Source organism: Oryctolagus cuniculus, chromosome 10 (assembly GCF_964237555.1).
Source record: "Oryctolagus cuniculus chromosome 10, mOryCun1.1, whole genome shotgun sequence".
Taxonomy (NCBI): Eukaryota; Metazoa; Chordata; class Mammalia; order Lagomorpha; family Leporidae; genus Oryctolagus; species Oryctolagus cuniculus.
Window position 1 is genome coordinate 13,419,102 of NC_091441.1, and position 144,179 is coordinate 13,563,280.

Consider the following 144,179-nt stretch of genomic DNA (forward strand, 5'->3'; position numbering starts at 1 on the left):
GATGATACCTCAGATAAGATGGCATCATTTCTCTAACATTCCCTCCTTTTTTTTAAGCAGACGTGTGGGATTACATTGGCCCCAAAAGACCGGGAGGGATGAAGGAATGATGATCTATCTTCTAGAGCTACTTCCTGCTGACATGGGGTGGTGAGTCACTATCCACTGATGGAGTGATATCTCAAATTGTTGTCTCCTTGGAAGGGGAGCCAAGTATATCCCAAGTAGTAGCATTTGATTGACCACCTGGTTGGTGAAGGCATTGGTTCATTCCATAATCAGCTCCTGTAAACACTGAAACAGAAAAGGTAGTATAAAAGCCAGAGTAAGAATAGTAACCAATGATCCTAGGATCAGCATTAACCAAGTGATGAGAGGGCTCCATAGGGAGGGAGAGAGGAGAAGTTTTTGCACCCTAGAGCAGATTGTTTAATAGATGTGGCAATTTGTTGGAGCATTTTAACATTTTGCTTTACCTGGCTCAATTGATTTACATAATAGAAATATTCTCCAAGAAAAACACGTTTCCCCATTTTGTTTTAGCTGTTTTAAAGGTTAAAACTTGTATTCTGTTCTGTAGTACCACGCCTGTTCGTGAGGTGACTTGGCTTTGGAGACCTCAAATGGCATCAGCTGAGGTCTCAATTGGCCTAGTGACCTCCTCTTGTAACTACTGGAGTTGCTTTTGGAGTTGGTTGGCTGAGATAATGTTGTGGCCCAAAGCTGTTCATGAGATCACTACTGAGGAGAGGGATGCTGTGAAGCTGATCCCAACCAAAACTGAGAGAAAGGCCACTCATTTCTTGCAGGTAGAGGGGCTTGTCTTTGGAAAAAATTGTGAATAATCACAAAGCATTTAGTTGGGGAGAGGACCACCAATACACATGGGCCAGGAGTAGAGCCATTGATATAAGAGTAGAGGGTATGATTACAAAGGAATAAAGCCCAAAATGGGACAGACGGGGTCTAAAACAAAAGACAGAGTCAATATTAGAAGGCCTAAGAAAGGTGTTGCATAAAACATGAGCAAATTTTCCCATTGAGAAGAAAATAGAAACTGACAGAAGGCACTTAATAATAATCAGGTGGGCTTTAAGCCTTTCCAGTTATGAGACCTAGCTCTATACAAGATAGTATAATAAAGCAGTTTCAGTAATAGTTTTTTAATTACCAGTAAGATAACCATCATGTCTGGTAACACAAGATAATTAGACTTTTTAACTTTTGGACATTTGTATCAGTAGCATTTTATATTATCATAGCTCTAAAATTTAACACCACTTCACATCTTGACATTACATGTAGTATAATCCAAATAGCCTTATTGGTATATCTACAAGATGAGAGACATATATCTTTTGATATTCCCAGGGGCCCAACTGGAAATATCAAAGTCCAAAAATTTGTAACTTTGATTTTTGAATGCCTGTCAAGGATGCCAAGGAGGATTAAAGTATCACATAGAAATAGAATCCCTTAACATCATAACATAAAATAGACCAAATTTGATCATCATTGCAAGGTGATTATTCAGATGCTTTAGAATGAGTATATATTTAAACAAACCAGAAAAAATTCAGCTGCTTTTAAACAATCAGAACTTAATAGGAACATTAAAAGAACACAATAGATTACTTTAACAGAACACAAAATCTGTGTCTCTTCAGTCATCCCAAAATTTGGAAATAAAACCTTTAATGTAAGAGTTAGTACATAGAATTATCCCATAACTTGGACAATTTTAACAGAGTCAGAACTAGGAAAGAGTAAATAGCTTACTGGAGCTGGCTAGAAAACTAACAGAGCCACTAATTAAAGAAAATCTATTAAAATGAGATACTGCAGGTTTTAAACAGATTTTTTAAGATGATTTTAAAATATTTACTAACATACAGGTATTGAAAAATCCTCATTGCTTTAACAGAGGATCAGATTCTAATGCTGTGTCAAAGTAAAATAGATTAATAGCTTTCATACCCCAAAATTTCTTTCTTTCATAACCTTCTGTGACTTCCACACACCTTCTGCAACTAACTTAAAGCTTTCTATCTTTTTATTTCAGTCTGGAATAAAGTTGCAATCAGGATAAAGTAATTCTTACAAACCATGTCCTTTATTCAAAAAGAAAACTCTTTCCTTCTTAACCATCCTTACCAAAAACATATTTCTATACTTGGGATCTTTTTCCATCTGCTGATGCCCTTGATTTACATTTTGAAATAGCCTTTAAAAAATCTCCAAATTAAGGAAGCATCTGGCTCCTGGCTTTGGATTGGCATAACGCACCAGCTGTGGTGGCCATTTTAGGGGTGAACCAACGGAAGGAAGACCTTTCTCTCTGTCACTCTCTCACTGTATAACTCTGCCTTTCAAAAAAATATCTCCAAATTAAGACAGCATTTTCTGAATAACACATTGAATTTCAGCCTTAGTTACTTTCTTTTTTTTTATACTTTTATTTAATAAATATAAATTTCCAAAGTACAACTTTTGGATTATAGAGGCTTTTTCCACCCATATCTGCCCTCCCATCCATAACCATCCCATTTCCCACTCCCTCACCCATTCTTCATCAGGATTTATTTTCAATTATCTTTATATACAGAGGATCAATTTATTATATAGTAAGCAAAGATTTCAACAGTTTGCACCCACACAGAAACACAAAGTATAAAGTACACCACTTCACATCTTGACATTACATGTAGTATAATCCAAATAGCCTTATAGCGTTAATTAACATAGTACAACACATTAATGACAGACATACTACATGGGGAGTAAGTGCACAGTGACTCCTGTTGTTGATTTAACAGTTGACACTCTTATTTACGTTGTCAGTAATCGCCTGAGGCTCTTGTCATGAGCTGCCAAGGCTATGGAGGCCTTTAGAGTTCATCAGCTCTGATCTTATTTAAACAAGGTCATAGTCAAAGTGGAAGTTCTCTCCTCCCTTCAGAGAAAGGTACCTCTTAGGTTTGTGTTTGTTTGTTTGTTTTTGCCAGAGTGTCTTGGCTTTCCATGCCTGAAATACTCTCATGGGCTTTTCAGCTAGATCCGCATGCCTTAAGGGCTGATTCTGAAGCCAGGGTGCTGTTTAGGACATCCACCATTCTATGAGTCTTCTGTGTATCCCGCTTCCCATGTTGGATCATTCTCTCCCTTTTTTTATTCTATCAGCTAGTATTTGCAGACACTATTCTTGTTTATGTGATCCCTTTGGTTCTTAGTCCTATCATTATGATCAATTGTGAACAGAAATTGATCACTTGGACTAGTGAGATGGCATTGGTACATTCCACCTGATGGGATTGAATTGGAATCCCCTGGCACATTTCTAACTCTACCATTAGGGGTAAGTCTGATTAAGCATGTGCTGAATTGTGCATCTCTTCCCTCTCTTATTCCCACTCTTATATTTAACAGGGATCACTTTTCAGTTAAATTTCAACACCTAAGAATAATTGTGTATTAATTAAAGAGTTCAACCAATAGTATTAAGTAGAAAAAAAATACCAAAAGGAATAAAATAGTAAGTTGTTCCTTTACAGTCAGGACAAGGGCTGATCAAGTCATTGTTTCTCATAGTGTCCATTTCACTTCAACAGGTTTCCTTTTAGGTGCACAGTTAGTTGTCACTGATCAGGGAGAACATATGATATTTGTCCCTTTGGGACTGGCTTATTTCATTCAACATGATGTTTTTCAGATTCCTCCATTTTGTTGCAAATTACAGGAATTCATTATTTTACTGCTGTATAGTATTCTATAGAGTACATATCCCATAACTTCCTTATCCAGTTTCTGTTTATGAAAATATATTTGTTCACAAACCCAAATAGTTTTTCTATAGAATATAAGGTCTTGAGTACCAATGTTTATACTAAAACACATTTATCATTTGCCTTTACCCAATTTACATGTAACAATTACACTTAGTTGACTGAAGATGCTGATGTTATAGCAGGCCTCCATCTGAATTAAGATCAAAATTGCAATTATATGGTATTCTTAAACCAGAGATACACATTGTTATCAGAAGCCTGGTAAACCAAGTTGCAAAACAAGTTTGGGGAGTTATTGTTCACCATTATATTTGGTTTAATGGAGAGGGCATCCACCAGAGCAGATGGGCACCCCTTAAGAGATTCCTAAGGAAAATCAAATAGGTGATAGAATAAGGGACAATTATGGAAAAGGAGACATGTCTGTAAATAGTAATTAACCCGATCAGCATGCTAGTTTGAAGGGACAGTCATCTTGATCATTATTTCACATAGATTGGGACAGATATCTCTCAGGGTTATGTGGATATTGCTGGGTAGAGGGCTTTATGAGTGTAGAATTCATGAAATTTCTCTCAGGAAGAATGGCCCTCTTGGTGTGGGGCGGGAATAATGCCAAGGTGGCTACATTAGAAAGAGAGTGGCAGAACAGAGGAGAGGAAGAGAGAGGCAGTTTTGGTTATTTAGGAAGAGAGAGGCAGTTTTGGTTGTTAACCTGGAGCTGAAGAATGAAATACTAGAAAATAATCATTAATGAGACCAGGAAATTGAGTTTGTAAGAATTGAGGAGACTTGGCAAGGTACAGAAAGCATTTAGAGGTTCAGAGAGAGATGGAAATCCTTTCAGGATCTGGGGTAAAGGAAAAACTCATTGAGGCATGGAGTCTGAAGACTGTGCTCTCACTCCAGCTATGCTCAGTCTCACCAACAAATTAATCTCCAAGGAAGGAACAACAGAGCACAGTTTTTGGCCAACACCCTAATAGTCCAAAAACCCATCAAAAGACTTGATTTGCAATCCTTTGTCCTGTCTGACTTGTTCATGATAAAACAAACAACCATTAGGAGGGTGGGAAAGGTGACTTCTTTACAGGAAACTGTGAGCTCAGAAGGATGGAATCATCACTCTCTTGCTATTCTTATGATAAAAGTGGAACAAGAGGAGGAGGGGTGAAGATGAGTGGCAGGACAGGGATGATGGCCAGAGGATGCAGTCAGGTAGAGTAGATTGAAAGTCTGTAGATGTAAGTTTTCCTCTACCCTTACTATGGAGGTTGAGGTAGTAGAGGTAGGCCTCCAATAGTGGGTAAGGACTGAGAAAGTTGCCCTTGTATTAATGAGGAAAGAAATTGGTTTGCCACCATCAGAGTTACCCTGGGCTCCCATGGAGTGATGACCATAGTCGCATGGTGGGAGTCTGGGCTCCTTCAGTCCTTGGTTGCCAGTCCTCGAAGGTCAGCTGGGGGCATGGGTGAAGTGGATGACCTATTGACCCAACGGACAAGAGGACAGCCCACCACTCAATGACCCTTCTTGTGACATTTAGGACAAAGACCCAGTGTGTCTCTACGGTTGGGGCATGTTTTGGCCCCGTGGTCCTTCTGGCCACATTTAAAACATGGGTCCAGAGGACTCCTGCAGTCAACAGGGCTACTGGAGGCAGCAGGTTGTTGAAAGGCCTTGGCCAGCATTTGAAATTTTGCCTTTTGGGCTTTCTCATCCCTCTCATTGTATACTTTAAAGACCACCTCTAGAATTTTTAGCTGTGGAGTTAATGGGCCCTTCTTGAGATGGGCCCATTGTTTTAACTTTATCTTCTTGGTTGATTTCTTGAGGACAGCTAATAAGTAGGTTATCAAATGATGTCTGGAAATTAAGCCATTGGAAGACTTATAATCCCAACTAGGCAACTAGGGTCTTCTTCTTTTTTTTTTTTTTTTTCACTTTCAATTCTCTTTATATACAGAAGATCAGTTTAGCATATATTAAGTAAAGATTTCAACAGTTTGCACCCACATAGAAACACAAAGTGAAAAATACAGTTGGAGTACTAGTTATAGCATTAAATCACAATGTACAACACATTAAGGACAGAGATCCCACATGAGGAGTAAGTGCACAGTGACTCCTGTTGTTGACTTAACAAATTGACACTCTTATTTATAATGTCAGTAATCACCTGAGGCTCTTGTCATGAGCTGCCAAGGCTATGGAGGCCTTTTGAGTTCACCAACTCTGATCTTATTCCGACAGGGTCATAGTCAAAGTGGAAGTTCTCTCCTCCCTTCAGAGAAAGGTACCTCCTTCTTTGATGGCCCATTCTTTCCACTGGGATCTCACTCACAGAGATCTTTCATTTAGGGTGTTTTTTTTTTTTTTTTTTTTTTTTTTGCCAGAGTGTCTTGGCTTTCCATGCCTGAAATACTCTCATGGGCTTTTCAGCTGGATCCGCATGCCTTAAGGGCTGATTCTGAGGCCAGAGTGCTGTTTAGGACATCCGCCATTCTATGAGTCTTCTGTGTATCCCGCTTCCCATGTTGGATCATTCTCTCCCTTTTTTTATTCTATCAGCTAGTATTTGCAGACACTATTCTTGTTTATGTGATCCCTTTGGTTCTTAGTCCTATCATTATGATCAATTGTGAACAGAAATTGATCACTTGGACTAGTGAGATGGCATTGGTACATTCCACCTGATGGGATTGAATTGGAATCCCCTGGTATGTTTCTAACTCTACCATTAGGGGTAAGTCTGATTAAGCATGTGCTGAATTGTGCATCTCTTCCCTCTCTTATTCCCACTCTTATATTTAACAGCGATCACTTTTCAGTTAAGTTTCAACACTTAAGAATAACTGTGTATTAATTAAAGAGTTCACCCGATAGTATTAAGTAGAACAAACAAACAAAAATACTAAAAGGGATAAAGTATTAAGTTGTTCAATACCGTCAGGACAAGTGCTGATCAAGTCACTGTTTCTCATAGTGTTCATTTCACTTTAAGAGGTTTCCTTTTTGGTGCTTGGTTAGTTGTCACTAATCAGGGAGAACATATGATATTTATCCCTTTGGGACAGGCTTATTTCACCCAGCATGTTTTCCAGATTCCTCCATTTTGTTGCAAATGTCCGGATTTCATTGTTTTTACTGTTGTATAGTATTCTATAGAGTACATATCTCATAATTTCTTTATCCAGTCTACTGTTGATGGGCATTTAGGGTCTTCTTATAGGACAGCATCTTCCCCTTTGGGATGGGATGGGTCAATTTGATGATTCACATCAGCATGAAGAGGGTCTGTTCCCAAACTTGCCTTTGCTCCTCTGGGAGGAGGGTTTTAGAGAGGACCATGAGACAAGGCAGTAGGAGCAGAAATGGACAAGTGCTGGTTCTGAGATAAGGATGAGCAAGGCACAGGGGGAGTGGAAACAGATGCTGCTTCTTGGAATTCCCAGGTGGGAGGGGGAGGTAGTGAGAGCTGGAGCAACAAATGTAGAAGGAAGGTGTTTGGGCTCTTTAGTGGGAATTCTGGAAGCTAAGAAAACCTGAGTCGAAGAACATGAGGTGCAGAGAGACGGTTTAGAGTGCAGATAGGAAAAGGCTTAGACATAGGAAATCTTCTACTTTTTGGAATGCTCAAAGAAGTGGTAGAGATCATCAATAATATTGGGGTTAAACATGCCATTAAGTGGGCATTTTCACTGGTTCTCAAGGTTATACATAGGCCACACCTGATTACCAAGAAAGATGAGATGATGGTGTTTGAGATTCAGGGCCAGTTGCAGAGAAACAAGATTATTTAAGAGACAACCAAGGGGAGAGTCAGATGGAACATGGGGTGAGGAAGCTCCCATAGCGATCCATGGGATCAGACTGGCTAATAGCAGGCATCCCCTGTATAAACAGCAGTCTGATGAGGAGAAAAAGAGGCAGAGCAGGGAGTGGGGTCACCTCCCTTACCCACTGTTACCCAAGGCATAAAGCCCAGGAAGAGGCATAAAGCCCATTGGAGGTTGTGGTACCTGGTACCAGAACTTTGAGTTGAAGCAGAATGGAACCACAACCTGTGGTAGAGTTTGCAGTAGGGAATTCCCCATTCTCTGTCTTATCTCAGGATTTGGAGTACCAGTGTGTGGAAGGGAATCACAGAGGGTTTGTTGGTGAACAAGGAGTCCAGGGTGAGTTTTGTGGTTGGCGGACACCCAGGATCCTGAAGCAGCTCACATTCCCTAGTGGAGAGCAAGGTCAACAGAAGAGCCTGGATCTGAGCCATGGCACCAATGAAAGACCACCATAAAACACCACACACCAGAGTTAAAGGAAAAGTTTATTGTTGGGGTGGGTGGGAACCTGACAGGCTGGATTGAGGGGTCGAGAGAGAGATAAGATAGAGAGTGTGTGGGAAAGCAGGTCTTGTTACAGTCTTGCAGGGCTGGGGAATGGGAGCAGCAAATCCCATTAGGGTGCAGGGGTGGAGTTGACACTTGTGGTTCGACCTTTTGTCACCTGACTTCCAGTAAGCCAGGCTGGGCTTAGGACCTAAGCTTGCTGTGGTACAAGATGGCAAATGGGTCAGAGCCTAAATGGCACCTGGGGCTTAAGATAGGACCTTAGATAAGACGGCACCATTCACTAACACTGTCTTCATAGGTTATACAACCTATTGATGAGACAAAGTTGAGTCCCAGAGGTGGGGTAGGTGGGAGTTGAGGGTGTTCTGGTTATGGAATGGTGACTTCAATTCTTGTCTCACACTGAAGAAGAATTTCCATGCAGACAATGCAATGAACAAAGTAAAGTTTATTTAAATAAGAAATCTCCTTGTCACAGCAACCAGAAGGAGGGCTCTAAGAGAGGCAAACCCAAGAAACTGTGATGGTGGACTCTTGTAACTGCAATTATTTGGTAAAAACAAACAAACAAAAAAACTGCATCTAACAATCAATTAGAAGGTGGGAACAAAACCCATGGAAAGGCTAGAATTATAATCTTGTCTAGCTTGCTTATGATAAAACAAAAAAGCCTTCGGAAGGGTGTGACTGGTGACAGCCTTTCTATTTTCAAGATAAACTAAAAACTCAGAAGCACGGAATCACTATTTCCTTGTTGTTCTGGTAATAAATCTGGAAACTCAGAGGAATGGGATCAGCACTATTATCTTGCTAAAGCAAGTTTTTTTGGGGAAAAGTGTGCATTTTGCACCCTCATAAGGAGACTTTCCCTTTTCTCATTCTGACCCGGATCCAGCCTAACTGCCTATTAGTCCATCTACCTAAAGGGGTCAGCATGTATTGAGATTTGTTTACTTGACTCAGGTACCTCTTTCAATGCAGGAATTTGATGAGGATTGGATTAAACTTGTGATACAGCCACCTGGGAATGTGTGAAATGGTAAGGCTGGGATTTTGAAGTGACAAGATCCAAGAAATCTATGACACAAAGTGATGTTTTCCATGGATGTGACCTTGAGTCAAATGTTAGGAAGATGGGGTCAGTGCTGTGGTGCAGCGGGTTAATGCCCGGCATCCCATAAGGGCACCAGTTCGAGATCTGGCTGCTTCACTTCCCATTCAGCTCTGGCCTTTGCGGCCATTTGGGGAGTGAATCAGTGGGTGAAAGTCCTATCTTTCTCTCTCTGCCTCTCCTCTCTCTGTGTAACTCTGACTCTCAAATAAATAAGTAAATCTTTAAAACAATATTTTTGGAAAATCCAGCAGTAAATAATCAAACAAATTCCCTGGAGAACAAACAATGCTAACAAAGAACAAGGACCAGCAAAGTAATACTGGAGTAGGAGTAGATGAAGGAATGGTTTGGGTTGTGATTGAGGAAGCCAAGTGTATGGACTACACATCTCAGGAAATATTAAGACTTAAAAGGCTAATTTTTTTTTTGACTTTCTTTTTTTTTAACATTTATTTAATGAATTTAAATTTCCAAAGTACAGCTTATGGAGGACAATGGTTTCCCCCCATACCTTCCCTCCCACCCACAACCCTCCCCTTTCCCGCTCCCTCTCCCCTTCCATTAACATCAAGATTCATTTTCAATTCTCTTTATATACAGAAGATCAGTTTAGCATATATTAAGTAAAGATTTCAACAGTTTGCACCCACATAGAAACACACAGTGAAAAATACTGTTTGAGTACTAGTTATAGCATTAAATCACACTGTATAGCACATTAAGGACAGAGATCCTACATGAGGAGTAATTGCACAGTGACTCCTGTTGTTGACTTCACAAATTGACACTCTTGTTTATGGCATCAGTAATCACCCTAGGCTCTTGTCATGAGTTGCCAAGGCTATGGAAGCCTTTTGAGTTCACCGACTCTGATCATACTTTGGCAAGGTCATAGTCAGAGTGGAAGTTCTCTCCTCACTTCAGAGAAAGGTACCTCCTTCTTTGATGACCCGTTCTTTCCACTGGGATCTCACTTGCGGAGATCTTTCACTTAGGTCATTTTTTTTTTTTTTTTTTTTTTTTTTTTTTTTTTTTTTGCCAGAGTGTCTTGGCTTTCCATGCCTGAAATACTCTCATGGGCTTTTCAGCTGGATCCATATGCCTTAAGGGCTGATTCTGAGGCCAGAGTGCTGTTTAGGACATCTGTAAAAGGCTAAATTCTACCTTTAAGGTTTTTCAGATCTTAAGTCTGTGGGAGCTTTTACATGTGACCAAATAAGTTTAAGTTTAATATAAAATAATACAGTGCCTAATGAGTTCCTGAAAGTGGTAGGAATTATGTTCCTTCAATTTATTTTGTAGACAAAAGAAGAAACAATCACATTTGCTAATTGTAAAATGGTAGCAAGTTCCTCTACATGATTGTGCCATTGCAAAGCATTAATATGTTCCAGGTAGAATTCTTAGTATGCGTTTACACTAATAAAGTAGTACTTAAACAAGGAAATGTTCAAAAAAAGGTTTGTTTTCAAGTATTCCTTGAATATCAATTAATATTTAAATAATTGCTTCTCTTTAAACCACAACTAATGTGCTACACTCTTGTATTATTTCCAATACTGAATCAAGTGTTCACAGTCCAGAGAAAGCTTTTATCTTTACAAAGCAAAATGTCTCATTTGAATATTTTCAAAATACATAGGTATAGGGATGATATCTATTAATCTACTGGATTCCAAGGCTTTTTTTCTTCCAATTTTTAACCTGGGAAGGAGGATAAAGGAAGAATTAAGCCAACATGAAGCAACTCTCTTCTTTTTTTCTCTCATCTGTTCTTGGGAAAAGGGTGCTTCAGCTGCTAAGAAAAAACATGTGTAGACTTTAGAAAGTGAGACTGGAGTGAGGATGTGGTCCTTTCATTAGCACTTTGCCTCCAGGACTTCAAAGAACACTCCAGCCTCCTTCTTCAGAATGCTTATGAAAGCAGTCCCTCTCTCAAGATGGCTTTAGGCAAAATGTTGAAGCTGGGAACAATGGCCTTGAGTGATCTGCCTTCTCTTGCTGAACAACTTCACCTCCCTCAGGGACAGTCACTTTTGTTCCTTTTCAGAATTGTAATTCCCTCATAACAAAACCTCCTTGCAAGAAAGGATTTGATCTCAGTCATTTACAGCATAGAATAAATATAAATCAATGAGCTATCTCTCCATAGAAGAACTTGTATTTTTAGCTTCCAGTGGTATCGTGGAATAAAATAATGTCTGGCCTCATTAAAGGAATTGCAGGCATCAGCTTGCAGATGAGGGGATATTTCACAGCGCACTATTGCCTTTCATGTATGAAATCAGGCCACATAGATTGGATTTCACTGCTGTCACGGTGTTCCCAATGTAGTCTTTGGTGTGTACATCTAGAATTAGTAACCTCTGCGTTATGCTTTAATTATAAAAAACAACACTTGAAATCAATTCCTTCTTTTAATAGATGATTGTACGCATACAGTCTGTTTCCTATTACAGAGTATGAGATCCTGGAGGAGCATGGGTAGTGCAAGGGTGTGTTTGTAGGGATGTTCATTTCCCTGTGTCCTGTATAGATGGAATAGTACAAATAACAATAATAGAAGTTAAAATGCAGTAGTGAAAGGAGAACAGTAATCTCTTCCTAAGAGGATGTGGTGCATTGAAGTAGTTAGTAGGAAAATGTGGCTTGTAAGTGAAAGTCAGGACTGAAGCACACTAAAAGCAAAGGCTAATTTCTATTGTTCAATATTTTAGGTCCTTACTGAATAGGAAACCGATCCAAAATACTTCAGCTTCCAAAGGAAGTAGAGAGAAGAAAGAGCTATTTTTATTAACAAATAGCATTTAGTAGCTATTGGTGTAAATCATTTGAGAAGATAACCAGAATAAGCCAGATCAAATGACTACAGTTTTTCTCCTCTAAAATTAAGCTTTCTTGGTAGATAGACATGTGTGAAAAGACAAAATTACAGCAAATCCAGTCTTGCAGATCTTAATTGGCCTTACTTGGGATAGCAGAATCAGGAATTTTTCCAGAACAAAAATGATTCTGAATGCTCTGCTACCCCACATGGGTAGGTCATATTTATAGCCAGAGAAGAAGAAGCTATGCACAAGACAGTGAAGTGAGAGATACAGGGGCAACCTGATTGGTTACGGCTCAATGTGTCTGACTTGAACATGATTTGAACAACTAATTACTTGTAACGTGTTGAGACTCACCGACATGTTAGAACAATGGGTTACAGTTTGTTTACCCACTATTAAGTTAGACTGCAATTCACTATATAGAGAAACCTTGAAGTCAAAATTAAAATGTATGGAGGTGGCATTAAGTCAAACTTAACACAGCCTAACTTGGTTTGTGTTGTACAACCAGTAATTGGACTGCAGTGCATTTGCAATTATACATTTTGAACACATGGCAGAGGTTTTAAACTGATGAATGAAGCTTGTACATGTTTATAAACAAGATCTTTTAGTAAAGGAACAGGGTGAGTAGAGGCGAGAAGATGGCAGAATTTTTAAGCCAATGTTTAATTTTATAAACTGAATAAATAAATTACAGTATATATACACTATGGAATACTACTCAGCAATAAAAAAAAAGAAATGAAATCCTTTCTTTTGCAACAAAATTGATGCAACTGGAAACCACTGTACTTAGCGAAATAAGCCAATCCCAAAAAGACATATACCATATTGTGTTCCCTGATCTGTGGTAACTAATAGAGTGTCTAAAATGTAATATATAGAAATGAAATTGACATTTTGAGACTTATTTATAGATCTTGTCTCAACTGTTGAGGAATGTCTTGTTTTTTTTTTATATATACTATTTATTGAACTCTTTACTTATTGTAGGGTAAATCTTTTGAGTATAAAGTAAACTGAAAATAGATCTTTGTAAAAATTAAGAATGGGAATAGGAGAGGGAAAAAGAAGAACAGTGGGAGAGTGGGAAGGAACAAGTGTAGGGGAGAAGTAGCACGCTGTTCCTAAATCTGTCCATATGAATATATGAAATTTATACACCTTAAATAAAATTTTAAAAATTGTAAATATAAACAGGTTTTTTAAAGATTATTCAATTTTATGAAAGCAGAACTTCAGAGAGAGAATCCTCCATCCACTGCTTCACTCCCCAAATAGCCACGATGTCCAGGGCTGAGCTGGTCAGAAGCCCAGAAGCCAGGAACCCTGAGCATCTTCAAGGTTTCCCACATGAGTACAGGGGCCCAAGTACTTGGGCCATCCACTGCTGTCTTCCCAGGCACATTATTAGGGAGCTGGGTCAAAAATGGTGCACCTGGGACTTTTGGGATACTATTGTCATAGGCAACACCTACCTGCTATGCCACAATGCTGGCACCAATACAAACATTATGTATATGAGGGAAGCAGAGTGCAGTTTCAGCATCCAGGTATTTCTTTATGTCCTCCTTGTAATGATCCATTTAGAGACTATGGATTGCTTATCTATTTGTAATGTGGTCACTTTTCATTCAGATCAAAATCTTTTACCTGCTTTCTGAATTTTTAAAAATGTTTATTTATTTTTTTGAAAGGCAGAGTTACCAAGACATGGGGTGAAGAAAGAGAGAGAAAGAGAGAGAGAGAAAGAGAGAGAGAGAGAGTCTTCCGTCTTCTAGTTCACTCCCTAAATGGGTGTGATGGTCTGTGCTGGACCAGGTCTTAGCCAGGAGCCCAAAACTCCATCTGGATTTCCGACATGGGTGACAGGGGTCCAAGTACTTCTGTTGCATTCCACAGGTGCATTACCATGAAGCTGGATTGGAAAAGGAGCAACTAGGCCTCAACCTGGTGGCTTAACCCACTGCATCATAACACTGGACCCCTTAAATTGTGAAGTGCTATATACATAATTATGGATGGCTAAACATTGATATGTACATGTATAAGACATATGAGGTACATACACACAGAGCGTTAGCAAGTAAATTAATAAAGAGACACATGATTGTCTGAAACTAGGATGATTCTCTTGATTTTTCTACCTCTTTGACCAATGTTATGTTATGACCCACTTTTGTCTGGAGTTCTTGACAAAATACACTATAACTATATAAAGAATACAGCTTACAGAAAACCCCATAAGAATTGTGCTATAAGAGGATAATGTATGGAAAAAAGATTGTAGAAACATGAATAACTTACTATGTTTCATAATGTCATAATAACATTAGATTACTATCTTCAATTGTCAGGGTTTTAATGAAATCTCTCCCTCTTCTGAACTTATTTATCTTACAATCATCTTTACTTGCAATGACAGTATTAAACACAGTGTTTATTTATTCCTTAATTGTTTCATAAACATTACCTTTATCTCTATAATAAATACTATAAAATCTTCAGGGCCAGGAAATTTGTCTATATTTCAAATATTTTAAAATATTTATTGTGGGGTGGAACACATACCAAATTCTTAATATATTATGTGTCCATGAAAATATGTAGATGATAAAAAAAAGCAGTAATAAAAAGAAAGGAAAGAACAGAGGAAAAAAGAAAAAAAAAAGAAAGGAAAATATGGAAGGAAGAGAAAAAGAAGAAAAGAAAGGAAAGAAGGAAGACAGGAGGGAGGGAAGGAGGAAAAAGGAAAAGAAAGAAAAAATATTTAATTTATAATTAAAGTACTTAAGTGTTTTATTACCTAGCTATTATTCAAAAGCTTTGTAAAGCATCCTAAAAGAAAATAATGCACATTAAATTGGAATATGTATTTAATACATATATAGATATATCTCTACACACAGGTGTATATATATACACATATATATAGATAATATTTTGCGTAAATGCAAATTTATCTCCACATTTTTAGATGGTAAAATACTACCAGATGAGTATTTTGTTCTAATTCTTATTGTTGAACTAGGGTTAATTAATTAATGATGATGTTAAACATGTCTTTATCCTAAAACAACTTTTAGGTTCTATTACATATATATATATATATATATATATACACACAGACACATATATATATATACACACATATATATGTAGGTAGATTTATTTATTTAAGTATATACACGATGTATATATTACAGTTGACTGCTAAAATCAGTTATCCAGAAGAGTAATATCTAGGACAAAGTAAATGAATTTCAATACTAAGGAGTTTGTGAATTCACAGCTGTACCCCTTCCCTGAGTTCTGATTTTACCTTCAGAGTAAGTACACCCACAGTCCCACCAGTTTCTGACTTTCCATCACACTCACACTCTGACATCCACAAATCCCACTGGTTTCTATCATTTTCCTGGTCTACCCATGCTCTTAAGAAAATCAAGCAATGTATCTCATTATCCCTCACTCACTCAGGGACATCACCACAGCTAATGTTACCATGATGTCTTACATTTTCATATCTATATCCTCTCTTTCCAGGGTTTTCACATCAGCCTATGAAGATGATATTATCCCTTCCACACTGATCAATATATTTTTTTAAAATTCACTCCAAACATTAGCTACTGCTATTTTTTTTAACTTAGAAACAGACCCAATAGCACATACATGCTTATGGGATTGTGTAGGCTTTGAGAGCTAAAATCGCACTGGAGAGGGTCAACAGGCTGAGGAGCAAGGAGAGAGCTGCAGTAGGAGTCCAAAGCCAGATTTCTGGAACCCTGGGAGGAGCATAGCTCATAGATGAAGTCCAAAAGCAATCTGATGAGGATCCCCCAGGGCCCAGGGATGCTCCGCACTTTTCTCTAGTGAGGCCTTCAGCAGGTGGAATGAGGTGCATTTACAAAGGGAACACCATCTGCTTTACCAAAAGTCTATCAATTTACACATAAATCTCACCCACAAACACTCTCACAGAAATATTCAGAATAATGTGTGACCAGATAAGTGTGCACTGCTGACACACAAAAAAATCACCTTTCTCAAGTCTACACCTCGTCAACTTTGCACTCCACGCCTATCTCTTTGAAACGGTTTGATCTTCAAATGAAGACCCTAGAAGTTCATACTTCCACCTAATGTGATCAAACAATCATGTGTAGAACCCTCTCCCCAGAAAAGGATACAAAGTTCTTGAATAACGTTTACTCTTCTCTTTGATACTCTATCACTTGAATACTATGATGAAAAATCAATATGTCTTTGCTATGTGATAAAGAAATAAGTAATTTTGTAGATGATGAATTGATAGATTATAGAAAGGTGATAGATGTATGCACAAACTCTTATAACCAAACAAGAAAAAAATAGCCACAGCAATGACACTTCTCGTTACAGTAACCACATTGTAACGGTTGACATTTAGAATTGTTGTGTCTCATGGTGGACCTTAGATCTCTAGGCCAGCAGAACATTGGTTATAGAAACAGGAAGACTAACCTGAATGCCATATTTAATACTGTCCATGTATGTCCCCCTTAAATACTGTGATTTGTCTTTTAGCTATAAAATGTAATGTTATAATATATGAGTTACTTTGTATCATGTTTAAATTCTAAAAGGGCAGAGATTATTTTTTCTGTTTTCCTCTGAAATCCAGTGTAGCTCCTACACATAGACCACAGTCAACAAATATCTTTTCAATGAATACATTAGTCAACATTTGAATAAATTTATAAGGTTCTTCATCACTACTTAGGTTTAATCCACCATCTCCTACCTGCGTTATTGCAATACTCTCCTAACCCAAAGTCCTGCTTACAATGTTGGTCAATTATCTGAAATCTCCACTTATATCGTTCTTCTCCTTTGCCACCACACACTCACTGTATTGTTTCCACATCGGGTTAGGGTTTTCATAAGGACAGAGAATTGGGAATTTACTTTTATCACAGATATACTCCCCATCATATAAAACCATACTTGATGCATAAGAAACTCTCAGATATCCTTGTTCTTCTAAATAAACTTCAAGTGTTTCTGGTTCTCTCTCCAGAAAATAACTCTGAATTGGGAAAAACCTTTCATCTCCTGCTTAAAGGAACAAATCAGTATATTTATATGGAGACAATACATCTGTCAGAATATGTAATTGGTAAGTAATGAGTTTCAAAAAAAAAAAAATCAGAGACTGGTGCAGCCATGGAGAGGGCTCAAGGGATAGAGGTCAGAGAGACTATCATCAAGGATATTTGCCTGTGGCTCCAAAGTGGGAAATTCTAAAAATCTCACCCACCCACTGTTGAAAATGCAAGATTTTCTCACCCTGAAGCCCCTGCCAATCTCATCAACCTCAAGGAAAGCTCTACCTTCTGCTTCAATCCATATCATTACCATGGGTAATGCTCAAGAAAAAACTTCCAGCAGTTTTTTCAACCTTGTTCCTGCCCATGCACACTGAACAGCAGCCCCTGGAGAATACGGACTCTCCTTCCTTTGCCCCTAAGTCTTGTGTAATTGCCTACTGTTGGCAGATTCTAATCTGTTATCTACAGGAGGACGGGAGCCCTCAGAGATTTGATTTCTCTGCTGTGATGCAGGTGAAATCTCAGAAGTGGGTGGCAGTGATGCCAAACTGGAAACAAATAAGGAAGCCTGGAGGTTAGGAGTCTTCACAAATGATACTGTTTATTTTTCTTCATAAAATATTGTTGTTACTCTTTGTTCAGTTTTGTTTATTGTTGTCTCTCTACTTTATCTTCTACATAAATCGTGGATGAAACTGACTTAGATTTATCACCCACAAGGCACCTGACTCAATTATCTGGTTCTGACTATGAAATAGGTGTACAGTACTTCTGCCACAAAACACATCTTCAACAGAAGTGTTTGATTTATCTAAGGTACTAAGTAGGCTGTGTGCTACAACCTACTGCAAGCTTATTTTTCTTTTAAAATATCCCATTATATCAGGTGAAAAAATGATCAGGTTTTCTATGACAGTAACATCTATTACTTTACAGAAAGAATACGTATTTTTGCTAACATGATAATAAGCATGCTGTGAACTAAAAACAAAGCAACAAAAATAACCCTAGTATTGGCTCATACATAAAATTAACTTGGTTAAGAAAAATCCAGTGAGCATTTTTTATTTCTCTCTTATTGTAATATTTATTTAATTTTATTTCACATTTACCCGCTACCTTTTTATATTAATTTCTGCAAAGAAATGAAGAGACTACTAAATAAGTGTTTAACAGTTAAGAATCATTGTAAATCTCTTGGTATCCTCAGAAATCCATACCCATACTTTTCAATAACCAACAGGTGAGATCGGAATCATACGACTAGGACCCACTTTGTTCATGGAATCCAAGTAGATGGAAGCTGCATTCTACATTTCCGTAAAGGTGAACAATGAGCCATTTCAGTGCCTTCCTGTTTCTTGAGTTAAAAATTAAATACTTCTGATTAGCAACTTATCTACTGGTATTCACTAACCAAGCATATATTTCTAGATTGAGCAAGAAGAACCACTGGGTCTTTGTCCTTTCCCCAGTACAAGACAATACCTCTGTATGCCATTGACAATGACAACTCCATAGACTTTTGGAGCCTCGTTGCTGGCAGAACTATTTTGTCCTACAAAAAAATGCAGTAGGCTTCTTTGCAAATACTTTCAGCCTTTTTCAAATGACATGAAATGAATGAGCAGTATGAGATCATATGTAGAAAGGGACCAATGAAATTTTCTTTCTTCTAAACTTTATATATTTTAATATACATAGCATATAATTTACATTTTCATTTTATTTTTACATTAAATGGAAAACCCCATAATTGACATGATCTGATCCATAGCTCATACTGAACCAATAGTTGGACTGATTGCTACTTTGACTGTCTTCAGGGAGAAGCAACTGTACGGCACACGAACAAATTGTTATTTTAGTGGTGGTTTGTTCTTCTTTGCTGCTTGGAATATTTATTAGCATATACTTTTTTACTTTTACTAATATTATCTGATTCCTTTTATTTCCAAAGAAAATTAAAGTATGTTTATATTGTAATCATGCAAATCACTGTATGATTCCTTCTGTTGTCCCAATGGGACTATACAGTGTTCACAATTCAAAACACACATATATACACAACACAGAAACATTCACACTTGCACAGTGGTGAAACACAGCCATCACACATTTTTATTAGAAAAAGGTCTTGGCATGGAATTTTTTGAAAACTTCATTTGATTCATTTTATAAAAATTCATGATTTCTCTCAATGATTAATAGTGTCTGCTCAGTCTCTGATGGAATAGTGATTGATGTTTAACGTCAGAAATGGCTGGGCACAGACCTTTCTGCATGTCACTGGCTATAACTGTGATGTGAAACAGTGGTGCACTACCAGAAAGGAAAACATGTCTCTTTGATTAAAACCCCCACTGTTTATATGCAGGGCAGAGTGGTAGTAAGCTGGGGACAAGCTGTCACCATCAAACAGGTCCTGATAATAAACTCACAGGCATAAAGGGTGATAGTATTCTGTAACCTTAATTCATGTCACTGTTTCATAAGCTTCCATTCACACTATTCATGGAAAATAACCAAGGGTGCTAATATCATACAAACTGTACAAATTAAACTACTGTAATAGGTGGCTACCTTCTTGACAGTGGTGAAATGATGTTAGGTAAAGGGGTGATGTTTTGGAACTCACTCAGGTGACCTTTCCAGGTGTGTAACGTCCATGACTGCCCAGCATAATTATATCTGATGGGTGAACAGATAGTATACATGCAGGAACTGAATACAAATAAAGCCAATGTAGATTTTATACAAAAAAAATCTCCTCTAGCACATAATTTACAGGAACAAAGATAAGTGTCCAGAATAAAACCATATAAAGAGGAAAAAATTACTAGGAGAAACAGGACAAAAGACATAATTGGAGAATCATGCTCATCAATTTTTTGGACATGAAATCATTACAGGAAGCTCAACACATACCAAATAGCAATGTTCACCCAAGACATGACACTAATGGCATTATCTTGTATCACCATAGCACATTATAATTTAAAATTAGCTTCTTTCTTTCCTTATCCTATAAAATTTTTGATAGCATATTATATTTTTCCCTATGTGGAACTTTAACTCAGGTGACATTCACATACTCTTTTTTTGTTCTGATAATCCAATGTGTCCTTACCTGTAAGTCTTACTTTGTTCCTGATTTCCTAGGACGAGCTAATGAACATAATATCTTAGCACATTATCCACATGAGAGGAAGAAAATATTTTTTAAATGATGACAATGTATTTGACTTCAAGATAAGCGTAGATGGCACTATGATTTGTCTATTTAGTAAGAGAAAACAAACATTATGCAAAAACTCAAGACGAACTTCTGACAATTTTTTTGTTTCCATGGCCAGGATTTGTAGGAATAAGAATGCCTAACTAAACAGAAAAATCAGACTGTTTTAGTTCCTAAGGACTAGAGCAAATGACTGAGGATAGCGATATAGTTCAGACTATTTAGAAGCCTGTGCAAGAGAATGTATAGCACGCCACAATGATATCTGCGAATGCATGCAGGGGGAAATGTAGTAGTGCTCCATTTTTCACAAATAAAGTATGTGGGACTGCCTCACTGAGGAGCCTGCACCACAGCCAGCACGCTCAGTGACTGGAAGAAATCACGGCATTAAAACTGCTCATCTCCTTGGATTTATAAATAGATTTTCATATATCTTAAAAAGTTATTTTGAAGTGCAAGGGATGAGGCTTATAGTAGGGAAAAAGTGGGCAAAAGGATGTTTCTCATGTGACAGGAATCCTAAGATATCTGGAAAACAAACCCCACAAAAGGAAATAATGGCACATTTCTGAGGTGCCACCATTGTCAGTGTACATAACTTCATTATTATATAGAACATGATTGGTTTGAATGGGGTACTTAAGGGATCCTTACAATTTATCTTTTCATTTCTCACAAAATACAGTTTACTTTTAAACATAAATCAAAAGCCTTTTGCACCAAATAATCCAATGGAAAGTCTTTTCACTCTAAAATGTCCCCAGGGGACATTCTGTTTCCATCTATACATAATTTACACATATCATTCCTTTTGAATACGACAAGAAAGGAGGTATTTGTGTATGAAAAAGCAGACTAACTGAAATGTACTTACATCATTACAATTCTTTTAAAATGCTCTTCTTTAAAGATTCCTCTACAAACAGATAATTTTAAAAAACCAAATTATCTAGAAATATTAATTCAATCAATGTCACTCTAACAAGAGCAAAAAACACTAAATGAAAGTTTAAACTGTGATTATAAAACTTTTTTGGGGGGTGGGCAGGGCGCTGTGGCATAGCAGGTAAAAGCCTCTGCCTGCAGTGCTGGCATCCCATATGGCTGCTAGTTCAAATCCCGGCTGCTCCACTTCCCATCCAGCTCCCTGCTATGGCCTGGGAAAGTAGTACATGATGGCCTAAGTACTTTGGCCCCTCCACCTATATGGGAGACCCAGAAGAAGCACTTGGCTCTGGCTTCGGATAGGTGCAGCTGCAGCCATTGGAGCCAATTGGAGAGTGAACCAGAGATGGGAAGACCTCTCTCTCCCTCTCTCTCTCTCTCTCTCCCCCACCTTATCTCTCTTTCTCTCTCTGCCTCTCCTTCTCTCTCTGTGTAACTTTGACTTACAAATAAATAAGTAATTAAAAAGAAACTTTTTTGGGGATCAGAACAACTGGCTTCATTTTGCTTAAATTTTTATTCTGTGAACTGACTTTTTGATTTTACTGGGAAAAATTAAAACTAGTAGTGGATTATAATTTTAAATGAAGAAAGTATTCTCATTCTGTAAGGCAAGCAATACATGAACTATGGAATCTAATATAAAATAAGCAAAAGATGAATATTCATTGGGTGCCCTTCTGACTAAACAGGTTCTTGAATCAGTCCTCATTAAAATTTGGTTATTCATAAGGTGAAATGTAATTTCAAAAGTTATATTAGTACAGTGTTTTTGACATCACTAACCTGAGATCACTGGCAAAATGAATAATTTCCAACAAAAACAAGGCACTTGTAGAATAGCACAAACTCTGAAAGGAAGCTGAACAATAGTGCCAGACTGGTCAAGTCCCTCAGCATTAATAACACATTCTCAGGAAGTGCACAAGCCATTATGTCAGGAGGAGCACTGTGGGATTATGAATAATCCCATCCTTTTAGGTGTGACCCCTCAGATACTACAGATTCTTAGAGTAGTTTGTAGTAAATTAGCTGGGAGTGTGTGTGTGTGTGTGTGTATGTGTGTGTCTGTGTGTGTGTGTGTGAATATAGACTGACACAACCTGGAGTTATTTTACTTCTTATAGGTACTGAGGTTCAATACATGCACTGCTGTAATAAATTAATTTCATCAGCTCAATTACTTTCTATATTTTGAAAATTCTGCACATAAATTACATTGTTTAGATGAAATCTCTTCACTTTACCTGTGCTTCTAGATAATTTTCTGTGATACATGTTACAAGAGGCAAAATTGTTCAGAGTGAAATTATTTTTTTGACTGACAGAGAAGGTGTCAGTAGGGAAGATAAGAGATGAACAAGTAGAAAATAAAGAGAAGAAGAAACGAAGTTCTTATGCTTACACAGGAGATTATGTATTTTCAAAATATCTCACGATTTATGCGTCAATATCAGATCAGGTTATTGTAAAGCTATTAGGCGTCAGCTTGGCTAGCAGAAGGATCACAGCAATGGCAATGGGTTCCTCCTGAGCGCGTCTGGGCGGGTGTTTCCCGAGGAGACTGGCATGCGAGCCAGTGGACCGAGTTGGAAGATCCATCCTCAATGTGAGTGCACCCCATCCAAACACTGGGCGTTCAGAGAGAGAAAACGGTCATTTCCTCTGTCTCCTGGAGCTGGGATATACTTTGCTTCTCATGTCCTTCAACAGCTCCTCTCACCCTGGACCCCAGGACTCAACAGCAGCATCCTGCCTCAGTTTCATAGTCAGACCGTTGGCTATCCTGGTTCTGAGGCGTCAGATTTGGACTCAGCCACTCTCTCAGCATCCCAGAACCTCCAGCCTGCTTATCATGGGTCTTCTTGTTCTCCATAATCACAGGAACCAATTCCTCTGTCATCTGTCCATCATCTATCTATCTATCTATCTATCTATTTATCTAATCTAAATCTAATCTATCTATCTATGTATTTATCTAATCTAAATCTAATGTATCATCTATCATCTACCCAGCTATCTCTAATCTATCATCTAGCTATCTATCTAATTATCTAATCTATCTATCTAATCTATCATCTATCTATCTATCCATCTGTCCATCTGCGATATTGATTTTGTCTCTATGGAGAACTCTGACTGTACAATTATCCTAGGGAAAAATAGGCAAACACAGAAAGAACAAAAGCAAGAGAGATATGGAAAGAGGAAGAGAGTGGGGAATATAACAAGATGAGATAAAAATGTTCAACTGCTAACTTTTAACATCTTTTCAACTAATTACATTAAATAGCTTAATTAAAGCCCCATGTCCCCTCTGGTCTTCTTGAATTATTCTAGGTGGAGTTCACTTTTTAAGAAACTCTCAGTTCATAAAAAGTACAATTTAAAGTAACTAAAAGAAAGTCTAATTTCTTTCTCGGTGCTCCTGGTTTTTTCCTTTGCCCCTTCTTTTCCACGGGGAAGGTGAGATCAGGAGGTCACTGCTGGTAGTGCACAGTACTCAGGTAAGAACTATTGAAGCCAAGCAATGCTTGGAGATAAAGAGAGGGGAGACCTATGGATCACAGTCTAGGAGGACTTTGAAATTGCAAGTCAGGAAAACATTGTTGTGTATAAAGCACAAGGTAAAAAGCTGTGTTCTTACCACAGTGTAACTAAATGGCTTTATTTCTGGGCCTTCTGCAGTAGCCATAAAATAGGAATGCCTGCATTTTTGCAACTATTTTTTTTAGGATTTACTTATATGCTTGAAAGCCATAGTTATAAAGGGAGGGAGAGACAGAGAGAGGAGAGAAATCTTCCATTCACTGGTCCACTTGGGTGGCCTCAATGACCGGGGTGGGCCAGCCAAGGCCAGGAGCCACGAAATTCATTTGGTGCAGGGACCCAAGGACTTGGATCATCCTCTGCAGCTTTCCCAGGCACAGTAGCATGGAGCTATATCAGAAGTAGAGTGGCCAGGACTTGAACCAGTGTCCATATGGGATGTCAAAACACCATCCCCAATCTCAGCAACTGCTAACCAAAAAGTTTGCAGTGATACTAAAATTGGTTCTAAAAATGGATTGTTAGCAAAGGATAAACTCTCAGTTGTGGAACAACTGAGACAAACAAAAGAAGGAACAGGTTTTTTCATCTAGACCATGTAATAGCAAACCAGTAGATTGAACTATCTCCTATTGATTCTCTTGTGACAGACAGTATGTACCTAACGAGGGCTGGGCTTTAGGAAAATAGTGAAAGAAAAAAAAAAACAAAAAACTAAAGATGTTGAAATACAGTGGTTGTTAGTGGAACATTCAATGTGCTCTTAAAGTGAGTAGTAAAGTTCAGTTCTGAGTAACTTAAAGTAATGGGAAAGGAGCATATGGCCTTGCTAAGAATAGAAATAGGTCATCTGTCCGTGCTCCCTGTGTGTCACAGTGCTAAAGTGTGGGTGCACCGTTGACATCAGCCACCTTGATGGCAGGTTGTTGACACAGCATTCTCCTGCATGCAGGAAAGAGCCGTTTGTCCTCAGAGGAGCTGGCACCTTCTCTGGATGTGTGTTTTCCTTGTCTACAGGGACTCCTAAAGCAACACCTTCAGTTTCCTACAGTGCTCTATGTGATACTGTTTTATACCTACATACTCATTTCTTGTGAAAAGATCCAGGACTTGAACTTGGCATATGATGTGTCATCTAACCATGTACCTCACTACTCAGGATTACCTGGTCTGACTGGAAGGAGGAATGATTCCTTACCAGGTAGCTAATGGTGCTTATTTGAAGATTCATCTGTGGAGTTGGGGGAAAGCTGTTCTCTAAGTGCATCTTGTGCACTGAAACGTGTGCTATGTCCCACATAAGAAAACCGAGATAGAGAAGAACGACACAACTGATGCCATTCACTAATAAGTTCATTGACACACTTTAACATTTTGCTTTCTGTTCCCACAAATAGAGGCTACTATGGGTAAAAGAACTTGGATTTGGTTTGGGAAAGTGATGCTTATTCTGGATGACAGACTTAATATCCCAGTGAACCAGACGCTATCACCTGGACACTTGGCCACCCACTTGGTTATATAATCTCATCTTCATTCTAGTAATGTACAAGTCATGAAGGTTGGCTGATTTCCATCTGTTCTTGACATTTTGTTTGCATGATTCTAAAAAATTGCCTGATTCTAGCATAGGTGGCTGACATTAATACATAGAGAAGTGGAAGCTCTGATTATTCTGTTGATAATTTGAGATCTTTATTTTTATATATTTATAGAAAAGATTTAAAAGCATTTATTTTAAATTAGAATTTCCCCAAACTTCATGAATATATGAGAACCTTCATGTTTGATTCTATTATTTGTTCAGGAGCATTGCAATAAATTCTATCACCACTATGAAAATATCTTGGATTGATTAAGTTTATGTTCAAATTCTACCTTCATTACAAAACTTCTCTCTCTCTCTCTCTCTCTCTCTCTCTATATATATATATATATATATATATGGAACTAGGATGCCCATAAGATGATACTCAGAAGCTATAATGCATTCTTGTAAGGCCCAGTATACTCATTTTAGGAGGTTTCTCTTTGTGCTCAGAATGGCCAGATGTGTTTCCCACACTTGATGATAAACCTCTTGTGGAGCATGTTTGTACCTCTTTTCTATGGTAAACTGTGTGCAATGTACATAATACATGCTCAAAATAATAAATGAACTAATTAATATTATAATTTTTGTTAATTCTTCAAGACAGAATCACAAATCAATTATTTACTGCTAAAAATAGTCAAAGTCAATAAAGTATAAAAAGATAAATGTTTGTGAAAATGACTCCAAAAATTTTATGACTTTCTAATATGTACATATATGTCAGACTTTCCTTTTTCTTTCTTTGAATAGACTGAACTTCTTCTTCAGGAAATACTGTTCTCAAAAAGGCCATACTGATTCTTTAAGGACACACCCCAGTAGTATCAGCATGAACAGTGAGAGCTCAAGGCAACTGTCACTTCGCATCAAATGCAGCATCAAAATAAAATGTGCCCCCACTGACCTCAGAACATAACCACAAAGGCGAGGTCACTGCCAAACTGACCCTTAGGAGTTTTCTGATTATATCATGCCACATAAGCTGGAGAGAGAACTTTTGGGTTAAATTACAGTGCATTGGAAAGATGACACATTGTCAGGACAGAACACCACTATATACAGTTTGCCATTGAAATAGCAAGACAGATCCGTAACAGTTACCCAGAATTGTAGTGATGAAAGTACCTTACCATTTGCCTATATAGAAATTTATCAAAAAAGATAAATAGTTAATGCCACTTACTCTTACCTAGTTTTCCAATGGGGGGAAAAAAAACATAGTCTCTGCATTTCTTAACTCAAACATAAAATGTCTGACAACCTGTGTAGGCCAATTAATAACCTGAGCTATTGAGAGTGGATTCACTATACCCAAATACTATTAATTTTTATATGTGCTAACAAACTTCTCTATGACATCATCCAAAGTGTACTTGCTTCATTGCTTTTCTGAAGATTCATTGGCGATCTGATGATTTAAAGTCTAATTGCATTAAGATGAAAGTAATCAATGAAACCATTTCTTGAGTACCCTGGGCACTTTGCAGTGAGTTCTGAATTGTCAATTTTCTAAGAGAAAAAAATGTACTCACACCACCTGCAGTGGGAGAAGTTTGTTTTAATAAAATAACGATATAGCTTGATCTCTGCCACACATCATTACACTGATGTGAATGTGTTTTGTATTTTCAGGGTCTGACACTCTTTGAAATAGAGGAGAAATTCAATAAACATTTGTCTAAAAACAAACAAATGAATGAATATATTGTGTACAAGGGTCTATTGTTGGAAATAATACTGTTTTTTTACATTTTATCTGGGGTTCTGATTACTTTATAGAATTGAAACAGTTTAGATTACATCATCCCAGCATGATCCATTTGCTTTGTTACTTCCTAGTCACTTTAATTGAGGCTAGAAACTTCAAATTGGATTCCAATGTGTCCTTTACCAACATACTATTTTCCTCACCAATCTGATTGCCATTGTTTTTGTATTCCAGTGTAATCCATTATTATCACTTGGCTAAGCAAACACAGCTGGGTGGTAATGAATGAAGTTTCTGCATTTGTAGACAAACTTGGCTGAATTGTTGTTCAACTGTTCATTCTCTAAGACAGAGAGAAGGTATATCACAATTTTACCCTCTGATCTTGCATCACAGAAGATGTAAGTGTGATTCCGAAATAGCAGAAGCAATTCCATCACTGTTCCTTGGGTTTGTTATTAAATATAAACTAATGCGTTACATAGGAAGATAAATACTTGTAACAATTATTCTATTGTTTTCACACTGAATTCATTCAAACTTTAAAAAACAATAGGTTACTGTGTTGTCAAAATAGAAAACCTAGTTTGAATAGTTACAGGAACTCTTCCTATTGAAATACATGGCACCTTCTTCGGATGAATTCAGTTTCCCATTAGCAGTACTTTAATTTAAAAAAAGTCAATGCATACAAAGACTAAGGTTCAACATCTAGGATTCAAATCTATTTTAATCCCCTAACCATTTTTACAAATTCCATTGAACTTTGACTACTGAAAATTTTTGAATACAAAATTTCATATCATGTGTCTATGATCATAACACCATGTAGTATCCATTGCAGATATCATATACCAAAAATCTGGAGTAAAAAATTTTAAAATGAATTCCTTCCAAAATTTTTTTGCTATAAAGGAGTTGGAGGCCTGCATTGTGGCACAGGGGGTTGATCCGCTGCCTGAAATGCCAGCCTCTCATACGAACATCGGCTCAAACTGGTTGTTCAAACCAGATCCATGCAGTTCCAGGCTCCTGTCTGAGGCCTGGCCCAGCCTGGCCATCACTGTTTGGGGACTGAACCAAAGAATGGAAGATCTCTTTCTCTATTGGTTTCCCCTGCTACCAATTCTACTTTTAAAATAAATAAAATAAAATATTTTTTAAAAATCATATGTGTTAAATGATTAAAAATTGTTTTTGACTGCTGTATAGTATTTGATAGAGTACATGTCCCATAATTTCTTTATCCAGTCTACTGTTGATGGGCATTTCGGTTGTTTCCAGGTCTTAGCTATTGTGAATTGAGCTGCAATAAACATTAATGTGCAGACTGCTTTTTTGTTTTCCAATTTAATTTACTTTGGGTAAATTCCAAGGAGTGGGATGGCTGGGTTGAATGGTAGGGTTATATTCAGGTTTCTGAGGAATCTCCAGACTGACTTCCATAGTGGCAGTCAAAAACAACGAAACCCAGTCATTTGCAACAAGATGGAGGAATTTGGAAAACATCATGCTGAGTGAATTAAGCCAGTCCCAAAGGGACAAATATCATATGTTCTCCCTGATTGGCGACAACTAACTGAGCACCAAAGGGGAAACTTGTTGAAGTGAAATGGACACTATGAGAAACAGTGACTTGATCAGCTCTTGTCCTGACGGTTGATGTACAATGTAATACTTTATCCATTTTAGTATTTTTTTTTTTGTTCTAGTACCATTGGTTGAACTCTGTAATTAACACACAATTGTTCTTAGGTGTTTAAATTTTAACTGAAAAGTGATCCCTGTTAGGAATTTGGAAAACATTATGTTGAGTGAAATAAGCCAATCCCAAAGGGACAAATACCACTTGTTCTCCTTGATAGGTGACAACAAACTGAGCACCAAAAAGGAAACCTGTTAAAGTGAAATGAACACTATAGAAATGGTGACTTGATCAGTGCTCACCCTGACTGTTGATGAGCAGCTTAATATGTTATCCCTCTTAGTATTTTTTTGTTTGTTCTACTTAATACTTTTGGTTGAATACTGTAATCAATACACAATTCTTCTTAAGTGCTGAAACTTAACTGAAAAGTGATCGCTGTTAAATATAAGAGTGGGAATAAGAGAGGGAAGAGATGTGCAATTCGGGACATGCTCAAGCTGACTTACCTCAAACAGTAGAGTTAGAAACATACCAGGGGATTCCAATTCAACCCCATCAAGGTGGCATGTACCAATGCCATCTCACTAGTCCCAGTGATCAATTTCTGTTCACAATTGATCGTAATGATAGGACTAAGAACCAAAGGGATCACATAAACAAGAACAGTGTCTGCAAATACTAGCTGATAGAATCAAAAAGGGAGAGAATGATCCAACATGGGAAATGAGATACACAGCAGACCCATAGAATGGCAAATGTCTTAACGGCACTCTGGCCTCATAATGAACCCTTAAGGCATGTGGATCTGGCTGAAATGCCCATGAGAGTATTTCAGGCATGGAAAGCCAAGACACTCTGGGGGGGAAAAAAAAAACCTAAATGAAAGATCTCCATGAGTGAGATCCCAGTGGATAGAACGGGTCATCAAAGAAGGAGGTACCTTTCTCTGAAGGGAGGAGAGAACTTCCACTTTGACCATGGCCCTGTCTAAATATGATCAGAGTCAGTGAACTCAGGGGGCTTCCATAGCCTTGGCAGCTCATGACAAGAGCCTAGGGTGATTACTGATGCCATAAACAAGAGTGTCAATTTGTTAAGTCAACAACAGGAGTCACTGTGCACTTACTCCTCATGTAGGATCTCTGTCCTTAGTGTGCTGTACATTGAGATGTAATGCTATAACTAGTACTCAAACAGTATTTTTCACTTTATGTTTCTGTGTGGGAGCAAACTGTTGAAATCTTCTTCACTTAATGTATGCTAAACTGATCTTCTGTATATAAAGAGAATAGAAAATGAATCTTGATGTGAATGGAAGGGGAGAGGGAGTGGATAAGGGGAGGGTTGCGGGTGGGAGGGACGTTATAGGGGGGAAGCCATTGTAATCCATATTCTGTACTTTGGAAATTTATATTCATTAAATAAAAGTTAAAAAATATAAAAAAATGATTAAAAATTATATTTACCCAGATTAGACACCACACAATATCCATATGTAGTAAAGCATTACATAGTATTCTGTAAATACATATGATTTTTAGATGCCAATTGTACTTTAAAGATTTCTTTATTTGCTTGAAAGTGAAAGCTACAGAAAGAAAGGAAGAGACAGAGATAGAATGAGATCTTCCATCTTCTGGTTCACTCTCCAGACTGCTGTAATGGCCAGGGCTGAGCCACACCAAAGCCAAGAGCTAGGAGATTCATTTGGGTCTCTCATATGGGTGTAGTGGCCCAAGCACTTGGGCCATCTTCTGATGCTTTTCCCAGGCTATTAGCAGGGAGCAGCTGGTGCCTATAAGGGATGCTGGCATTCCAGGTGGTGACTTGACTGCTATGCCACAATGCCGGCCCCATGTATGTTAACATTTTAAATAGCAAATTAAAACATATATTATTGCAGAAAAAATGTCAGCTATTATATGTAGAAGAAACAAGGCACAGGTGTCATGATTTTCGTGTGTTGTTATAAATTAAATCCTGTTTCACCCCACTGAGTTCACAGTCAAGTTTCTGACGTTGTAAGCAATTAAGTTTGCATGCTCAGTTAATACTGGCACCTGGGAACCTGGTAATTTGCATGTACGCAAAGCTCAGGCTTCCATTCACAAACAATCTCTTTGCACAAATAAATCTGTAATAACCAAAAGACCAGAAGTGATTTAATAGTCCCACAAAAACTCAGGCCTTCGATGTGCGGTCCGCTCACTTGTCAATTTGCAGTTCTCAGAATGTTATCTGTTAAATAAAAACAGCAAGAAAGGCTCCTGCCAAGGAAATTCTTTGGGGAGCAACCAAAAGATTGAGGAACAGTAATTGGCCCATTTTGGATAATTCCTGTGCTTTCTTCATTTTCCGCCTTTAAATTTTGTGTGGGCAGCCAGCTTATTGTCACTTTGGAGGAGGCATTCTATCTAGCACAACATATAAGGACATAGAAAAATAAGACTCACAAATACCAAAGCTAGCTAAAAAACAATGAACAATAACCCAGTGTTATTTTTTAACCCATAATTAAACAATGCTGACTTTATTGTTATTCTTTTTTTCAATATTGTTAAATTATGTTTTACAAATTTTAACAAGTATCTAACTAAATTGTATCTGTGTTGTCCAAACTGTTAGACGCATCACGAATTATAATGCTATATTTTAAAAATAAAAATATTACTTTTAACACATGTAAGATCCTTTAACTTCAGTACTGTAGCCTTCTCTTTATTTAAGTCCTCTACCACACCTTCCCTTTTCAGTCTTCACTCATTTTAGATGGCTTCATTTTGCACCATCATAGCAAATCATCAAAGTTTTCTCTACATTAGGTCTCCTGTTATTCATATCTTTAATTATCAGATAAAGAGTGAAGAGGTTGTGAATTTAAAAAAAAATACTATTTCAGTGAAGAACGAATTTAGCTTTTACTTTAAAAGTAAAATCTGTAGAACAAATAGGTACTGATAAATTACAGAGCACTGCAAACATATATATTTTTGAGACAAGAGTGCTACTTTTGTGAACAATATCTTTTCATGTGAAAGTATACTTTCTACAAAAACTTGGCATCACCCACATGTTTTGTTCACTGGAAAAATGTTCACTGGAAATTTGTTCACTGGAAAATTTTGAATCACTGAAGAACAAAAGAAATGGCAAAGCAAAAACTACACTGGGCAAAGTTAAATATGTAAGCTTTTTTTTTGTTTAGATCTTTTACCTATTTTAGTTGATTTTCATCTGTGATGTGCAATAAGGGCCCACTTTCTTTTTTTTTTAATTATTACTTATTTATTTATTTTGAAAATTAGAGAGGAAGACACACACACACACACACATACAGAGAGAGAGAGAGAGAGAGAGAGAGAAAGTGAGAGATCTTCCTTCTGCTGATTCACTCCCCTATCGTAGCCAGGACCTTGGAATTCAATCCCAGGCTCTCATGTGAGTGGCAGGGACTCTATTACAGGACTCATCATCTGTTGCCTCCCTGGATTTGCAATAGCAAGAAAGTGGAATTGGAAGCCACAAATGGAGCAGGAACTCAGACTCTAGCGCTCTGATAGGAGACACAGGCATCCCCAAAGGCGGCTTCATGAGTAAACACCTTCCCTTTCACGCTGACCTCTTCATCACTTTGTCAAAAGCTAGTCGGAGATGTCTATTTCGTTTTCTTGGCATACGCTTTTAGGTCATTATCAACCTGTTTTGGTTACAATAGTTTTGTAATAGTACTTCAAACAAAAAAATAACTCGAATAATGATGTGAGGATAATAAATATGTTAATCTGTTGGAGTGTGGTTACACTTGACTATCAATATGTGTGTCAAAATGCCATGTGGTTTGCCTTAAGTATGTAAATGACAATTAAGTAAGCATGTAAAGAGGAGAAGCTGCAGTTCTCCACCAGAACTCAGCTGAGTCAAAGGCCTGGAGAGTCTTTCAGAGCTTGAGAAACTGAGAGTTAGGGACCTCACAGTCCATCAGTGTCTGCTAATTGGTCTCCAGCAGTGATAGGCTCCTGTCTTCCCACGGAGACTGGGAGATAGAGAAGTTACATTTCCTGATGATTACACAGTTTTCCACCACAAGTGCTCTAAGAAAAGGAAGGTCAGAGGCCTGGCTAATGCCTCGCCCGCCCAGCTAATAAGAAATTTCTGGCTATTTTGGTCAGCAGGAACAGTCAGAGAATCATGTCCTGATTCAGCAGACTTGCTGATACCACGTATATTTATCAGCAAAGAGAACTGGTAATGGCTGGGTCCCGGTGGAAGCCTCGGCATGCTGGAGAAGCCGTCTCCTGCTACTGCTCTGCTGCTAACGCTGTTCTTGAGGGTTTTCTTTCTTCTGAGCTGTCCCCAGGTATTGCATGGCATTGACAATGTCTACAGATTAAGATGGAATTATTGTTCTCAAGGCCTAAACAAATTAATTCTTTCTTTAACTACTTGATGAAGCCTATTAAATAAATGAGCCTATTAAATAAATCCATCTGGATTACTCTGCTTTACAATATAATAGAATATAATACACACACACTTATATATATATATATATATATATATATAGGAGAGAGAGAGAGAGAGATTATCTTGCAATATTTTTCATTCAAAATCAAAAGCCAAATTTCCCAGATCGTGTGGTGGACATCTGGCACAGCAGCTGAATTATTGGTGAGGACCCCACATCTCATATCCAGACACCTTCGCTGAGTTCTGGCTCTGCTTCCCACCCTGCTTTCTTCCGGTGTGCACTGTGGAAGGCAGCAGATGATCACTCAAGTACTTGGGTCCCTGCCACCCATGTGGGAGTCTCAGATTGAGTTTCTGGCTCCTAGCCTCGGCCTGGCCCAGCCCTGGCTGTTTCAGGCATTTGCAGAGCCAAGAAGCCTATGGAAAATATCTCTTAGTCCCCCTCTCTCTCACTTTCAAACAAAAATGAAAATGAGTACATAAAAAATTTTAAAAATTCCCAGATCTATTGCTACCATTAGCATTTATTCAACCTCCTTGTGCTTCTATGTAATTTTTTAAAATTATATGCTGAAACATACTAATATAATTACATGTTAAAAGTATGACTTGCAAAATAGTTGTCCAATATATTCATAACAGACTGAAAGGATGAGAAAGATAATTTTTTACTGTGTACTCTAATAAAATAACATAAAAGCTAAGCATGAAAGAAAAGTCATAGATCTGTGAAAATATGTCTACTGAAAACTAAAGTAATATAACACATTTTGCTGAAATCACTTGCTTTAAAATACAGTGGAGGTCGCTACTACTGCACGGTGTCTGTATTTGCTCCCTGCTGGCGCTGCGCTGGTCTTTGCTTCCCAGGTCCCCTGGAAACCTCTGGAGGCCCCCAGGAACATGGAAAATAGCTCAGTCATCAAATGACAGAAGTTGCTGGGGAGAGTTACCTGCAGGACATCGTTATAAATGAACTCACTGAGATTTCGGTTGTGCTTTCTACTTATCACAGCGTTTCCTGTATGACTGACATAGAAGAATACAGCGTAGTTGGAGAAATTAGTGGTTATCTAGTCTTGCTTACTCCTTTAGGTTCTAGTCATGTGACAGAAGTTGCTTAGCAAACTATCTTTAAGAATATTTTCAAGCTTTTTGGGAGATCAATCATTTGAATTATGGATGTAAATGAAACTTAATAAGAAAAGCCTGTACTTCAGAAACCAAGCATACAAATTCCAAAGTTTCTATTTTGTTAAGAAAAGTAAAATCAATGCCTGGATACAGGGTCATCTCTTCCCTGCAGGAGATGCAGACTTTTCTGCAGACAGATCTAAAACTCCCCTCAAATAGATAGTTTTAAGCATATTTACTTCACAAAAGTGAATCTGATGAAAGCCGCATTGTCCTACATGATAACCTTGGCATAGGAAACTTTGTCAACATGCATTGCTACTCTACCCCTGATATGGAAAAATTACTTTGTCCAGATTTATAAAAATGATCTATGATTAAAAATGTCTTCAAATCATTGGTTTTATGAGGATATAAATCATAAGGTATATTCTTATATAATTGGGAGGGCTAAGTTGTTAAATTATTTATGTTATAGATGAGGATATTGCAGCTGTTCCTGAGGGAAACACGCACATTCACTTTGGTCCTCTTGATAAAGGACAGAGGATGGTTTCCGGAGATGACTTTCTAGGGTCGAATATTCGGCTGAGATTGTTAGCATTGATGTATCCACTTGCCTTCCTACGTGCTAGGGCAGAACAGTGCATGTGTTTACATAAAGACCACTTCAAGTCATCAGGTGTATACATAAACAGAGATGCAGGTACATGGCCCTGTCGCACAATATTTAGAAGTAGGATTTTGGCTTACTTTCAAAGAGGGCCATTGATAACGAAGTGAAATACTATGTTAAGGGTCTGAAGAATAAAAATATGCAAAGAGACCACTGTGGGGCAGCCACTGGGGCACTCTATGAACATGGTCCCTGAAGAGAGCCCGAGGCTGGGCATGGTTAATGGACAGGCCCAGCTGCCACAGCCGAGGATGCCTCGTGGGTTTTGCTCTCACGTCACATTTCCTCTGGGCTGCTCCCAGTCACAGGCTGAGCATGAGGTGCAATGAGTAACAGATGATTCTCTCACGGAGAGCGTTCGCCTGAGGACGCCTGGCTGAGACTCCTGGATCTGCACGGAGCTGGGTTTCTTTCTACTCAAGCCTCCTCCTTCTCCATCTCCTTGCTCAGAAGGCAAACAGCAGACTTGGCATCTGGAATGGACAACCTACGCTTGATGCCTTTATGCTTCACAGGCATCTCCTGCAGGAAATGTCTTGAGCATCGAATTCTGTCTTGCTCAGTCTAGGAGGCCCAGACTGACAATGTGTTTTGAGATCAGACTGATGGACTCAAGAATTGTTTTTGACTCTGGGATGAGATAGTAATGAAACAATAAGAAATAGTGACACAAAGGTGAATTTTCATTTATTGAAAAAAATCAGTCACATGTAGAATTGAAAGAATTGTTGAATTGTATGTATATACAAGACAAATCTTGAATTTGATGTTATCTTCTTTTTTCTATGTTGAAAGTTTAGACCTTAAGCAACTGGATACAAAATCCTCACAGTTGAACTTCATTTTTGAGTTACTGACAAATGTTTCAGTGTGTAACATAGCTTCATAATCAATACAAGTAAGAAATGGTGCGAAAAAAACACACTGAGGACAACTTGTGCTTTGGGGAAACTTCCCTTTTTTAAAGATTTCTTTGTCAGATGTACAATTTGGGACATGCTCAAGCTGACTTGCCCCAAATGGTAGAGTTAGAAACATATCAGGGGACTCCAATTTAATCCCATCAAGGTGGCATGTACCAATGCCATCTCACTAGTCCAAATGATCAATTTCAGTTCACAATTGATCATAATGAAAGGACTAAGAGTCAAAGGGAGCACATAAACAAGTCTAGTACCTGCTAATACTAACCGATAGAATAAATAAAGGGGAGAGTGATCCAACATGGGAAGCGAGATACTCAGCAGACTCATAGAATGGTGGATGTCCTAAACAGCACTCTGGCCTCAGAATCAGCCCTAAAGGCATTCCGATCTGGATGAAAAGCCCATGAGAGTATTTCAGGCATGGAAAGCCAAGACACTCTGGCAAAAAAAAAAAAAAAAAAAAAAAAAAAAAAAAAAAAAAAAAAAAAAAAAAACCTAAATGAAAGATCTCTGTGAGTGGTGAGTGAGATCCCAGTGGAAAGAACAGGTCTTCAAAGAAGGAGGTACCTTTCTCTTAAGGGAGGAGAGAACCTCCACGAGAACTTCCACTTTGACTATGACCTTGTCTAAACAAGATAAGAGTCTGAGAACTCAAGGGCTTCCATAGCCTTGGAAACTCATGACTGGTGCATAGGGAGATTACTGATGCCATAAACAGGAGTGTCAATTGGTAAAGTCAACAACAGGAGTCACTGTGCACTTACTCCTCATGTAGGATCTCTGTCCTTAATGTGCTGTACATTGAGACTTAATGCTATAACGAGTACTCAAACAGTATATTTCACTTTGTGTTTCTATGGGGGTGCAAACCATTTAAATCTTAATGTATACTAAACTGATCTGAAAAAAAAAAAAGAAGAAGAAGAAATTATCAATTCCCAACTTGACTCTCACTGGGATTAAACATGACAATAGGTCTGATCTGATTTCATCATCATTTAAAAAATCATCTATTATTTTTCACTTTATGTTTCTGTGTGGGAGCAAACTGTTGAAATCTTTACTTAATGTATGCTAAACTGATCTTCTGTATATAAAGAGAATCGAAAATGAATCCTCATGTGAATGGAAGGGGAGAGGGAATGGGAATGGGGAGGCTTGTGGGTGGGAGGGACGTTTTGGGGGGGAAGCCATTGTAATCCATAACCCGTACTTTGGAAAGTTATATTCATTAAATAAAAGTTAAAAAAAAAAGATTTCTTTGTATTTATTTGAACAACAGAGTTACAGAGAGGGAGAGACACCCTCAATGACCGCAACAGCGAGGGCTATGCCAGGCTGAAGCCAGGATCATACAGTTTCTTCCAGGTCTCCCTCTGTACCCTGCTTTTTCAGGCACATTAGCAGGGAGCGGGATTGGAAGTCGAGCAGCCGGGACATGAACTGGGACCTATATGGGATTTTGGCATTGCAGGCAGTGGCTTAATCTGTCATGTGATAGCCCCAGTCCTGAAACTTAATGTTTGAGATGACAATTAGAACAGTAGAGTAGTTCAGAAACACAGAAGCACATAAATAATTTTAAAGGGGCCTGCACTGTGGCTTAGCATGTAAAGCTGCCTCCTGTGACACAGTTTGTGTTCCAGTTGCTCGACCTCCTATCCAGCTCCCTGATAACGGCCTAGAAAAGCTGTGGGAATTGGCCCAAGTGTTTGGGTCCGTGCCACCTACATCAGAGATGCAGATGAAGCTTTTGGCTCCTGGTTTCAGCCTGGTCCAGGGCTGGCTGTTACAGCCATCTAGGGAGTGAACCAGCTGATGGAAGATCTCTCTCCTCTCTGTAATTCTGACTTCTGAAATAGATCTTCAAAAAATAATTTTACAGAGTTGAATGTAACACTGTAAAGAACTTGCTATCTGTTAATAATTAAGGCTGATCTATTTTAAGTATTATAGTCACATGCAGAGCTATCTCATTCATGCCTGTAGTAATTTAGCTTTTCACTTCAGAAAAGCGAGAGGGAAATCTAAGTAGTACAATGTCATGAAACTGAATTCTTCTGGAAAAATTCACAATACAACAATCTCAAGGAAGTTCTATTCTTCCATGAAGCTGTTTGCAGGAGACTGATAGTCAATGACAGATTGGTTTTGTCTCAGGCAAGCTGCAAACAAAAAAGATCCAATCAAAATGAGAAAAGCAATGTGAGACTCAAGCCACTGCACTTCTTCACAACACTGGAAATTAAATTCTTCCCAACTGCATCTCTGCAAATGATAAAATATCTTTTCATTAAATAAAAAACACCACTCATGATTGTAGAGATTATTGATGAACCATTTAAGAGTATAACATTTGTGATCTTAAATGCATGAGACGCTGTGAGCAGTGGATGTGTGTATCCATTGAGAGAGTAAGCTCCATGGGGCCGGCCGGTGCTGTGGCTCACTTGGCTAATCCTCTGGGGGCAGTGCCAGCATCCCATATTGGAACTGGGTTCTAGTCCTGGTTGCTCCTCTTCCAGTCCAGCTCTCTCCTGTGGCCCAGAAAGGCAGTGGAGGATGAACCAAGTGCTTGGGCCCCTGCACCCATGTGGGAGACCCGGAAGAAGCACCTGGCTCCAGGCTTCGGATAGGCACAGCACTAGCCATGGTGGCCATTTTGGGGAGTGAACCAATGGGAGGAAAACCTTTCTCTCTGTCTCTCTCTCACTGCCTAACTCTGACCGTCAAATAACAACAACAACAACAACAACAAAAGGAGAGTAAGCTCCACACATGTACTCTAGGGTCCATGTCCTATATACCATATAGTTTGTCGTATGGTATCATGTAAATATATATGTTTGTGGTGCGAACATAACACATAATACCCACACTCAAAAATTGGAAAGCTACAATTTTATCCTACCTCAAAGGTGAGGAACATCTGGTCTGTGGACTCTGTAAAGCCTGCAAAATCATTTGTTCTGACCCTGCCAAGGCAGTCCCAGGCCGGACTCAAAATTCTATAAATTTACAGCAGGCTTTAAGTTGGTGATTTTGAGTGGCCTGTGAATGATCTTATAAATATCCAAATGGCCACTGGTAGAATAAAGATTCTCCACCTCTGCTGACATTCCAGTTTTTAAACACACCTAGTATAATTGTGAACTGTCGCTCCCCCTCTTCGTGGAGGAACGACACTAAACCCTGCCTAGGCTTCCTATCTGAGTCACGGCACCATTATGTCGCTCCCCCTCTTCGCGGAGGAACAACACAGGACCCTGCGCTGTTCTTTTGTCTGCTTGGCCCTCCCCGGGTTTGCTGCTGGTTCTTCCCGGGTTGGCTACCGTCCCTTCCACCTCCCTGGAAGGGCGGTTCCCCCTGGCCACTTTCCCCACTTCTGCAGGGGAGCGGCACACCGCCGGCCGGCTCTCTCGGGGGCTGCACAGGTGTTCCTTCAGATAGATGTTCCCCTTAGATGTTCCTGGTGCATGTTGTCTCTCTCCTCCTTTACAGTCCTCTTCCACCAATCCCAACTCGGCTGCCCACATGCCGAGTACGCTGCTCTCCTCCAATCAGGAGCAGGTTCAGCTCCTGGAGGTCAGCACTCAAGTTGGCAAGAGGCAGCTGCGTAGAAGCTGTTTTCTCCTCTCCCAGTGCCATATTGTGGGAGAGCAGATGCATAGAATAAGTCTTAATTCCAGTAACTTAGTCCAGTCCGGGTTGCTCCCCACAGTGAACTACATGAAAAGTGATATAAATTGTTTGTGTTGTCTATGTGTCTGCTTTGTGTATTACAAGGACTAAAAGTCAAGGAGAGCAAAGCCTGCCAGCTGGAAGCTAAATGCCCAAAGCCCCACAGGCAACAGAGAAAGCAGGATTTAAATCTCTCTGGATACTTCCATTGTGTGCTCTCACTCTTATATTTATTACTTAGCAAGAAATAAGTGCATGTTACTTAAAAAGTGCTTTATGCTTCGCAAGAGTCAGTCAAAGATGACCCCGTTATCTACATCCTCATAAATAATATCTTCATTTTATTAGGGTGAAAGGCACCTCAAATTATTTTTGCTAAAATTGGTTCCAAAGATCTGAGTAATCTTAGAATAAAGGAATTTTTTATGTTGTTTTTGGAGTCATGCTTCTTTATTTTGGACATAATCAAATTTGTTGATAAAGAAGCAGAAGGATGGAATGTGATGCAGATGAGGGTAAGGAGTCAACAGTGCATGCTTTCTTCTTCCTGTTCTAGAAAATTTCAGTTCAGCGAAGTTGTTTTCTATGTGCACCAAATCCTGTGCTTTCTTACTGGTTTGAGTTAAATATATAAAATTGATGAAAAAGCCATATCATTGTAATACAATGTATAATGATAATTTGAAACAAAAATTAGGACTTAGGTTAACTAATTTGTGATATTCTGTCCAGTTGTAAAAATCAGTAAATTTCATCTTATATGTATAATTTTCTATTTTAATGAAAATTAATTTTGATTGTATTATTTGAATAGAAGAATCAGAGAGAGAAACATAGGCAGAGAAAGATGGATCTTTCATGCACTGGATTGCTTCTCAAAACTCCACAACAGCCAGAGTAAGATCAGCCAAATTCTGCTGCCCAGAGTTGAGTCAAGGTCTACCATGCAGGTGGTCTGGACTCAGGCACTGAGAGACTGTCTGCCGCCTCCCAGGGTGTGTGTTAGCAGGAAGCTGGAACTGGAAGCTCTGCCAGGGTTTGAGTCCAGGAATCCAGTTTGGAATACAAGTCACATATTAACCATTGTGCCAGAACGCCCATCTCAACTGATATTTTAAGCTGGGTTAATATAAAATCCTGATGAACTCAATAATACAAACATGGGGTGTTCCCTAAAAAATGGAAATAAAATGAAAGTTTGCCAAATATAATGGAAATTTGGCAGTAATATAAGTAAGAGTTGTTTATGAAATTATTTTCTTCTAGTTCAAAAATATTGTTTAAAATGGTTAAATTTACAGAAAACCTTCATTAATATTTTTACTTGATGGAATGGTGATAGAAAATAAATTGGATTCTCACCAATCTAGTAACATTTTAGTAGTCAGATTCTGATTGATAGCATTGTTACTGATCTCTTATTTTAGGATCCTTGGAAAAAAAATCATGTATATTTTAGATTACTTTTTGTTTCTCTTAAGGTCCCATGTATATATGGTCATTGAGAAACTTTTATAATGAAAGGCAATAAAAAGGTATTAAGGGAATTGCCTTTTTATTCATACTTAGTCAACAAATGACATCTGTGTTACCTGAAAATCATGCTGACAAATGATGCTGTAAATAGTTTAAATAATTGGGGGGGGGGGTTGTGGGCCATTTTCTGTGTCAGAACTTCTTCCTATGCTGCAATTCGGCAGCCTCTGTGATACATTGCTGTGCTAACCTTGCACTGTACTCTGAAGTGATGAAATGATTCATCATTACTTTGAAGTCATACAAAAAAAAAAAAAAAACGAAAAACATTTTGTCTCTGTGGGGAGCAGGGCCCGTCTCCCGTAACATGGCAGGGCCCGTCGCCCAGGAGACAAATAAGTACTGAGACTGTGGACAAATAAATACTGAGGACAAATATTGAGATTACCGAGACTAGACTAAACTACTGGAACTGCTAAGACTAACTCTATGCATCTGATCTCCCACCATATGGCGCTGAGAGGGAGTAAACAACTTCCACACAGCTGCCTCACCAATTCGACTAACAAGCTGCAGGAGCTGATCCTGCCCCTGATTGGAGGAGAGCAGCGTGCTCAGCACGTGGGGAGAGAACGCCAGCAGAGTTGGGATTGGTGGAAGAGGACTATAAAGGAGGAGAGAGACAACATGCAGAAGGAATATCTGAGGAACCCCTTAGAGAGCCGGCCGGTGGTGTGCCGCGCCTCCGCGGAAGCGGGGAAGCGGCAGGGGTGCCGTCCCTCCGCCGAGGCGGGGGGAGAGCGGCAGCAAACCCAGGAAGGGCCTGGGAAAAAGAACAGTGCAGGGTCCAGTGTCGTTCCTCCCCGAGTGGGGGAGCGACATCCTCAAAAGCAAAGCTCTAGAACACTCTTTCAAGCAAACCTATTTAGTGCACAGAAAAGTCAAGAGAGAGAAAATGAGAAAATTGCAGGATGTGTGATCACATTAGAAGCTATCCTGGCTCATAGGTGAACACTGTATCCTAAATCTAGAATGATAATGATAGAAACACTTGAAATTCATTGAACTTTTGCTTTGTGTTAAGCTTTAGACTAATCGCTTTATGGATTTAATCTATTCTTAGAGGTTAGTAATGGCAAAACCATGATACACACCATATTCTCTGCCTCGAAAGACTCTTTCATTGTTGTGCTGTTTTAAAACCGTTTGTATTCTTGTCTACAGTTGAAGAAAATCAGAAATTAACAGTAATTTATGGGGTCTATATATATGGTTCTAATAGCTGTGCCACTAGGATTGGTAATCAGTTACTAACAATGTTTGCAACTGTGACTGAATGAAAATAATGCTACAAATGATTCCTCATTTTAAATTAGTTACATAAACAATAAAATTAAAATTATTGTATGTGTGATGTAAATAGCACATTAAGTAAACTTTCCAGACACTGATTCACAGGAAAAATCCAAAGAGGACTTATAATTTAAAGAAAATAGCATCCTAAGCTAAGATGGCAATAGCATCACTAGCATGTGGTGGCAGAAATGTGGTCTTTGGAGCGTCTTCCAGAGTATGTAGGAACATAGCAAGGGAATGCCGCATTGAGGCAGAGCCAAAGCAAGTGGACCTGCATAGGTACAAGGACAGCAGAAAAGTGAAAGAAAATGGTGTCTTCAAGGAAAAAATGCTTACTTTTTGTCTCATGTATGAGACATAAACTACATATGTGAGTGCTGATCTGCTGAAGAGTTTGGACTAATGGCATGTGCAGAAAAAATATAAAGAAATTCACTTGTGCCAGTGATCAGAGGACGTAACAGAGTTCAGGTTTGAGGGAGACACTAGGCAGTATGGGAAAAGAAGGCACAATTAAACAAGGATAACAGAATGCCATGGAAACCAAGGACGCTGTATTTTAGAAGGAGGCAGTGACTGACATGTAATGCTTAGAGAAACATGCACAGTGAGATCAGAAAAGCTGTTATTATCTAGAACAAGACCCCTGCGAGTTTAGTCATTGCATTCTTTGGACATTTAAAAATGTATTGCTATAAATTGTGATTTTGTATTTTGTGTATATGCAAATGAGGTTTATCTGAATATTTTCCTATTCACACATAGGACTGAGCAAATCTATGTTTTACTTAGTTTTCAGCCAAATGTGTACTTTTATAAAACAGGAGCTGTCCTGAATTCAACTGCAGCTCTTGGTGAGAGTAGACCACTCCCCACCTCCCGCAGAATGGGGTGCCTCACCTCGCCTACGTACCGCTTTTATCTGTATCATTTTTCACCTTCTCAGCACTGAGAGCCCAGCATTACAAAGGCATCCTGCTTTCCTTCCTGTTTATTGCATTTTGTCCTGCTTCATTTGTGCTCGTAACGCCATAAAAACATCAGAGCATCCAGAGGCTTAGGTGCTGTGGAGAATCTTGTCAAAAACAGTGATCTTATTCTCAAGAAACTACGGTTTGACCCCAAAGAGAGAACAAGTATGATTAAAAGCATACATTCTGAAACTACCACGGCATTAGCTCTGGAAACCATACTCTGTTGTCCCATTTTGACCTTCCTAGGATGAAGTTCAAAGAAATATTTGTTGGGCATAGGAAGATTGTGGAAGAAACAGATTGGGCATTATATCACTCAGACCTTTCTCTGACTTCTAAGTTGTTTCAGTCTTGTGGCACTATTTAGCACTAACTTGGGGTAAATGTGTATTGCCTATAATTGAATTGTGTCCTTTCTGTCATTAAAGGATAATACTATGATATTTTACAAAATTGTGGAGCTTTTTAAACAAATAGAACAAAATATGCAAAAGGATGTTCCTTTTTCCCAACACACATGATGATCCAATATCATTGCTAAGATGAAGGAGACATTGGCAAATTAATTTATTTTGGCCACCATGGACACAACATATCCATCTGTTATCTAAAATAGAGAAAAATTACACATTTATGAAACTGAAGTGTTTAACAATATTATCAAAAAATATGATAAGCAGAGTAAAAATTCTGCCAATCTATCACACTGTAAAATACTGGGTGAGGGTTTTATTGAACTCCTGGAAATAAACCAGTGAAATAACTTGAGTACCCTAGGAATGACTTTTGTATCCCTTAAGTGCAATGTGCACATTATTTATCTTTCCTTATTACTCAACATAGCAATTGGCTTAGAGTATGAGTCTCGCAGATATTTAAAATATTAATGGAATCATATAATGAGAAACAATTTATTTCATCTTCTTTAATTGTTCTGTTGCCAGGAAGAGCAGCGCGGTTTCTTCAGAATTTCAATCATTTCCTTTTTCTTCAGAATTTCAGTCATTTCCCTTGTCCTGAGTTGTTTGATGTGCATGCTTGCTTTCTTTTCCTCTATTACTGTCTTTATTTGTTCAGCTTGTGCTTTTTTTTTTTTTTTTCATTTCTGTTAGAAGCCTTGTACTACACATGTCCTCCTGCATTTGAAGTAGTGCATAGGGGCTGGTGCTGTGGCACAGAAGGCTAATCCTCTGCTTGAAGCACTGGCATGCCAGTTGGGCACCTGTTCTAGTCCTGGCTGCTCCTCTTCCAATCCAGCTCTTTGTTAGGGTCTGGAGATTTGGATTAGTCCAGCTGTGACCATTGCGGCCATTTGGGGAGTGAATCAGTGGAAGGAAGAACTTTCTCTCTGTCTCTCCCTCTCATTATTTGTAACTCTATGTCTCAAATAAATAAATAAAATTAACATGAAGTAGTGCAGACATTAACTAATCTTTGATTATATGCATTTAAGTTTTATGTGAATCTAAAGAAATGTATGTTATTTTTGTATTGAACAACAACAACGAAAAAAGACTTATCCCTTACAGGATTAAAAATCCATGTAGCAATACGTTAAAATTTATAACTTGTTCCCATGTGATTTCCAATACACATTTATACAAGTTGCCCTTAAGGTTCGCATTTGAACTGAATGTCATTGAATACATTTTGGCTTAGAATTCACCAGTTTCTTGGTGTTGCTGTCAGCTTTACCTGCTTTCTCTCATTCATCAAATCCTGTTCTTTCTATCCTTTCCTAATCACTTCTTGACCTCTCCGGAGCCACACAGCTAGACTCTTTTTCTCTTTGTGCTGTTCTTTCCAGTTTGGCCTAATTTCTGCTACAGAACCACAATAAGGAGCCTTGGTTGCAGTTGCCATAGCAGTGAGGCTCTGCTGGTCTGTGTGCTGTGCTTGCCACATGAGCTCTCTTAGCAAAGACCTTCACTTCAAGGAAATTCAATGCTATCATACTTAACAGAAGAAAATAATTAAATAATCAGAAGTACTAGGTTTTAAAAATTAAGCATACATATAATATGTAATCCTCCTTGAGTACACCCAAATATACTTAATCTGAGAATTGAAGACTACTTTTTCCAGTCCTGCCCTTTTAAACACTTACTGGCCAAGACTGCACTCTGTAGAGAAATTAGTTTTCAAAAGTAGAACATGACTTTGGGGAACATAGCAGAGACTCTTGAGAGAGAATTATGCAAACACTAGTAGGGACATTGCAAAAACTATGACATTATGTTAAAAATCAGTTTGGCTAAGAAACATAGTGAAACTTGTTTATTTGAATGCAGTTTATTATCATTGTTCCTTACATAGATAATATTCACAAAAGCTACAACAACAAAATTTTGAAGATTAATGTTAATATCATGTTCAGAAAAGAATATAATCACATAAATTTTCATTTATTTATTAAGTCTTTGTTTGCATTTGATAAAAGTTCTTTGATTTTTGTTTTTTTAATAACCTCAAAATTGGATCTTCCTGGCCATCTGTTTTGCATTAGAATAAAATTAGAATACACTATCAGCATTATTATTATTTTGGGGAGCAGAACTGTTACATTTTAAACATTTCAATTTTACTATCACAGTATGATGAGGTCCAGGTTTAGTCTCAAAATCTTAGTTTAACTTTAAGATTTATGCCATTATTTCTGTGACACACAAGTGTGAATCTTCCATTTACTTCACGCTTTCAAGAGAGCCCTCCATGGCAATGTGTTATGGAGTACTGGGACTTAAAGATAATGAAAATATGTATGTTATCCCTGATGCTCACTACAGCAAGCTCTATGGAAGAGTTCACCATAACAATTAAACATCAAAAAATAGTATTTGAAGACTAACAATTGAAAAATTTAACATAACTCATTGCCATTCCAAACAAATGGATAAATACTTATTACATTAACATAAGAATATTTGCAAAATTATTCATCACCTCATATTCAAATATTGATAATTAGTCCTGTTTTGGAAAATTTATTTCAAGTAAACAACAGCAGCCAAAAATTAATTTTGCAAGTAAGGTCATTCTCCAAAAAAAAGTAAGATCACTTCTTTTTCTTTTTCTTCTACCTTCTTTAGAAACATATATGAAGTAATCATTTGTAATTATTTCTTGTATTGTCTCAATTTCTTGTTTTCTTTTATATTAAAATTCCAGTAATAAAAAATTAAAAATAGAAGGAAATGCATAATTAGCAATGCAAAAGGATAAACCTATGTGGCAAATGAAGAAAATGCCATCTCCAGTTTGAAATGATTATACTGCATCAGTAATTAGGCGCTCTTTGGTTAACCCAGAAAGGTGCTGATAGAAGCAGAGTATATGACAGTGAGGGAAGAGATGGTTTTGTAGTTGAGGACAAGAGAAAAATGTGAAAGGAATGAAACCATGAGGAAGAAAACTCAGAGTTAGAAATAGTTAATTCTATTAAAAGAGTAATTGAATTCTATGATGAAATAGTTGAAGATCTCCAACACACAATTTGCTGATATAGGACTCTTCAAAAAATAGAGGCAAGTAATGAAATAATTTTAAAAAGGATTTGGTATCATGAAAATGATGGTCAAATGGGGCCGGCGCAGTTGCTCACTTGGTTAATCCTCCACCTGTGGCCCCAGCATCCTATATGGCCGCCGGTTCTAGTCCCGGTTGCTCCTTTTCCAGACCAGCTCTCTGCTGTGGCCCGTGAGGGCAGTGGAGGATGGCCCAAGTGCTTGGGCCCCTGCACCTGCATAGGAGACCAACGGGAAGCACCTGGCTCCTGGCTTCGGATCAGCACAACACCAGCCTTGGGGAGTTAACCAACGGAAGGAAGACCTTTCTCTCTGTCTAACACTGTCAAATAAAAAAAAAAAAAAGAAGAAAAGAAAATGATGGTCTGTGGGGAGCAACTCGGACTAGGCTAAGTTACTGGAATTAAGACTTATTCTATGCATCTGCTCTCCCACAATATGGCGCTGGGAGAGGAGGAAACAGCTTCTACACAGCTGCCTCCAGTTCAACCAATAAACAGAAGGACCTGCTCCTGATTGGAGGAGAGCAGCGTACTCGGCGTGTGGGTAGCAGAGTTGGGATTGGTGGAAGAGGACTAGAAAGGAGGAAAGAGACAACATGCACCAGGAACATCTATCTGAAGGAACACCTGAGCAGCCCCTGAGAGAGCCGGCCGGCGGTGTGCCGCTCCCCCACTGAAGTGGGGAATGTGGCAGGGGGAACCGCCCTTCCACGGAGGTGGAAGGGTCGGTAGCCAACCCGGGAAGAACCAGCAGCAAACCCGGGGAGGGCTGAGCAGACAAAAGAACAGCGCAGGGTCCTGTGTCGTTCCTCCACGAAGACGGGGAGCGACAATGGTCAAAGGACTCTTATGTCAATAAGTACTCAATTTTGTACCAAAATTATCTTAGACAGTCCATTTGAATTGCAAGTGATAATCATTAAACTTACAAGTTTGTTTCCTTCTTTCCAGGAACTTTTTGAAATGTTATTAATCATTAGAACTTACGTCTTCTGGATTGCTTTTTCAGATATTGAGAGCATTCAAGACCTAAAAATTATACACTTCCTTTTCATTTGATAAAGGAAATTCATTTGACTATCGTAATTGTTCCAAAATATAAGTAATGTAGTAGGTGTTTCTTGTTCACAGCAGTCATTGAGCATGTTTACTGATTAGCTTTAGAACTGCTCTGTTCTCCACATATCTGAGGTCACATTTTGATTTAATGGGCAAAACAAAAATAATAAACTTAGATAAGAAATCGAAAGATCAATGATTAGGTCAGGTACAAATCCATGGATGGCATAGCTGAGACTAAAATAAACTGGGCACTTGGATATTTTGCAATCTTCTGTGTGAGGAATTTATACTCTCTCATTACACCTGACTTCACCCATCTGGTAGTTTGGAGAAACTTTAACCAGCACTGGGTCCTGCGTTCAGATTCTCAGAGAAAAAAGTTTCCTCCTCTCTCAGTTCTGATTGGAATATTCTGAGGGTTTGTTTCTTTCTTTGTTTTGTTTTGTTTTTCCCATCCCATTATTTTATTTTATTTTATTTTATTTTATTTTATTTTATTTTATTTTATTTTATTTTATTTTATTTTATTTATAAGGCAGAGTTACAGAGAGGTAGAGACAGAGAGAGAGGTCTTCCATCTGCTGGTTCACTCCCCAGATGGCCACAACAGCCAGAGCTGCGCCACTCCAAAGCCAGGAGCCAGGAGCTTCCTCAGGTTCTCCCACATGGGTGCAGGGGCCCAAGGACCTGGGCCATCCTCCACTGCCTTCCCCGCCCATAGCAGAGAACTGGATCAGAAGAGGAGCAACCGGAACTAGAACCGGTGCTCATATGGGATGCTGGCGCTTCAGGCCAAGGCTTCAACCTGCTGCACCACAGCACCGGCCCCTCCCATCCCATCTGTATCCTGAAGACAAAGAACCACAGTCCATGAGTTCAGGTTGGACAATGCTCTTGAATACCACCTAATAAGCGACAGCACAGAAATGAGTGGCATCTACTCAAAAGTTACTCAAGGATGGGGGCTATTAGAGGCAGGGTCACTTCTGCAGTCCTTGTCAACCAGGCAGCCTCTCCATTTTACTGCTTGAATATTCTATCCCTCAATATTTCACTTCAGCTAGAAGCAGTTTCCAAAAATCAGTGTGTTTTCTCCTGGGGATAGTGCTTTCTTTGACTGTTGCCCATTTCACATCTGCTTTGAATCTAAAGTCAGTCTCCAGGTATTTGAAACTATAGAAATAACTGGTTTTATGTATTTTTACTTGGGATTGGCATGGGTAAGAATGAATCAGTGAGCTCATTGAGGAAGCTAATGGACAACATTCATTGTTAATCATGTAAATATCTACTTAAAGGAACAGAAGGCAGAGGATAAAATAAATTGACATTTGGGGAAGTTATAGATGATATTAAAAATATTCAAACTACTAAGAAAGAATGGAAACTTGTAGTTGTATTTTTGTTATTTGCATTTTTTACAATTCAGTGGTTCCAAATTTACATTTAGGTTGAAATAACTGAAGGTTCTGGCACAGTCCAATTCATGTTGACTATGTCAGATCTCCCAGTGACAGCATTTGAGTGTAGGAGGTGAAAGATGTACATTTTCATCAGGTGTTCAGAAAGGACAGACTCCAGCTTGAGGAGAATATTATAAATTATCTATCAAATAATTATGAGGCAATCCCTTTTGCTTTTGAGGGACATTGCTATAGCTTCTTAATGTTGATCAATGAAAGTTTGCATCCATCAGCTTTGCCAGCTTCATTCATTTTTTTAAACTCTTTTATATTCATTTTATTTGAAAGGTGGAGCGGCAGGAAGGGAGGGAAAGAGAGCTTTTTCATCTGCTTGTTCACTTTCCAAATGCTTGCCACAGTAGGGACTTGGCTAGGCTGAAGCCATGAGACAGGAACTCAATCTGGTTCTCCTCCCTAGGTATCCAGAGCTCAATATTTAATCCATCACCATTGTCTCTTGGGGTACACATTATCAAGAAGCTTGAGTCAGAGTGAACCTGAAACTTCGACTGGGTACTCCAATATGGAATAAAGGCCCTAAATGCCCACCCTGGCATGACTCATTTTCTCATCTCTGATTTCCAACACATCATATTTGTTTTCTATCCCATCCCTTGATAAACTCTCTGGACAAGTTATCTGCTACATAGATAAGGCCAGCAATTAGGTAGGTGGAGTGCACACCAAAGGAGACGTGATGAGGAAGTCAGCATTTGTGATAAAGTATGATGGGAAGTTGGGAATTTTGCAAATTTTCTATTAAACCTAAAATGCAAGAGATATGTTTTTAACTGCATATAAACAAAAACTTCATTACCTAGTGTCATCAACAAAGAATTATGCTTCTATTTTCACATCCAGTTATTTTTCCACTTGGAGCCTGCTATTTCTGACAAAAGTTTTAACAAAAATATAGGTATCTTGGTGCCTAATGTTTTCCTGATATTTTGTGTCCTTTTCTTATAAAGACTTCTTGAAATGTGCATATATAACTATATAATATAAATATATGTCAGAGAGCATATTAATCAGTGAGACCTGGACAATAAATAGCTTCCTTCAGTCTTTTCAGTGTAAGTTTTCACAATTTCTAATTACACACCAGGTGCTGCAAGTGTTATAGTTAGCTCCTAGAGGGCAAAACTAATGTCTAATTTAGAATAAAATTCTTGGTAGCATCCGATGTTGACAATAGGTGAGCCTCATACCGAGGAGATATGATAAAGATGTTAGAATTTGTGACTAAGCAAAGAACTAATTCAGGTGGGAATTTAACATGTTTGATATTGGATCTAAAAATATTAATGCACTAATTATTTTTCACTGTTTATACAGACTCAAAAACTCATTAGCCAGAGTATTCAACAATGACATACACTTATGTTCAATGTAAATTGAACATTTTGTAAACATCTCTTATGTCTACTTGCAGCGGCCAGGACAATGTATTGCCAGGTAATATCCTTTTATTATTGTGGAAGGTAACAATTTTAAAAGTGGTTTTTGACCTTTGCTTCCATTAATACACTTCTAACTATTCCCCATTCCATTGAAATCACAATGGTAAATGAAAGGAGCATTTAGTTGCTGTCATTAATTCTCCATCTCACAAAAGGTAGCTGTCTACCTTCTAAATTATCTGTGCTTCTTGTGCAGTGAATGGAAGAAAATTACTAACCTGGAGTCCTCCCAAGGAGAACCTTCCCCTGTATAAAAGCTCCTAGGGTTTAAAGTGGTTCCAAAGTAAAACCACAAAAAATCTATGAACATTTACATTTCTAGAATCAAGCACTAGTAAGTGAATTGCCTTATTAAGAATGTTTAGTAATCCCAGTAATTTATTTATTGGTATGTGCTCTAGCATTATTGGTATGTGCTCTAGCATTAGTATTTTATGACTTATGAAAATGTGTTTTTCCAAATAAATTAAATAAAGGTAATTTGGGTAATATAATTATGATAACGTAGAAGTACTGTTAAAGTGTTGGAACAAGGAAGTACTAAGTTTCACTATTTCACTAGAAAGTTAACACAATAATTACAAAGAGTTAAGGAATGGTCTCATTATCAATGTCAATTTCATGTCACTTATCCCCTATTCCCTAAAATGATAATCAAGATAACTGTCAATTTTCTTTAGATTAGTGCAGAAAAGGATTTGGAAAATGCAAAGAATAATGAAGCAAAATTCTAAATGTATAAGCTTATCAGAAAATATTCAACAAACACAACTACAACATGTAAAGATAGTAAAAATATGTGGAGAAATACACAGAAATACTGAGCTTTCTAATAAGAAGAAAATTCAACTCACTTGGTAGCAGAGGGATGATTAATCATTTCTTTCTGGGCTGATTTGCAATAACCTAAAAAGCTCATATAATTTTAAGAAGTGAATGAAAAACAATGGAATAAATGTGACTAAGAAAGGAAGCAGCTTGACAAATTATCAAACGCTGTAGGGATGTTACCAGTTTTGTTAGTGTACAGAATATTCAGGAAAATCCTAGAAGAGGGGGTGGAAAAGTATAGGAGAATATCCTGTTCAGTTCATCAATCTTACGGAAAGTTTTCAACATGAAGACAAACCTTTAGTCTTTCACATTTTTGCTTACTAAAATATGTCATGTTATATTTATAAATATTTTGTTTTTATAAACAAGTGACAAATTTACAGTGAAAATTACTGACAAACTTGGATTCATTGGGCAACTTGGGTATAAAATATTGTTAATGGCTATGTGCATTAAAAAAGGATACTCACATACATATATATACACACATATATTTATATGGGTTGCAGGAAAAATATATGTGTCGTTAATCAAACTGAAACTTGAAATACCTAATTGTGAAATATTGTGTTTTAGATACAAAATAAGCTAAGAAAAATAAGAGTATTTTGAATAATGAAATACATAATTAAAACAAATAAATGGGATGTAGTTATTGTGATTATTCAGCTTTTGAACAAGTATAAATAATAGCATATAGGACTACTCTTAAATCCAATCTGCAAGGTACAGATCAGAGTTTTACAAATAGAACATATTAAACAGATGTACTGTCTTCCAGGTGTAAGGTTTATAGAAGAAAAGATTATTTCCAGTCTCATTTCACATGTAATTGAACAATTCTCTGTGAAGATAAATTTTCACTAAATGGCATCATGACATTTTCATGACTACAAGTCTCCTTTAATGTGTCTCAAGTAAGTGCCTGAAATACTCTGCTCTATTCATCTCTAGAAAGGTAAGACTTTGTGAAATTTCAATAGGAGAAAAATATCAAGAATGAAATTAACCTTAAATTAAACAAAACCTATTGATTTGTTTCAAACAGTAAATAAAATGGCATTTAACACAAAAATCCTATAAACCAAATATCACCAGTATTTGGTCTCCAATATGAGGGAATGCGGTGAAAGAAAGAATGCACTAGCAGGGGCAGGTGTTGTGGTGCAGTGGATTAAGCTGCTGCTTGCAGTGCTGCACCCCATACTGGACAGGGGATCAGCTGTTCCTCTTCCAATCCAGGTACCCACTAATGTGCCTGGGAAAGCAGCAGATGACGGCCTATCTGAACCTCTGCCAATCATGTAGGAGGCCTAGATGGAGTACAAAGCTCCTGGCTTTGACCTAGCCCAGCCCCAGCTGTTGCAGCTATTTTGAGAGAAAACCAGTGGTTGGAAGATCTCTCTGGCTCTCTACATCTCTCCCTCTCTCTCTGCCACTCTCCCTCTCATGTAAATAAATCTTTAAAAAATTACACAAGCAGACATAATCCAGGAACTTCATTTAAGGTGTCATGGAAAGATAATCATCATTTCTCTGAGGTTATCTGTTATTAAATTTTGTTTCCTCAATGCTTTCATCTACTGTTAAAAATAATGTGAACATTCTCTTGTGATGCTGTGAAGTGAATATGGGTTAGGATAAAGATTTGCTTTGTTTTTTTTTCCCATGATACTACATACTGAATATTTTACTGAAAAATAGGAATGCTCCAATTTTTTTTTGATTGTCTGTGCATGTGTACATGTTTGTTTTCTGCAGTTCAAAAAGCAGAAAGGATGAAAATTTCTACTAAATCTCCCCAGGATGACAACTTCAGAAGTAAATACTACTGTCCAAAACCTGTCCAATTAGGGTCAGAGTTATGGTGCAGCAAGTTCAGCTGCTGCCTGCAACACTGTCATTCCACGCTGGAGTGCTGGTTCAGGTTCAGGCTACTCTGCTTCCGATCCAGCTTCCTGCTAATGCACCTGGGAAGGCAGCAGAAGGGGGACATACCATGTGGGTCCCTGTCACTTGTGTGGGATTTCAGAATGGAGTTCTTGGATCCTGACTGTGGCCTCCTTCTGTCTCCTGAGGCCATTTGGGTACTGAACCAGTGAACAGAATGAAAGGAAGATTTCTCTCTCTCTCTCCCTCTCTTCTTCTTCCTCTTCCTCTTTCTCTCTTCTGTCACCCTGAGTTTCAAGTAGATAAATAAACTTTCTCAAAAACCTATGCTGTATGACTGGGGCTGAATAAATAATAGCTGATGGACAGTAACTCAGATCTTCCTGTGTTACTTTGCTGTATTCACTTTGTTGTTTTTTTTTTTTTTTAACTTTTACTTAATGAATATAAATTTCCAAAGTACAGCTTATGGATTACAATGGCTTCCCCCCCATAAGGTCCCTCCCACCCGAAACCCCCCCCCTTTCCAACTCCCTCTTCCCTTCCATTCACATCAAGATTCATTTTCGATTCTCTTTATATACAGAAGATCAGTTTAGCATACATTAAGTAAAGATTTCAACAGTTTGCTCCCACACAGAAACATAAAGTGAAAAATACTGTTTGAGTACTAGTTATAGCATTAAATCTCAATGTACAGCACACTAAGGACAAAGACCCTACATGAGGAGTAAGTGCACAGTGACTCCTGTTGTTGACTTAACAAATTGACACTCTTGTTTATGGCATCAGTAATCACCCTAGGCTCTTGTCATGAGCTGCCAAGGCTATGGAAGCCCCCTGAGTTCACCGACTCTGATCATATTTAGACAAGGCCATGGTCAAAGTGGAGAGAGGTACCTTCAGAGAAAGGTACCTCCTTCTTTGATGACCTGTTCTTTCCACTGGGATCTCACTCGTGGAGATCTTTCATTTAGGTTTTTTGTTTGTTTGTTTTTGTTTTTTTTTTCCCCCAGAGTGTCTTGGCTTTCCATGCCTGAAATACTCTCATGGGCTTTTCAGCCAGATCCGCATGCCTTCAGGGCTGATTCTGAGGCCAGAGTGCTGTTTAGGACATCTGCCATTCTATGGGTCTGCTGTGTATCTCACTTCCCATGTTGGATTGTTCTCTCCCTTTTTTATTCTATCAGCTAGTATTTGCAGACACTAGTCTTGTTTATGTGATCCCTTTGGTTCTTAGTCCTATCATTACGATCAATTGTGACCAGAAATTGATCACTGGGACTAGTGAGATGGCATTGGTACATGCCACCTTGATGGGATTGAATTCGAATCCCCTGGTATGTTTCTAACTCCACCGTTTGAGTTAAGTCAGCTTGAGCATGTCCCGAATTGCACATCTCTTCCCTCTCTTATTCCCACTCTTATATTTAACAGCAATCACTTTTCAGTTAAGTTTCAGCACTTAAGAAGAATTGTGTATTGATTACAGTATTCAACCAAAAGTATTCTTCTATTATTTTTGCCGAATCACTTAATGTCTTCTAGTTCCCAAATATTTTCATATAAACATCCTTGAAACCCACATGATACAAATAAGTAGCTTTCTTTCTCTGCTCTTACATAAAAATCAGTTTCCTTTTCATGTATATGAACAGTTTATTCTCTACAAATTTTTAAGAATTTTGTCTACACAACTGTTTGTAGAGTACATAGGTGAGGTCTCTTTAGCTCTCTTTGTACAGTATCTAGCAGTGATAGAAGAGATAGGTACTTCATAAATGTGTGATGCTTATGGCAACAACTGTTAGCAGAAGCTGCTGTTATCAATAATTCAGAAAACCAAAATAATCTGGGAAGCCTAGCAGTTAATGGGAAGGAAAATTCATATATATTTTATGGATCCCAAGTGAAGGAATCATTAGCATGCTAAGTTTATAAAAGTCAGGGCCTATACACATAACAAGGTAATAAAAGCGTAAATATAATTTCCTGAGGTTAATTTTGTAAGTATTAAAAGAAAGCTTTTCGTGAGATGTTGGATTTTTCTAATCTATCAGTATCTGACTGGGTAGGATAACAAAAACCTGAAAAAGTAACAAAAGATTTCTTAAACTTTTTCTTATAAATTTACCATGAAAATGTCTGTTAAATTTCCAAGACAATTTTTAGAAATCTTAATTGCCTAAAAAGCTTGATGTTATCATTATTAAGTAGTACCTTTATGATTGTACTACTTGAAGGGTTTAATTAGCTATTTACTTGCTTCTTGTATTTAATGCAGGAATTTCACAAACTGTCTTCCTCTTTCTCCTTCTTCCACTTTCTCATCTCCTCTGTCCCTCCCCTCTTTCCCTTTTTAATTTTTTTTGTTGCTCTTGTTGTTAAAGATTTACTTATTCATTCGAAATACAGAGTTACAAAGAGAGAGGGAGAGACAGATTTTTCATACACTAGTTAACCCTCTAAATGACCACAACAGCTTGGGCTGAGCCAGGCTGAAGCCAGGACATAGGAGCTTCTTCCAGACCTCCTATGTGGATACAGGGGCCCATGCACTTGGGCCATCACCCACATCACCAAGGAACTGGATTGGAAGTGTAGTAGCCAGGAGTTGAACCACTGACCATATGGTATGCTGGCTTACAGGTGACAACTTAACCCTATATCCAACAAAACCAACCCCCTCCTCCTTAATTGTTTCCTTCTTCTCTATGGTTTTAAAAATGTGTTTTAAACTTATTTGGTCTATTGTGACTTCCAAACTTTTCATGTGTTTGTTTTTACTCAATTATTGACACAAAATTGCTGATCAATAAACCAAACTCCAGTGGCAAACAACAAGGAGCCTTTGCTTTCTTGCCCCTGCAAGCAGAGACCACCTGATTCATCCCTAGGAGAGAGTCTATGGTTCAAGGGTGATGGTTCTGGGCTGTGTACTGTAGTCAAAGTTGTTTCTCATCAATTCAGAATGAAAAGAGAAACAGAGAAATCAAGCTAACCTACTGCAATGCTACATTTTCATAACTAATGAAGCAGTTAAGTCTCTCTCTCTCTCTCTCTCCTCCCCCTTTACCTCTTTCCTCCTCTCTCCTTCCCTCCCCCCCCCCAGTTGTGTACAGTGATAGGAAATACAAATCTTTTATTTTGGAAGCTGAGAAATAAGCACTGTCTACTGGAATTTTCTATTTGTTATAAAACATACAGAAAGATTTTGAAAATGAAATTCAAATCATAAATATATGGATTTCCTGAGAGTGTCTCAAGGAAGTTTCAGTCTGATGCAATATAGCATGGGTTATTTCACTTTTTTTTACAGAAGTAGTTTCAAATAGTTCTGGGAAATGTGTCTAGAAGCTGCCATTTTAACTCAACATTTCAGGGGATTCTTGGATTCGAGAAACACAAAGAGCAGACTGAGGCTAAATGTGGACTCTGGCGGTGTCCTGGCAGTCAGGATTCCTCCTTGCCCTCCAATGGAACACTTCATCACACTGTCTGCTCCTACATGCACGGCTGGTCTGATGAGAAGGTGCTTAGCCATGGCGATCATAGGTCAATATATTTAAAAGCATAGTTGTCCTCAAAACAGTGGTGATGTGATAACCATATTCATGAGTCATTAAAACAAAATGCCTCCTATTCTCCAGCCAATTAACTCTACTGAACCACGGAAGTCTCCTGATATTAGTGTGCTGTCATTAACATTATATTTGATAAAACTCAAGTAAAGCATGTAAAATTCTGAGGGAGGCAGAAAGGTGTTTATTTTTCGACAAATAACTAAAATACCTAGAATTAAACAAGTATCTTTTATTTTTAATATTAATTATTAAGATTTTCAGTAAAAATTTTCCTCTTAAAGAAAATTGCTATTTTTACAAATGCTTTGCTGTTTGAGTATGTGAGTGGGTGTTGCTTTCTCTTAACCTTTTAATTTAAAGACCATTTGTTAGATTTTTGCAAAGACATACATGGTTTATTAGAGCTGCGATAAATTTTGTTAAATCTTGTTGAAAAAAGTAAGCTGCAGGGGGCCGGTGCTGTGGCATAGGCACTGCTGACAGTTGTTGGCATCTCATATGGACACCAGTTCGAGTACTGGCTGCTCTACTTTCAATCCAGCTCTCTGCTATGGCCTGGGAAAGCAGTGGAAGGTGGCCTAAGCCCTTGGGCCCTGCACCCCCGGGGGAGACCCAGAAGCTGCTCTTGGCTCCTGCATTTGAATCAACCCAGCTCTGATTGTGGCCATGTGGGGAGTAAACTAGCGGATCGAAGACCTCCCTCTGTTTCTGCCTCTGCCTCTCTGTATCTCTGCCTTTCATATAAATAAATAAATCTTTTTAAAAAAGAACAAATGTTACCTGCATAAACAACTTAAAATATGACCTCAAAATTTATTTTAGAAGAAATACAATCACTAAAAGGTTATTTCTACTTGGCAGATTTTCCTCACTGCTAATCTTTCTCCAATTTTATCTAAGTTTTAATATTCAAGAATGCCTTTAAGCTAAATTAAAGTAAGGACATTTATCCCTGTCATAACTATTGCCTTTCATTTAGATGAAATCCTTCCCCATACCCATAACATACTATAATTATGATATGGTTCTGATACAGCAACATTAATAAAAATATTAATACTTTTACATAGACACTGCATGAAACAGAGTAAAACAATGATAAGGCCATTACAGATGCTTTCAAGGTACTCATTGTTGAATGATAAAATCGTATAAAATCACACATAAAGAAGTATGAAGGAGAAAGAGAACCTCAGATCAATTGTAAAAACTTAAGGAACAGAGGAAATAGTTAAAATGAATAAGGAAAGGTTTGATATATCTGTCAAAGGCAAGATTTACCCTCCACAGCTAAAATAAATAAATAAATAAATAAGAAGAAAACAAAAACCAAGTTATTTTCCATTTCTTTTGTATTTTTTTCTTTTTCTTTTTAAAAGATTTCTTTATTCCATTGAAAGTAAGAGTTACAAAGAGAGAAGAGAGAAGGTTAGAGACAAAGAGACAGGGGGAGAGAGAGAGAGAGAGAGAGAGAGAGAGAAAGAGATGTCTTCCAGCTGCTAGTTCACTCCCTAAATGAGCTGATCCAGGCCAAAATCAGGAGCCAGGAACTTCGTCTCAGTTTCCCACATGAATGGCGGGGATCCAAACACTGGGGCTATCTTCTACTGCTTTTCCTAAGCTATTAGCAGAGAACTGGAATAGAAGTGGAGCATCCAGGATATGAACAGGTGCCCCAGTGGGATGTGAGAGTTGTAGGCAGTGGGTTCACCAGCTATCCCACAACACCAACTGCATGGATTCAGGTTTTCTGTCATTTGCTTGCCTGTATTGACAATGGACTCTATCCATTCCCATGGGAGACTGAAAGTGTAATTTCATAAGTTTGCTTTGTTAGTGTGCATAACTGCTTTCACTCTATCCCTTAAAGGTTACTTAAACTGCCCTGATATTCTCTTTTACATAGAAGAATATGTATTAATAGGAGAGCAAATTATAGTGCATAATTAAAGGTTTTGTTGCAAGAGGGAGAAGAATATTTTTGGAAACAATATTGATTATAGAGTCAGTGTGACCTCCAGGTAGAAGCAACTGGACATACAGGCAGCAAACATACATAAAACCCAGTGGCAGACAAAAAAACCTCTATTCTGCTCTCCCATATAGCCCTGTTAACTCTTTCCTTTACATGTCCCTAGGACCCATCTCTGATCTCACCTCTTACGCTTGTTCTTTTTGCTTGTTCTGCAAAGCCCCAACTCACAATGACCCCATTACTGTCCTTAAAGTGTTCCAGGCATACTAGAGCTTGAAGCCCTTTGCGAGACAAGCACTGGGATTTGCTAGGAACCCCCTTTCCCAGATTTGGGCCCAGATATTCATTTGTTTCCATTTGTTTTCTGTTCAAATGCCATCTACTTAGAGAGATCCATGTGACCAGTGCAAGTTATTAAAACTACATTATTCCCAGCCTAACACTTTACAATATTTACACATTTTATCATGTTTCATAGATTATTTATTTTTTATTATTTATTTTCTTGTAGGCCTCCCTGAGCTACAATGTGATATTACAGCAATATCACAATAGGAAGGGTCTTTGTGGTGGCAGTGGTGGTGAACTGATAGACTCTCGATGCCTGTTGTACATTGCAGACAGCACAACTGTTTGTTAAATGCATGATTGCGTGATGGACAATGAACAAGTACGTCAAAAACTATTTGACTGCAAGTTATTGAGCGCTTATGGAGAGAAATGCAAAGTTTGCATGCTAAGATTGTAAAGGTTAGTTGAAATCAGAGCTGGAAGTGTTGTTCTGAAGATCAAGTTGCTCTATCACAGGGAGGGTTCTGATCTGCACACAGAAAGTTTCCTATGTAAAGGTTAGCAGATAAATTTAAAATGATTTAAAATTTAAAATGATTAAAAATACCAGATAGTGACCTAAATTGCCATAAAAATAAACACGGAACAAAAATATCCAGGAAAGTAACAGTAGCTCTCAAAGAATTTGGTAAAGGTAAACACAGGTCCTCCCCGGAAGGACACATCTTTATGGTTGTGTTAGCACGTGTGGTCTGCACACAAAAACACCACGACGAATGGCTTAAGTCACAGAAAATCACTTCTCACAATTCTGTTCCATCAGGGTCAGGCCCTGGTGACTGTCTTCCTGGCTTGCAGGTGGCCACTGTCTTTCTGTGTCCTCACATAGTAGAGAAAGAGAGACAGAGAATAAGTTCTTGGGTGTCTGTTGTTATAAGGACATTAATCCAATCAGACCAGAGTCTTACCTTATCTCATGACCTTATCTAACTCACTAATCTCCCAAAGGTTCCATCTCCAAATATTACCAAATTAGGGATTAGGTCTTCATATTTGAATTTGGGGAGATAAACAAACTTACATTTATAGTAGCAGTATTCCCAAATTTATTTATTCTCTTGCTACCCTCTCAAAAATTAATCCTTCAAATATTTAAACACACTCATGTTTATTATTTCTGCATTAATTGTAAATTATGTATTTCTTGATTGTATGATTCTACTTTTTGTCTATTGCACTGAAACAGTAAGTGATTTGTTTGTTGATGCACTTTGTGATTTATTTTGGTGGGGTTCGTATTCCTTGAAATAGAATATGCAGGAATTCTTTGAGTTCTTGTTTTAAGAATATTTGATAATTCAGCTCTGAAAAACAGAGAAACAGAGAAACAGAGAGACAGAGACACACAGAGAGATAGATCTTCTACTTGCTGGTTTATTCATCAAATGCCTACAACTCCCAGCCAGAGTTTGGTCAGGCTAAAGCCTGGAGCTAGGAATTCAGTCTGGTCTCTCAAATACATGGCAGAGACCCAACTACTTGAACTTATCACCTCCTATCTCCCAGAGTACATTAGTGGGGAGTTATAATTAGAAGTGTACCTGGGACTCAAACCCAGGTGTTCTAATATGTGATGTCAGCATTTCAAGTGATGACTTAAGCATTGTGCCAAATATCCATCATTAGCTTTTAATTTCTGTTCTGCATTTGGAGTCAGAGACAAGGAGTGGTCCTGGACTGTGTACCTGCAGTAAGATTGGCTGCTTATGATTAAGATTGTCTGGTGGATATTTTATCCTGTATCACAAAGTTCAGATGGTGTAGAGGTCAATTATCCAGTATGGGGGGGAAGCCATTGTAATCCATAAGCTGTACTTTGGAAATTTATATTCATTAAATAAAAGTTTGAAAGCAAAAAAAAAAAAATTATCCAGTTTGTGAACTGTATATCTTGCTTCCTGGAGAGGCCCACCTTATGTGGTTTCTCTGACGGTTTTATACATTAAGTGGGTCATAAGATTTGTCAACTATTCCATCATACACTCTATAAAAATGAAAGCTTTAGGACACTGGATGTCTGCAGCTGACTCTAGAGAGCCATCAGCTTTCGTGCCTGCTTATTTCTCTGTGATTAGTTTTAGTTATTTCATGATATTTGAATTATTTCTTTTTATTTCTTCTGGGTTTCTTCTTATAAAAACAAACACTTCAAAATCTTCCCCTTCTGCCAAAAATATAAATAAATAAACCCAATCTGAAACACATTTGGTCTTGAGCATACCAAATAAGGCATAGAGGAGTCAGGGGTCAGACCGAATTTTTCCCTTACACATTCCTGCTTCTGGCATTGCATTCCAAGAATGGTTCTCCATCTGCACTTGTGTAGTGACAAAAAACATGTGGAAGGCTACTTGTCATGGCCTCAGTTTCATACATACAACTGTCAACTGAATGTATTCTCTGGGAAGAACTGGAATGTGTAGGTCTTCAATGTTTATTTATTTAATTTTAAGATTTATTTATTTATTTGAAAGGCAGAGTTACAGAGAGACAGAGGCAGAGAGAGAGAGAGAGAAAGTGAGATAGGTTTTCCATCTACTGGTTCACTCCCTAAATGGCCACAACAATTGGAACTGGTGTGATTAGAAGCTAGGATCCAGGAGCCAGAAGCCTCTTTCGGGTCTCCCAGTTGGGTGCAGAGGCCCAAGCACTTGGGCCACCTTCTACTGCTTTCCCAGGCCATAGCTGAGATCCAGCAGACAGCTGGATCAGAAGTGGAGCAGCTGGGTCTCGACCAAAGCACATATGGGATGCTGGCACTGCAGGCACAGCTTTACCCTACTATGCCACAGCTCTGGCTCCTTCATTTTTGATTTATTGTAGATCTAACAGTTTCTGATACAAAATAGACTCTTTCAAAACTTGATAAATTCATTTATGAATTACCAGTAGGAATTTTCTAAATATTAGTAATCCTGAAAAAACAAGAAGATACTTAACTCTTCTCTTTTCTGTTTGCATTGGATGCGTTATTTCATAGATTGCTTTAGTAATTCTAAGATACTTCTGTTAAGAGTTGCTTTTCTAAGCCAAGAGCAATCTCAGTATGTATGAAGCATTTTTCCAAGGAGCATTGTCTTTATCAACTAGACTTTACTTCTGAATTCAGTGTGGCTCTGATTCCGGCATTTCTCTTGACTCTGGACTCCATGGTCCCCACTCTATCTTGGGTCAGTGGCTTCCATGTCTTTGATTCTAGCACTTCTGAACCAGTTTTCCTAGACCTTGGATAGCTTGGAGCCTTATCTAAGATGATGTATTCAGCTATCGAAGCTTTCGCTTGGTTTTTCTTTCTTTGTTATACCTAACATATGTCTAAGAGTTAGCTTTCTTGAAGTGATATTCACAGGTAGGTAGGTATACAGTGTGCAACAAGAATTTGCATCCTTTCTACCTAGGGATGTTACTATGACATACTACTTAATTAGGAGGGTAAGCATTTAGCAGTAAAAGCTCATCTTTACAATTACTTCTTTGAATCAAATTTGCTTACATGCAGTTCAAGGATTTTTATAATGTGCCATTCTTGAAACATTAAAATGTATTCATCTTTTATTATTAATGTTTTACATTAGCATCCCCGTATACATACACTTGCCTCCTAATGAGAGAAAGTTTTAATACAACATAATTTATTTGTAAACTACACATACAGGGCCTTTTTATTATTATCTTTCTACATTTTGAGAAAGAATTAAAAGGTATTTTCTCTGTATCATTTCCTATTCTCTGTACTTGCCTTCCCACCCTCCTTCTCTGTTCCTATTTTCTTCCTACTTTGAGATAGAAATTGCTGTTAACGGAACAGACTTTTCTAAAGAATATATGTTTTAATACTGCCAAGGTGGATGAACGTGTACTGTAGGGTATGAACTGAGCATGAGAAGAAGGAAGCTTTCTACATGTGCTTAAAATCCCTCTTGTTATTCTGAAAATTGTAAGAATTCAAGAAACACTGATACAGTATACTTCAATAACCTACAATTCCCAGTGGAAAACTGAAGGAGATCTATAAAACATGGCTTTGATATCTTGCCTAAAATCAAGATATCTCAAAGTCAAAGAAAGCAAAAGTTCATGTATAGGAACAGTTTTTTTTTTAATAATTAATTTTTTGATAAAAATTCATTTATTTATTTGAAAGGCAAAATTATAGAAAGACAGAGTTACACACAGAGAGAAGGAGAAGCAGAGAAAGAGAGAAAGGTCTTCCATTCGTTGGTTCACTCCCCAAATGGCTGCATGGCTGGAGCTGTACCTATCTGAAGCCAGAAACCAGGAGTTTCCTCCAGGTCTCCCACATGGGTGCAGGGGCCCAAGCACTTGGGCCATCTTCTGCTGCTTTCCCAGGTCATAGCAGAGAGCTGGATAATAAGTGGAGCAACTGGAACTCCAACCGGCGCCAGTATGGAATGCTGGCACTGCAAGCAGCGGCTTTATCCCATTGAGCCACAGTATTGGCCCTCAGATTTCTATTTTTAACTATGACATTTTAAAGGATTTTTTTTATTTATTTGACAGGTAGAGTTATAAACAGTGAGAGAGAGAGAGACAGAGAGAAAGGTCTTCCTTCTGTTGGTTTACTTCCCAAATGGCAGCTACAGCCAGCACTGTGCCAATCCGAAGCCAGGAGCCAGGTGCTTCCTCCTGGTCTCTTATGTGGGTATAGGGGCCCAAGCACTTGGGCCATCCTCCACTGCCCTCCCAGGCCACAGAAGAGAGCTGGACTGGAAGAGGAGCAGCCGGGACCAGAACCTGATGCTCATATGGAATGCTGGCACTGCAGGTGGAGGATTAACCAAGTGAGTCATGGCGCTGGCCCCAACTATGACATTTTAACATCACAAGACATTAAGTTTCATGTATAGTCCAAGACAATGAGAAATACAGTCATTCAACATAATAGATGTGTGAAATATTTCCTTCTCCAGGAAGGAAATGGGAAAATCATGGTTTGTTCTTAAATCTCTCAGAGATTAGGGAAATAAACGTCAGGAAGTTCCCTTTTGGAAAAGAGACTAACTGCACATCCAGAAAAAAAACTGGATATATACTATATACAGAATATGTACAGAAGATTAAGAAGACTTTCGTGTTCTCATAACTGTGTGGGATGCTGTTAAGTGTCTGTGCTTGGTTTACTAAATGTGCATGAGATAATCAACTAAGCTTTGCTTATGATGCCAATATGTGTCAAATGTAGATGGTGCCGTTAGAACAGCAGCCAAGTAGGGGAAGTCTCATGGGGAATATTGAGGTTTGCAATAGGACACTGAGAGATATCTGGGAATCACGAAATTTGGGATAATCAAAAACTTTTTTTGTTTTTTTTTTTTGTTTTGTTTTTTAAGGTACAACTGAGGTCAAGAATCATCAAGAGCCAAAGAGGTATGCTAATCTCTCCATCCACAGTCATAAAATTGGTTCATTGGCATTTTTATGATGGCCTTTTCTTTGGAAGCTCACTGCACTTACTACACCTGTAGGAATGATGCAGATCTGTCTTCATCTATCATCTATCAACCTATGAAATAAAGAAAAATGACTTTCTTATTACACAGATCAAGATTTATGTAATTAAAGAGTGACTTTAAAGATCAGTTTGAAACAAAGAAATAGCTGATGTTATCGTGAACATGAATAGATGAGGCAAAATGGATCAGCAGGAATTAGCTATCCAAGAGAAAAGAGGATCCGAAGTGCATGCTCAGTGGTTGAAAAGCTTCTCATGAAACTCATGTGGTGCCATGGTTGTCCAAAAAGAGCTTTGAGACAGAGAACTAGAAACCAAAGTGCAAATATGCTCATTGCTTTGTGTGTTGTACCTCTGTCTCCATTTCCTCACAATGGTAACAAATTTCAAATAATAAAATGGGGGCCTGGCATTTGGCCTAGTGGGTAAGCCATCAGCTATGACATCCATGTCCCACATTAGAGTACCTGGATTCAGATGCTGGCTCTGGATCCTGATTCCAACTTTCTGCTAATGCATATCCTGGGAGACAGCCGTGATGGATCGAGTATTTGTGCTTGCGTCATCCATGTGGGAGACCTGGATTGAGTTTCCAGGTCCTGACTTTGGCCCTTGGGGAATCAACCAGAGGGTGAAAACTCTCTCTTGTACTTTCTCTCTGCCTCTCAAATTAATTGATTTGCCTTCCAGATTAACTAAAATAAAAATAGGAAATAAGTTAACAGCTTGAAATAAATAATAGAACATTGATGCTACTGTGAGAATTGAGGAAACCAAAAAATGTAGAACACCACATCAGATACTAACATTTTCTAACTGTTTTAGTTAATGTGATTAAATGGCATCAAAAATGTATATAAAAAATCCCAAAACATAGAATCTGATTAATATGTTGTTCAATAGTAACTAGCCAAGGCAGATCAAACATTTCCCTAAGTGTCACTGACCAAAGAGTTTACCTGACTTTCTCAAACTTCATCTTAAAACTCCAGATATACCTGTAGGCTATGAAGAATATTTAGCTATGAAATCACTCTTTGCTGATAGGAGTATTTTAAACAGTTTATCTCCCCAGCCAAATATCTCCTTTCTATTTAACTGCCCCATGTGAATCAGCAAGGAACTTTATATTACCAAAAAATATAAAAATAAAACTGAAACGATACCTTTGAACACATTTAACAATTTGCCCAGCATACTGATTTGTGATTGCAACATGTATAGGATATGCTAATAAAGTGCCTAAAGTTCTTAATTTTTTTCAGAATATGGGGCTCAGGGAATATTTGCTTTGCTTCATGCTGGGAAACCCCTGTTTATAAACAATACACACATACCCTAGAAAATAGAATCTGAAGAGCAGGATACCTTTTGGGGTGTTCAAAGAAAGTGTGGCACTGCCTTAGCTGTGAGCATTTGTGATGGTGAACAGTTGAGACCCCATTTTCCTACATGTTTCCCTCTAAAGATTCATACCTTATTCCTCACTACTACGCATTGGTCTGTTTTCGTATTGCCACTGCCACCAGGCATTTGCGGCTAAGCTCCAATATTTGAATATGCTTTGGTCATAAACTGAGGGCATTTCTTCAGCCCTCTCTGCTAGCATTCAACCTCTTCAAGAACAAAGATGACAGCTGCATCATCTCATACTGTCATCTGTTCCCCTCACACTTCCTGCGCAGCAAGGCAATGTAGTAGTAAACATTGTGTCAGTGCTGGGCGTTGGCCAGGCTCCATGACCATATTGTCTTGTCACTAGTTGTTAAGTATGGTTTGAGGAGGACACTAAACATACTTTCAGTAGATGGCATCTGTACTAGGTCCAAAATCTGCAGTCATGTAAGGATGAGTTGGCATTGCTCCCAATTCCTGGTCTTTCAATTTAAATTGGAACCTAGAGCTGCATCAGTTTCAGAGTCAGTTTGTTGACCTCCCAAAGGATTTTCTTACATTCTTTCTTCAGCTGTCCACCTCAAATAACCTGACACAGCAAATAGCCATGACCGGCCTGCACTCATGACTCAGCATCACTCTCTCACTGAATTTCAAGTTAGAAAATAATGCACAGGGAAATACAGGTGATCAAGAAGTAAGTCAGGATGATCCTCAACTTAAAGGAAAAGGGCTACTTTATAAAATCAACTGGAAAATTATTTTCTTAGCAAGAATGAACTTCTTAAAAAAACTTTGGGAAAGATTTTGCTATTAGAACTCACAAAAGTCTCAGGAACAAGATACATTTATGGTCAGAACAAATGTCTAATAATCCAGTTGATTCACATGAGGGTTTTCTAAATTTGCACACAATTTAGAATTTGGGTGAGGGGGTTTGGGAGCCTGGTGAGCAGAGAAGACTCAGTAGTAAGAACTCATACTAACTCCTATGGTTTTTACCTCCAGGAGTGGTCAAAAAGTGACTGCAAGCAGAGTTTAACTATACTTCTTTTCTGATGCTTCCACAAGGAAAGAAAAGGGTGATAAACCTTTCTAGAAATGAATGAATAGGAAAGTTGGGTAGCACCTGCTAAGATTTCTGTGTGGGAGGCTCCAATAATGATGCGAGCTAACAACCCTTAGCAGAGTAAATAAAGCAATGATGAATCCTTGGAGCCTTGTTCAGTCTTATGTTCCTGATGCCTTCAGTCTATTACACTTTCATTCTCATTACAGCTCCATCCTTCAGTCTGTCTCTGTCTCAGTGTGTGGGTATGTGCGTACATACACATGTACAATCTGGTTACTGGCTAAGGCTTGGCCTCAGTTACCATGCAGAGCACAGCCAGTTCCAGTAAGCTGACCCGTAGACAGGATAGTCTCTGGTTTCTCTGAGGATGTGTCTAGAAATATGTTGAGAAGGAAGCTAGCATATTTATTTATATGTAAATCAACAGAAGACCAGGAAAGAACTTCCAAAAACTAAAATTTCTTAGTATTAGTAAATTAGTAGATTAATAACAAAACCTATACAGATATTTGCTGAATAAGTAAAATAATGTTTTCTTCTTAACCCACGATCTTGATTTGAAGTTCCAGAAATAGAATGCTTTTAGAGCAAAAGCTAACCTACTCACAATAAAATATTTTATTTTTGATAATTTGGAAAATGTTAATATATATCTATAATAACGTGAAAATAGTAGCTATGGCACAGAGCTTATAGGAATTATTTAGTGATAATAAGAATGCTGATAACATATTCAAAGCAGTAGAACAGAGCCTTGTGCATATCATACTCCCAGTCAATCATAGTTGATGCTTTTATCAAGGGGGAGAGTTTAATTTTTAGCATTTGTCTCTTTTATTTATTTGAAAACCAGAGAGGTACAGACAGATACAGAGAAAGAGAGAGATGTTTCTAACTACTGATTCTCTAAATGCCCTCAATATCCGGATTTGGGCTAGGCAAAGGCCAGGAGACAGGATCCCAATTCAAGTTTCCCACATGGTTGGCAAGGAACCAAGAACTTGAGCCATCATCTGCTGCCTCCAAAGATGTGCACTGGCAGGAACCTAGAATTGCAAGTGGAACACTTGAACCTAAGCACTCCAAAATAGTAGGTGGGTTTACCAAGCTTTATCCTATCTACTGTGCCACAAACCTAGTCCTGATTGTTTATTTATATATATATATATATAAATATGTTATATATATTATATATGTTATATAGAACAGTTATATATGACATATATCATACAAATGTTATATGTTATATTATCCATATGCTATATGTGTTATATAACATATGTATAACATATATACATATATTATATATGTTATATAACAGTCATGTATGTTATATATTATATATGCTATATATTATATATTATATGTTATATATAACAATAAGCAATTTATATATATATAAATGGCTTTTCATTAGAATTGTTACTAAACAAAAGTTTAGAAACAAAGTATCACTTAATGAAAAAAAATTGTGTAGTTAATAGGATTGACACTTACTATTCCGTGGTACCTCATGCATTAACCTTCTTTATAAGGTCGGCAAGATTTCTAGACTATGGGTTGTCGCTCCCCCATTTCGTGGAGGAACGACACAGGACCCCGCGCTGTTCTTTTGGCTGCTCGGCCCTTCCCGGGTTTGCTGCTGGTCCTTCCCGGGTTGGCTGCCGATCCTTCCACCTCCGTGGAAGGGCGGCTCCCCCTGCCACTTTCCCCACTTCCGTGGGGGAGCGGCACACCGCCGGCCGGCTCTCTCGGGGGCTGCTCAGATGTTATCCAGGTGTTCCCTTTAGATGTTCCTGGTGCATGTTGTCTCTCTCCTCCTTTATAGTCCTCTTCCACCAATCCCAACTCTGCTACCCACACGCCGAGCACGCTGCTCTCCTCCAATCAGGAGCAGCTCCTGCAGTTTATTGGTCGAACTGGAGGCAGCTGCGTAGAAGCTGTTTACTCCTCTCCCAGCGCCATATTGTGGGAGAGCAGATGCACAGAGTAAGTGTTAATTCCAGTAACTTAGTCTAGTCCGAGTTGCTCCCCACAATGGGTCATATGTTCCTACTCTCAATGACACCTGTGCCCACAATGTGTGAATAATGTAAGGGTTACCAACTAGATGGAAATTCATTTTTCCTTCTTCCGTCATATTTCTATGTCTTGTACATAGTGTGAGGCTTAATCCCTTGATCTTTGAGATAACCAAATACCATCATTGTGATGTTCTTAAAGAAGTACTCATTAATGGGAAACTTTGATTTTAGCCTCCTTCAGCTCAAGTCATTCCTGTTCACTACAATTTCTCTGCTATTTGAAAATTAAGGCAACTTAAATAAATGTCTTACAACTATATATTTATAATTATTTCGATACCATAAACAAAAGCCTTGTTAGTTTTGTTTCTAGGAATAATTTGAGAGAAGAAACTAGTTTATTTTCTAAATCAGAGCTGTAGCTAAAGTCCTTAATGACAGCTTTTCCGACCTGGAAAGTTCATCTTAAGAAAATGCAGCTTCCCCTTGTCAGAAATAATGAAGGCTTTAGATTTTTTTCTCAAGCTAATATCACCTTTTGGCAAGAAAAAGGAATTATGAGGCACATTTAGCAAGAGAGAATTTTACCGTCTATGAAAAGATTAAGCCTAATTATGAATTCAATTTATAAAGTCTAGTGTCACCAAGAGATATTTCAGCTCTAGACTTTGAGTGCAGCAATATGCTTCATTCTAATTTAAAGTGACTGGAAGCCCAGCTGACAAAGGAAGGACACTGTGCCACAGCGAATCAGATACAAAATTTGGCTGCTATTCTAATTCTTCTCACTTTTTCCTTGCAAATTCTTGATTGTTATCCATGTTTAAGGAAGACTTTATGCTCCTTCTGATATGATGAAAACTTTTCTTGTAACTTTTAACAACTAAGAAATAAGAGAGCTACTAAAAACATAAAAGATACTCAGTCTCAGAGCAACCTTCCCCCATATGCTCTTAGATTGCAGACCTACTCCTTTCTCCCCCTAAATTCTAAACTCACTCAAAATATCAAGCAGTTGTGCAGCTAGTTAGATTAACATATGTTCAAAGGCTGTAATCCTGAAGGCTACAAGCCACTAAGTCCCAGGGGGTTTCACCTTAAAGATGCTTTGGAAAACCAGTATCTGGAATTTTACAGCATCTTCATCCTAGAAATAAAACAACCAGGGGAAAATAGGTTTTTATATTCCGCTTCCTTTTTTCGTTCTGTTCTGAATCATTTTCCATTTCTATTCTTAAATCCTTTACAACTGAAATACTTTGCTTGGATAAAGACTGAAATGTTGCTGCATCTCTGATAAAGACAACATCTGCTCCAAGAGCAATTGAGACAAGACTGGAATTGAAGCACAAAACAGGATCTCTCTTAAATGCTATTTTTTTAAAATGTTGGATTCTCTCAATTTCTGGGTCATGGTGCAAAAACAAATGGGAAGAGAAGTAATCCTTTTTATCTGAAGTGTATTTTTATTACAATGAACTTAAATAATAAGTAACATTTTCCAGAAAGTTATTTAGTCATGTATGAAGTAATGACTAAACAAAATGAGTATTCTAGCTATTTTTCATTATCTAAATACTTTCTTGTTTCCCATTTTAACAAATGAACTTTTAATACCTTTTTGGTACCACTAAAAAAAAATCTGGCATAAAGTGTGTGGTACTACTAGTTTTGTCAGGACCATACCAGGATTAGCCTGGACAAACTGGTTGGGGCAGGACTGTAGTCATTCTGCATATGAAAAATTAAATTATTTTATGGTAAGATTATTATGATGTACTTTATTTTTCTTTCTTTAATTTTTTTAGTGTCACAAAATCATAATAAACTCTGATTGTTTTTTGGAAGGAATGGGCCAAATATAAAAGACCACAGAGCAGTTGAAAGCATTGCTAGTAAAAACCATAACCAGAGCTCATCAGACTACTGGTGAAACCCCTTCTATCAAGATACATAATCTTCATAGTGATAGTTGAGGATTCTTCATTTTTCTGCATAATCTATTCTCAATCAACATAATATATAAGGAAAGGGAGTATTCTTGCCCGAAGAGAGGTCAGTTCTTTTCAGTTTTACAATCCTAATAGAGACTATAATTTTCAAGGAGAACAAGGCAAGTTATCATCTCAGTAATAACTCTCAAGTGCGGTTTGCCTTTCCTGGGGGAGTTAAAAATGTAAGTACTTCCCAGGAGCATATTATCTGAAAGTGATGGTTCTCAAAGCATACATTTTCTACTTCCTTCCAAGTACTTCTCTCCAAATTAGGCAGTAAAACTTCAGCAAGGCAAGTCCTTACCGACAACTGCACTTGCTGGAGATAATATTTGCCATTATAAACAACAGTTAATCATTAAACAAATGGTTTACTAAATGTAAAGGAAATTTCAGATAAGCATCAAATAAAGAAATGATGCTTGTCTCAACAAAATTCAGCAAATTCATAAAATACCACAAGTATGGTCCTAGGCTAGGAAAGTTATTGCAAGCAGTTTTCAAAATATCCTATTGAGGGTCACATTTTTTATTATTCATATAGATTTATGCAGAAGCAAAATGAAAATGGTGTTATTAAAGAATATATTTGTATGCACATGTAAAGAATATATATAGGTATAATATTCATGTATTTATATTAGGGGTCTCATAAAGCTCATGGCAATGCGTATTAGGAAAACACTATCTATAAATTGCAAAATCTTTGCACTATTGTAAATGTATCTTTTAATTCCATTTTCCTTAATCTTTTTGGAATCTCTCATATACTTTTAACTTTCTTTAAATATATATTTATATACATATAGAAAGATGAATACAGTTATATCTATATTAAAATAGATAGGTAGGTGGGTAGGTAGATAGATAGATAATAGATTGTTTTTATTTTGAGGGATTATAAATAAGAATGCATGGAAATTAACTGTGAAACAAAGATAAGACAAAGGAGAAGGCCAATAGGAAGTTAATCTGCAAGATTCCACAATATTCACATATATTTGTGAATAGTTGGGACAAAGTGAGGTTTAATATAAGAGCCCAATTATTAACACATATCTTACTTCTTAGTTTGGGGCCATTTTTCTTATAATAACTACATTAAGTTTATGAAATCATGAGTGGAAAATCCCCTTCAAGTATTTCTTTTTTTTTAAAGATTTATTTTTTATTTATTTAAAAGACAGAGTTACAGAGAAAGGTAGAGACAAAGAGAGAGGTCTCCCATCCGCTGGTTCACTCTCCAGATGGCTGCCATGGCCAGAGCTGCGCTGATCCAAATCCAGGAGCCAAGAGCTTCTTCCAGGTCTCCCATGCAGGTGCTGGAGTCCAAGCACTTGGGTCACCTTCTACTGCTTTCCCAGGCCATAGCAGAGAGCTGGATCAGAAGAGGAGCAGCTGGGACTAGAACCGGTGCCCATATGGGATGCCAGTGCTTCAGGCCAAGGCTTTAACCCACTGAACCATAGCGCCAGCCCCATCCTTCAAGTATTTCTTGTCTTGGACATACACACAAGGTCATGTTTCTAATCAATATTATTCTGGCTTGCACAGTGACCGGCAAAGAGTTGCAAACTTTGGAAAGTGTGATCTCTTGGATACCCTGCCTCTTTGGCTAGAACATTCTGTATTGATTTTAGGAATCTTGAATTTCAGTTATACTGTGTCATCATTTCATTTCTTCATTTATTCAGTGGAACTTACCAGATGATGCCAAGGAGTGACTTGAGTCAAGGTACCCTGCAGTATCCATTAATAGTTATGCTGCGGAGGGTCAATCAGCCTGTGTAATGTTCAATTATATTTATAATCTCATATGGGATAGAAAGGGGCAGTAGTGCCTCCTACAATACCATGGGCTATACCTGCTTGGTAGTGAAAAGTGGACAAGTATTTGGCATTCAGGTGTCAGTGTTGTTATTTCTGTAAGTGCTGTTGGATGAGTATCAGTAATAAAAATTAAGGAAGGAGCCATTTGCTTCTCAGAGAAACTCATTCTCAATAAACTCACAACCTCCTGTAGAAAAGAAGTACCAGGCCAACTCTATAATTCCATCTTTGTTTTTATAATAACAGAAGCATTAAAGAGGCAAAATGAATTAAGCCAAGATTGTAATATCCTAAATATTGAGAAATGAGTTAGACTGAATCATCCAAGTCCCATTTGCTTCTTGAAGAGAGCATGACCAAAGATGGAGAATTATAAAGCTATCCTTTTATATCCCTTTCCTTTTCTGCTATTTCTTTTCCTCATCTTTGATATTCCCTTGTGAATCTCACACAAATTCTTTCTTCCTCAGTTTCTGTCTAAGGGAATGATTTAGGTGTACGTTTTCATTTTAGGATTCTCTTTGAAGCCAGTGAAAGTGTAACTGAGAATGAGGAGCAAAGACTTGCGAGTAAAATGGGAAACCTAGTTTCTAGTCACACATCTGTTTCCTGGAGGGTGATATCAATCAGGTTGCCCTCAAAGCCTCATCAATGAGTTCACCCATTTGCTAAGTAGACATGCTACTATCCAATTCATGGTGAGTAAGAAATAAAATAGCTGATGTTCATAAAGCCCTTATTACAATGTTAGGAACACATTAAATATTCAATTTGCTCACAATGTTAGTAGTTAAAGGGGCAAAACCTCCCATAGCCAAAACCTGTAGCCTCCAAATGTTGGTGTTACATTGTCTCATAGCCACTTCTGTATCACTAGCCTACTCAGATGCCCTGGTGGACACAATTCTTTGTTTTCCTCTGTTTCTTACTGTTTTCATACTCTAACACTGTCAAGACCATTGCAGGATAGGGTCTTAGGAAACAAGGTGCTGAAGGCAATATAAAACCAAGAAGCGTTTATTTTCCCTTTAATGTAAACCCATTCTTAAAACACATGTTCTACCGTTGTGACTCAGATCGCATTGATGTCTGCCACCACATTTTCTCAGGTTTTGATTGCAGATTTCACTCATGGCTTCTGTTCTCATCATCAAGTGGTGAAGACTGTCCTCTGAGTTTTCTTGTGAAGTGTAGATGAACCCTTAGATTCTTCTTTATACAAATATAGGTGCAGCATTGCTCCAAAGTTGAAAGTTTCCTTTGGCTTTCTCTTTAGGAAGAGCTCTGCTACTGAAAATTTCATCTTCTAATCACAACTCCCCCTGTCCAACTTGAACTGTGGACCAAAAAAAAAATAGCAATACCTCTCTCTATTTACCAGTTTCCTGTTTCAGGCTGATAAGCAGCGTACTGAGGAATTAATTTCAGAAGGAGCAGCATGTAAACACTGTAAATCTGATGCAGTAACGGCAACATGCTTGTCATTTGCCTGACTTCATGGCACTCTCCTGAGAGAAACACATTGTAGTGCTAATTTCAAATGCCTATATTGGTGTGGTTTATAATAGCTGCTTGTTTCTTGAACAGAACTTCCTCATATATCACTATCTATGGAGTTTCCCAGACAGCATCTTCCTCTATACTACAGAACAACCCAGGGAATACTACGATCTAGTTACATTCTTTTCCTGACTCTAAACTGTGTAAGGACAAAAAAAGAATCAAAATCCATTAAGATTTGACATCATGTTCTGTTTGCCACTACCCTGGTGTTCTGATTTTCCTGAAATAGCCCTTATATTTGTTTTCTAAATTTATATTCAGTTTTCTATTTTATTTTCATTAAAATAAGATCTGAATAAAATAGTTCATTTACAGAAAGCTATATACCCCATCAACAAAGATACACACAGGCTGAAAGTGAAAGGGTGACAAAATATATTCCATGAAAATGGAAATCAAAAATGAGCAGGAGTAATAATTTTTTTTTTTATTTTTTGACAGGCAGAGTGGACAGTGAGAGAGAGAGACAGAGAGAAAGGTCCTCCTTTTATCGCTGGTTCACCCTCCAATGGCTGCTGCGGCCAGCATGCTGTGGCCAGTGCACCGCACTGATCCAAAGCCAGGAGCCAGATGCTTCTCCTGGTCTCCCATGCAGGTACAGGGCCCAAGGACTTGGGCCATCCTCCTCTGCACTCCCGGGCCACAACAGAGAGCTGGCCTGGAAGAGGGGCAACTGGGACAGAATCCGGTGCCCCGACCTGGACTAGAACCCGCTGTGCCGGCACCGCAAGGTGGAGGATTAGCTAGTGAGCCGCGGTGCCGGCCTTATCTTTTTATCTTTAAAACACTTTATTTTTTACCTTTACTTTATTTCCTGGGAATTTTCAAATAATCCTTTGTGCAGAGAAATAACACTAAAGGGGGAGAAATCAAAGATGTAAGCTTCAGACAAAAGTAGGAATGAGGTGAAAGGAATCAGAGAAAGTAGACAAATCAATCACGGAGGGTGAGGTGGTGGGGGAGGGAATCAGTAGAGATATATGTGATGCAAGGAAGGAAATAGTTGTTTTTTTTTATGATTCCCTTCAGGGTGGGTAGAAGGTGAGATCCAGGTATGCCTTTGTTCCACTCTTTCAGCTGCCTTGAAAAGTCCATCTTCCTGAGTTCCTCCTCACTTTGACCCAATAGAATCAGCCCTTGATTCCAAGGGCAGGGGTACTGTGATGACAGGGATCATTACAAACAAGTGAGTACTTGACATTCCCAAACCATTTACCTGGTTTCATTAAATAGATGCTAAATATCTATATTAATTCAGTCAATAACCAATAATTAAATATCTATGCCATAATTGTGACAATTACTTGAGTTTCTGAAGACGCATAAAAATAAGTTTGTCGTAAAAAGAGATAGGAAAAGACAGACTTTAAAAAAAAAAAAAACTTAAAGATTTTTTAGAGGCAGAGAGACAAAGAACACTCCTTTCTGCAAGTTCACTTCCACATACCCACAATGGTCCCTGGCAAGTCAGGAGCCTGAATTCAGTCTAGGTCTCCTGTGTGATTGGCAGGATCCCAAGTACTTGAGCCTTCCTTGTTGTCTTTCCAAGTCAGCAGCAGTAGGAATTTGGAATCTGTTCAGGATCTCAGATGTTGTTAGTACACATCTCTGCAGTGAAATGAAAAGGCCGTGCAAGATGGCCGCTGGCAAGCAAGTGTCAGTTACTCAGGAATGGCTTCCGAACCCACCTGGCAAAGGAACCTGCTTGGCAACAGGCAGTGATTGGTTAGGACATAAACAGCCCTTTGACTGGATTGGCTGCCTCAGCTATATAAGCTGCTGTACCAACTGAAATAAATGAGTCTGCAAGCTGCTGGCCTCTCACCCACTTTCACCCGACTCCTGGGGTCTGTGTGGTGACTCTGTGCCTCTTGCCCTCACCGCACTCCTCCTCCCAGAATGAATCCACAGCAACACATCTCAACCTTGTTTTAACCACTGAGTGAAATGACTACCTTAAAACAAATCAAAGACCACTCACACAAAGTTTTTGATAGGAGCATGCACTTGGCCTTGTGATTAAGCCACTGGTTGGAATAACTCCATCCCAGATTGTAGGGCCTGGGTTTGAGCACCAGCTCTGCCTCTAACTCTATCTTCCTGATAATGTAGACCCTGGCAGGCAGCAGGTAATGGCTCAATTAGTGAGGTTTCTACCATTCACATGGAAGACCTGGATTGATTAACCAGCTACTGGCTTCATCCTCTAGAACCATTGTATGTATTTGGGAAGTGAGCCTGTGAATGGATTCTCTCTCCTCTATCTCTTTCTCTCTTACTCAAATCCACTGATGGGTTTTTGTTGTTGTTGTTGTTGTTGGTTTGTTTGTTTGTTTGCTTTGTTTTGTTTTTTTTACAAAATAACTTTGGATGAATTCATGATGCAATAAACAAATGACTAACAATGCCATGTAGCTGCCTTAGTAACTAAGAAATTTATTAAAATTCTCTGGATCACAGAGAGAAATAGCAAAGTTGACAAACTATTGAGTTATAAAAACTTTGATTGTTAGAAATGCAAGGAGATTCAGGCAATGTCCTTTTCAACTCTTTCATTGTATAGGAATGAAGTTGAAATCTAACAAAGATAAAGGGTTATACAAGCCAAGGTTTATCCCCCCTTGGTCTCAATATTCAGCAATTAAAACACCACAGGAAAGCTAAATCTACAAGGACACTAATCCAGTTAATAATCCAAATCTCAGAATAACATAGTTTAACTAATTGTAATATTCTTCACTGAAAAGATAGTCACTACTTAGAACTGATAAACTTAGCTTCAAATCAAGTTCTGGGAAATATGCGTGGGTGGTAAATTTCTTTAAAATTACATCTGCCAATAGGACTAGCAAATGGGATTTAGAAAAGAAAATTTTGCAAGGTAATAAAAATGTTTTATGAAGGATCGTGAGGATGAAATGTGGGAAACTCAACGTTAAGGGAGTTACCCTACAGAGACCTGATCTAATTTTTCAAAACAATTTTGGATGAGATGCTCTCAGAGTTGGCAAGAACTCAGCAATTGGAACCTTTGATAGCTCTACTGGGCATGAAAGGTGGGATGCAATTGGACAAATGCTTAGGTTTATATTACCAAGAACAAAAGAGAGGGTTGAACAGTTTTATAATAGTGTTACACACCCTGCTGGGAATTGTTTCTGAGACCTCTTTGCTGCTAATATATAGATAAATTCTGAATTTGTTTGTATATTGTGCATCATGGAAATACCGAATATTAGAAGTAAGGAAATCAATTTCTCAATATTTTAAAAAGATTCTAAATCATCTGCAGGATGTCATATGCTAACAACTTTTTGTAACAACTTTGACACAGCTGTGAACACTTACTTTAAAGAAACAAGTGTAACTATAAATATATTACAGATATATATAGAGAGACAGAGAGATATCTTCCATCCACTGGTTCACTCCCCCAAACTGCAATGGAGATGGGGCAATCTGAAGCCAAGAGCCAGGAGCTTCTTCTAGATCTCCCACATGGGTTCAGGGCATCAAGAACTTGGACCATTTTCCACTGCTTTTTTAAGCAGACAGCTGCACTGGAAGAGGAGCAGTCAGGACTAGAATGGGCACCAATATGGGATGCTGGCTCAACAAGTGGAAGCTTAGCATACTATGCCACAGTGCTGGCCCCCTGTTATTCACTATTAAGAGAAGGCTAAGCTAACAGTTTTAGCTCTTAACAACAAGTAAACTAGGAAGAAGCAGTAAAGCCATCAGCAACAACTAATAGACTAACATTTTAAAGTTTAGCCTGTCTTACAAGCTTGAAACACCCCAGATATTGCTGTGTCTCCTCTGGTGAAGATGGATGATAGCAAGTAAAATTTGTGAAATATTTTGAATGACAGATATTTTCTATAATAGCTTTCTGGAAATCAGTGGCTAATACTTTCAAAACTACACTTTATTATCCAGCACCCACTGTCTTTCCTGCTGATTTAATTTGTTTGTGAAGTGAGTACTATTGTGTCAGTCTACTGTGCAACTGAATAAATGGTAACAACTTTTGGCAAGTTTGAATTAAGTGTGGTGGTAGTCTAGTAGTTTTCTATTTTTGAAAAAAAAAATTAGCTTGCATTGTTAATGTGCAAATATACTAGCAGACAGAATTCTTGCCCAGAAAATGTATTCAGCTGAAATTTTCATTTATGTTCTGTTTTTTTCAGAGGGGACAGATACAGATTACATTGTGATAAACATTCTGTGCCATAATATTTGGTTGTCTTTAAAATTGTGATTAATCTTAAAGAATAGACAGGTGAAATAGCCATGAAAGCTATAAAAATAAATACATGAAAACAGCCATTCCAATGTATAAACATGGAAAATAAGTTTATTCAATTTAGTGAGAAAATTTCAGTGGATAACAAAACACATAAAGATATATTCAAAGGAGAAGATGGAAGAATGTCAAAAAGAACTAATTTATCTTAAGAAATTTTAAAGATATGAGGACTGGCATTGTGGTACATGGGATTAAGCCACTGCTTTGGAAGTTTGCATCTCATATTGGAGTGCTTGTTTTGAATCTCAGCTCTGCTTCCAATCCAGCTTCTTGTTAGTGTGCCTGAGAAGGCAGCAGATGATAGTTTAAGAATTTGGGTTTCTGCTAACCAATTGGGAGACCAGAATGGAGTTCCTGGCTCTTGGCTTTGTGTTGACCCAGCCCAGATATTGCAGACATTTGGAGAGTGAACCAACAGATAGAAGATGTTTGTCTCTCATTCTTTCTCTCTTTCCATCTACCTCTCTGTCTCTCCCACTCTCTCTTTCAAATAGATAGATGAGATAGATAGATAGATAGATAGATAATAGATTTTTTAAAGATTCATTTATTGAGGCCGACGCCATGATTCACTTGGTTAATCCTCCACCTGTGGCGCCGGCATCCCATATGGGTGCCAGTTCTAGTTCCGGTTGCTCCTCTGCCAGTCCTGCTCTCTGCTGTGGCCCTGGAAGGCAGTGGAAGATGGCCCAAGTGCTTGGGCCCCTGAACCCTCATGAGAGACCAGGAGGAAGCCCCTGGCTCCTAGCTTTGGATCAGTGTAGCTCTGGCCATAGCGGCCATTTGGGGGGTGAACCAATGGAAGGAAGACCTTTCTCTCTGTCCCTCTCTCAAACTGTCTATCTGTCAAATACATTTTTTTTTAAAAAAGATTCATTTATTTATTTGAAAGGCAGAGGGGGAGAGACATACAGAGAGAGAGAGAGAGAGAGAGAGAAAGAGAGGTTTTCCATCCGCTGATTCACTCAAGTGGCCACAACCTCTGGAACTGGGCTGATCCGAAGCCAGGAGCTTCTTCTGGGTCTCCCATGAGGGTGCAGGGTCCCAAGGACTTGGGCCATCTTCTACTGCTTTCCTGGCCATGGTAGGCAGCTGGTTCATAAGCGTAGCAGCCAGGATTCAAGCCAGCGCCCCTATGGGATGCTGGCACTACAGGCGGCAGCTTTACCAGCTACACCACATCACTGGCCTGATGATAGATCTTTTAAGAAGAGAACTTGTAAAAACAAAACAAAAAAATCACTTAAGAATGATACAAAACATGAACAAAGCTCATTAGCAGTGTAGGTGACATTGATGTTGTAGGTAGACAGATGGCTCCCCAACAAGGACCACCACCAACATTCTCAGAACCTGTAAAAATGTCCTCTTACAAGGATGATGAGACTTGAAGATGTGATTAAAAACATGCCTCCTGAGATGGAGACATTTTTCTGGAACATTCAGATGGGTCCAATATAATTTATGTGTGTTCTTGAAGGAAAGCGACCTTGTGCAATGGAGACTGGGGAGAGAGATGGTGACAGAAGGCCTCAATCCAACATCACTGGCCTTGAGTATGGAGGAAAGATTTGTGCTAAGGGATTTAGTTGGTCTCAGGTTCTGAAAAAGATGAGTCAATGGATCCTACTCTGAAACCTCCAGAAAGGAGGGCAGCACGGCAAATTTCTTGATTTCAGCTCAGAGATCTTTTCCAGATCGCTGGCTTACCAAACTGTGAAATAATAAATCTGCATCTACTTAGCAACCATGCTTGTTCTAATATGTTCCAGTAACCAAAATGAATATAGTTATTGTGCAAGATAGATGAAATACCTATCACCACAATCTATTGTCGGGTGGTGGTGGATGTGATCAAATATGTCAGTGACAAGCAGTTCGATTATGACTAAAATAGCTTACAAATAGCATGATTGGCAAGATACAGAAGAAGCAGGAATGTAGACTCTTGGTGCAAGGATAGGATGGTATCTACCTACACAGAAGGGAAAGTGGTACACAAGTTGGAGTCATTGACAAGGAGAGGAGAGTGTTAATTAACCTGTGTCCTAGGCATGCGGTAACAGGCCAGAGTATATTGTGGACCTTAATTCCCAGTATGATAATTACTGTATACAATCAGATCAGAGAGTCAGACACAGGGACAGGGGAAAGAGGGCTGAAGAGGTCTGGGGCCAGAACATGTGAAACTGTGCAAACTGTCTCATAGAACTCAAAATCTACACTATGAGAATGTGTTTCCAACCAGAGGGTGACATAATCTGGAACTGAGCGTTTTGTGTTGGAATCCTAGGGCATCTGCTGCCTATGAGCATTCCATTTACTGGAGAGCTTGTTTTCATATAATAATGTAATAAAAGGATGCTTTGTTTCTTGTAGGACCATAAAAGAACTTTACTGCTAAGTAAAAGATTTGAAATATCAAATGCTTTTTTTTCTTTCTTTCCAACAAACCTACTTTGTAATATTATTAGAATTTGTTTAGAACACTTAATAGCTTAGAATACAAGCTATTTTTAATCTTTGGCTCAAATAGAAATTATAATAGCTGTGAAAAATTTATAACAGCCTTAAGTTCATAACACACAATTTATATCCAGCTTACAATGGCTAAAGAACCATTCTTCAGTAAAAAAAAAAAAAAAAAAAGGTCTCAAGTCAATTGTCACAAGGTTTGATCTATGTGTACTATCTTTTATTTCGGTCACAACAGGGCAGATTGCAGGGAAGAAAGCGTTCATGATTGAACACACTGGCAGAAGAAGCAGTGTGGATATGGTGTAGTTGTAAAGGTGAAACAGTGTTCTCCTCCGAGAGTGTTATACTTAGAGAGCAGAGATACCAATAAATGACTACATCGTGTTGTGCAAGAGTGCAGAAAAAGTGGAAAACAGGAGGGATTGTCCATTTCTCTTATACTGTTTGCAGTGATGAGACTAGAAAGCAGCAGAAAAACATGATTTTCCAAGGGGCATGGTAAATCATTACAAAGAACACCAAGTAACGAGGGGAGGAACTCAGATTCTAGATCTTGTTGGACTAACCATCCAATTTTGCATCTTGCACCTTGGACAGTTCAGTCAAGATTTTGTATTTCGGCTTCCTCAGCTATACAGATAAGGTATCTGCATCATTAAATGTTATTCCAAAAAGTCTCAAGGTTTTGTAGAGGATCATCAGAGATCACTACAGGGGAAAACACTAAACAGATGAGACACTAAGCACATCTTCAAATAGAGATGTTTGACTAATGTCTGTACCGCTGGCTGGCATATTTATGCTACAAAAAAAGATGTCTGCTTTTAAAAATATAATAATTTGATAAAGCACAGGACATCTTTGATGTTTTAAGCACTTTCTTTTTTTAAACATTTATTTTATTTGTTTTAAGGACAGAGTTAGAGAGAGTGGTAGAGCCAGAGAGAAAGAGGTCTTCCATCCACTGGTTCACTCCCCAAATGGCTGCAACGGCCAGAGCTGGGCTGATTTGAAGCCAGGAGTCAGGAATTTCTTCTAGGTCTTTTATGCGGGTTCAAAGTCCAAAGGACTTGGGTCATCTTCTACTGCTCTTCCAGGTCATAGAGAGAGATGAACTGGAAGTGTAGTAACCAGGACGTGAACTAGCACCCAGGACTTTAACCGGCTGTGCCACAGCTCTGGCCCCTAAGCATTTTCCAGGTCCAAGATTCTGTGATGAATAATATTTTGTTTTTATTTAGTTAGTTTTTAAATAATTAATTATTTATTTGAAAGGCAGAGCTACAGAGAGAGAGAGAGAGGAAGAGGCAGAGAGACAGAGGACTTCCATCTGCTAGTTCACTCCTCAAATGGCTGCAACAGCAAAAGCTGGGTTGATCCTAATGTAGGAGCCAGGAACTTATTCTGGGTCTCCCACATGGGTTCAGGGGATCAAGCACTTGGGCTATCTTCCACTGCTTTCCCATCATCAGCAGGGGCCTGGATTGGAAGAGGAACAGCTGGGACTTGAACCAGTGCCCATATGGGATACCAACACTGCAGCTGGAAGCTTAACCTACTACACCACAGCACTGGCACTGAATATTTTGTTTCTGATACTGCCATGGCTAATGCTGCAAATGGGGCCTCCCAGTAAGATTTGCATTCCACTTCCTTGCAAAACCAGCCAGACATAAATGAAGGACATAAATTCAACAGGAACTGGTCACATTTTCCAATCACCAAGAAGAGGTTTCTAAACTTCATTTCTAACCATTCCAAATAGAAATATTATAGGCAGAAATGCAACATTGCATTGTATAGTACAATCACAATGACTCTAAGAGTACAATATTTGAGATTTCAACATATCATTCTCTCCTTTCTTCTCTATATTTACCATGTATATGATTTCCTTCTTTTGATCATTTCACTGCTCATTAACATTTCCATCAAAATATAGGCCAAAGCAGGTAGCAGATAAATAACAAACACATTTAATGTTGTGTATTATTAGCAACTTCTTTTGAAAGTTAAGATATAGAAAAGGTTGAAACCAGAGGCTAATAGAACTTCGGAGTTATTCATCATTTTCATTTGTTGGTGCCTTTTTACTACTCAGTGAGCTGAGCATGGATAATTGAGAGTCTGCCATCAAATAAGGGTCCTTGAAATTACAGTTTTAAATATAAATGATTGTAAAGTCAAATCATACACACACTACTAACTTGTAGTTATAACAGATGGACTCAAAGATATTTTTATTTATTCAGGAACATGCCATTTCCTTCTAGTCAGCCACCATCTATTTAGTTGCTAAGCTATTGGGGATATGAAGACATACAAAATAGAAAAAAAATAGTATCTTGCCTCCAAGGATATGAAAAAGAAACAAAGGAGACAGAGAGGGAGAGGGAGGGAGGGAGCAAGTGGAGAGGCAGAGGAGAGAGAGAAAGACTATTCCTGTTATGCATATTCCAGAATTAAAAATAATCTTAACTTGGTACAAATGATGTGCTTCTTACACGATTCATGTATTAAATAAAAGTAGGTTTTCAAAGGAATAAAATAAACTACTTAAATATTATTGAGAATTATTGATATTCTAAACATCTCTAACTCTACTTAGAAACTTCTGGAGTCTTATTTATTTAGCGTTATTAAGGTTTACATGAGCTCTCCTTTCACTCCACCCGCCCTCCCTCTCACATTCCTCTCTCCCTGTGGGTGATGATGTGTTATGTATGTGACTGGTTATTTCCACAGAGACTGTATCCTTCGGATAACCCCATCTGCTTCTTTGGGGGCTATTCCAGATGGGTACCAGTCAATTATCATATGAAAGCATTGAAGTATAGACTTCATTTTTTAAATCAGAACATCAAGGCTATCTTTATTGATATTACTTTTGATTGAATATCTCAGTTATATGCTCAAAGATCATGAGACAATCATAGCTGTGTCATTTTTCTTTGCTTAATCACACTACTATTTTGGAAATTCTGAGGGTCCACATAAGCATATGGCTTGAGTCAGGGAAGTCTGGTCTCTGGATGTTGTGACAAAGAACTGGAACCTTCGACCATGCATTCTAAGTAGGAAAACAAAAAAACCCCAGTGGGCTTGAGGGTGGTCAGCCGGCCCTCAGATCCTGAGTGCTGAGGGTTGATTATGTATGAGATGCCTCTGCTGTTTCCTGCAAGGGAAATTTGCTGCTTTACTGGCTTGTGCTTTGGTGCTCCTTCCTGTTCCTGCATCTGTGACAAACATGCCCGTAGGTGTTGTATCTCCTGGATCAAGGCTCCCTTTAGTGCTATTCTGAATCATTTCTGGGGTCTTTTACTTTCATGATCCCAACTGTTGGGATTTAAAACTGCTATTTGGAACCTCAGATTGCATTCTCCACATCTCTATGTCTTAAGTACTTTTCACTACATTGGAACTGGAAATTGCTTTAAAATTTAAACAGAACTTTATAGGAATTTCCAACCATCCGTTTTTACCTTTGCTTTCATAAAAATTTTAGCCAACATTTTCTTGTGCTGTTGTCTACAAGAATAAAATAATAGTCCATTAAAGGATCTCTGTCTTTTGAAAAATAGGTTTCATGCTGATGAAAAACACCATATATCATCATAGTAATTGCTGATACTCTTCAATTTGTACTTCAGACTGCAATAGAGAGGCTGAGCTACATTCTCTACAGAGGGGAGTACAGCTGTGAGGAAGACCTTCTTTCAGTCAAATGCTAGAGGAGCAACATCTTTATTGTAATTGTGGGGAACCCTTATGGAGTATCCATTGGCCTAAAACATTCTTATACATTAACACTTGCAATGTCGTAACAGAAAAATGGAAGAAAGCCTTACTTATTTAATGAAGACAGATACGGAAGATTGACTTCTTCTTGTAATGTACAGTTCTCTTCCTGAGCTCCCTCCTTGTGCTATTTATTTTTCTGAATATTCTTCAGTAAGACTGCCAGTTCTTGGAGACATGAGGCTATGGATACCACATTCATTTACTTTCTTAGTTGTCTTTTCTTTTACCAAATAGTAAGACCAGATTTTATTGAGCTTTACATTGCTGTTAAACATTGTACATGTTAATTACATGAACATCAAACAAGATGCTTGATTTAGGACACGCCTTTTAATTTATCTATCTTTGTTTCCATATTGCTAGGTCTGGGACAAAAAATAGGTCCTTCTTCATAGCTTATAGGACTCAAGTGGTAGACACTATGTGTAAAACACAGAATTTAATGCAGGTAAATAAGGAAACGCTTAATTTACAAGAAGCCCTACAAAATAATTATTGTTTTCATCCAATATGTCTCATTTCCAGATGCAAAAATTAAAGCTTAGAGAAGGTACTTTGCTGACTCAGTCTCACGCCAGGAAGTTTGTAGGGTTACTTTTTTTTATTCACTGTTCATGGTTTATTTGGTGATTTGGTTGGTATGATACATGGATAACTGGTTGCATTGTTTATATATGGATCTGTCTTTTTATATTATATGGCAGTGTACACTGCTCATACAGAAAATACACAAAATAAGATCCTTTTGAACAGTTATGCACAAGACATGCAATACTGGATCCCATGTTGTGACTGGAAAAAAAAGTTGGACTAAGCACATTTGGTGAAGGAACCAGAGTTACACAGCACACAGTAAACACATGTCCAGTTGGAAGGGCAACTGGAGCATGTGCAACATTGGCAGTGGCACCTCAGAGGTGGTGAACTATCTTACACTAACCAGCTCAGGATGACACAAAATAAGAGTCACCAGCACCTAGATGTAGCTGTAGGATTTGTAAACCATTGTACTTCTAATTTTAAGAAACATGGGTTTTCCCATCCCAAGCCATCATAATATCACAGCTTTAATCATGGATCAGATTAAAAAGAACCCTGCTGTGGCCTAGACATTGTTAGAAGACCTCAAAACGGCAGCTGTTTTTGGATTCCCAGAGTGTACCTGCACTCTTCTTCAAATGAGCGTCTTCATCAGGAGCCAGAGTCACCTTCACAACAGCTGAGATCCCATTTCTGCCCCAAGACACAAGGAACACTAAGGAAGACATCCTCCTTTACAGCCCCTTCCTCATGGTGGAAATTGGATGCACCCTCCTGAAAGTCTTCAATATGCTTTCTGCCAGGTTTGCCACACACAGTCCAATTGCCCAGGAGGTAGAGCCTTTCAGCTTGATCACCTCGTAAGCACTGTGTACCACCTGTTTGTGAGCATTTTCCACTGTTCCTTGTCTGCATCAGTGCCTAACTCCGGGTGCAGTCTTCAGGGAGACACCAGCAACATTCACTCCATTCCATCCAGCACACTTGAATCTCCATGGTCGCCAAGGATCCAGCCATGACAGCTTAATGGGAGAACTCCCAGCCTTTCCCCCATCAGGTAATGGAATTGGGCTGAATCCAGATTGCAACCACTTCCATTCACACACTTTTGGGGAAAGCCACTTATCTTCGAGGCCACATAGGCCAGGATGTCCACTGGATTGGAAACAACAAGCAACTTGCAGTTGGGGCTATGTTTGACAACATTAGGAACGATGAAATTAAAGTTGTTCATGTTAAGCTGGACCAAATTCAGACTTTCTTCTTCTTGCTGACGTGCCCACCTGTGGTGTCACCAGCTTGGAGTTGGCAGTCACACCGTAGTCCTCACCAGAGACAATTTTGGAGTTCTAAGGAAAAGGCTGCCTTGTTGGAGAGCCATCATCTCCCCCTTCAGTTGATCTTCCATGACATCAACAAGAGCAAGTTCATCCGCCAGTCCTTCATTCAGATATTGGTGATACAGGCCATGCCCACAGCACCAACCCCCACAATAATGATTTTATTTTTGGGAACCTGTTCTTTATTCAGAAAGTTGTGAATCAGCTGATCGTGGAGAGCTGCCGTTTTGGACCTGGAACCAAAAGTATTCGTGTGTGAATGCCTGGCGGGCATAGTGGTCGCATGGTAATGGGATCCGGGCTAGGCGGCACCAGCTCCAGCACTCCAATAGGATTATTTTCCAATCCTACGTTTGTTTGCCCCAAACTAGACCACTGTTCCCACTGAGATCCTCTCTCTTATTTCCTGAGCAGCTGCTATATGGAAGCACTAGCCACACCCTAGGGAATTAGGATGAGTCCAAGTTGAGAGGCAGCCAAAATGGCTCAAATGCTAGCCATGTCACTGATAGTGGGAACTTCTTAATTAATCTGAATTTCAATTTCTTCATGTACTAAAACAATGCAGATAGTAATAGCTGTCTTCTAGCATTGCTATTGGTTTTTATATCCCATGAGAAAAAATATATTATGTGAAGTTCTGAAAAGGTGGAACAAATTAAATAAAAATAAGTATTTGTCATCAACACAAAGCACTCTTTAGCTGAAGATGCAATGTGGCCAGAATGGACAGTTTCTGCCCGGGTGAAACCAGCTATGAACATGAAGTTAAACTGTTAGACTGGGCTATAAGAATAAAATTTTTATTAATGTCAAGAAGAAATACAGATTAACAAACCTATATAAAAAGGGCATTGTTGGCTCAATGATTGGGAAAACAAGGCTATAAATAGTAATTAGGTGTAGGGACATGAGGTTTTTATTAAGAATAAGAACAATAAACTAAAAATAATTTTATGTTTAAAATAATGTGTTGCTTTGTCCTTTTCTGCTGAGAAACTGAGTAACTGAAGGATGACCCGGAGAGGAGACTTTGCCCACTGGGAGTACCTTTTGAGCCATTCATTCTCTCTCAGAGATGCAGACTTAGAAACTTTTTAAGGACTTTCTAATAGTTTCATTTGGTTACAAATCTTTATGGTCCATGCATGGTAATTTCCATTTTACATCAGTATAGTACTTCAAGTTGTTCTTTCTGCTTACCTCATACTTACATAATAAAGCAAATTCCTTTATAAGGAGAAGTATTTTTCTTTGTGCTAAGACAGCTAGCTCAATTTTAAACTTCTAGAATGGATATAAGAATACTGAATTTTTAACAACAATATTAGTTAACTGTTTAATATTAATACTTACTAAACCAAAGTAAGTGCCAGAAATGTTTCAATAATTTTATTCTGAAAATTGAGCATGACTGTTGTCACTGAATTTCAACACATATAATTATGTTCTAGTAGGTCCATGAATTATATCTAGTCTATTCGCAAGTGAAATTATGGCATAAACTTGTAAGAAAGGAGCGATATTATTTGTCTCTTAAAATTTTAGCAAGCATAATTTAATCAGACTATGAAATAAAGTAACAAAAATTCTCCCTTGGTTTCTTTGCACATGAGTACAGTTTGAATAAAAGAGAATGTAAATGATTTATAGGGATTTATAACATCACTGACTGTATTTCAATAATGCCATAGTAACGAATTGACAACAGATAGATATTACCATACTTACTGGGCCATAGAACATTTGGTTGAGACATTTGATTTCTTTCATACACTACTGGGGAAACTTCCTTTTAACTTTTTCTTGATTTAATTTCTTTGTAAAAGTGATTTATAACATAGAAAATGATATTAAACATCAATGCAGAATATCATTACCAGAAAAAAATCACTGCTAAAATTTGGAGTAAGTTTAGGAAGTTCTTATGAGCTTTTGAATACATTGTGATGACATTGTGCATACATTCCCCATGATTTATAAAATTTGTACTTGTGATTATGCCACATCTTTTGTTCTTAACATTATTCTTTAATCCTTTCTCCTTTATTTGGTCTATTAATTTATTTTCTTAAAATATTATTCTATTTCAACAGAATTACTTTATATTTACTATATCTTTGTAGGTTTCTTAATTTGAACTTCCAATGTATTTATTTTCAATAAATCTCATTATTTTTAAATAAATGCATACTTAACTGCCTTAATATGAGGCTTTAATTGCATTTGAGATAATTCTACTATCTGACACTGTGGTTCACTGGATGTGTCAGACAGCTGGTACCTCGTGGGGTTTTTCTGTGAAAGCGTTTCCTATGAGACTGAAATTTGATTCAGTAGATGAAGTGAAAAAGGTTCATGCTCACCAGTGTAGGCTGACATCATCTCATCTATTCAGAGTCCAAACAGAACAAACAGGCAGAAGAGCCAAGTGCACATCTCCAGCTTCCTGGTTCTCCATTTTCCAGAAAGCAGATTGTGGTCCTTCCTGGCATCCACAATTCTGTGACAATTCCATGGCAATATTTGTTTTCTCAGAAGAGCACATCCCAGGAACCAGAAATTGGATTGTTTTCTTCTTTTAAAGATTTATTTATTTATTTGAAGGGTAGAGTTACAAAAAGGCAGAAGCAGAGAAAGAGAGAGCTTCCATCCACTGGTTCTCGCCCCAAATGGCTGCGATGACCAGAGCTGGGCCTATCTGAAGCAAGATCCAGGAGCTTCTTCTGGGTCTCCCACGCCAGTGCAGGGGACCAAGCATTTGGACCATCTTCCACTGCTTTCCCAGGCACATCAGCAGGGAGCTGAATTGGAAGTGGAGCAGCCAGGACATGAATGGGCACCCATATGGATGCCGGCACTGCAGGGGGCAGCCCGACCCACTACACCACAGTGCCAGACCCCCCATGGTAAATCTTAATAAATATTCTCTAATTTGTCTATATATCTCTATTACTTTAGTTTTCATGGAGAACTCTATCAAATACAAATAGTTTCCATTTGTTTAAATTTTTGAAGACTTCTTGATTTTTATTTCAAATTCAAATTAGCAACTGTATGAATATATATTCTGCATTATGACAATTTTCTGGAATTTAGAAAACTTCTGAGAGCTAATATTGCTACTTATTAAAGTATGCCAATTAGAAGTTATAGGTTTACATCAACTGTAAGGTTTTTTAAAATATATATTATCCATCCACTGAGAGTAGAGATACATATGTACCATTTAAATAGTAACAGTTTAAATGGAACACTGAATATTAACTTTTAAAATATTTAATTATTTTTATTTTATTTCAAAGGCAAAGAGATGGATGAGAGACAGAGAATTAGTATATTTCCCAAGTCAACTGATATAATCCCCATCACTTGGTATATTCCCCAAATGCTCTCAGAAGCCACGTCTGGTTTAGGCCAGAGCAAAGATGCAAGAACTCAGTCTGGGTCTCTGAGTGATGTTAGGAGCCCAAGTACTTGAGCCATCACTTGCTACCTCCTCGGACATGCATTAGCAGGAAGTTGATATAGGACACAGCTGTCTCAAGTAGCGTCTTCAGTGTTCTGCCAAATGCAGTTGCTTTGTCAGCAGTTTCCATCGTTTATGACAATATTTAAAATATCTACCGTAAGTATAAATCTGTGGACTTATTTTGTATATATATGAAGATTCAGCTTTGCATAGTTGATGGTCATTAAATGAATGAAAATCACCAAACTCAATAATAATACAACTATTAAACAAGAAATGCTTAATCATAACTGTCTTAGACAATTCAGGCTGCTATATCAAAGTACATTAAATTGGATGGCTTATAAAAAGAAATTTACTTCCTATAGTTAGGAAGGTTGGTAGATCCAAGATCAATGTGTCACTTTCTGGTTCTTGGAAGGACAGCATTGTGTTATGTTCTCAAGGACATTAATTTCATTCATGAAATCATCTCCTTCAACCCCTAATTACCTTCCTAAGGCTCCACAATTTTATATATATATGTTTTTTGACAGGCAGAGTTAGACAGTGAGAGAGAGAGAGATAGAGAGAAAGGTCTTCCTTCTGTTGGTTCACCCCCCAAATGGCTGCCACAGCCGGTGCGCTGTGCCAATCCGAAGCCAGGAGCCAGGTGCCTTCTTCTGGTCTCCCATGGAGGTGCAGGGCCCAAGGACTTGGGCCATCCTCCACTGTACTCCCGGGCCACAGCAGAGAGCTGCACTGGAAGAGGAGCAACCAGGACAGAATCCGGCGCCCCAACAGGGACTAGAACCCTGGGGTGCCGGCACCACAGGCGGAGGATTAGCCTAGTGAGCCATGGCGCTGGCCTACAATTATCTTTTAAGGAGGTAGGAGTTCAACATACGCATTTTGGAAAGACATTAAAAGTCTAATGTGAAAACTTGTGTGGAAAACGCAGTCTTTTCTGATTGTAGTTCTAAATATAGCAATTTTCGTGCCATTAAATTATATGTTTTCCTTACCCTTTATTCTTATCTTAGAGTATATATTTTTATATTACTGTATGTAGTGTTAATAAGCAACATAGAAGTACCATGAATTGTGCATTCAGTGAGAAAATATACTTTACATGTTTCATTTACAGGTGTGTCTGAACTTTCTGCCATATTATTTTTGTGTGATTAAACATTTAGCTTACGTATTTCATTAGTTCTTAACTTCTCTCATTTTTTCATAGATTACCTATTATTTGCTTACTACTTAGAAATTTCAAGATTGAATTTGTTAAGTTAGTCTATTCTTTCAAAATGTTTCCTCTACAGTATACATCATGTAGATTTTTTTGCAGTATGTATGATACATTTTTATACTTATTTTATTCTGTAAACAATTTATAGGACCTTGGATTTAAAGTTCAGTTTGAATAATCACTTTATCATTCATTGCTCAATTGTTTCTTTGCTTTACCATGGAATTTCTCTGTTTTCACTTTTACCCATTTTTTCCCACTGTATTTGATTATCTTTAAAAGGAATCATTGTTTTTAAGAATTCATTTTCTTAATATATCCCTTTGAACCTCCGAAAATAATTTGTTTTATTGCTTTCTCACACTGATTCAGAGAAGGGACATTTTTCTTGGATCCATTACCATTTCACTGATTGATTTTAGCAGATAATTTTCTATTTAGTTTTGAAATTTTTGTTGAATTTTTAATTAGACAATGTCTTCTAAATAAAAATATAAAATGGGGCTGGTATTATGGCATAACATGTTAAGCCAGCACTTGGTAAGCCAGCATCCCATATAGGCACCTGTTGGAGACCCTGCTGCCTCACTTGTAATCCAGCTCCCTGTTAATGAGCCTGGAAAAGCAGTGGAAGATGGCTCAAGTGCTTATGTCCCTGCACCCACATGGGAGACCTAGAAGAATCTCCAGGTTTCTAGCTTTGGTATGGGCAGCCATAGCTATTGTGAACCAGAAGATGGAACATTCTTTCTCTTTTTTTCTCTCTCTCTTTCTTTCTTTCTGTCTCCCTTTCTCTATCTCTCTGAAACTCTGCCTTTCAAATAAATAAGGATAAATCTTTAATAATGTAAAGTGATTTTTAAATATCTTTAAGATAAAGGAATAGAATATTAAAGTGGGATTAAGCACCTAAGAGAAATCATTCGTTAGAAGCCCATGAAGCTACAGAACTGTTAGAATCAGCATAAGGAGTACTGGAGAGACATATCCACACAGAAACCTGAAGAAAACAGTCAGCCTTTAGAGAACAGTATACTGTCCAAATGATCACATATATTTGAATTATCTTGAATCCAAAGTAGATTGTATATTAATTAGTGTAAAACTAGTAAAATAATCTTCCCCTCAATTTCAACATTGTAATGTCCTTAAATTTGATATTTTGGACATAAAAATACCCAAAGCTGATGTTTTCATAGGCTGATATTTTTTCTATGTAGCCAGGGAACAACACTGCCTCTTTCCATATGTGCTTCCATTTTGTCTAAAAACTTGGAGACTTCTATCTGAAGCTAACAGACATGCGACGAGATAGTTAAGGAGACACAGCTGTTTCTTACTCCCAAATCTGAAAGTAGTGTGCATCATATGAAAACTACTCCGATGCATACATGATTATGAAACATAATTCCTGGGCTCGACTCTTAGAAACAATAGTCACTGTGAAAAGGAGAATATACTTTTGTATTTGACAGTTTGGTTATGCTGCTCCAGGGCCCCTAAAATAGAGAAAAAGAAACTTTGTTAGTAGATGTTCCTTTTTCATTTTTAGAAATGCATTTATTTATAATTTATTTGAAAGGAAGAGGGACAGAGTGATGTCGCTCCCCCTCTTCGTGGAGGAACGACACAGGACCCTGCGCTGTTCTTTCTGTCTGCTCGGCCTTCCCCGGGTTTGCTGCTGGTTCTTCCCGGGTTGGCTACTATCCCTTCCACCTCCGTGGAAGGGCAGTTCCCCCTGGCCACATTCCCCACTTCCGCAGGGGAGCGGCACACCGCCGGCCGGCTTTCTTCGGGGGCTGCACGGGTTCCCTTAGATGTTCCCCATAGATGTTCCTGGTGCATGCCGTCTCTCTCCTCCTTTATAGTCCTCCTCCGCCAATCCCAACTCGGCTGCCCACACGCCGAGTACGCTGCTCTCCTCCAATCAGGAGCAAGTCCTACAGTTAATTGGTTGAACTGGAGGCAGCTGTGCGGAAGCTGTTTACTTCTCTCCCAGCGCCATATTGTGGGAGAGCAGATGCATAGAATAAGCCTTAATTCCAGTAACAGTCTAGTCCGAGCTGCTCCCCACAGAGTGATACAGTGACAAAGGCAGAGACAGAGATTTTCCATGTTCTGGCTTACTGCCCAGATGCCTTGCAGTATCCAAGACTGGGTCAAGCTGAAGCTAGGAGGTTGGAACTCAATCCAGTTCTCATATGTGTGTGGCAGGGATCAAGTAATTGGTCTTCACCTGCTATCTTGCCAGAGTTTGCAGGAGCAGGAGGCTGGAGTTGGAAGTGGAGCTGGGACTCACACAGGCACAATGTTCCCTTTTTATTAGACATGCTGTTAAATAGGTGACTTGGATCTTACCCTGCCTCACCAGGTAGCAAGAGTGAAGAGGTGAAAGCACTTTGTATTCTAAGGATTCATTGTCTTTGGTGCTGCTTGTGAAAACTCATTCTTTTGGCTAGTCTGAAATGCAATTCTACAAATTATGAATTACTGATAATAAAACAAAGTTAAACAAGAGAGCAAGCCAAGTTTAACGTCAAGGAAAACTGCTGATAGAAACTGAAATTGGGTTTCTTGTACCATGATAGGTGACTAGGTAGGTGTTGAAACCTGGGAAGAACTTTTTCAGGGACTGTGTGATTACAGACAGGAAGGCTGCCATGAAAATATGATTATTGTTCTATTTTCCTTTGGGGAATCAGCCTTTTTATTAAGGTTATTGACAAGAGTTTCTGTAAACTCTGCAGATATAGAGGTTTTTTTTTTTGGTGTTTTCTGTTTTTGCTTTATTAAAATTTATTTCTGGAAGATTAAATAAGAACTTCCTAGCAAAAAAACTGCAGATGAAAAAGTAAGCTTTAAAATATCATTTGGTATTTTTACATATATTTTTAGTCAAACCTGTTTTTAACAAAAACATGTAGCACAAATACACAAAAAATTTGTTGTCTAATTACATTTTTGTCATAATTCTCTAGAACACAAAAGTATTTCCACACTTAATATAGTGTGAAATGTTTTTTGGAAACGTTTTATAATGGCTAACATTCCCAGAATTATCTTACAAGACCAAATTTGCTTTTCTAAGGGACCCACCACCCAGTATGAAGAGTCATTCTCATCCCTTAGCTGTTCCGTAGCAATTTAAGAGTAATTTAAAATTTACGAAGTAATTATGAAGAAAAATTAAAACAGTGGCCTTCACATTATTCACTACATAAGTTAATTTTCAAAATAAAAACATATTTTTCATGCTAACCATTTCTCTGACATCATTTCCCATTATAAAATGCATATAAAATATTAATGCTAAAAGCTAAAGAAATGACAAAGGGAATTATTGAGAATTTAAAGCTAATTACCATGATTAATTTAGCTTCACTTCTAAGCAACATTATATGCGCCAAATGTGGGCACTATTAACATTCATATTTTGTCTTGTTTACAGCTGATATTTTGAGTATTGATGTCCTTGGTATCCTATGGTTCTGTGACTTATTTTCAAAGTAGTGCATTTTAGAGATGACTCTATCTAAACTCTGTCTTTCCTTCATGAAATACATTTTTATATCCTCAAATGTGTGCTATTACAGAGTAAAGAGAAAGCTGAGATGTTTTCTGGATAAACATTTTACATACATAAATATTTTAAGTAATACATTGAAGCATGGCTCTCACATTCTGAACAGTGGGATTCATCCAAAGGATGTGTGATGTAGTCACGTCATATATCATGGATGAGTAGTACAGCACATTCTAGTGCATTGCTACAGGCGTTGTGGAAAGTACAGTAAATTCAGCAAAAAGCATGAGTTCCAACTTTAATCACTTACGTGCTATTAAGGAACTACACCAAGCACTCCAGATTTCTTTAACTTTCAACCTCATATGATCAACTCACAGGTTTGCTTATTTGATAAAAAATATTCAGAAATCAAATTTAAATGTTTATATGGCATTTGTTTATGTATCATTTACAACTGTATATTGATATAAGAAAGTAACAAATTGTACAACTTATTAGCAATTCCTTATTGCACAAAACATCATTAGGATACCTGAATAAAAATTAAATACCCATCTCCAACCATGCCCCTTACTTTTCCTGAGATGAACAAATACTAAATTACTATAAATCAAATCCAGCAATTTTGTCATACCAGAATGCAGCAATTATGGGGAAGCTTTGTTATTGCACAATTTCATTTATATTAATGTGATCATTCCAACCACTTCTGTGTATAATTGAATGCTGACTAATGCATGTATCACATATTTCTTTTAAGACAATAGAGAATGAAAGAGTGTAAAGAACATTAACACCAAAACAAATTATTTATATTGATAAACTAGTACAATTAGAGTTCTCAAAATATTAATAAAATACATTAAAAACATTGAGCACACATTCTATGTCTGTGCCTTCTACATGCAATCACATTTAATCTTCACAGCAGTCTTATTGATTGATTATTAGTTTATATTCTGTTTGAAGAAAGATGTCCTGTGTTTAAAAGTTGACTAATAATAATCTTTAAGTCATGGACACTTTAAAATTCTTCCATGATTGAAATGGTTTTCTTATTTTTTTGATGTGCTTGCTATTTAGTTATTCATTAAAAAACACAATAATAATCCACAAATGTACTGCTACAAACAAGAAATAGGAAACTGAAATAATCTGCATATATCTACCCACTTCTCTTTCCCTCTCTTTTTTAAGATTTATTTATTTTATTTATTTATTTTAGAGGTAGAGTTACATAGAGAGGGAGAAGCACAAAGAAAGGTTTTTAATCTGCTGGTTCACTTCCCAAATGACTGCAAGGGTCGAATCTGGGCCAGTTGGAAGTGAGGAGCCAGGAGCTTCTTCCAGGTCTCCCACATCGGGGACTTAAGCCATCTTCTACTGCACCATGGAGGGTGCCACCACCCTCCCACTTGTCTCTTTAACCCCTGTCTACTCCCTTTTAGGTTTAATTATCCACCTGAATTTCATGTAAACCACTCACATTTTTTCATGAATAGAGCGACTGTTTTAAAATGTAACCCTGAAAGTGAAAACTATCCTAAAGTGATATTCAAATATTAAACCATAGAAGGTGAATTGATGAAAACCTCTTTCTACTTTTACAGAAAATCATAGGCAACTCAGTAATAAGCAACTACAAAGATTAATCTTGGCTGCCTGAAATGAATATGGAAAAATAGTTCAGGTTATTGCTATTGTGAAAAGTGTTGTTATAACTATTCTCCATGTACAATGTTGGATAAGTGTGAGGTTTACACTGATTATATCAATAAATGTGGAATTTGTGGTCATGTACTTGAATATTCAACTTTATGAAATCAAGACTAATGATTCCCCAAATGGTTACAATCATACTTTATATAATCAGTAACGGAAAAGAAACCAAGTAGTTACACATGCATTCTCTCACTTGATATTCAGATGTGAGTTTCTTGTTCATCAAACATATAAAAATGATAACTCAGTATGGTTTGGATTTGTATTTATAAAAATAATTTTATTTAAAATATTCATTTATTTTTTTGAAAGTCAGAGTTACACAGAGACAGACGAAGCTGCAGAGAAAGAGAGAGAGAGGGGTCTTCAATATGCTGGCTAACTCCCCAGTTGGCCACAACAGCCAGAGCTGTGCCGATCCAAAGCCAGGAGCCAGGAGGTTCTTCCAGGTCTCCCATGTGGGTGCAGGGGCCCAAGGTCTTGGACATCTTCTACTGTTTTCCCAGGCCATAGCTGAGAGCTGGATAGGAAGTAGAGCAGATGGGACTCGAACTGGTGCTCATATAGGATGCCGGCAGTGAAGGTGGTGGCTTTACACGCTATGCCACAGCTCCAGCCCCTATAAAAATGAATTTTTATGTTTCAGTTCTGTCACTGATATCTTTGTAGCTGTAATCTTTTGATTTTCTTTAAAGTGTCTTCCAATAAGTTTCTCTATCTTATATTCTAAAGTGTATTAGCTCTTTTTCTTCTTTTTTTACAAAAGACTTTTTATGTATTTGAGAGGCAGAGAGAGAGTGAGAGAGAGAGAGACTGATCTTCCATTAGCTAGTTCAATCCCCAAATGGCCACATGGTAGCTGAGGCTGGTCCACACTGAAGCCAGGAACCAGTCATTCAGTCTGGCTCTCCTGCATTGATGGCAGGGGCCCAAGTACTTGGGCCATCTTCCATTGCTTTCCCAGACACATTAACTAGGAGCTGAATCAGAACTAGGGCCGCTGGGGTTCAAACTGGCACTCTGATATGGGCTCTGGAGTTGCAGGTCGTGACTTAACTCAACTCATGACAAAGTCAGTTGCTTTTCTTTCTTTATAGTCAATAGCTTTTGTGTTTTGTTTGAAAATCCCTCCCTACTCTAAGGACTTAAAAATTATCTATCTTGCATTTGCTTTTGCAGCCTATAAATGTTTAATTTTAAAATATTTAACTTTTTAATACATTTGGAGTTTTTGTACATTATGTGAAATAGGTATTTGGTTATATTGTTTCTATAAATAATGATTTTATTTAATCTCTGACTACTGACTACATTGTCTATTTCTAAATGTACAATTATTGTTATACACTAAAATTCTGTAAGTTGGAACAGCTTCTTGACTTTGGATACTATTCAATTTTTCCATTTGTCTGACCCCATTCAGATAATACAGCTTTCACCCAAATAGCTCCTTAATGCACTTTAATGTCTGGTAGAGAATTACCCTCTCTCAGCTTAGCTTTTTCAGATGTGCTTTGGCTCTTCACTGCCTTTTGTCCTGCACTTCTTTTGAATTTATGGTGATATCTGCTACATTTTCCATATAAATAACCACATGTGCCTCCTTTCCAGTCCTATGTGCTCTGTTTTAATTTGTGTGTGTATGTGTGTGTATGTATGTGTTGTGATCTTTTAATTGAGAGAAAAAAAAAGACAAAAAGAGGAAGCTCCCATCCACTCACCCACTGTCCAGATGCCTGCACTGGACTGGGCAGGAGTGAAGCTGGAAACAGAAACATAGTTCAGGTCTCCCATATGTCTGGATAGAAACCCAACCAGCTCCACCACCACCTAGTGCCTCCCCAGGTCTGCATCAGCAGGAAGCTGGAACTGGGAGCCAGAGCTGAAGCTCAAACCCAGGTACTCTGATATGGGACACAGACAGGCTTTCCAACTGGAGTCAAACTATAGGTGAGATGTTCACCCCATTGTTAACATAATATGGCTTTTTTTTCTTTTCTTATGGAACTGACATAGACATTATTTCTAAGATGCAAAGGGACATATTTATTATTGTTGCTCCTGATTTTTAAGAGAATTCTTCAAGTATATCCTCAATTAGGCTGATAGTAGTTCAATAGACATATTCTTTATCTCAGTAAAGTCATGTTCTTCCATTATAATTTACTAATTAATAATATCATGATGGGTTTTTAGATTTTACTAAATGTTTTTTTTGCATTTATTGAAGGATAACAGTATTTTCTAATTTAATCTATTAATGGAATGAATTGGCAATTGCAAAATTTTATATATTTAATTCTTGAACACCTACCTTGGATAACATATATTTTATTTATTTATTTTTATTTGACAGAGTTAGACAGAGAGAGAGAAAGAGATAGAGAGAAAGGTCTTCCTTCCATTGGTTCATCCCCCAAATGGCTGCCACGGCCAGAGCTACGCTGATCCGAAGCCAGGAGCCAGGTTCTTCTTCCTGGTCTCCCATGTCGGTGCAGGCGCCTAAGCATCTGGGCCATCCTGCACTGCCTTCCCAAGCCACAGCAGGGAGCTAGACTGGAAGAGGAGCAACCAGGACTAGAACCTGGCGCCCATATGGGATGCCAGCACTGCAGGCGGAGGATTAACCTAGTGAGCCACAGCGCCGACCCAACAGATATTTTATTTTAAACAGATTTGAGTTTGATTTGGTAATTAATTTCACTTTATTTTTTATCTGTGCTCTTCTTTGTAGTGTGTTTGCCCTGTCTCTATATCATAGTTGCAGTGGACTTCTAGTGAGCCTTGTGAGGTCTTCCTTCTATTTATAATGTAAAGAGGAACTATTTATAAAACTGGATAGAACTAAGAATTTAGCCCGCTTCTCTATCAGTGTTAAATTCTGAAAATAGTTCTATTGTATTCAGTGGTTACAGGATTTTTCCTATTTTGTTGATATTCATTGTATCTAAATATTCCAAATTTCAGCACGATGTTACTGAGAGTTATAGTGACCTATTAAATCTGTAATTGTAGAGAGAGGCTCTAGAGGCTCAGCCATTGCTACTCTTCGAATTTCCCCCACAGTAGGAGACTTCAGGAGGATGCCCGAGCTCCTAAAAGGCTAGAAACTGGTATGATTGTGTAAGACTTCTATATGTTTCCAAGGCCAAAGAAAATGAATGCACATTCAATTATTTAGAAGTATATTACCTCACCAAAAGGTGATCTTTAAGTTGGAGCGAGGAGCAAAGCTGTGGATGATAGAAAAAGCCCTCAACCTGAACTTCACAGAAATCTGACTGATAGAAATATTTGTGAAGAAGTGGAAAAGAAAAAAATGAAAAAGTGGAAAAGAAAAAAAAAAGACTTGAATACTCCCTGGGATGAAAGAAGAAAGCAAGCCAGAGACACTGCTGCAGCCAGCTGCCTGCTGTGAACAGCCTTCTTACCACCATAAGGTAGGAAGAAATCACTGCATGCCCTGCCACTCTGAGTTTTTGGTCAGAGAGAATTCCACAGTCACACACTGACTTTTATTTTAGTCTGGAGATCTGACTGGGGTCTGAGCAACTGCTAGGCTTGTAACAGGGAAACTGCTTGCTTTTCTTTCCTCCCTAGGGTATGCTTCACACTGTATGTGAGCTGGGGGATTTGTCCAAGCTGCTGAGGGCTAACATCAGAAGCAGCCATTAAAAACAATCTGCCCACCCTGGGGGATCTGGGTAATGACCCCACTATAACCCTACAACACCAGGACTGTAATAATTTATTCTAAATTTCTCAGTGCCACTAGAATCTACCTGGTGGACACAGGGAAGAACCTACCTGCATTCCACTTCTCTGGATTCATATGTTCCATAGTAAAATCTCCCATATAATTTGTAGTCGTCCTGTAGGACTGGAACAGGGGTCATGTCACATACTTTGGTGTTAGGACTAAGACTGTTAGTTTTATAAGCCACAGTACCAGTTGGAGTCTCCTAGCAAGACCTAAGGAAGGGTCCATCTGTATCACATAGTTCTAGAGCCACAGCACTTGATGCCAAAAGCCCCAGCATCACTCAGGCTTGGCAGTAGGTCAATGGAGCAGCTTTGCTTGACTCCTTTAGTACCAATAACAAGACCCTGGCTATCACATTCACCAGAGAGACTGACATTGAACTTTCTGTGGGCTGAAGACACACACCCAAAGAAACCCTTTTTCATCTCAAAGCCATGCTTCTATCCCTACAACTGCAGCATGCTAGACCACTGTGTCACTTATAGACACAACTGACATTGATTAAGACAAAAGAAATCACTCAGAGACTACATTCCTGGGCTCACTTATATCCAAAGCCAAAGCAACAAGCCAAGTGATGCCCTGCATTCCAGCTAAACCACAAACTCTTTTCCAATAAAACCTATTCCCTAAAGAAGAAGGGACATGTACAACGAGGGGTGGGGGGCAGATGTCAATATAGGGACACAGGAGACATGAAGAAGCAAGATAGCTTGATGCTTCCAAAAGAACACAATAATCCTCCAGATTTACATTCTGAACTGAAGGAAATCTATGAAATGACAGATGTAGAATTTAAAGTAATGATTGGCAAGAGATACAATGAGATGCAAGAGAATACAAATAGATTAAAGAAATGAGGAAATAATGAGTGACATAAATGAAAATATTAATAAGGAGACAGGACTTATTAAGAAGAACCAACTAGAAATTTTGGAGATGAAATCTTCAATCAGTGAAATAAAAAATATGATTGAGAGCTTTATCAGAAGGATAGACCAAATGACAGAAAGTATTTCCTACAAATTTTGAAATAAAATCAGACAAATATCAGACAAAATTAAAGAGAAAAGAATTTAAAAGAATAAGAAATTTATATGAAATATGGGATATCATTAAATGACCAAATATTCTTATTATAGGTATTCCTGGAGTAGAAGAAAAGGAAAAAGTCTATGAGAACTTGCTAACTGAACTAGTAGTTGAAAATTTCCAAAGTCTTGAAAGAGATATGGACATCCAGATGTGAGAAACTCGAAGAATGCCAAACAGACTCAACCAAAAATGGTCTTCCCCATGGCTTATTATCATTAAATTGTCAAAAGTTAAAGACAGTGCTCGCTTCGGCAGCACATATACTAAAATTGGAACAATACAGAAAAGATTAGCATGGCCCCTGCACAAGGATGACAAGCAAATTCGTGAAGCGTTCCATATTAAAAAAAAAAAAAAAGACAAAGAAGAATCCAAAACACAATAAGCGAAAGATGTCAAATTATATATATATAAAAAAATCAATTAAATTTACATCAGACTCTCAATGGAAACTCTACAGACCAGAAGACGGTGGGATGATATTTTTAAACTTTTAAAAGAAAAAATAATTCCAAGCATGACTATTATATCCAGTGAAGCTATTCTTTCAAAGTGAAGGGCAAATATATTTTTTCCAGATAAGCAATAACTTAGAGAATTCACCGCCACCAAACCATACTTACAAGAAATTTTGAAGTGTGTCCTGCATTAGAAGTAAACATGAAATACAAGTCACCACCAAATTCACTGCCACTGCAGTGAATCATTATCCAATCACCAAAATTGCATGTCTTAGTTCTTATCTATCTATACTAACCTTGAATATAAATGGATTAAATTCACCAAGCAAAAGACTTAGGTTGGCTCAATGGATTAAAAAAACAAGATCCCACTACAGGCTGCCCTCAAGAAACTCACTTTACAAACAAGGATACATACACACTGAAAGTAAAGTTATACTAGGGAAATGAAAACCAAAAGCAAGCAGTCATTACTATCCTGCTATCAGATAAAACAGACTTTTAATCAAAAACTCTAAGAAGAGGTGAATAAAGATATTATATTTTGATGAAAAGTTCTACTCAGCAAGAAGACATAACAATCATAAAAATATTTGCACCCCTCATGAAACCACCTAGATATATACAGCAAGCACGATTAGATCTGAAGGGAGAGATAGACTCCAATACAATAATAGTATGTGTTTTTAACATCCCTCTCTCATCAAAGGACAAATAATCCAGGCAGAAAATCAATAAAGATACATCAGAGTTGATACATGGATCTAACAGACATTTATAGGACATTTCACCCAATGGTTACTGAATACACATTCTTCTTATCAGCACATGGGATGTTTTCTAGGGTAGACCACATATGAGGACACAAAAGATGTCTCAGAAAACTTAAAAAGATTGAAATTTGTTGCTGCAGATTCATTCTGAGAGGAGAAGCATGGTGGGGGCAAGAGGTGTGGAGTCACCACACAGACCCCAGGAGTCCGGTGAAAGCAGGCCTGAGGCGAGTAGCCCTCAAACTCATTTATTTCAGTTGCTACAGCAGCTTAGATAGCCAAGGCAGCCAATCCAGTCAAGGGGCCGTCTAGGCCCTAACCAATCACACCCTATTGCCAGGCAGTTTCGGAAGCCATCTAATCACAGCCTGTTGTCAGTCAGGCTCCATTGTCATGTGGTTTCTGAAACCATCCAATCACAGCCTGTTGCCAGGCAGTTTCTGTTGCCAGCAGCTATCTTAGCATGGCCTTCTCATTCCACCACATTTCACCCTTTTCATTTATTTTTGTGTAATAGGTGGCATGATTCTTGGCCATACCATTGTTAACCCCATTTCCATGTGATCTCCGTATGCAGCTGTGCCTGTCTTAGGTTGTCCCCCAGGGGATCTTACCAGTCAATGACTAACTAGCACTCAAAATGGAAGACCACAGGAGTGCTTGCTCAGATGGGGGTAGAAATGAGGAATAATGGTAATCAGGAATGACATGACTGCACACAGGCTGTGGGTTGTTTGAGTGGGTGACCAGAGCTAGTGGGTATGAAACAATAGTGGATGTGGCTATGGGCACTTTCTCAGGGTAGGATGATAGGGCAGGTGCGTCTGCTAACAAGGCGGACTCTCAGTCATGTTCAGCTGGTTCTGGTTGACTGTCAGTTGCAGGCTTGATGTTTCTGGCTGGTACCCAAATGGGCTGTCCCACATTCTCTGGAAAGACACAAGCATATCCTCAGCCCTTGGTTAGCAGAAGCCTTTTTACAGGAGTTGGAATCCAGGGCCTGAATTCTGCGTCTGCTCCTACATTAACAGCAAACATGCAGGTGGGATGGGGTCTACCTGCTGCCCTGAGATCCTGGGGTGCCTGAGGACTGCCACAATATGGAGATTCTCACTGGGTGCGGATGGGATGACCTCGTGTGGGTTATTGTCTCGAGGTCATCTAAGTTCATCCCATGGATATTTGGGGGGTGGCAGACTAGGCATTGCCACGTTGTCTGCTGTTACGTCATTTTCACTGTCAGAGCTCTCTCTCCCTAAGTCATCAGCTGTTACCTGTGAGGTAGAGGCCTGGAGTGCAGGCTTTTATCACTCACAGATTCATTATGTTTGGTAATCTGTGTGTGCTTCTGAGAGGGGGGTATCCTTCCCATTTTTGAGTGCTTAAGAGCAGCACTCCACGCCAAGTCTAGCCAAAGGAAAGTCACCCACAGCACTGCTGCCATAACAAAGCAAATTCCTAGCACCTCAGCAGCTGATGACATTATGCAAGGGGTTCCATACGTTAGACGAACAGACAGTGGTGTATCAGATCATACATATGTCCTGTGCTTAGTGGGGGACTTTCTTGATTCGTTAGGTCAAGGCCATATGCCCACATGGTGTCTCGGAGTGTCATCTCTCTTGAGTGAGGGAAGATGACTTGTTTCTGAATTCTGGGATGATTAGTCCCTTATGTGAATTTGCCAGGCGAACTGAAAGTAAAAGGAGGAGCTGAGAAGCGGCGTATGCTTCTTGGCGGTGTGTGCCTAACCTGGAGTCACTTTGAGGACAACGACAAGGAAAGGGACATAGGAGGGGGTTCTGTGCTCACCCTCACAGAATCGAACAGCACACAAAACACCGAGGGGCCTACTTGCCACAAGGGGGGACCTCGCCAAGTACAGCACACTCTCTCTCTTTCAGCCACATTGGGCACCAGATGTTGCTGTGGATTTGTTCTGAGAGGAGGAGCGTGGTGGGGGCAAGAGGCACGGAGTCACCACACAGACCCCAGGAGCCGGGTGAAAGCAGGCCTGAGGCAAGCAGCCCACAGACTCGTTTATTTCATTTGCTACAGCAGCTTATATAGCCAAGGCAGTCTATGCCCTAACCAATCTGGGACTTGATGGCTTTACTACTGAATTCTACAAGATATTCAAAGAGGAAATAATTGCAATACTCTTGAAACTATTCCAAAATATTTAACAGGATAAAACTCTGCAAACTCTTTTTATGTGTCCAACAATACTTTGATACCAAAATCAAAGACATGATATGCAGAGAAACTACAAACCTATATCCTTAATGAACATAGATGCAAATATTCTCAATAAAACACTAGTGAATTGAATCAAAAATCACATCAAAAAGATAATACATCGTGATCAAGTGTGATTTATCCCAGAAACACAAGGGTGGCTCAACATTCATAAATCAATAAATGTCGTAAGTCACATCAATAGGATGAAGAACAAAAACCATATGATTATCTCAATGTATTCAGAGAAAGCATCTGATAAGATTCAACATCCCTTCATGATAAAAAAAAAACTCTAGAAATTAAGAACAGAAAGAACATTCCTAAAAATTAAATGATATATATTACAAACCAATAGTCAGTGTCACCCTAAATGGGGAAAAGCTGAAAGTATTTCTCCTCAGATCTAGAACATGATGAACATGTCCACTTTTGCCACTTATTCAATATAGTACTGGAAGTTTTAGTGAGAGCAATTAGGGAGGAGAAAGAAATACAAGGCATTGGGGTGAGGGCTGTGGTGTAGTGGGTAAAGCTGCTGCCTGCAGTGTCAGCATCCCATATGGGCACTGTTTTTTTTTTTTTTTTTTTTTTTTTTTTTTTTTTTTTTTTTTTTTCCAGAATGCTTCTCTTCTGATCCAGCTCTCTGCTGTAGCCTGGGAAAGCAGTAGAAGATGGCCCAAGAGCTTGGGCTCCTACACCCACCTGGGAGACCCAGGAAGAGCTCCTGGCTTCGGAATGGTTCTGCTCTTGCCATTGCAGCAATTTGGGGAGTTAACCAGAGGATGAAAGACATTTCTCTCTGAATTTAATAGTTGTCAAAAAAAAAAAAACACAAATAACCAACAAATACATGGAAAAAAGTTCAGCATCACTAGCTATCAGAGAAATGCAAATCAAAACCACAATGAGATATCACTTCACGCCATTCAGTCAGAATGGTTGAGATCCAAAACACAGAGAGTAACAAATGCTGGTGAAGATGTGGGCAAAAGAAAGCACTTGTACAATGCTGGTGGGAATGTAAGGGTGAAGAAAACAGTCTGGAGATTTCTTAAAAGTACCAGAAATATAATCCAGCAATTCTGATACTGGGTATGTACTCAAAAGACTTAACACAATGTATCAAAGAGATATCTGCACCACCGTGTTAACAACAGCACTGTTCACAATAGCCAAAATTTGGAATCAACCAAGATGTCTGTCGTCATATGAATAGATAAAGAAGATGTGGTATATATACACAATGTAATGTTATTCAGTTACATATAAATGGAACTCTACCATTCTCAGCAAAATGGAAGTAACTGGAGGAATCACACTGAGTGAAATAAGCTGGACCCATAAAGACAAATATTGTATGTTCTCCCTTATATATGGGAGCTAAAATTTAAAAAACAAAAAAAGGAAGAAATGTTTGTGTATATCAGTATTGCTACATGTATGGTTTTATAAAGTTTTGTTTTGTACCTTTGTGAAACCAGTGCTTAGAATGTTTTACTACTAACGTTTAATGATCTGTGATTACTTTGTAATTTACTATAAATGGGTGAAATGGTCATTTTCCCTTCAATTATTGTTTATACCTGTTGTCGATATTCCCAGCAAATTAGGGTATTTTTTTCTTCTTACTTGCTAAGTTTGTATTCAGTGACGTATTATGCCTTTTTACTGCAATGTAAATTTAAAATACATTGTTTCAAAAACAAAAACAAAAAAAGATGGAGAGAGAGGGTGGAAGGGATAGAGGAGGAGAGAGGGAGGAAGGGAATATTATGTTCTTAGAATTGTATCTACAGGCCGGCGCCGCGGTTCAACAGGCTAATCCTCCACCTTGCGGCGCCGGCATACCGGGTTCTAGTCCTGGTCGGGGCACAGGACTCTGTCCCGGTTGGTTGCCCCTCTTCCAGGCCAGCTCTCTGCTGTGGCCAGGGAGTGCAGTGGAGGATGGCCCAAGTGTTTGGGCCCTGCACCCCACGGGAGACCAGGAGAAGCACCTGGCTCCTGCCATCGGATCAGCGCGGTGCACTGGCCACAGCGCGCCAGCCATGGCGGCCATTGGAGGATGAACCAATGGCAAACGAAGACCTTTCTCTCTGTCTCTCTCTCTCTCTCTCTCTCTCTCACTGTCCACTCTGTCAAAAAAAAAAAAAAAAAAAACTAAAAAAAAATTGTATCTACAAACACATTGAATGTGTTAAAAACTAATTAAAATCAAAATAATAAAAATAAAAATCTCTGATGTGTATTTTTTTTTTATTTGACAGGTAGAGTTATAGACTGTGAGAGAGAGAGAGACAGGTCTTCCTTCCGTTGGTTCACTCCCGAAGTGGCCACTATAGCCAGTGCTGCGCTGATCCGAAGCCATGAGCCAGGTGCTTCTTCCTGGTCTCCCATGTGGGTGCAGGAGCCCAAGTACTTTGGCCATCCTCCACTGCTTCCCGGGCCACAGCAGAGAGCTGGCCTGGAAGAGGAGCAACTGGGAGTAGAACCCGGCACCCATAAGGGATGCCAGTGCTGCAGGCGGAGGATTAGCCAAGTAAGCCACGGCGCCGGCCCCTATTTTCTACCTTTTACTTACATTCATGTTTTTACTCCCTCTCCCTTTTCAGAAATTGCCTATTTTCTCCAGTTAATTTTTTTAAGAATTTATGTTCTTTATTGAAACATTTTTTCTCATCTCAGTAATCTCCAATTTACAGGCTGACACCTAATCATCAATGGGAAGAGATGAAGCAGTAGGCTTTGGGGAGGTGATTGATCAGGATAGCAAAGCCTTAATGAATGGCATTCGTGTCTTTAGAGAAAAGACCCCAGAGAATCTCCTGGCTCCTGACACCGTGTGAGGACACTGTGCTCAGTTCTATGAAAGAATCTGGACCTCACCAGATACCAAACGTGCACCTTGATCTTAGTCTTACTGCTTTGAAAACTTTGAGAAGTTCCTTTTTATATCATCCCAGACTGTCCGATCATAACAGAATAAGGTAACTTGGTTATTAATATTTTCTTGGTGAATAAAATACCAATATCTTCAATTTCTCAATTCAATAAAATACTGTTAATGCTATTATTACTGCTGATGCGGTAAATAGGTACCTTCATAATATTCACATCATGGGGATAGCCATGGAGTCCTCTAATAATAAAAGTAACCCTCTTGGGTAGGTAGGATTTGGGATGCTTAGTGTACAAATAAAGAAATGTAGACTGACAGAAGTGATATCTGACCTTGGTCTAGCATTAAACACTATACCTTACTAAAAATAGAAAACCCAGACCTAGGAAAATTTATCTTCACCCACAGTCTCAGAAAGTTGGTTTCATTTTGAATGGAAAAAATATTTCAATTGTTCTTTTATTAAGAAAATCCTTCCACATTTATATTATTTCTCTCTCTCTTACTTAAAGGAAGCAAACTGAACATGGTGCCTAAATATTGAAAAAAGACAAAACTGGGGTTTAAGTTTAGATACACTTTTTTAATTACAGAACAAATTTCACTCAGGAAAGCTTCAGGAACTAAAAACATTTTTTCATAATTTATTCATTTGAATGGTAGAATTAAGAGAGGCAGAGGGAAGGACGGGGGGAAAGAGAGAGAGAGAGAGAGAGAGAGAGAGATCTTCCATCTGCTGTGTTAACTTTGTAAATTGCAGCAAAATCTGGGGCTGGGCCAGGTGGAAACCAGGAGTATGGCCCTCCATCTGCACCTCTGTGTGGATGGGAGGGGCCCAAGCACTTAGGGCATCTTCTGCGGCTTCTGCAAGCACATTAGCAAGGAGCTGAATTGGAAGTAGAGCAGCCAGGACTCAAACCAGCACCCATATTGGATGCTGGGGTTTCGGGTGGCAGATTAACCCACTGCCACAAAGTCAGCACCTGGAAATATTTTTAGTGGAGATCTTTTCCTGCTCCTTTCTGCAAAACAGAATGGGAAGCTACATAGAATGCTCTATGTAGCACAAGAACTTAAACTTCTGTTCTATGTTGCACAGGAAACTAGACATCTGATCACATTGTGACTTGGATCTAGACACCTGTGACTGGTACATTTGACACTAACATCTCACTTAAAATACCATTTTTTGTAGGGAGGATAGAGGCAATTCTTGGAAGAGAATGGAAAATAAAGAAGGAGCTGGGCCAAGTAAATTTAATCCAGGGCAAAGTGTTTCTCATTATGGTATCTGCCACTTGAATTTATCCTGGATCTTAGTATCAGGCATGTTTTGGTTGAAGGTAATAAAAAAGGAAATGACATAAACGATCTTGTTGAGGACAGATGTGTTACCTAGCTAGAAATGGTAAGAGCAGTTCTCCTCTTTTCTTCAGACCCTGATCCCTTCTGGGCTTTACTGGTAAGAATCACCTAGTGGAGGCCCACCCGTTGAAGTCCTGATACTCAGCAGAAATGCTGGTCTCCAGCTGATGCAGCAGATGTGACCAGAGAAAACACAGGTTCAGAGGAAGAGTAAGTGGTTGTAAGATAGTTTGTACCCCTGGGACAATGTGTCCAAGCATATGTGAGGTCACCCAGGAGAGATTCTGGGAACACATGGGTAATATTTGGGCACTGTCCAAATAGGTAAAGAAAGGCATGAGCCAGAGTCCATGAAAGGCAGCATGTTCCAAGAAAAGAAACCTATCAGGATCACAGGGTGATTAGACCTGGAGAAAGTCAGGAATAAAGCCTTCCCAATTCTTTCCCTTCCTTCCCCACACCTTTGCCTCTCCCCTTTGATTTTACGTATCTGAAAATACCTCATTTCTAATAATAATAATTATTATTAATAAGGTGAGAAATATCACAACCATATATGCAAATAGAGCACCTTGAAATACATCAGGATCAGTAATGATTTTACATCAATTTTGAGCATTTTCATTGCATATTGATCCAACTCTAAGCACTTTAAAAAGCTGACTTTACCTCCATTTTCATAACCAACAAAAGAAAAAATCAAAAGAAAAGCTGAGAAGAAATCAGCATCAGAAAACAATATATAAGAATTAATAGCTAACTGTAAAATTGCATCAGAAATAATCCCCGCAGTGCATACATTAGGTAGAGGGAATATAAATAGAAACCAACAAACATCTTAGAAATTCCATACAAACATTTAATCATTACAAATAAGCTGTAGAGGTAGTTCCTAGAGGAGTATTGCAGGAAAAATATGTTCCTCATACGGATCCATTGATCTTCAATAGATTTTCAACACTAAAATCTTGGGTATAAAACTGGCTAGTGGAGCCATAACTCTATTGAAACACAGCAAGGAGACCATTCAGACAAATTTCATTTATCCTTTAAGCTTTGCTTCCTTAAATAAAATTATACCTCTACTTATACCCAGTAGGATTTCATCCTTATTTTTAAAAGAAGGATTTATATAATTTAGAAAATATTTTCTCTACAAATATATCTTATTCCCATTAGTACCCTTAGCAGAATCAATCAAGCTTCAAATAGGGAAGCATTCATCACCTGGAGTGTAATATTAGTCTGTCATTGTATTTCAAAGAAAAAATATCAGAGGAACATAAACATGTGGCTGTGTGGCTCTTTCATAAGTTTAAAATCTGCTATATTCTTAGAACTAAAGTAACTTCTGGGTTGTTATTGACACATAAACAGATTTCATCTGAATCTACAAAGGTTTAAAACTTATTTAAAAAGACAATAGAACATGAAGAATAGTATATAAAGCTGATAATAAATATAAAATAGGTGACATATTTTGATAATTAAAAAAAACAGAAAAGAGGGGCTAGCAGTCTTGTGTGGTTAGTCTTAAAAATGTTTGGATTAATGAACACAGTATCTGGCCAATTAAACCACTTTTTTTAATTCAGTCCTTCAATTACTACTAGTATAATGTATTCTGAGAGTTATACCACAAAGGTAGAGGGGCTGCTAAGGTCTTTGCTTGGGAACTTGCATTCTGCTTGCCTGGTCTTCATCAAATGTCTTAAATTTCAAGTCTTTACTTTGCTGATGAGTAGAAAGTTGTATAAAGTTCAAATTTAAAGGCACTTTCTGAATGGAAATGCTGTAATATCTAAATTAAAATACTTTACTGATATTTCAAATGTGGTAGTGAATATGTAGTTTCTTTATAAACGAATGAATTTTACAAATCTGTCACTTGTATTATGACTATTCCTTAAATAGTAGTAATTTCAATTATTTGTGGTAACCATAAAGAATTCACTTATGACACTCACCCTTACTTTAACAGGTTTTTAATCTAATTTTTATCATTGAACTACAATATTTTCTTTTTTTCAAAAAAAGATTGATTTATTTATTTGAAAATCAGTGTTACAGAGAAGTAGAATCAGAGGCAGAGAGAGTGAGAATCTTCCATCTGCTGGTTTACTCTTGAAATGCCTGAAACTGTCAGGACTTGGCAGGCTGAAACGAGGAGCCAAGAGCTTCATCTAGTAATGCCATGTGAATGCAGAGGCCCAAGGATTTAAGCCATATTCCATTCTTTCCCTGGTGCATTAGAAGGGAGCTGGATTGGAAGAGGAGCACCTGGGGCTTGAAGCGGCACCCATATACCCATACGCAAGCAGTAGCTTTACCCACTAGGCCATATCACTGGCCCCAAAAGTGAATGCTTGAAGTGAGAACCGGAATAGTAGGGTAGTATAGCAACATATAAGCACACACACATTTCATTTTACTAATTTAACAAGATATTGCTCCCACTAGATTGTGTGTGTGCTTGTGTCTAAGTGCGCACTTTGATACAACTTCCCCCCACTAAAAAATAACAACTTTAAATTTCTGTTAAGCAGCTACCTATTTCAGGTGGTCACTTCGGGTGCTCACAGAGGGATGCCGAGACCTGTAATTGCACTGGTACCCTTGGACATAATTCTAGCGTGATGTCTAGCCTGCTGATCGTCTACATGGGTCCTAACACCACACAGAAACTGAAGGAAAGATCCTAGAAGAGATGATAGAAATGACCTTTATGACATAAAACTGCTACGTTCCTTCTCTAAACCATGCCGTCTTCCACTGATAGCCATTTTGAATTCCTTCAAACTTGGATCTGGACTGCTGTTCATGTTAACTGGATGATGTTGTCTAAAATGCCCGGGCCTAAGATCACAGCAGCATGAAATGAGATTTACTTAATTCCCTATTTTGTTCTAACTGTACAATTCATAGATATGTAATACATAACTTAGGATAAACAGCAAATACCTCTCATGTGTAAAACCCTAGTTAGCTATAAAAATAAAGGATGAAGTTTTAAATTAAACATGATCTGCAAATTGCAATTTGAGAACAATATCGCATTAATTTCCTAAACTCAGACATTGCAGTCCATCTATTTCTATTTATCTCCTTATAAACATGAGAAAATGAGAGGAATCAAGTGCCATTAGAATAAATTAATCCTACTGAGTTTGCTTCTGTAATAAATAATTTTTACGAACTTTAGGAAACAGGTATTTGTTTTTCATTAACAGTGCTTTAACCTATTAACAAAATATAAATGTTTCCATGAGTTTGTTAAAGAGTAGGAAGAGAGTGAAGTGGATATAATAAAGAAGTTATCAGAGGGTTGAGGGCAGCGCTGTGGCGTAGCAGGTTAAATCTCTGCCTGCTGTGCTGGTATCCCATGTGGGTCCTGGATGCTCCACTTCTGATCCTGCTCCCTGCTGTTGTCCTAGGAAGGCAGTGGAGGATGACCCAGTGTTTGAGCTGTCGCATCCCTGGGGGAGACCTGGAAGAAGCTCCTGGCTCCTGGCATCAGCATGGCACAGCCCTGGCAACTGTGGCCATCTGGGGAGTGAACCAGCGGATGGAAGATCTCTCTCTCTCTCTGCTATTTCTCTACCTCTTCCTTCTCTCTTTGTAACCCTTTCAAATAAATAAACAAACAGATTGGTGCTGTGGTGCAGCCGGTTAAAGCCCTGGTCTGAAGTGCCGGCATCCCATATGGGCAGTGGTTCTAGTCCTGGCTGCTTCTCTTCTGATCCAACACTCTGCTATGGCCTGGGAGGGCAGTGGAGGATGACCCAAGTCCTTGGGCCCCTCCACCCACGAGGTAGACCTGGAAGAAGCTCCTGGCTCCTGGCTACGGATTGCCCAGCTCCAGCCATTGTGGCCATCTGGGGAGTGAACCAGAGGACAGAAGACCTCTCTCTCTCTGTAACCCTTTCAAATAAATAAAAATAAATCTTTAAAAATAAATAAATAAATAAAATAATTTATCACTGCCTTGGCGAGCCAGAACTTTAGTTAAAATTTGGTGTTTCCTTGACTTACCAGTTTTGCTATGTTATTGTCTGTACACTCATTTCACTTGTCTAGGAAAGCTTCCTGTAACTTTTCTAAATATAATTGCTATTTACACAATGTGTTATCCACAGTTTAGCCTAATGATGAAAATATAATATATATATATATAAAATTTTTAGTCAGGCAACATGAGAATCAAACTGCTAATATGACCATATATAAATAAGTACATAAATAAGTAAATTCTATTTTCAAATTTTCCTTTTCAATTTAAGGAGAAATAATAAAGTTGTCCCTGTTGAAGTCCCTCTTATTTATTTTGGTTTTTATATGTATACACATATGTGTCTGTAGAAGACTGAGGAGCTGTGATTTAATAATACCCAACACATGTACTGATCCTTTGACAGACCCACATATTATGAGTATAGCCTTGTCTTGAATCCAGAAAATAAAGCAGCACATATAATTGTCATAAAATCTATGAAAACAAAGGAATACACTGTACAAGAGATTTATAAGACTGTATTTAATGCCAGTGTTATCTGAGTGTCCCTAAACATTAAGTACCAAAAAGGAATCAATGGCTTTAAATAGAAGTTGCTAAATATCAGGGAGAAATACATGGACTTAATTACATTCCCAAAGTTCCTGGAGAGTAGGGATCTTTAGTGTGCTTATCACCATGGCCGCTCTGAGTTAAATGCCAACTCAAAATAGATTTTTCATAAACATTTGATGAAAATGATTACATTTGGCTGTGTTCCTCTTAAGAAATCCAAATGGTCAAAGGAAAGAGTGTTAAATGTCAGGTATAACTAATACATATTCACCAGCAAGGAAAGCATTAGTATTGTGTTTTAACTATAATAAGTACTAGCAGTGTGTAAATACTGTGATATGCTTTGGCCATACCTGCTCAATTGTGCCAAACACTCAGTTTGCATTTTCCTGTATTGTTCTACCCATAAGACAGTGGGAAGCTTATTCCTGCTGCCTGGGAGATTCTTCCTTATGCAGCTTCTCACCTCATTTTCTGTTAAAATTCTACTCTTCATAGTGTTTTATCAATTGAGGAGACACTTCTAAGCTTTCTTTAAGGATAGTAGTTGATATCGTAATAATTCCCTGCTACTTTATCAATGTCAGTACAGTGTAAATATTAAAACTATTATATTACAAATAAAATTGTTCTTTAAATGGATAATGTATATAACTGACACAAAAAGAACATGATATGATTAAATAGTACTGTTCCACAAAGCTCCTAATCGTAGTTCTTCCCACTGAGAAATTCAAACCCTCTCTCATTACCAAACCCTATTAACACATTGAATCTACAATAGAAAAACACATCAGCTTCCAAAAATGAATAGACGGCATAACTTAACAGCACATTTTGGAAAGGAGGCTTTGTCTTCAGCTGTAAAGTCACTTGTGAAGTTTTAAGGAATATGTATTTAAAATATTATAACTCTCTTTACTTTCCAACTCAAGCACCCCAGAACATAGAAGGGTACACAAGTAAAGGGAACTTAGACTTCCTTACTGTTCCCTGTTGCAGCTCAGACTTTAATACATAGAAGATACTGCACGTTTCATGCAATCTGGTTAGAATTGGAACATGGAGATGTTGCTTCCACATTCCTTCTCCAAAAATGAATGAGATTGTCCTGTAAGAGTCAGGCACTCTACAGAAAACTGAATGTTCCCTAACATACAGCAAAGAAAGATGAGTCGGGTTTTCTCAAAAATTCTTCCAAAACTCCATATTATTTATTTAAAACACAATTTGTTATCACATATATAAATGCTGTCCCAAATAACAGTATAAGGTAGAAAGAAAGCAGATGTTTATCGAGGTGATGTAGAGGTTGTCATAAGTTGGAATGGAATCAGAGTTGATCAGCTTCCCCAATGTCAAACATTAAGGAGTTTCAATATTTAACCCAGTCACATGATCTGACTTTTCATGATGTCTTTATGATCTTCTCCAACACCCTCCTCCCTGAGCATTGAAGGTGAGTTTGGGAACAGGCCTGTCTTCATGCCAATGAGACCCATCAAACTGACCCTGCATATCTCATAGTAGCAGATGTGGTCCCTAAACAGGACCCCAACTGGAATTACAACTCTGCCAATGGCATAACAGCCAGAAATTATTTCATTACCTGCATATTAGCTGGCCTCAAAAAATCCACCAGGGAATCTATAAATATGATAAACTGGGAGAAGTTATTCAAGATAAAAAAGAAAATCCTTCTGTCTATTTACAGTGCCTTACCTAGACTCTCCTCCAATATACCAGCTTAGATCCAGAGTCTGCTGGTGGCTGTAGCCTTCCCATGAATCATTTATTTGCCCAAAGTTTCCCTGATATCAAGACACAAAGTTAAAGTGGCTCAAAAAAAGGCCCACTAACTCTGCAGGCAGAAATCATAGAGGTGGCCTTTAAAGTGTACAATGGGATCAATGAGAGAGCCCAAAAGACAAAATTCCAAATGCTGGCCAAGGCTTTCCAACAACCTGCTGCCTCTGCTGACCCCGCTGACTGCAGGAGTCCTCTGGGTTTGTGCTTTAAGTGTGACCAAATGGGCCACTGAGCCAGAATGTGTCCCAACCCCAGAGACCCATCAGGTCTTTGCCCTAAATGTTGCCTGAAGGGCCACTGGGAAGTGGACTGTCCTCTTGTCTATTGAGTTAGTAAGCCATCCACCACACCTATGCCTGGGTTGACTTCTAGGGCTGGCTAGTGAGGACTGAAGGAGCCTAGATTCCCATCACCCAACTATGGCCCTTACTCCATGGGGGCCCAGGGTAACTGATGGTAGCAGGTAGGACAATTTCTTTTCTTATCTACACAGTCTTCTCAGTCTGTACTCAGGATTTGGGGTCCACTTCTGCTGCCTCAACCTCCATAGTCAAGGTGGAGGTACAATCTCACAAACTCCTGAAGACTCCTAACCTACTCTGCATAAGTAATACAATATCCTTCTCCCACTCATTTCTGGTTATACCTCAGTGTCCTACCCCCTCTCCTGGGAAGAGACGTACTCCATCAGTTTCGTGTTCAGACAGTTTTCACTCCCTGGCCATTCACCCCATCCTCCAGCCCACTTTTGCCTGCCTTTTTATTACTTCTCAGGATGACTTGGCCCCAGCTACTCTGCCTACCTCAGGGCCCTTGTCCACTGTCAATCCCCAAGTATGGGACACCAGTCACCCTACAGTGGTGGCTCACCATCCTCACCATCCTCCCATCCAGTAAAAATTACCATACTCCTCCACATTTCTTTCCTAGCCTCAATACCCTCTACCCCCTTCCAGTCTTCAATGTCTAAACCCTATAATTTCCAAACTCCTCCACCAGGTCCTGCTGTGAGACTAACTCCCCAAAAAACACCCCAATCTTTGTGGTTAAAAAACCTAATGGGTCTTTCCCTCTGGTACAAGACCTCTGCCTCATTAATGTGACAGTAATATCCATACTTCCGGTGGTCCCCAATCCATACATTCTCCTTTCCTCTATCCCAGTATCCACATCTTACTTCTCCATTCTGGATCTAAAGGATGCTATTTTTACCATTCTTTTACATTCTAACTCTTAGGACATATTTTCTTTGACCTGGACTGTTCAAAACAAATGAGTCTGCACTCTACTGACATGGACCATACTCCCCCAGGGGTTCCAGGATAGCCCCCACCTATTTGGTCAGGCCTTGGCCAATGATATAGACACCCAGGATCTATCTCCCTCCTTACTTCTCCAGTACATCAACAACCTCCCCCTTACAGTTCTTCAAAAATAGATAGCCAATGACAGATCGCTACTCTCCTCAATTTCCTAAAAGCCAAAAGTTATTAGGTATCCTTCACTAAGGTTCAGCTTTGTTTATCTGAGGTAAACTATCTTGATGTACTTCTCACTCCCACCCACGAGGCTATCACTGCAGACAGAAAGCACCTCAAAGCTAACATCCCACATCATTCTACCAAAGAAGAAATTCTTTCCTATCTAGCCTGCCAAGATTCTATGTATGTGGATTCTGAACTTCTACCTTCTAGCCCAACCACTCTACAAAGCCGCAAAGGGATCCCTTCAAGAGCCTCTGATAGCCCCAGTCACGTCCCAATGTCATAAGCTCCAACAGGATATTTTACAAGTCCCTGCCTTACACTTACCAGATCTCACATGGCCCTTCCTCATTTATGTCACTGAAAACCAAGGGGTGGCCTTGGGGGTTCTTGGCCATGAAGTTGGTCCCTCTTTTCTTCCTGTAGCCTATCTCTCAAAAACACTAGACCCCACAGTTAAGGGTTGGGCACCCTGTTTATGGGTGCTAGCTTCAGCAGAAGTTCTCTTACAAGAGTCAAAAAACTAATTTTCGGTTCACTGCTTACCATTCTTTCCACACACCAGTTGTCAGAACTCCTAACTTTTTTTTTTTAATTTTATTTGACAGGTAGAGTTAGATAGTGAGAGAAAGACAGAAAGGTCTTCCTTTTTTCTGTTGGTTCACCCCCTCAAAATGGCCACCACAGCCAGAGCTACGCCGATCCGAAGCCAGGAGCCAGGTGCTTCCTTCTGGTCTCCCACGTGGGTGCAGGTGCCCAAGCACCTGGGCCATCCTCCACTGCCTTCCTGGGCCACAGCAGAGAGCTGGACTGGAAGAGGAGTAGCTAGGACCAGAATTCGGCGCCCATATGGGATGCCGGCACCGCAGGCAGAGGATTAGCCAAGTGAGCCATGGTACCGGCCCCAGAACTCCTAACTTACAAGAGCCTCCGGTCTCTTCCACCATCTCTCATTCTGGCTCTTCAGGTGGCACTAATTGAGGACTCAACTCTCACTTTTAAACCCAACCCTCCCCTTAACCCAGTTACTCTCTTCTATCTCCCTCCATCTCCAGATCATGCAGCTCCCATTCACTCCTGCTTTGAGACTATCAAACATTTACTACCTCATCCCTTAAACATTTAAGAGGGTCCCCTTGGTAACCCTACTCTAATCTGGTTCACAGATGGGAGCTCCATCTTTCATGAGGGAATAAAAAGGGCAGGATTTGCTGTGGTATTGATCACTGATACAGTTGAGATGGGACCACTCACTTTCAATACTACTAATCAACAGGCTGAACTCTATGCCCTAACCTGTGCCTTCATGATGGCAAAAAGTGGAACTATCACTGTCTATACCAACTCAAAATATGCCTTTCATATCCTCCTATCCCACTTGGCAATTTGAAAAGAAAGAGCCTTCTTACCATTAAGGGGATGGCCATCTCCAATGCTACTTTCATAACCCCTCTTCTAGAGGCCGCCCATCTCCTACATGAATCAGTCTTGTCCACTAGAAGGCTCATCAGACTGATAACTCTACCATCACGGCCAGTATTAATAGAGCAGAGCAGACAGCCCGTCAGGCAACACTGTCTTCCTTTTCCTCTATCTCATCCTCTACTCCATCTGCTGTACTGACAAACAGTCCTCAAAACCAACTATCCCAACAACCCTCCAATCAAGCTATCTTATTCTATCTCCAGCATTTGTTTCATCCCCATATTTCTTCTTTTTTATCATTTGTTAAATAATCTCTTCCTCTCTCACCAGAGGATACCAAATATCTCCAATAATCACCTCTTCTTGTTCTATATGCCAAAAAACAAACCCAAACTCTAATCTCTGTCCTCCACCCCTCTCCTCCCATCAGGCCTAAGGACACCTGATGGCCTCTGACTGACTTGTTGACTTCACCCATAAGCCTAGAGTATGGTGCTTTCAATATCTCTTGCTACTGGTAGATATCTTCTCTGGGTCAAGGTCATACCAGCTAGTAAGAAATGGGCATTATCAGTTTCCAACATCCTACTTCAAGAGATTATTCTAGAGATTAAGATGGCAGAGTAGGGAGGGAGCTTGCTGCTTTAGTCTAGGAGAAGATAGTTTTAAAAAGTGGAAAGAGTGCAGTCTCAGGGAAGAGTTAGGGAGAAAATGGCAGAGGAAACTACACAAATTGGAGGGACGCAGCAGATCTATGTGGAGGGTGAGGACATGCACAACTCAGGACCCCAGCAGCCGAGAGCCTCTGCACCAGTGTTGGAGAGTGAGATGAGACCAGACTGGAACAGCCCAAGCCACTGGCAAAGAAGCTGCAGGAAGGGCCTAGAATAATCCAGCTTGGGGCCCTGGGGGGGATGGTGTACCTGCCAAACTAGAGGAGAAAAAACAAAGGGGGGACATGTTTTCTCTCTCCCTGATCACTGTGAAATGGTGCCCTGTAACAAGCTGATAGAAGGTGCCATTCTGAACATACATAACAGCAGTGCCAGCTCATGTCCATGCCCAGCAATTAGCAAAATGGAGACTCCTGAGTCTGGTGGGAATAGATGTAGCTGGGTGCTCGTGACTATGGGAGGCTTGTGTGCCAGGACCATGAAAACACTGAGGCTGCATGGGAGGACTCAGGGTGTGGCTGGGACTTTGGGCAGTCACTGTGGGAGGCTCCACATGATCAGGGTTCCCTGGTTACCTGACAGGGGACATTGCTGGGGAATCTGAGTTTACACTGAGGACTGGACAGATCCTTTGTGGATGAATAATATACCCACTAGGGCTAGTGCACAGACACTGGTCTCTGTTGAGGAGAGGAGCTCAGCTGAGCCTAGGCTAACAGACAAGAATAAACCTCCCCTCTGGTAAAAAAAAAAAAAAAAAAAAAAAAAAAAATGAAAAAAGTGAGAGAGATTTACCACGCCAAACTTGGGTGTGTTACCTCAGACATGCCCTTCACTCTGGCGCACTGAACAGAGCTCCTTGGCCAAACTGACCACAAGCCTCTAGGGATTCCCTGAAAGCAGACACTCCACTAATCCATTCAGACATAGTCCAAAGATAAAAACCACCACAGCAAAAAAAAAAAAAAAAAAAAAAAAAAAAAGAGAAGTAACCAACAAGCATCTCCACAAATGCTGAAAAACAAATGCACCAATCAAGAAAAAGAATAAGGGAGACAACATGACGACCCCCAAAAGAACACAACACTTCACTACTGGATTGTGAAGATGACGAGATCGAAGAAAGGCCAGAAATGGTATTGCAAGGGCTATTTGGGGGCTCTATATGACCCAACTCTAACTGTTGTTGAACCAAAGCAGTTAGATCAGTCCACTGTAATTTGATGGGGGGGATGGCAAGAACAGTGGCCCCTAGAATCGGGGGTGCTTATATATGGTTAAGAGATTTACAAATATAAGTGTGAAAAGCTTTAATTTAAATCATCATAAATCCATAAACTTTTTTTTTAAGATTTACTTATTTATTAGAAAGGCAGAGTTACAGAGAGAGAAAGAGAGAGAGAGAGAGAGGTCAGACAAATGGTTGAACTGTTTTTCATGCCTTGTGGAAAGGCTGTCCATTGAAACCTTTGTGCTGGGACTGCATTATTAGGAACAGGTATTGTGAAGGCAAAATTCTCCCTATCTTAAGGGTGAAAGAGGATATTAAAAAGCAGTCCTTTATATCCAGAATGTGAATGACATGACCAGCGGGAAGTGCAGTAGCTCTGAAGAGTCCAGGCTGGTAGTGTCCATTTTTTTTCATACATATTGACAACCCTCAAATCATGGAGGAGCTGGAAGGAGGACATATATATTTTTTGTGGATGACAAAAACAGGAGTGTTGTAAGGGACAATTGAGGGTTCTATATGACCCAAGCCTAACTATTGTTGAACCGAAGCAGTTAGATGGCTTAGCTTTTGTCAAGTCAGGGGCCACTGCCCTACCCACCCAGGGGTATCATCAGTCCATTGTGTTCCCATTTGATTGGATTGTCCAGCATTGGGGAAGCAGGATGGTCCCTCTATGGGAAACAGGGTTGGGGGCTGCCCCAATGCCTGTTTAAAGGTTTGCCCTCTTTGTTATACTGGGACCTACGAACTCTTACCTAGTGCTAGCCCTTCGTACAGCAGGAGCACACTGAACAAGGCGTGGAAGAGGGAGGAAGAATGGTCTGAGAAACAGGCTGTGGGATATAACTCAGAGAAACTGCAGCAGGGCAATAATGTCACATATGGCCATGTGGTCCAAAGCTGCAGTGTGTCAGGGGTCCATCTGCTTGCACAGGGTCCTGAACAGCAGTCACAGCCTGAGAAAGTGCCTCTCTCTGGGTATTAAGTGCCTAGGTGAGCTTCTCTGTTTGGGGAGAGTGCACCCCAATATCCTGACGTGCTAGAATCCACTCGTCTAATGACTTCATCCACACCAGGGCAATTGTAGCATGGTGCCCTTTGTTTAAGCTTTCCCACACCAGGTCATCAATCAGGGCCCTCTTGGCCTCTACGTGAGTGACCTTGTCCTGCACAGCCTGCTCCACTCTGGTAAGGAAGTCAGTGAGATCCTCAGAGGCCTTCTGACGTTAGCCCTCGGTGATTGACTGGAGCCCCTCCTGCTGGCAGTTTATGTCAAGCTTGGAGGGCACAAAGCTGGGGGTGCCTACAGCCTGTACGATGGGGTCTGCACCCCAGAGACCCTCCACTGAAGACTCAGCAGCCTGGCAGAGGGCCCCAGCTCGCAAATTGCTGGTTGCCTGCTGCTCACTTTCATTATAATAAAATGCCCTCCATTTTAGAAAGTCTGCAGGCTCCAGAGAGGCTGTGCAAGGTCCTCCCAGTCCTGTGGGCAGTTAAGACCAATGGCTATGGTCTCCAGTAGTAGGGGGCATGAGGACCATTTTTATGTACTGCCTCACTCAGATCCTTAAGAGTGGAATGATTGTGGGGATACCATGCACTGGGGCATTGAGGGGTTGGCAGAATATTGATGGTGACGACCTCAGGTGATCTGACCTGAGGGGGAAGTTCAGATTCCCAGGGCAGGGCCAGTGGGCCAGAAAGCAGCAAGGAGTTAGAGCCCCATGGTGGAGACAGTGGGAGTGATTCCAGGCAGAAAGCAACCCCAAGGAACCTGAGCGGCAGGGGGCGGGGCATAGGAGGTGCATGGCCAGGAAGGTGAGGTGGTGCCACTGGCAAGGGCAGGGTTCCTAGTTTGGGCTGGTGCATTGGGATCTGAGTCTGTCTATCTGTGGGCGACAGAGCCTGGGAGTGAGACGGAGATGATAAGGAAGGGGACCACACACCAAAAGGAGGGGCCCTCCCTGTTTCCCAGGAGGAGGAGCTGATGGTCAAGTTACAGGGGCCGGCCGGCGCCGCAGCTCACTAGGCTAATCCTCCGCCTAGTGGCGCCGGCACACCGGGTTCTAGTCCCAGTCGGGGCGCCGGATTCTGTCCCGGTTGCCCCTCTTCCAGGCCAGCCCTCTGCTGTGGCCAGGGAGTGCAGTGGAGGATGGCCCAGGTGCTTGGGCCCTGCACCCCATCGGAGACCAGGAAAAGCACCTGGCTCCTGGCTCCTGCCATCGGATCAGCGCGGTGCGCCGGCCGCAGCGCGCCGGCCGCGGTGGCCATTGGAGGGTGAACCAATGGCAAAGGAAGACCTTTCTCTCTGTCTCTCACTGTCCACTCTGCCTGTCAAAAAAAAAAAAAAAAAAGTTACAGGGGCCGAGGATGTGGGGGGAGGGGATGCCCCAGCGAGGCAGGGGAGGGGCATAAGTCACAGTCGCCTCTCCTGTTTGGTCCCCTATCAGGCCCACAACCTCTGAGTTTTTATCTTTGGTTTGGTAGGGAGGCTCCAAGTCAGAATCATTATCTAACTCAAGGGAGGGGGAGCCTGCGGACGAAACTCTGTAGATGTTTCTAGCATTGAGCCTGAACACAGAGATCTGGTCGGCAGCATGGATGTCGGGAAACGGCAGTGGGGGACACTAAGCATTGCAAGATGGCAGTAAACTGTAGAGGAACAGGTAGTTTGGCGTCCACCTTCCATCATCGGGTGGCTTGTAAAACCTTCTCCCAGCTGAGCAGATCCTAAATGTCTGCAGTCTCAAGCCACGGACATATGCTTGTAGCTGTTTCCCAAAATTTTTCCGCTTTCTCCTATATTAGCTTAAGGCCACGAGTTTCTAACAAAGCCTGTAAGTGCTTAGGCCTGGGGTCCTGACTCGGGATCTGGCCCACAGTGAGGAGCGAAAGTACAACTAACCAGGAAAACAACAGGAAAGGCTAGGAGGATAGAATCACAGACCAATTCAACGGGGTGGCCACATGGGGCAAAAAGAATCCATATGAGGCGCTGGTAACCGCGATGGGAGTCCCAAATGGGACGGAAATACCCTCTTCAGCGAGCAGAAAGGGATTGGGGGCCCGGCTAATGGGCAATGCCTCCTTATCTACCAGGGAGGACCCCACCCTTGCCTATCTTACACATTCAGGTCCCTGTTCAGGCGCCAGTTGTGGACTCGACCCGCGAGGCCCGCGTACTGCCAGGATGGTGGGGTGATGGTGTTCTTCCACAAGAAGCACAGGAGCCAAGTTTCTGTGAATATGTCCACTTTGTTAACCACACATACTTTTTAAAGGGTAGGCAGGAGGGGCGTAACTAATTCATGGCAACACTAATTCTATAGGCTAGAACCAATATCGGCACCGCTATGCTTCTCCAATCAGCTTGAAGGTCACGTAGCTAGGATAGCTTTCCAGGTGGTCCTAATGGGCCTGGGCCACACCAGGAGCTGTTTACCTGATTGGCAATCACAGAGCCCTTTAACAGGGTTAGGGGAGTGTTAGGGGAAAGTGCCTGTGGCCCCTGCTGCCTGCCAGCAGTCATGTTGTGGGTTCCTTCCTGGGAGGCATGGTGTGCCACGCTCTCAACCTCCTGCATGGGCAGGGCAGGCAAACTCCCCACCAGGTACAGGATCACCCACAGGAAGCCATTTATGGTTTCCAGCAGACAAGTACCATGACAGGACTTGAATTTCAGAAGGATTACTCTGAATTTCTACATAGGAAATTCTGTTGGTTAGCAAATACGGAAACCAAAACCACTCAGGGAAATATGCAAAAAAATTGCTTACACTTCATATCATTCATATCACATTGAAGGATGGTCCACAGGAGGCAGTATCTCCCAAAATACTGTCTGTCTGATCTTATTAAGAAATAGGGATCTTTGCAGATGTGAAGGATAAATGTCTTTATGAGCTACACTTAATTTGTATGGATATTTTTCTATGGAGACATGCTCTCATGAAGCTTAATATAAACATGTTTTCCTTTGCAACTCCTCATAAGAAGATTGGACCATGGAGGTGGAGATGGGAGTCAAAGTTCCTAGTAAAGGGACATCTGCCACCTCCAGCATTTGAAAGAAGTGATGAATTATCTCATAAAGCCCTTAGGGAGCACAGCCTTGCTAACACTTTGACCACGGGAGATCTGTGAACAAATACTCTACAGAGATCATGGGGCAAGTGCAGCGGGGTGCATACCGTATTAGTGTGCTTGTCCAAGCCCAGGCTACTCTGAACTTCCGATCCATCTTCCTACTAATGAGCCTGGGAGGCAGCAGATCATGACCCAATACTAGAGTTCCTCCACTCCTGAGGCATTCCCAGATAGAGTTCCTGTCTCCTGATTTTGGCCTGGCATTTGGGGAGTGACCATCAGATGGAAGAGTCTCTCTCTCCTCTCTCTCAGTCTCTCTCTCTGTGTTTGATACTGTATTACACTTATGTACAGTGTGAGCACTGAGGGAATCGGGTGAAAGACACTATTCTACACAATTTCTGTGACTTCCTGTCAAGGTGTAAGCATCTGATAACAAAATATTTTAAAGATGTTATCAAGATGACTTCACCTCTGTAGTCTATGTACCCTAAACTTTTAAATATGCAATATGTTATGATACATAAAATATTTACTATATATTAGGACAAATTAATCTCGTATTTTGGAAATTTCCCAGAGAAGTATAATGTTGTTTATGAAGGTATAGCTATAAAATAACTCATCACAATTTTAGAAACATAGCATGTTATTGCAATGGCATACTACACAGTTCATTTCAAAATGTGAATAGGTTATCTATTTGTGCTGGAATTGTTATGCTTTTAAATGTTCATTTTGATGTTTTGTGATTTTTTCATTATTATAACCAACATGAGAAAAATATTAGTGATTAAGTTTCTTCTTTAGAAATAAGGATCCAGGTGGGCCAGTGCTGTGGCATAGCAGTGAAATCAGACTTGATCCCCTAAAATTTACACCAAAATGTGACCCCTTAAAGTTCCCCAGAATTGCTATCTGGGATGCCACATGTGCTATCGGAATTTGGGGTGCCACATGGTTTCACCATATGCTAATAAATCCCCAATATTAGTAAGCCCAAGAGGGTTCTTGCCTAATATTTAGAGAAGAATTCTAAATATTGGCACAGATAAACGAGGCAGTATGGTACATTTTAAGCTTTTATTTAGTGCGAGAGGTATCTAGGAAAGTGAGGGCTTTAGTTCAGGTTGGAGAGAGGGGAAAGTCTAGAAACTAGGGTAGCATCCATACCAAGAAGAGAGCAGGTCAAAGCCACATGCAGCAAGCCTAGAGCTGCTATCCACCACTTATCACCAGCAGAAAAGCAGAGGCAGAGAGCGTTTCATGACACTCCCTGCCTTTTTATATATTTTCCACAGGGGAGTGGCTTGTGGGCAGGTGGGTGCTCAGGTATGGTCAGGTAGAGCCTGATGTCACATGGTGGTGTAGTGTAGGTCACACAAGGTAGGGTGTGAGGGCATGGCGAAGGTTTCAGGTAGGGCGTGAAGTCACACAGGGGCATGGCAAAGGCATGGTCTTCCAGCTCACAAGCCTAATATATTTTAGCCTGTATGCCTGCCTACTTCAGCAGGTTAAAGCCCCAGCCTGCAGCACCAGCATCCCAAATGGGTGCTCTACTTCCTGTCCAGCTCACTGCTATGGCCTGGGAAAGCAGTAGAGGATGGCCCAAGTCCTTGGGCCCCTGCATCCGAGTGGGAGACCTAGAAGAAGCTCCTGGCTCCTGGCTTCAGATCAGCTCAGCTCTGCCCATTGCAGTCATTTGAGGAGTGAACCAGTGGATGGAAGACTTCTGTCTCTCTCTCTCTCCCTCTCTCTCTGTTTCTCCTTCTCTCTATATATAACTCTGACTTTCAAATAAATAAAATAATTCTTTAATAAAAAAAAGAACTAAGGACCCAGGGATTTATCATGATCCACTAGGTACCATTGCTGGTCACTTGTATATACAGTAATTTGATACTCTTGTTATGGGAAAACAGCGGAGAAATTATTGTTACCTCGGTTCTTTGTCTCATATGGAAGAAGAATTAGCAAGGAGACAGCAAAGAGATTTAAAAGGATTTATTAGAATCAAACACCTCCAGCAGGAATGACATCTGGGTTTTTAAGTACAAATTCCAAGGGGGAAAAAAAAATCTTGACAATCAGATTGGCATTCAGTTACCAGGTGAGGACAAAAACCATCAAAAGACATGATTTACAATTCTTTATTCCATCTGCTCTGCTCATGTTAAAATAAAAAAAAAATAATAAAAAAATCATCCAGAAGGGTGGGAAATGTAACCTGTTTTCACAATAAACCATGAGCTCAGATGCAGTCACCACTCCCTTGCTGTTCTCATGGTGAATTCGTAAATTTGGAGATTTCTAAGGAACCTAAGACACTTTGTACTGCAAAAGATAAAAGGGAGATTCCTAAGGAAGCAGGACACCTTGATTTGCTAAAGATAATCTCTTGCAGGGAGCAGGCATCTCACTATTCCAAATTTCCACCAGGGGACCACCTGGCTGCCTATTACCCATTTGACTCCTCACACTCTCAAGTTTTGTGCAAGGTTAATCACAATTTGTGGGGTTCACCATTTGGTCAAGTACACAGAACACTTGCTTTTGTAGATATTTGTACATAACTGAACCAAAATAACATGTCTAGCTAAACCAATCGTGGGCTGAAAATTCATTTCATACAGCTAATCCTTGTTACATCGTAGTTAAACAACACAACACACCACACAGTATCAGTCATTTGCCCTGTAACCTTGTGGTTGACTGGCAGTTGTGGCTAACCTGACCAGTATCATGAGAGAGTATGACACTGCATATTGTCAGCCTGAAAAAATATCAAAAATCAAAACTTGAACTGCAGTTTCTACTGAATACTTATTGCTCTTGCAAGATAATAAAGTTAAAAAATCATCTGCTTCCTTGTTCAGTATGCTCCCCATGTAGTGGAGGCCTAAGGAGAAACAATAGGACCTGGGAAATGAAAACTTCCTTTCTTTCCTCCTTCTATTGTATAACAGACTCTTTTCTCCCAGGCAGCAGAGAATGTATGCATCTAACAATAAGGTAAATTGTCTTTAATATTACCTATCAGTCAGAATTAGGAAGAACCCTATCAGTAAAATTGTGTCAACTTCTTATTTCAAAGGTCCTAATGTGATAAGAAAAGATAATGGAGTCCCTCATTTAAACCAGAAACAATAGGATGAGAATGTAATTGTTTATGTATAATAATGAGTGCATTTAGAAAAGCACAATTCATCTCAAACTAGATTGGTTTTTACTTTAATCAGATGTGACTTCTCTTAAAGTTTTTCAATTTTAGAACAAAAAGAGCAGCAACTGCAATTTTTAGATTAAAATTGCTAGCCTTCTAAAGTCAAAATAAAGACCTATGAAGAATAATGCATGTGAGAATGTTTCTAATCTTTTATTTTTATATGAAGTCTCCTTAATATATAGAGAAAAAGAAAATATAAATGATATAGACAAACACTGATTCATAAAATAATAAGTGCATTTATTTCCAAACCACAATTTGGTTTTCCATAAAGAGAAACCAAAACACTAAACAAACAACAAAATTCCACAGTTACATGTAGACATGTTACTGTGAGTTTGCACTGAAGCCAGTAAAAGAAGGAAATCTATTAGCAAATGTATTAATGAGTGTTTTTAGTTCTATTGCAAATAATATTTTTGTTGACACAATGTTTGTGAAAAACAATTTAAAACTGTATGTGTATAATAATAATATTGATTTAAATCTAACCATTTCAAGGAGTTGAAGATGTACATAAATCAAATACACTGGAAATTTAAAGTATTTGAAATTGATTTCCTTTTCATTGTGTGAGCATCAAAATGGATAAAAACACTCATCATATCAAATTGGATTACTTTTTACAAGTGTTTTAAAATTTTAGAAGACAAATGCAGTTTAAAAAGACATCCTAGAGTATTTTCTCATTCTTGTCTAATTTAAAGTCAATGCAACCTTTTCAAAGGTGATGACATTTCTAATGTTCAGAGAAAGACTGAAGGAATAAGATTTATCTAATGCAAAAATTCACCACATCTGGTTGAAAACTCTTAATTTAATTTTTGGGGGAGCAATCTGCCACTTTTAACTATTATGTTAGTGAGGTACCTAAATGATGCACTGTTTTGGGAATAAGGAGTAACCTGTGTTACAGATGTTCATGAATTGTGGGTTCATTTTTGCACTCATTAACTTCCATTCTATTTAGTGGAGTGTGCAACTGGATAGCCAACAAATCCAACAAAATGATCCAAATAGATGTTTGCATCATGGGGCAATCTGAGGAGGGAGACTACCCATGAGATAGAAAAAGCCTAGCCGGCGCCATGGCTCAATAGGCTAATCCTCCACCTTGCGGCGCCGGCACACCGGGTTCTAGTCCCGGTTGGGGCGCCGGATTCTGTCCCGGTTGCCCCTCTTCCAGGCCAGCTCTCTGCTATGGCCAGGGAATGCAGTGGAGGATGGCCCAGGTGCTTGGGCCCTGCACCCCATGGGAGACCAGGAAAAGCACCTGGCTCCTGGCTCCTGCCATCGGATCAGCGCAGTGCGCCGGCCGCAGTGCATCAGCCGCGGCAGACATTGGAGGGTGAACCAACGGCAAAGGAAGACCTTTCTCTCTGTCTCTCTCTCTCACTGTCCACTCTGCCTGTCAAAAAAAAAAAAAAAAAAAAAAAAAAAAAGCCTCAGAGTGGCAATATCTGTGTGGGAATAGTGTTTTCTTGTGTTTATATTATTTGTTGAACTATTTTCCTTAGTGTAGGGTTAAACATAGAGTCATTACATATACTGAAAATAAAACTTCGTAAAAATTAAGAGTGGGAATGTGAAAGGGAGAAAGATGAAGGGTTGGCGTGTTGGCGGGTGGGGGGGGGGGCGGGGGGGAGAGTTTCACTATGTTCCTAAATCTGTATACATGAAATGCATGAAACTGTGTAACTTAAATAAATTTTTTAAAAAAGACTTATGCCTGATATAAGGTAGTGTTTAAATTAAATATCCCTCTGCTAATATAATGATTTAGAGCCATCTATCTAAGCTGAAAAGCTGAAGCAATCAACAACACAATGCATGATATATAAGAAATGTTTCTTTAGATTTATCTCTGTATAACTTGATCTTGAAAGCTATTTTCAAAATTTACAGTAATGTGCATTGTGTACTAAATAAACACACAGACACACACATATACAATTACATCTTACCTAGCTTAAGGTATGAAAATATCATAAGCTCAATAAGTAATGGAAAAATTGGATTTTAGATTCCCAAAGACATGAGCATTCACTTCTCAATAGTAGCACAAAAGACATTGTTGAGTACAATTTCCAAACTATATGTTATGAGTGGTGCCTCACTCCAAATGGGATAGAACATATCACACCTTAAATTGCCTCATATTACTCATTTTGTGTCTTTGACTCTACTTTTCTTTCTAGTTGAAATTATCTATCCTTTATTCAACACATTTTTATCCTCTGAAATTTCAGGAAAATTTCCAGTCAATTCCAGCTCTTCCAAGAAACATTTCTAGAACACTCCCACTGTCCTTAGAGTCTGCCTTTTACTCTTTTCATTGTAATTGTGCACTTATCTTAGATGTCTCCTGTGCTACTTGTGGCACTAATGCATAGCTTTTAAAATGTTCTGTGCTTTGGCATGCTTGGGTTCTAATCTTTGTTCTGCCCATTGTAGCTGGCTGAGTTTATTTGTCAGGCCTCAGTTTTGTTCTCCTGGACATGTAGGGTATACAGGTGTGTGTGTGTGTGTGTGTGTGTGTGTGTGAACACCCACTCACCCATTATAGGCTGCTCATTGATGGGCCATATGTAAATGGAAAGTATGGCCCCTGGGCTGCCTCTACCTTGTAGTTTTATTCAGCATGTAGTATAATATGACAGCATGAAGTTTAATGGAAGTGAACTACCATCAACAGCAGAGACTTAGTTATGGTTAAATTCTACCAGTAAAAAAAAGATATCTGCTAAATAGCATGAATTTTTTTTACCATAATCAGTTTAATCCACTGAAAAGTGTGTATAAATAGCATACATGCAAATTGCATAGTAAATAGTATGGGCTTTGCCAGAGTCAGAAATAGTACAGTTTTTGCAACATGCCAGCTTTCAAAGGCATTGTCTAACACATTTGTTTGTGTAAGAGAGTACAGCAGAGAGACATTAGAGACAACACAAAATATAGAATGGGAAAATGATGTAGCTACCATTGAGAAAGTTTTCTCACTAAGAAAATGGCGAAGAATGTCAATGAGTAGACGAAGAAAGGTCTGGTTAGAAGTGTGTGAGGAGCGCTACACACACTTCGGGTTAGACAGTTAAGGGAAAACATAGCCTTCTGGAAAGCCCATACAGTAGGTTCCTGATATCAAGTTTGAGCATTTGCACATGCAGAGACCAAGGAATATTTGAAGTAATAACTTAATTAATAAAATATCCCACCTGGAATGCAGTGGCAGAGATTGGGGAGATAAATTAGGAATATTGGGAGTGTGGAGCAGGGAAATGCACATTTAGGAAAGGATCCAAACTGAATTACCAAGACAATAGGAGATTGGATCAAGTCAGAAAAGATCATTGTTTCTGATTACACTATTAGAGAAGCTGTCTTAGAAGTTCAGTAAGGAAAAACTGTAGTTTTCCATCTTAAATTCATGAGGATAACCTATAACCCTTGCTATAGGATATCTTTATACCTAATTCATACACATGCTGAAAAATGTTGATCCTTACTCTAAAATATGTGCTAAAATTTTTTGCAAGAAATTCTGGTGGATATTCTTATATCCCTCAGCTAAAGAGCCCCTCTACAAAGTTCAAACACATCCCGGCTGCTTTTCCCTGTCTTCCAGTCTCTGCCCACTGATTCCATTTTAACTTGCCTTTGGCCATCTCTGGCCCAGTTCTCCTGGAACTCCAAAGGCAGCCTCCCTCAGTGCATCATCTCTCCAAAGAAGCTGCTATTCCAGAGAGAAGGAGAAGCTCCCTGACCGGAGTCTGTCCCATCCTCCCCACTCTGGCACTCTGCTTTATCAAACACACACTTCCTTCTCTTTCACTCACCCTCTGTCCACCATCTCCCGTCCTGTGCAAAGATTTCTGTTACTTCATACATCAACATGTCACTGTCTCTTTCCTTTTGTAAATAATTCTTTTTTATCATTTTCTCCCCCATGTGATTCTTTTCTTTCCTTTCTTTGGCTTCATTTATTCTGAACCATTTGCCTTTTGTCAAATAATTCTCTCCTGCCTGGATTTCTTTGCATAGGATATTTGCCTTGCCAGAAATAATCTGGGCTTCACATTTCCCAACCAAAGAGCCTCAGCACAAACGTCCTTGCCCTTCGGAGGCTTTGCCTGGATCCGCAGGAAGGAGTAGATCTCACCATAGCACCTGTGAATGCCGGACTGAGCACTCAGCTTCTGCGATGCAAAGTGTGAATTTCTGTTATTCATACTCCTCCCAAGGCTCTTTGTCTTTTCATCTTTATAACACTTCCATGCTGCACTGTACAGGACCACAGAAGGAATACAGCACATATTTGAAAATAAACAAGTAAGTTAATATCCTCAGCAGGGATGGAGGAATAAACAGATTTTAATGCATCACTGGGGATGAATTGACAGCTTTTTGCTGTGGATCAGAAGGAAGATGAGGATTAGCATGGAAGTGGGAGAGTTGCCAGCTGTGACAATGGATGAATGAATATTAAGGAATGAAAAATATCCAATAAAAGTAGTGCTTAGTCTTGCATATATCAGTATGTAGGCTTTGACCTATACAGATTAAAAAAAAAAAAAAAACTACAGAAACGCAATCATTTTATAAAAACATCATTCAAATCAAATTTTTGTTTACACATCTGCAGTGCAAATGTTCTTGGTTATAGAGGGGTGATACAACTTAGATCTTAAGTAGAAGATAAAGAAACTAGACATTGCAGATACAGATTGCAAAAAGAGTAATTTTTAGAGCTAAATTTTGATTTGAGGAGGCTGTATAACTTATTATTTACTTCTAAATTCCTCTATATAAGTAGGACAATGTTATGCATAAGTGTTTTTATTCTGTACCTCTCAGGAATTTAATTAAAATTTCAATAATCTGATTTGGAAATCCACAATCCAGGTGTGGTTATTTAGCATTTGCAAAATCTTTCAGAGGTAGTACAAACAAGTCAAAATGGTTACATCTACTTCTTATCCAGAAACTTTCCATTAGTGTAAAGAAGTAAGAAATAATTTTAATTGACAAATGAGAAATGATGAATACAAATATTTGCATAGAAAGAATACACCCCTATGGTGTTTCTCTCCCAATCAGTGTTAGGCATCCTGGAAGCCTATTCACTTACTACCTATTTAAATGTGCTCTCCATCCAGAACAAAGATGGCCCCATAAAATTAGAACACTGTATCTGATATAGCTAGAATCCTGAGAGATTTTGTAATTAGAGCTTTCTAACTGTTCAAGTGCCTAAAATGACGGAGAGACCCTTTCCAAGTTTTGATAGATGATTTTAAGAAGAAAAAACATGTTTGTATAACCCCAAAGTATTTACCTGTATCTATTTAGTCATTACAAACTTGGAAATGTTTACTCTAAAATGTAAAATCCTGACAGACACCTCCTCAATCAAGTGATCACTTTAACATTGGTTAATGCATACTGACATCATGACACCATGAATCCTTGATTTGAGAAAGGTACATCACCACTGTGGAATCTTCCCCAAAAGTGGATACTTCTGATGTACACATGAGAAAATATCAGACAAATACAAAATTTATAGGAGTTTTAAAAAATGATACACCAATACTTTTTAAAAAAAGCTGTTGAATTTTTTTCAAAATATTCAATGAAAAAGTTAAAATTTCCATGAATTTTCAAGGGAGAATGAAAAGTTCTCATAGGTTGGAAGAGATTAAGAAGACATGACAACTAAATGCTATGTAAAACCCTGCAATATCAGTGAATAATTTGGTGAAATCGAAAAGAATTCTATAGTTTGGTTAAAATATTATACTAATTTTAAAATTAATATAAATATTTAAAAAAAAATTTTTGACAGGCAGAGTTAGACAGTGAGAGAGAGAGAGACAGAGAGAAAGGTCTTCCTTTTTCTGTTGGTTCACCGCCCTCCAAGTGGCTGCTACGGCCAGTGTGTTGCAGCCAGCATGCTGCACAAATTATTATAAATATTATAATATAGTATCATGTTATAAAATTCTAACATAATATTAACATATTATACCAAGATTACTTTCTTTTTTTAAAGATTTATTTTATTTTATTTGAAAGTCAGAGTTACAGAGAGGCAGAAGCAGAGAGAGAGAGAGGTCTTCTATCCACTGGTTCACCCCCGAGATGGGTGCAATGGCTAGAACTGTGCCCATCCAAAACCAGGAGCCAGGAGCTTCCTACAGGTCTCCCATGCGAGTGCAGGGGACAAAGAACTTGGGCATCTTCTACTGCTTTTCCAGGCCATAGCAGAGAGCTGGATCAGAATGGAGCAGCCGGGACTTGAACAGGCACCCATATGGGATATTGGCACTGCAGGAGGTGGCTTTACCTACTATGCCACAGCATCGCCCCTCTCTCCCAAGATTACCTTCTTAGTTTGGCAATTTTCCTGATTATTTTTTTTTTCTGTGTGTAAAACTACAATTTTTACAACTCTTCTCAAAATCTAAGATTTTCTTTCTTTCTTTCTTTCTTTCTTTCTTTCTTTCTTTCTTTCTTTCTTTCTTTCTTTCTTAAGGTTTATTTTATTTATTTGGAAGGCAGAATTAAAAACAGAGGGGGAGAAACACACAGGCAGAGAAATCTTCCATGCCGTGGTTCACTCCTCACATGGCCTCAACTGGGCCAATTGAACCTGGGAGCCTGGAGCTTCTTCTGGGTCTCCCACACCTGTGCAGTGGCCCAAATATTTGAGCCCTCCTCTGCTGCTTTCACAAGCACATTAGCAAGGAGCTGGATTGGAAATGGAGCAGTCGGGACTTGAACTGTTCATATGGGATGCTGACATTGCAGGAGGCAGCTAACCTGCTATGTCACATCACTGGCTCCTAAAATTTTCTTAAAACCAAATGTAAAGGAGAGGATGCACATGTGTTGCAATTTAGGAAGAGGGAGAAAGAGAGAGAGAGAGAGAGAGAGAGAGAGGAAGATTGTATCTTAAAAATGGAACTTAAGAATCATTTAAACTACATTTCTGATATTAAACCTTCATTGTGTGGCATATAGATTTACAGTAAAGAGAAAATAATATCATAAATTGGTAAGTTTTTCATATTTTGAGCATAAGAGTTTTTTTTGGAAGTTCTCCTTATTTTCACTGGTTTATAATTATTTACTAGCAGAAGATACCCTTGTGATTCACAGTAAATGGAATCTAGAAAATACATGGAATGCTATTGAGGAACATGGGAGACTTAAATAGTCTGATTAAATGTGATTAAAAATAAGAGTAAATGACAATTCCTATTGCTTCCAGAAATCCTAATACTTGAAAGTGAAAAGGGAGAGACTAGGGTGAGAAATCTACGTTTTGCTCCCTGAATGCTTGGTGGAATCCTTTCTGTGTCATAGAACCAAAGGCAAAATGAAATAAAGTCGAGAATCCACTGTTGGAGTGTCATTGGATGGAGGACTGTGGTTCTCAGGGTAGCTAATCAAAAGCTCTGGAGACTAATGGTACTTCACAGGTATTTGAAAAGATATTAACAGTTATTTATCATAATGGAGTAAGATACATCTAACTAATCTACAATGTACTGAAAAACTGCCATGGTGTAAGTAGTTTTAAGCAGTAGTGAAAGTAAAATATTTTTATTCAGATCATGCTGTTAATATTGACACTGGGGCTCAGAAAAGCCTAGAAAGTGAAGGGTAAAAATTCATTAAATCATGAAAGGTATGGTTTATTTTTCTTTAAAAAGACCATTTATATATGCCTGAAAATTAATTAAACTGGAAGACAGTATTTAACTAATTGCTATTATAAAGCCTACAGAATCAAACTTAACCTACATAAAATTCATTTTATGAAATTTGTTCATTCCAAAAATAGCTATTAAGTGTGTGTTACATATCAGAATCTGTTCCAGGTGTTTAGGATGGATCTGCTGATTAAATATATAGTAAGAACATCCCTCATGAGGCATTTGTTCTACTTAATTAGGACCCCTTTCAGTCACAAATAACGAAAGCTTAAAGCAAATTGGCTTAAACTGAAGAAATCCGTTAAGTGAAATAACAAGAAAATTCAAAGAAAAGAGAAAGCACTGTCTAAATCTGGCTTCTGCTTTCTCTCTGTATTTGAGCTCTGTGCTCACATCTCACATATTTGAACACAGCAACACCAAGTTGGTTTTTTTTTTTTTTTTTTTTTTTTGACAGGCAGAGTGGACAGTGAGAGAGAGAGAGAGAGAGAAAGGTCTTCCTTTTTCCGTTGGTTCACCCCTCAATGGCCGCTGAGGCTGGTGCACCATGCTGATCCGAAGCCAGGAGCCAGGTGCTTCTCCTGGTCTCCCATGCGGGCGCAGGGTCCAAGCACTTGGGCCATCCTCCACTGCACTCCCGGGCCACAGCAGAGAGCTGGACTGGAAGACGAGCAACCGGGACAGAATCCAGAGCCCCAACCAGGACTAGAACCTGGGGTGCCGGCGCCGCAGGTGGAGGATTAGCCTATTGAGCTGTGGAGTCGGCCAACACCAAGGATTTTAACCTCAACCAACTCAGATCCCCAGAGCAATAGTAAAAAGAGACTATTTTTGAGAACCAAAATTCGAAATTTAACTTTGTGTTATCGGCACTGATGAATCATATACACATACTGGAGTCAATTTCTTGTCCAATGAGAGTGCTGCATACATTCACCCATTCCTGATGCCTCTTAAGACTGGAAGATGAAGTCACACTCACAAGGACCACATGGACTAGCACTTGGATCATCGTCTTCCACCTCCCAGGCCCATTAGCTTGGAGCTGGATTGGAGCTGTTGGGACTGGAACTGGCACTCTGAAAAGGGACTCCTGCACCACAAGTAGCAGCCCAGCAGCCCCCAGATCAGACATTTTACAAGAGTATTTGAAAATATGCACTGATCAGAGACATCTTAAATTTGTTGGTGCCACTCATTGACTTTGTGTGCAGCCTCTCCACATCCTAGAACAAACCTCAGAGACTTCAGGTGGAGCTGTCGAATTTTTTTCTTCCAAGTTCCGAGTACCCGTTCTACCCAACATTGCCTTTCAGTTTGAGTTTGCTGAGATTACAGCTGTTTTCTGCAGTCATCATCTCTGTTATCAGAGTGATCGCTTTGTGTTCTTCCAACAGCGGATGCATCATTTATTCCCTGTATTAGCAAACTTCTATTTGAAACACCTAGCAAAAGTTGTGTTTTACCTAAAAGGACACCGCATGATGTAAAAATAAAATGAACTGAAATTTTTTACAAGTTTTTTAATAAATCAGGAAAGGATATACAGAGAGGGTTATAGGAGATATTCCGAAATGCTCATCAGCCAGGTCTATATACATCACAAAGCAATAGGGTAGTGAATTAAGAAATAAAGTAAAATACTGTCATAAAATTTCATTATATTTTGGCCTAATCTTTTAAAACTTATTTTTTTAAAGATTTATTTATTTTACTTGAGAGTTAGAGTCACACGGAGAGAGAGAGGGAGAGGCAGAGAGAGAGAGAGAGAGAGATCTTCTATCCACTAGTTCATTTCCCAATTGGCCGCAACAGCAGGAGCTGCACCGATATGAAGCCAGGAGCCAGGAGCTTCTTCCAGGTCTCCCGTATGGGTGCAGGGGCCCAAGGACTTGGGCCATCTTGTACTGCTTTCCTAGGCCTTTGCAGAGAGCTGGATCGTAAGTGGAGTAGCCGAGTCTCAAACAGGCATCCCTATGGGATGCTGGCACTGCAGGCGGCAGCTTTACCTGCTACACCACAGTGCCAACCCCTAAAACTTAAATTTTATTTAAGTTAATTAACCAATTGGATAATAAACTTTTTTTACGATTTTATGATTTATTTATTTGAAAGAGTCACATAGAGGCAGAGGCAGATAGAGAGGTCTTCTCTCCCTTCTATCTGCTGGTTCACTCAATAGAGGGCCACAGAGCTGGGCCAATCTGAAACCAGGAGCCAGGAGCTTCTTCTGGGCCTCCCATGTGGGTGCAGCAGTCCAATTACTTGGGCCATCTTCTACTGCTTTCCCAGGTCATAGCAGAGAGTTGGATTGGAAGTGGAACAGCCGAGTCTCAAACCAGTGTCCATATGGGATATAGTCACTACAGGTAATGGTTCTACCCACTACGCCACAATGCCAGCCCCAGCTAGTGAATTTTAAACACACTTTTTTCCTAAAATTTTACTTGAAAAATTTTAATTTAACAGATAAGTATATGCATGCATGTGTGTATGTGTGTGTATTTTGAAATCATTATTTTTGGAACCATATCCAACAAATATATTCAATTTTTACTACTTTGTTTTTACCTTTAAGGTGAAATAAAAAAACATTATCACAAAGATAAGTAAATAAAATAGTTTGATACCTATGCTTATCCTAAAATTATAGCCTAATCAGGCTTTACCTTATTGAAACATAAACACTAATGTTGAGAAGTTACAATGACAACATTGGAAATTTCAAAGGAAAATTCAAAGCCTAAGAAGCTTAAATAATGCACAAAATTATGAGATTTTTTGTTTTTCAAGTTCCTAAGAAAGCTATCATTTTCGTTGTCAAATAAGTCTGATTAATAAATATTTGGATTATTAAGTTTGGCATATCAGTAGATAAAATTAAAATCTTTTTATTGTTTTTGGGGTTTGGTGCTGTGACTCAACAGGTTAAGCTGCCACCAGCAATTTCATCATCCAATATGGGCTCTAGTTTGAATCCTGGCTGCTCTACTTCTGGTTCTAAGTCTCACTAACACGCCTGGGAAAAGTAGCAGAAGGTGGACCAAAGACAAGCACCTGCACCCATGTGGCAGATCTGGATCAAGTTCCTGGCTCCTGAGCTTCACACTGGGTCAGGGGGTGAACCAGCAGATGGAAGATCTCTCTCTCTCTCTCTCTCTCTCTCTCTCTCTGTAACTGTATTTCTAATAAATAAAATAAACCTTTTAAAATTGTTTTATTTATTTTTCAGAAATATGTTGACCACAAACCTCTTTTTACCATGAGAAAATTAGAAGAAGACAATCATGTTTCTTTTTAAATGACTTATTATAAACTTTTACACTGGAAATTTTTTCTGCTTTGAATCTCTTTGCATTAACGATCATCTGCATCATTCCACCTAATAGCAATGAAGCAGAAACCATAAAATAATTTGAGTGTGTTTTTTTTTTTCCTAAATAAAACCTTGCAATATTGCATTGCATAGATTTTTCCCACCAGAGCATTTGCTACGTACTTTTTGGCTTGAATTCCTGATGCAAATGTCCCTATATTTATCATTTCCCCCTTTAAGTTGAATAAAGAAAAAAATTCAATTAAGTAAAGACCCCATTAATTGTGTTCCATTAATCACAGTTTTTACCACGCTTCAGAATTTGAATGCGTATTATGTACTAGAGATAAAAGGAAGAGATAGTTTCCACGTGGACCTAACAGAAACGATTATCCAGAAAAAGAAACTGCAGCATTGCTGCTGTATCTCCTGCCTCCTCACTCATTTCAGAAAAAGATGAATTAGGCCGAATGTATTTGAGTGAAAACGGAGTTAAATTGCTTCAGATGACTATGCATATTATCTTGCTGTCATAACAGTTACCACAAATGTAGTGAATTAAAATAACACAAATATATTATCTTATGGTTTTGCAGGTCGGAAGTCCGAAAAGGGACACTGGGCTAAACCCAAGGGTTCAGTAAGGTTTATTCCTTACATGAAGGTTCTGTGGGAAAATCTAATTTCTTGCTTTTACAATATTTTTAAGGACCCCCACAATCCCTGCTTTATGTTCTTCTTTTAACCGGCAATGATAGATGTTACAGTTTGGGTAACAATTTGGGAGTCCTTCAAAGTTTCATGCATTAAGGGTGTGATCTTTGGAACTTAATCCAATTATGATGTCTAAAACTAGGACCTTGGAAAGCAATTAGATTGAGTTGGGTTGCTGGCCTCAAGGCCCTATGGTGGCTTTACAAGGAAAGAGTGAGTGTGCTTCCTGTCTCTGCCTCTGGGCTTGCCATGTGGTCCTTCATTTGCATGCATTCTGCCATTTACTGCCCACATCTGTTGCCAGGCCAATGGGGTCACCTGTTCTTGGACTGGGAACCTCCAACACTGAGCCACAAATAAACTTCCTTCTTTATAAGTAGTTTCTCTCTGGTGTCTTAATTGTAATGATGAAGAGCTGAATATTACAGTAGGTCGTCTTTTTCACAACATGTCATTCTGGTCCCTTCTTCTTTTACCCTCTTGCCTTTATAAAGACCCTTGTGAGTATATTGATTGCACCCAGATAATTTCCCTATTTTAAAGTTGTTTGATTTAATTTCCTCTGAAAACATAGCTTCTTTTTTTATTTTGGTATATGATCATCACATGTTTGGAAGTTTAATATATGAATATCATTGAGAGGCCTTTATTTTATGTAACCAAGACTATCAAATTTGATATTATAAGCAAAAGTTTAGAAAGTGAAGTCTGGTGATCTAAAACCCGTGCACCTCAACTTCTTGATGAAAATTTTAAGGTTACCTGAAATTTTTATTGTATTACAAGCTACCAAGTGTTAAAGGAATGCCAGACTATAGAAACTATAGTATGAATTTGTCATTTCAAGAGATGGGGGGGAAGGCAGAGGCATATTTCTGGCGAACCTGAAAATCACTTCATTGTGGTTTGACTATGATATTGATATGGAATTATATTTACTTACCGCATAAGCACAAAATAAGAACATTACTCTTTATTTGGTAAATAAACTATTAAGTGTACTAGAAGGTCAGTAGAAGGATAAGTTATTACAGGGATATAATATGATCATAAATTACCCAACTGCTAGAATTTACTATGTGTATATTAATTTAAAACACAGACACACATTTATATTCACATGCAGACATGCAGTTATTAAAGTTTTAAAAGGTTATGATATAAACAATCTATAAATAACATTAAAAGTCAAAATAAATATTTTCCATATGCTTGACATTCAACCTACAGTTATTTAACAGCTACTTAATGCTAGACCAGGACTGCCCACTGAAAATATAATGGAAGCCACAAACATAAATTAAAATGCTTTAGTAGACATAGGGAAAAGTAAAATTATATATACAGACAATTTTAATGTTATATCTTAATTAATACTACATGCAATATATTACCGTTTCAGCCTCCAGGCAATATAATACATATTATTAAAGTATTTACTTTTTTCATAAAAATATTTTGAAATTAAGATATTCATTTTCTACTTACAGTACCTCTATGTATAGACTAGGCATAAATCAAATACTCAATATAATATTTGCCTCCCATCTATCATGTGACAATGCAGTATTAGACAAAAAAGGATTACATATGGATCTGAAAATATTCTGCTTTCAGTCAGTTTGTACTCTAATGGTGTGAATTATGAACATTTATAATGGAGACACAACAAATAAAATATTCTGACATAAAAGTAAAAACATAAGTGTTTGCAAAACAGAAATGAAGAAGAGACTAATTCAGTTAAAGGGATTATTGATGATTTAAAACTTTCATTGCTCCAAATTCTATCATAAAATTAACTTTTATTCAGTAGAAATGTCTTATCTTTTTTGAATATGAAGTCAACATCAATCACATTCAATTCTTATAATTGCATCATGGTGATTTTGCAAAATGATAGCACTGTGACGTTAACATACCTGACCCTTTTAATCTGAGCTCCTGGATTTACTAGATGTGTTATTGTCTATGAATTGTTGAATGCCTTATTCTGTGATGGACTTTTTGTTTAGACTTTTGTGTAGATGTTATTGAACAGCATAAAAAATTTTGGTCAATGTAATGCCTTTCATGTGGCATTCAATAAACATTCGATGTGTGCTATTTTTTCAAACCATAGAGCATGTTATACAAAGCACACTTGCTTAATATTTGTTCATGCCTGGACTCAGGTAAATCAGCGGTTCTCAACTGAAGCAGTTCTGCCTCCCCTGTGGCTCTGGCACTACCTGGAGACATTGCTGAGGATTGCGCAGCCTTTAGTGGGCACAGGCAGGGTACTGTGTGTGTCCCATGATGCACAGGGTAGCATTTTTCACCTCCTATTCCCTAAGGGAGAGCTATCTGGAACGAAATGCTCAGGAAACAGAGACTGAGAGACTGCTCTAATGGAAAAGAAAATACATTTTGAAAATAGCATATACCACTTATGGCCTAAATTTATTTTCAATTACTTTTAAAAAGAAAATACAAACCAACCAACCCCAAACTACAAAGCTTACACTTCCCGAAAATCTCAAATTCAAACTGTTATTCTTCCCATCATTTATTAAATGTATTTTTACTGGCCTTGTCTAATTCTAGCTTTCACACTTTTCTTTATATAGCCTAGGCTAATTTCTTCTGGATGTGGGTCTGTATAATTTTCTTCCATTGTAGTGATTTGGAAGTGCTATTAAAATCTTTTGCTATTTTACTTAAAATTTTCATATATAAAAACACTGTTTTCAACTTTTGTCATAGCATTTTACAAATTTTTTTAAGTCGACATTCAGAAATTACCATATAAATTATGAAACATCTCTCCTGATCAAATGAGGGAAGCTTGTGTGCAATGAGTGTAATGATCCACCACAATTTTAGCAGCAGAGTCACTTTTGATCAATGTTTTAAATGTTTCCTCCAATTTTCCTTTTTTCATCAAGGGATCTCTCATTAAAAGCAAGTTGAAGAAGACATAAAGTTGCCACTTGTAGGCATCTACTCTTCCAATGTGACTGAGACAGACTCTAAGATTTACCAACAAAGTACTGTGTATTTTGGCACCTTTAACCATTTGAAAATCTACTTGATTGCTAGATTGCACATTGCCCTTTAAGTTAATTTTCAAGAATGTAAAAGCACTAGTATTAAAATTATGTCTGTTTCTATCAATGTATTTTGACAGTTATAAAGAGACAGAACAGGATGAGGCTCCCTTTGGAAGAAGGTTTTGTTATGGTAATGAGGGTAAACATAATGGAAATAGGTATTTGGAAATGAAAATCAAGTACTTCTCTTTAATCATGTCCAAGAAAAATTTGAAAGTAGATTGCTAAGAAATTCTTCACTCATGCAAATTGAAATGTGAGCGAGATCAAAGTCAGTTCTGATGAAACAAAGAGGTCGATGGGCTTAAAGAGCCAATTTTAAGCTAGTGGACAAGTACTGGGAGACAGTGGCAGGGCACTTGACTGAGGGGGACATGAGGACTTGTTCTTAGCTTTACAGACATTTTTCTCAGGGACCAGGCCATCTGTGTTTGCTAATTGGTGGTCATTATGGCACGGAGTGCTGTCTTCCTTGATGATTGCATTTTAAATGGATAAATCACAAATTCACAAATTCCTGTGACAGATATCCCTGTGCTATCAAATTGTCATCAGGCTGGGAGGTTTATGTACAATTTAAAGCATCAAAGAATGATCTAGTAAATACAAATTTTCAAAATATATGCTCTAAGGAAAAGGAGGTCAGGATTCTAAAATCAAGATAAAGTCTGTCTAAAGTTTTGTAAAGCTAAGAGGAACTCCAGAGCTGTCTTGGGCACTGTGTATATGCTGTTTGTGTTAGAGTCATTGAAGGAAAGCCCTGGT

General features: G+C 38.8%; 1 non-coding gene and 1 pseudogene across 1 annotated transcript; one reads left to right on the forward strand and one right to left on the reverse strand.

The window, feature by feature from the left end:
• Nucleotides 1–34,983: 34,983 nt before the first annotated feature.
• Nucleotides 34,984–87,687, reverse strand: LOC100338653 (L-lactate dehydrogenase A chain pseudogene; annotated as a pseudogene).
• A 14,879-nt stretch (nucleotides 87,688–102,566) lies between these two features.
• LOC127492524 (U6 spliceosomal RNA) lies at nucleotides 102,567–102,673 on the forward strand. Its single transcript, XR_007922039.1, has one exon. It is a non-coding gene; the product is annotated as a U6 spliceosomal RNA (small nuclear RNA).
• Nucleotides 102,674–144,179: the final 41,506 nt, after the last annotated feature.